Raw genomic sequence first — 105,735 nt, 5'->3', positions numbered from 1 at the left:
CAGCAGGCTCCTTGGATCTGTGTACAGGGGTGAAAATAAGGGGATTGGAAAAAGCCATGAGTAGAAGAAAGCATAATCGTTTTGATCCAACACGGAGGCAGGGGTTATAGGAGGATGAATGGCCAGTTACGACCAAGCACCCAGCCTGCAGAACCAGCAGTCCCAGCCAAGGGTGGCCAAGGGCCACACTGACCTAATCCAAGATGGCGCCGGAGGGTACCAGAAGCGCGGCGGAGGAGGGGCTCTCCCTGACCCAAGATGGCGGTGCGACTGAGGAGAGCCGAGGGGCGGGAGTGCCAGGAGCGTCTCTGCCCTTACCCAAGATGGCAGCCCCGTGGGCGCTGTCCCGGCTCCGCCCCGCGCTGGGCCCCGCCCCCCTCATCCCTCCCTCCGCCCCCTCGCCCTGTCGAGTCGGGTCCGAGGTGCTCGCGCAGAGAGAGCAGGCTGCGGGCACTTGACATGGCGGCAGCGGCGGCAACTGCAGCGACGAAAGGGAATGGAGCCGGCGGTGGCCGGGTCGGGGCGGGCGAAGCCGCCGGCACGCGGAAGAAGAAGGGCCCGGGGCCTCTGGCCACGGCGTACCTGGTCATCTACAATGTGGTGATGACCGCGGGGTGAGGCTGGGGCTCGTGGAGGCGGAGAGGCAGCCTGGCTGGGGGGGAGCTCTGCGGCCGGCGGCCCGCGCGCGCAGTGCAGCCGATGGGCCGGTGCCTGGGACCCGCACTTGGGCGCGGAGGGCGGCGGGGCATCGCGTCGGCCCCGCTCCCTGCCCGCGAGCTTCCGCCTGCGTGGGGGGCGCCGAATTCCCGGGCGCGGGAGACGCGGGCTCCGAGGGGACGCTCGGAGGGCTGCCCGGGCGCCGGCTCCGGAGGGCCTCTCGGGGACCAGCGGGCCGGCCACAGGTGCGGGTCTGGGGGCGGTGGGCCGGCCATCCCGCGGCGCGGAGGACAGCCCACCGTCCAGTCACGCACGGTGAGCAGTTCCAGCCCCGGGGAGTGGAGGGAGCCGCGGCGGCAGTGACCATTCATTTCGGCGGCTCTTTTCAAAATGCAGGCTGGGCTTTAATCTGAAAGGTAGTGGGAAAGCGTTCAAAGTTTTTGGCCAACGACGTGAGCTTTAGATGTATGCTTTAGGGGAGTTTAGACTTTTTAGACTGGATTGGGGTTGGACTGGGGAAGAAGCTGGGGAGTGGAAGGCAGAGTTACTGAGGAAGGGGAGAAGAGACCCCCTGTGTTGCCTTCTTTTAGGTCCATCTTTTAACAGGTTTTTAATTCGAGTTCTGGCATTAGCCGTGTGACTTTGAATGAATTGCCATCATTCTCTAGGCCTTCGATTTTTTTTTCCTCTAAAAATCCTCAAGAACGAAAGAGTTGGGTTAGGTGATCTTAAGGGTTCCTTCAGCCCTGCAGTTCTTTGATCCTATGGTTTTGGTTGGGAGGATTACAGGATCAGGCCATTTGTTACAAATTTTTAAATTATACATTTGTAAAAAACAAAATCCTTAAAACTTTACTTTGAAAAATTTCAAGTTTACAGAATAGTTTACGGAACTGTATAGTGAATATTCGACCTAAATTTATTTTTAGAATTGGGTAATACATGAGCAGAATTCAGAATTCAAAATATACACAGAGGCATACAATGAAAATCTTCCTTGTCTTTCCTTTCCACTCAGACCCCTTTCCTGGAGGCATCTAATTGTGTGTGTCTCATATGCTGATACCAGCACATGCTAATATATATTTAAACAAATATTAATATATATTTACAGTTAAGTACTTTGCTTTCTTGATGAAAAGATATTTCCTGGGAGGATCATAGGCTTCTGCTAGTATTAAAAATGGTAGGTGTGGAGAGATCAGAACTTGTCAAAAGAACATTTTTCTCTTGATTCACAGGTCAGTGAAGAACTAATTACTTTCACATAAGTGGTCACATGGGTTGATTTTTAAAAGAACATTCAGGAATCTGTTGTGTATGTGTGTGTAAGTAAAATTCTTGTCCTAGCAAGGGCATTCATAGATAAGAGCATTGCCCTGGAGAAGAATTTTAAGGTACGTTTGAGGAGGTAAAAAAGGATTCTTTATTCCTGGGTGATGGAACATAAGAGAATGAGGTAGAAGAATAGAGTAGTGTCTTAAGTAAGGAAAAGAAATTGAGATTGTGAGGGTAAAGTAAGGCTCTAATATAATACTAATAAATTAGAGCAGTAATTATTATTGCCCGACTGGGCCAGTTAAACTGTTAAGGAATGTATTTCTTTCATAAACTCCTAATTGATATTCCTGAATAATAGTGTGTGGAAATAGCATAGACCACATACCCCATGACCTAGTTAAATTTGTACATTTGGGTTCAATTTAGGTACATGCCTTCCAGAAGACAATCCTTAATAATAAAGATCACTTGTTTCATTATAAAACTTAAAAAATTACAAGGTCTGACATCTGTTTTGGGGGAGCGGTACTGGGGATGAATTCCAGGGCACTCAGCCATTGAGCCATATCCCCCTTTCTTTTTTTGTATTTTATTTAAAGACAGGGTCTCACTGAGTTGCTTAGCACCTTGTTTTGCTGAAGCTGGCTTTGAAATCATGATCCTCCTGCCTCAGTCTCCCAAGCCGCTGGGATTACAGGCGTGCGTGCACCGCAGTGCCAGGCTCTAACATTTATTTTTGAGAAGGAGAGTGGATCAAAAATGTAGTATTTCTTGTATTATGCCTGAGCATTCCCATTTTGCATTTTTTAAATCAATAAGCCTATAGTTAGTTTTGAGTTGGTTTTGGGAAATTTAGCTAAAGTACTTTATTTTAAAGAAACACCTTTTTATTCTTATTTCATTTGCAGTTTTTAAAATGATAAGCTTTAAGGTATGGGAATGTTCCAGTAAGAAACTTGTAAAAATAATATAAACCATCTTCTCTCCATCCTGTTATTCTTTAACTCTGTGGACTTCTTGAACTGGTTGTTTTCTTCTTGTGTTAGGCTTTCTGGAACCTACTTCATTTATTTATTTATTTATTTATTAACTTATTTCCTTCATTTTAGTCTTATTCTCAACAGACAAGTTTGTCAAAAATTCAAGCTCCAGATGGGTGAGGTGGTACTGTGTTTTTGCAGGCATTCGTGGTGGGATGTTATTGGTGTGTAGCACTTCTGTGCATTACAACTTGTCATTTGAAAACTGTATTTAAACTGTGTTTGTCACCTTTCTATATCTATAACAATCCCTGAGATAATCAGCTTATAAAGATAAAAGGTTTATTTTGGTTCAGTTTTGGAGGTTCCAACCCACGATCATTTTGTCTTATTGCTTTGGGCCTGTGGTGAGGCAGCATATCATGGTGGGAGTGCCTAATGGAGCAAAATTGCTCTCCTCATGGCCAGGGAGCCAGAGAGTCCTAAAAAGGCCATAATCCCATGGGACACACACCTAAATCCTCCCTCTAGGTCCCACCTCTTAAAGGTTTCACCACCTCCCAGTAGTGCAGTCCTAGGATCAAACTTTTAACACAGGGGGTTTGGGGGACACTTAAGATCCAAACCACAACATTTGTAAGTCCAGGATCACTGGTTCTTTTCTTTAAAAGCAAGTTCTGTTATTGCCATGTTTTTCTATTTTCTTAAATCCTACTTACCCCACCCCATTACTTTTTTCTTTTAATAGGTGGTTGGTTATAGCAGTTGGTTTGGTCAGAGCATACCTGGCTAAGGGGAGCTACCATAGCCTTTATTATTCAATTGAAAAGCCTTTGAAATTCTTCCAAACTGGAGCCTTATTGGAGGTAGGTTTGAGATTTGTTGTTATTGATTTTGATTGTTATAAAGTGGAAAACATAGTATTAAATTATATTAAAGTAGTTATAGCTCAGATTTGGTTTAAGTTTTGTCTCATAGCATAATGATACTTGACTGTCTTTTTGATGCTTTAGATAAGGTAAAATCCCATTTAATTAGTGTTACTTGGCATATATTTTATATTTAATTTCTATTACATTTATTTATTATATCTGAATTTTTTTAAAATTCTAGAATATCTTAGGGAAATATTAGGAAATTCAGATACTTTCAGGAGCCATATGATGAAGAATAGAGTGTTAGGAGTGAGAGATATGAGAGAGAATAGGGCCTAGCTCAGGGCATCCAAATTTAAAAACTAGATAAATAAATTTTTTTAAACAAAATTTTATTGATTTCCTAGTATAAAGGGCAATATAAATGTTGGCAAACTCAGGCTTTTGGGGCTGTATAATGGAAATAGTGAAGTTACATACTCTATCTTTGTCTTCTTTCCTGTACATATAGATCAGAATTTTTTACTATATATTTTTAGTTGTCAGTGGACCTTTATTTTATTTATTTACATGCAGTGCTGAGTGAGAATCGAACCCAGTGTCTCACACATGCTAGGCAAGTGTTTTACCACCAGACACAACCCTAGCCCTATAAGTCAGAATTTCTGAGTTACCCATGACAAAAACCCAGTTCAAACTATTCTAAATAAAAAAGGAATGTACTGATTTCTGTAACTGATAAAGATATAGGGTTAACTTAAGAGATAAAAGGCCAGCTCAACACTGAGAATCAAAGATTTGGTGTTGCCAGACCCTCTTTTTCTGCGTTTCTCTCTTTCTCTGTGAATGCTGGTCTCAGGTTCTACTTCAGAAAGCTTCTCCACATGGTGGGAAGCACAGAGGAAGTTCATTTTTCAAAGCATCTGTGTCGCACACAGTTCTGGAGAAAGATTCTGGGTTGGCCTTACTTTTACATACTGAAACTCTTGCCAGTGATGTGTGATACTTGATTAGTCAGACTTAGGACACATACCCAGCCTTCTGGCCAAGGGACTATAGATTTTGTTAATGGAAAAGGGGGTTTAGGGACATCTTTGGGTACACAAAATCAATAACTGCCATAGTTCATTGTGGTGAAAAACCTTTTGATTGTAGGGAAGATCCAGTACTCAATTTTATTAACCTTAGCCTCCAGGGCAAGCCCGTCATGACATTTATATCTCAGTGGCAGTTTTTGGAATCTGAATCATGAAAAGATACTTAAGAAAAAAATCATTTACTTCCATGAAATCAGATGTGATTCAAAAGCACTTTCACCCTCAGTTTCAAAAGCTGAAAACTGTAGTTTTTGGGTTTTTTTCTCCTAGATAGCAGAGGGGTTTCAGGACTCCTCATACTTACACATTTCAGGTGGGTGGGATGAGGAAGTGAGTTTCCAGCAGGGGATCCTAAGTACCTTTACTCTAACTATGCTGGTTTTACCAACTTTCTCTGTGAATTTGGGCAGCTCTTTTATTTCTTATCCATCTTTCATATTTGGAAAAGAATTAGGTTAAAAAAGATTTCTAAACAGTTTTCTGCCCTAACAGTTTTATTTATTTGTTTGCAGTATTGGTGGTTGAACCCAGGAGTGCTACATCCCCAATACTTTTTATTTTTATTTTGAGACAGGGTCTCACCAAATTTCGATCCTCTGCTGCAGCCTCCTGAGCTGCTGGATTAATTACAGTTGTGCTTCCACCACACTCAGCTCCCCTAGCAGTTTGAATCTAAGGAAACTAGCAATCCTAATGTGAGCCATTTTTTTTTAAACTTACAGGCTTGAAATTTTTTTAAAAAAAGAGATAATAATAAATATAGAGGATTTTGCCTGAGAGCTTTGGCCAACAAAGTTCCCTCAAGCTTCAGAGAAGGAAATTTGAGGTCAAGATCTTTAGAAACTGCACCAGCACTGATATTAGGGGGTTATATCCAACTGGACTGCTTTAATAATTTGAAGGGGATTCTGTCTCTTTAAGACTTTGTAATATTAGAAATATAATTTTAAAGATTTAAGTATGTTTTAGTAAAGGAAGGGACATTAAACAGTGTGATAGAAAGTCCACTTGGGAACCAAATCTTAGACTTTGAAGGATTAGTGTGTTCATCCTTATTGAATTTTTAATAGTGGTTTAAGACAATATTTTGGATTTTGGGTTTTATATCTATTATCCCCACTAAGAACCAGTTTAGTGACAAATTCTGGATTTGATTTTGGGAAAAAAACTGTACATTAGGAAGTAAAGACTACCAGGACTGTGCAGGGAATTACCACTGTACTGTTGAGTAATGGCATAACCCTCAGACAGGGCCGTAGAGCAGGCTTGTTAAGATGACTTCCTGTATAGTCAGTTAAGGAGAGTTTTGTCACCTCTCGGACCTGCATTATATAATTATTAGTTGTGTGCAATGTTGGTTAATTACAAATTATTCTTAGGGGAATTATTAGTGGTTTATAATAAATCACGTTTATAGGAGGAGAAGGTAAATCCAGGAAGTTCAGCTATTCATTTATATCTGAATGCTGGATGTTATTTTAGTATGATCTATGGGAATGGGCTTTAAAAGGGAAAGAATAATTATTTGTACTCAAAAAACTTCAGATTTTCTTAGGAAAATATAGCATTTTGGTTTTAAAAGACTTATAACTCTAAGCAATTGCAAATGAGCATGCCGTAATATAATATAAAAAGAAACTTACTTGCCAGTTGTGGTGGCATATGCCTTTAATCCCAGTGGCTCAGGAGGCTGAGGCAGGAAGATCTTGAGTTCAAAGCCAGCCTCAGCAAAAGCAAGGTGCTAAGCAACTCAAGTGAGACCCTGACTGTAAATAAAATACAAAATAGGGCTGTGGATGTGGCTCAGTGGCTGAGTGCCCCTGAGTTCAGACCCCAGTACCTGCCTCCCAAAAAAGAAGCTTGTTTGCTTTCTGAGGAAATTAAATGATTTTTTGCATAATGGATGCAAAGATAGGTTGAATTGGTGATACAGCGATATAGATTTTCAATAAAATGGACACAGATTTAATTGTTTTCTACATACTTATCCAAGAATGTCTTGAGTATTTTTTTTATAATAGTTTTCCAAATTATTCTGTGGGTAGTAACTTAAGTATGTTTGGATAATAAGTGGTGTGGAGGTTGAGCCCTTGTTAAAAGGGAGCTTAATCTTTTCTGTGGATAATGACATTAGGACTATTGGATGACAATAAGGTGACAGAAACCTCAACTAATTTAAACAGCAAAAGGGATTTACTATTAGTGCATAGGGTATCCCATAGAATCTAAAGGCAGGGATACAGCCAGGGCTTAGGAAGGACCTGGAATTGGGGACTGGATCACCATAGGGAACCCAGTCATTCTTACTCTATCTTTTTTCTCTACTGTTCTCTCTTTCTGTTCTGTTATTTTCCTGAAGACTAGTTTTCTCAGTGTCTTAGTCTACATGACAGATAATACAGCCAGATCTCCTGAGAATGTATCTCCTTCAATCAGGGGGGCAGCTAGTTGAAAACAGAATCTTACTTCCATTCTTCCAATTTTATATTCCCTTTAAGGAGCTAATTGGTCCAGCTTAAGTCAGGTGTATATTCCTGGGCCAGTCACCTATAAACAGGAGCAAGGTCACTATAACAATACAGAAGGGTTGGAGGGAAGGGGCAGTTTTTAGAAAAAGAATGGTAGGTAGAAAATCCAAGAAGTATTTACCACAGTACTCACAAGATGCACAAAACAATGAAGATTATAATGATACATTTTTTGTTTGTTTGTTTTTGAGATAGGGTCTCACTATGTTGCCCAGTCTGGCCTGGAATTCAAGTGACCCTGCTACCTCAGCCTCCCAAATAGTTAGGATTATGGACATGTGCTACCACACCCAGCTATGATATAATTTATAAGTTAACTTCAATAAAAATGTTGATAATCAGTATTGTGGGCCAAGAGATAAATGTGTGAATAATGTGTTGTCTTTATTTGGATCTTGAGTAATCCTGAGGAGTACATCACTTAGGCGGCAAAAGTACATTTTAAAATGCCATTCCTAGATAAACAAAATGTAATGTATGCATACCATAAAAACAGAGTTAATTACTGATACATGTTATACCTGGATAAACCTCTTTTTGTCCATCTTTTTTTGGGGGGGCGTGTACCAGGGATTGAACTTAGGGGCACTCAACCACAGAGCCACATCCCTAGCCCAATTTTGTATTTAATTAGACAGGGTCTCACTGAGTTGCTTAGCGCCTCACCATTGCTGAGGTTGGCTATCTATGTATCTATCTATACATACACACACACACACACACACACACATACATATTTTTTTTTATTTGTAGTTGGACACAATACCTTTATTTCACTTATTTATTTTTTTATGTGGTACTGAGGATCGAACCCAGGGCCTTGCACATTCCAGGCCAGCGCTCTACTGCTAAGTCACAACCCCAGCCCCTGAAGCTGGCTTTGAACTACCAATCATCTTGTTTCAGGCTTCTGAGCTTCTCAGATTACAGATGTGTGCCACTGGGTCCAGCTGTCCATCATTTTTTATTGGTGCATTACAACATAATGGAGTGGGATTCATTGTTACATATTTGTACATGTACATGATATAATTTGGTCATTATCATTCCCCAGTATTTCCCCTTTCCCTTCCCCTCCTCCCTCCCCCTGGTTCCTTTCCTCTACTTTATTTTTCTCCCTTGAATTTTTATGATAGCTGAAACTTAAGAACATGGCTATGTAGAAGAAGGCAGATGCACAAAAAAGCCCCTAACTATATGATTCCATTTATATGAAATATCCAGAATAGACAACTCCATAGAGACAGAAAGTAGATAGTGATTGCCAGGGGTTATGGGGAGGAAAGAGTGGGGAGTGACTACTAATGGGCACACATGGAATTTCTTTTTAAGGTGATGAAAATGTTCTTGGAATAAATAGAGGTGATGGCCACATAACCTTGTGAACATACTAAAACCCATTAAATTGTACACTTTAAAAGGGTGAATTTTGTAGTATATAAATTATATCTCAGTTTTTTTTAAAAAATGATATTTATCCAAGTGGGCATGGTGATGCACACCTGTAGTCCCAGTGACCCAGGAGGCTGAGGATTGCAAGTTTGGGGCCAGCCTGGGAAATTTAGCAAGACCCTGTTTCAAAATAAAAAATAAAAATGTCTGGCAATATAGCTCAGTGGTAGCACTCCTCTGGGTTCAATCCCCAGTACTGCCAAAATAAATAAAACAAATGGTATTCATCCATAATGAGCTATGAATAAGTTTGGGGTTTTTTTACCTCTTTTTTTTGGATCCATGTTAATGATTGATAAGATAGACTATCTTTCTAGATTTGCTGAGTAGAGATTAAAAATTAGTAGGTTGATGCCACATTATGGCAGTTTAAATGATTTTTGAGTAAATTTTCATTTCTCAATGTCTTTGGTTAGCATAAGACTGTAATTATAGCAAAGACACTTTCAAACACTCATGATTGGCTATGCCTATGTGGTTAACAGTGAGGATTCATATGGGTTAAGGTTGTACTTCAAGGATTTTACCTGTTGAGACTGATATAGGCCACTTTAACCTGTGAGCATCATTTACTACCTTTATCCTTCTGGGAATGTGTAAAGGACCACTGGAACTCCCTTTCCTTTTCATTCCCTTCCAGATTCTTCTATTTCCTTATATACAAAAAAGAAAAAAACACCCCAGTCTAATTTCTGGTCTTTTCCTAGTGCTTATCTGAACTGGCTCTGGAGGGTAATGAGGGAGAATCAGCATTTGTCAGGTCTTCAAGCTGCACTACCGCTTCTCAGCCCCATCCTGCTGCATTCTGGTCAGTCTTCGTGCTTTATAGCCCATTCTTTTCAAATCCTTAGTGAAATAGGAAATTGATTCTAGATATTTCTCTAAAATGGAACAAAATCTTAAGTACTTGAAGTGTCCTTAAGAAGAAAAGGTCTCCCATCTATCTCTCAGAGTTTTTCTGTCTCTGTGGTTCAAACTCTGGATGGTTTTTTTTCCCCCATGGAGCTATTAGGTAATTAGGTTCTGAGGTGTTAAAATATGGTACGGTGCTTCAAGCACATCACAAGTCAAGTTTGCTTCTGTGAAATGGTCTGGGGACATGACTGTCTCTAATATTTTTCTTCCTTGTAGAAACATGCTGATGTCCTTCTTACAGTTACATATTAAGAAGGAACTTCTGGGGCTGGGTTGTGGCTCAGGGGTAGAGCGCTCACCTAGCACGCATGATCCTCAGCACCACATAAAAATAAAATAAAGGTATTGTGTCTGCCTATAACTAAAAAATAAATATTAAAAAGAAGGAACTTCTGAAACATAAGCTACAGGCACTTGTTAAATTACCTTTATTCTGAAGATTCCTTTTGAGAAAATAGATCTCTGAAAAGCTAGCAAAGCAAATCATAGTGGAGATATCTGACACAAACTAGGTCAATAGATCCCAGAAAAATCAGCTTCAAAACTAAAGTAAGCCTGAGTGTGGTGGCACACACCTATAATCCTAATGATCAGGAAGCTGAGGCAGGAGGATTGCAAGTTTGAGGCTGGCCTTAGCAGTGTATCGAGACCCTAGCAGCTTAGTGAGACCCTTTCTCAAAAGAAAAAAGGAAAAGGGCTTGGGGTGTAGCTTGGTGGTAGAGTACCCCTGGGTTCAATTCCTGATATCACAAACAAAACAGTGTTAGAAGGCTGGGGATATAGCTCAAAGTAACTTCAGTTCCCAGTACTGCTGGGGTGGGGGAGTGAGAACCGGAGGGGAAAAATAAACTTGGGTGTAATTAATAAGTGTCACAACATTAGAAGGGAAGAGGGAGCCTGTAGGAAACAGGAGCCCACCCACACAAGCTTCATTGCTTGACAACTCAAGCAAATAGAAGCAAATTGATATGGTGTTCAAAGAGGTGAGAGAGAGCTAATGACTGTAGAAAAGTGTGTGCTGAAATTTTTTTAAAAAAAGAAGAACTAAAAATATCACTGGCTGCAGGAAAGAGGTCACAGTGCACAGAAATAGGTAAACCTAAAGATTCAGGAAAGGCAGGGGTTCCCTGTCATAGATAGTCTCAGATAAAGTAGATTAGAGCAGAAGCCATTGGGAAATTTTCTGAATTCACTATCTGAAATATAAAAAGAACACTACAAAATTTGGGGTGCCAGGCATAACTGAGATGCTACATATTGGTGGACTAAGTAATGAGTGCATGAATATCAGAACAAGAAGAAAATGAAGCATATGAAAAAGAAGTGAAACTCAAGAAATAATAATGCAGTAGAACCAGCGTGTCTTCAGAACAGCTTGAGTGTTCAAGCTTTCAAAAAGTAAAGATACCAGAAGTAGGAATGGTTAGAATGAATAACTTATAAATTATAATTAGGGAGAAAGATCATAGAAAACTTTTTTGAACTAAAAGGCCATCTCAGTGTGCCATTGAGAGTATATAGAGGAGTTCCTCCTACAGAGGAGCTCTTTGTAAAAAATTCTTTCCCTTTCTGGGCACCTATTAGTGAAGTTCTCAAAACAAAAATAACAGTGTCCAAGCTGGGTGTGGTGGCATGTACCTGTAATCCCAGCTGAGGCAGGAGAATGACAGGTTGGAGGTTAGCCTTGACAATTTAGCAAGATCCTGACTCAAAATTAAAAGGAGGTCTGGGAATGTAGCTCAGTGGTAGGGGGTCTCTGGGTTCAATCCCTATAACCATTTAAAAAAAAAATTCTAGGAGAAAAGAGAAGATTTAGAAATGTAATCATAAAAGCCACTTGGAACCTTAGACTTAGATCTTCTTAGAAGGAGAAAAAAAAAAATCCTTGTGGAGTTAGGAGAAAGCCTTAGGTTCCTGGATAACCATGCAGTTTCCTAAAAATGGAGATGTTGCAAACACCTACAAAAGTAATGGAACCCTTCAGAACTTTAACAGAGTGTATTTCACTATGATATAAAAAGGTAAATTAAGTCATAAGACTAGCATCGTTTAATGGAGCTTCCTATAATGGTAGTGTTCCAAATCTGTGCCAATACAGTACCCATAGTCACATGTGGTTATTGAGCCTTTGAAATATAAAATAAAATAAATTTTATTTTCTTTTAGATTTAAATAGACTCATATGGCTAGTGGCTAATGCAATGGACAATATAGTTTTAGACTATAATAAAGGTTTCATGGTATCCATATGGAATTTCATTAGGTAATGTCAGATTTTGTCAGGATAGAAGGAAGTGGGAAGGAGGGTAAGCCACAGAAGACAAACATAATTGCAATTTTTATATTGCTCCATAATTTTTAAACTTCTTAATTTGTAAGTAAAAAAATAATGAAAATAATTAAAATATGTACATTTTTTTTCAGATTAGGAAAATCAGTAGGAAAAAATTGAAGGTATTGGTAAAAAGTATGAAACATCGAACAGTTTCTAGTACCTCCTTCTACGGAAGAATATATTTAAAATATGGTATCATATATTTAAAATAAAATATTAAAATAATAAAATATTACAGATAATAAAATGGAAAACAAGGTTATAAATAAAGAAAACAAGATTAAAATGGTTTTTTAAAAAGGATAGCTCATCTTTTGATTTAACAAGTAGTGTTTCATATCTGCTATATAATACTATTAAAAAGAGAATTGCAAGAGTAGTAGCATAAACCTATAGGATGATACAGTAGAGCACAAATTCATTGTTTCTAATATACTTTATCAAAATAAAGTGTATTGGTGGTGACTGGTTTAAAACAAAATTTAATAATCTGTTGCTTATAAGAGACTAGACTGGCTTAAATATATGGAGAGACAATTCAGCCTGTCATGACCAACATCAAGAAAAGCAGGACTGCCCAGTCCCAGCATAAGATAAAGCTGATTTTAGAGAAAACCAGAGAAACTCTCAAGTTCTGTTTGTCAGGTAGCAGGAAGATGGGGAGACTCATGTTGGTAGAATCAACTGAGAAGTAAATGATTATCTGAACAGAGAAACAAAATATGTAGAAAAACTGGCAGAAATGCTGTAAAAGCAATAAAAGAATTGTACTTAAGAGATGTCACACTATATATAAAAAACACTGGTAGCAAGAAATTTGGGTACTGAGGCTTGGTTTACCATTGTTCATCCTTGTGACCTTGGTCTTAACCTCTCTGGACCTCAGTTTATTATGTGTAGTGAACACACTGGATTAAACTGAATTATGTTTTTTCCCAGTCTTAAATTCTGTGACATTTCAACATTTCACTATTAGAATGAGAAAATTAAGCCAATAATGGATTTGTAAATTATGACTATAGCTAGAAAGGTGAAATTAAATAACAAAATATCAATACTGAGAAAGATTTCACCTATTACTTCCTTTAAAAAGAAATGAAAGATGAAGGATTTTGAAAATATATTTGGAATCTCTCAGGGAGCTCAATAAATAGTTTTTTCTTGTTTATGTCCTGAACACTGAAAAACAACTCAAGGGAGATGCAAAAGGATCCTAAAAATCACTTTTATTAGTGTTGAAGTCTAAGCTGGAGGACATGCTTTAAGTGTGAGCCAAATGGGCTTGCTAACTGAAATCCAGAAGACCCACCACCCATTTCATCCAAGGCAGCAGCCAGGGTAGCACCCTGAGAACTTGTGGTTCCTTAGGGAGTTTGTGGGGTGGAGCTGAATTTGTTCTTCCTCATTTGTTCTTCTCTAATTTACCACTGAGATGAGTCATCATTCCTTTCCCAAGGTAAAGAAGCTAAAGGATGGAGAGAGAGACCAATAATATTTGGTAGAAATCCCTCCTCATAGACACCAGAAGAGAGGGGAAAGGTATTTCCTGGTAACAAGAAGTATCATATATTCAATGTAGGAAAAACCCAGATAAATATAGGAGAAGAAAATGCATATAGGTTAAGAGCTCACTGACTAAACAACCACTGTTAACATTTTGCTATCTCTCCCTCAAGACTACATGTTACATAGGTAAGTTTTAAGCAAAAATGGAATCAGATATTCATATAGTACAATAATTTCCAAAATGAATTCAATATTGGTAATCATAACTCACATTAGTTATTACCCCTGTATGGTAAAAATGAATGTTGTTGATACGTCTTGTGGAGTTGCCTAGCTCAGTGTTTTTTGTCCTCTCTGGAAATTCTCCGGTGTTCGAGGATAGACCTGTAGCACCTACATGTCTGCTCCCTGACTCTGCCTTTCAGGCCCCAGCTGGCTGATCCATGGGTGCATACAGACCCAAACTGGGCTAGTCGGATGTTTTCCTTCCAGAAATTTTGATTTTTGTTTTTTGGGGTTTTTTTTGTTTTTTTTTTTTTTGATACCAGGGATTGAACCCAGGGCCACTTACCACTGAACCACATCCCCAAACCTTTTTTTTAAATTCTCATTTGTTATATATGACAGCAGAATGCAATTCAATTCATATCACACATATAGAACACATTTTTTCATGTCTCTGATTGTTTACAAAGTAGAGTCACACCATTTGTGTCTTCATACATGTCTTAGGGTAATGATGTTCACCTCATTCCACCATCTTTCTTACCCCAATGCTCCTCCCTTCCCTTCCCTTTGCTCTATCTAAAGTTTATCTATTCCTCCCATGCTCCTCATCCTCATTATATATCAGCATCCTTTTATCAGAGAAAACATTTGACATTTGGTTTTTGGGATTGGCTAACTTCTCTTAGCATTATATTCTCCAACTCCATCCATTTACCTGCAAATGCTATGATTTTATTCTTTTAATGCTGAGTAATATTCCTTTGTGTATATATACCACATTTTCTTTATCTCTTCATCTACTGAAGGGCATCTAGGTTGGTTCCACAATTTAGCTATTGTGAATTGTGCTGCTGTAAACATTGATGTGGCTGCATCCCTGTAGTATGCTATTTTTAAGTCCTTTGGGTATAAACTGAGAAGTGAGATAGCTTCCTCAGCCTTTTATTTTGTATTTTTTTTAATTTAAATTTTTTTGTTGTTGTAGTTGGACATAATTCCTTTATTTTATTTTTTTAAAAATATTTATTTTTTAGTTTTAGGTGGACACAATATCTTTATTTTTTATTTTTATGTGGTGCTGAGGATCGAACCCAGGCCCTTGCACATGCTAGGCAAGCGCTCTACCACTGAGCCACAACTCCAGCCCCCTCAGCCATTTTTTTTTTGTTTGTTTGTTTTTTTTTTTTTTAGAGACAGGGTCTCACTGAGTTACTTAGGGCCTCTCTAAGTTGCTGAGGCTGGCTTTGAACTTGAGATCCTCTTGCCTCAGCCTCTCGAGCTGCTGGGATTACAGGTGTGAGCCATTGCATCCTGCTAAAACTTGTTTTTCATAAAAACATTCTGATAGTTTTTGTTTTTAAAAGAAGACAGATTATCTAAAATTACCTAAAAAAGAGATGCTTTATGGTAGAGGATCGATAATTCATAATCTTGTGCTCAGCTAAATTACAGTACTCTGTTCCAGACCTTCCAGGTCACTCTGTTTAAAGTCAAACTAAGAATTCTGATTTTTTTTAATATTTATTTTTTAGCTATATTTATTTTATATTTACTTGGTGCTGGGATCGAACCCAATGCATCACGCATGCTAGGTGAATGCTCCACCTCTGAGCCACATCCCCAGCCCAAGCCTTCTGATTTTGACACCAGAATAAAGTTTTGTTAGATAAGGTTCTCCGGAATCTGTGTCATTCCATTATTATAAAGACTGTGAAGCTATTATAAATATATGAATTGACATTTGGGCTTATTATTATTATTATTGTTGTTTGTGTCAGAGATTGAGTCCAGGGTGCTTAACCACTGAGCCACATCCCCAGCTCTTATTATTTTTTATTTTGAGACGGGGTCTTGCCAAGTTGCTTAGAATCTCACCAAGTTGTTGAGGCTGGCTTTGAACTTACAATCCTTCTGTTGCCTCCTGAGCTGTTGGAATTACAGGCATGCATCACCACACCTGGCTGAATTTTGAATTGAGAGACAAATGGAGAATCACTGTAGCCCATCACATTTAAATCCATGAACTACATTTGAGGTCTTCAAAGCTTCTTGGGCTACTATTCCTCTTGAGACTTGCCAAACTTTTGGGGGGGGTGGGTCAGGAGGGGGGTGGCTTTGTTATTAGTGTTCACCTTAGATTAAAAATAAAATTCAGCAAAGTACAGATGGACATGCCTATAATCCCAGCTACTGAGGAGGCTAAAGCAAGAGGATCACAAGTTTGAGGTCAGCCTTGGTAAGTTAGTGAAACCAGGTTACAAAATAGCTCAGTGACAGAGCAGTTGCATAGTTGCAATCCCCAGGGCCACAACATGGAGGGAGGGAGGAAAGAGGAAAGGAGAGTCATTGATAACTTATGAAAATAATTTTAGTTCAAATCTTAGAAATTTTTTTCAAAAAATATATTTCCAAATAAAAAGAGCAGTGCCTTGGAGTGCATTTTGGAAAGTTGTGAGGGTACTTTGGTTACCACAGTGACTGGGGATTGTACTGGCTGAATATTCTACAATGTATAAAGTAGCCCAACTCAATTAATGTTTGTTCTGCAGCCCCTCCTTACCTTCTGTGCATCTCCCCAGGCTAGCACCTCAACAAATACATAATTTTGTAGTACATATAGATATTGAAAAATCTTCGTGAGATATTAAACGAAAGCTTATGAAGTTAGAGGAAGATCATAGTCTTAGTTTCTCATTGCTATATAATAAAACCCCACACACTTAGCAGGTTAAACAACACTCATATTAACATGCAGTTCTTTAAGTCAGAAACTGGGTTCAGCGAGTTCTTTGCTCAGGATTTCACAAAACTGAAATCAAGGAAGGAGTCTGCCAGGCCAGCTGGTTTCTTATATGGAGTGTCCAGAGAAAGAATCTGCTTGTAGGCTCATTCAGGTTGTTGGCAGAATCCATTTCCTTTTAGTCAAAGGTCTGAAGCCTGCATTTCCATGCTGGCTGTTTGCTGGAGGTCACTCCCTGCTCCTAGGAGCTGCTCTCCAGTCCTTGTACAAAGCCCCTTCCATCCCCAAAGCCAGTGATGGTGTATTGAATCTTGCTTGTTCTTTGACAATATTTGATTTCATTTTCTACCACCAGCCAGAGAAAACTGATTTTAAAGGGCTTGCCTGGTTGGGTCAGGTCCACCCACATAATCTCCGTACCTTAAAATCAGTGGGCTTGAGACTCTTAATTACATTTGCAAAATCCCTACACTGTAGTGCCTAGATTGGTGTTAAGCAAGGAACAATAATTTTGTGGGATCATTTTTAGAACTCTGTCTATTGCCATTGTTGATATGAAGAGAAAAGCTTAAGTGAGATAAAGATATTGTCTCAAAATAATTTATTCAATCTGCACATTCTGTTCTGAAAGTATTATACTATTTCTAACTTGCATATTTAGTTGAAAAAGATTTCATGTGATTTAGTATTAAATCAAAAGCTATGAGTCTGTTTGAAAATTTATAATATGAGATTTGAGATTTCTGTTCAGACTTCACTTATTAAATTAGTGGAGATACTTGTAATGCAGAGATCTCATTGGTTTTCTTTAATATAGACTAATAATATTACATATTATTGCCTCTGTTTGTGATAAGAAGTCATGGTTGTGAAAAAAAAATTTTATTTGGGGTTAGTTGTAGTTTTTCATTTTATCCTAGAAGTAGCCCCTGTCAGTTTTGCACTGCTTTGCTGCCTCTTGCATCATGTTTTTTTTTTTTTTTAATATTTATTTTTTAGACACAATACCTTTATTTATTTATTTTTTTATGTGGTGCTGAGGATCGAACCCAGGACCTTGCACATGCTAAGCGGGCACTCTACCGCTGAGCCACAACCCCAGCCCCCGCATCATGGGTTTTCTTTTCTTCTAATCCATCTTCTATTCCTTCCTTCTTTGCACCATTTAGAGAATAAAGTGTCCAAGGTCTTTTTATAGACTAGATATTGGTTGGATATCTCAACAGGATTTCTTTTTTTTTTTTTTCTTAAAGAGAGAGAGAGAGAATTTCAATATTTATTTCTCAGTTTTTGGTGGACACAACATCTTTGTATGTGGTGCTAAGGATCGAACCCCGGCCGTACGCATGCCAGGCGAGCGCGCTACCACTTGAGCCACATCCCCAGCCCTCAACAGGATTTCTTAACAGGACAGATTTTCTGTGACACTTTCTTTGTATCCCACCCCATGACATAACCCAGGAGATTATTTTAATACCACACTTTATAAGTTAAGATTGAACAAGGGATGTAGTTCAGTGTAGAGCACTTCCCTAACAGTGTGAGATCCTAGGTTCAATCCCAGCCCTGCAATAAATACATACAAACATAAATACATAAATCATAGCTCATTTGAGATAATGTACTTCTTCAGTTCTCTACTTTAGTGCATTTCCATTATTACTTAATACTATTTTTTTTCCTACTGCTAGTCTGTATGTCTGCTCTTCTATTTTCATGTACTTGTCCAAAGTTGTTTCCAATAATTTTATTTTTAAATCCAAACTTATTTATAATAAGTTGGTTATGTACTCTGCCTGCTTAATTATGTCTTTATATCCCCAAACATTTATATATTAAAATACGTATTTAAAAAATTAAATTACTTTCTTTTTGTTTCTTTTTGTCAGGATGTTTTTTAAAAAATCTTTTTGTGTAGGTAGGTTATCATCTATGAATTTCACTTCAGGTTGATAAAGAAGGCATTATTTATAAGATACTGTGATTAAAAGAGGGAGATTCATTGTGATAGGGCTAAGACCTACTGTTCTATCATGCAAAGAAAACATGATAGCCATCAGTCCTTTCCTACAGAATGGAATAGGCACTGTCTTCTTGTCTTGAAGGATGCTCTTCATTTAAGTCTTCATCCCTTATTTTAATCTAGGTTATCATTTACTTTCCTCAACTTTGCAGTAGGAGGTTCAGCTTGTTTTGTTAATATTTACGCATTTGAGGTTCTTAGCAGTGTCTTCTTTTGAAAAAAAAATTATATGATTTGCAACATGATGATCCTTCTATTGTCCATTACCAAGAAATTTTTGCAGCTTGATTTTTCGGCGGGGGGATGAGTACTGGGGTTTGAAGTCAGGGGCACTCAATCACTGAGCCACATCCCTAGCCCTAATTTGTATTTTATGTAGAGGTAGGGTTCTCACTGAGTTGCTTAGTGCCTCACTGTTGCTGAGGCTGGCTTTGAACCTGAGATCCTTCTGCCTTGGCCTCCCAAGCTGCTGGAATAGCAGGCGGGTGGTGCCACAGTGCCTGGCACAGCTTGATTTTTTTTTTTTTAACCCAAGCTCTCTCCACCCCACCAAAAAACAAAACAAAACCTTAGTGAAATTATAGTTTATGAGCACAGAGTCTCATCAGGCATGCTTTAGATTAGAATGTTGTCAGATTCTACCCTCTATATGTCACATAACTAGTGTACAATGAAATAATATTATAGAAAAGGCTGTAGAGTAGGGGGGAAAAAAAACCTAGGTTTTTAATCTTGGCCGTCATCTACTGCCTTGAACAGGTTATTCGGCTTTTCTGAGCCTGGTTTTCTCATCTGCAAGTAGAGATAGCTATCCTGCCTATCTTCCAGGGTTATTGTTAGGATCAAACAGTTCAGTGACTGCTAGAGAAATTCTATCAAAATTCTAAAAGGTACAACAATTACTGTTAGGTCTTATCATCTATAAATTTTGTAGTTATTAAATCAATCTTGTAGATGGCTTCAGATTACTTAATTTTTTTTTTTTAAAACCACTGTCACCAGTGCTGAAACAATACTAAATAAAGGATGAGTTGAAAGGGAATTTAGAAGAAACTGCTTGGCCGTTGCCATTGAGATAAGAGTGTAGGCAGCAATCTCACTCAAGGCACTGGTAGTAAAAACAGGGCAGACAGGCTCCAGGTGGATCAGCAGGGCTTGGAAACCAGTTGGGCTTGTGGGTGAGGGGAAGGTGAACCCAAAAGACTGGGAGGCAGGTGATCACAAGGTATAGCAGAAATTTAGGAAGAAAAAGATGTGCTTTTCATTGAGTCTGGTCAGGTTTGAGCTGCTATTGGTGATGTCCAAGGCAGTTTGGAATATGGACTTGGAGCTCGAAGGCCCAAGGCTAAGTTGGACCAGGAAACACCTCTGCAGTGAGATAATTGAATGAGGCAGGAAGGGGACTGAGGATGGAGCTTTATAGAATAAATGTGTCTGCACTGAAGGGCCTGAGAGGCAAGAGGAACCCACAAAGGCCCTTCATACTGTGTGTTCCACAGTCTGAGACGGTTCTGTTCGGCAGAGTATGGAACATGGGAGAAGGTTTGCTGTAATTGCTGTTGTAAATTTATGTATTAGAAAAGGTCCTTGACATCTGATGAACTATGGAGGGAAGATGAAATCTTTCTTAGGATGTTATCTCCCAAAGATAAACAAAGTAAAAGTGAATAACCAAAAAAACGGAGTAAGAATTTACATTTTGTTAAATAGTCTATAGTAAAGTTTAACAATGAAATATTTGTTTTTCAATATTTCAATATTTTTCAATATTTTTCAGTATTGCTGGAAGGCATGTCTCTTACTGAAAGAACAGTTTATATGAAATAGAACTATAGTATTAATTTTTTTTTTTTTTACTAATTCTCTTTTTCCTCCTTTTTCCCCCCTCTAGATTTTACATTGTGCTATAGGTAAGTAAGGAAATTTTCCCCTACTATATACAGTCATTTGTGTCTTTTTAAAAAGTGATAGATGATTCTTTTTGAATATTTGATTCTTATTGAATACTGCAAAAAGGAAATAATTTAATCATGATATATAAAATTGCTCAACTTAGAATGGCTTCTGCTTTCTAAAATCATAAGTATTATTTGAACGTTATCACTGAACACTCTTGATCTTTCTGTCAATCTAAAAGAGTTGTCTTCCATTTTCTTGGTATAAGGGTAATGGAGAAGCACTTGCATGTTTATAAAAATGTGGCTTGGGTCCTGATGCTGGGCTGTGTTGAAAAGCCCTCTGCAATCACTTAATGACACATTTTCTCCTTATTCTTAAAATGGGAGTGCTGCACATAATTGCCTCCTTCCCAAATGAATATCATATATATATAAGAGTATAAGGGGTTTGCAGAACAAACCAAAGGGGTTTCTGCTAAAAGCAAATCCAGTATGTTTTCCTTTTTCTTTTTGTTGGGAGGGGAGAATTGTCACATTTTGCCCTTGAACTGGTAGCATAACTTCTAGTGTATGGTAGCTAGACCTGTCTAATTAAAAATCAATTTGGGGGTGCTGGGGTTGTGACTCAGCGATAGAGTACTCGCCTCGCACATGCGAGACCTTGGGTTTGATCCTCAGCACTACATACAAAAATAAACAAGTGAAATAAAGGTGTTGTGTTCAACTACAACTTAAAAATATAAATATTTTTAAAAAAATCAGTTTGGGGAAGTTAACAGATCACACAGAGCAAGCCCTTGGTAGTTGCCATCCATTCCAGGTTGTCTGTCAGAGGAGGGTTTGAAAGTTGATACTCATTTGCAAATTCCAAAAGTCTGAAAACTTGAGAACTACAGATTTAAACTGTTATGGCCCTGACCAGTTGAACTCACAACTGAAGTGGGCTTCTACTATATTCAGGGCATTGGGCTTGGCACTCAGTATTCAGAGGTGAGGAGACTCATAGTTGAGAAAGACATGCAGTTGGAGACAGCAGGCTGTACACTGTGGGTGTGGCAGAGGTCTCTGTGATACCTGGCCCCAGGATTATTAGGATATCACCATTATAAAGAGTTGCACTTCTGCTCTTTCCCACTTACCCAGGGTCTGTGCCTGGAGTTCAGGGACACCTTGAAGGATATGGAGAATTTTTGTATGCATGTGTCTGTCTATTTGGGGCTGGGGGAGATTTTATAGCTTTTGTTAGAGTCTCAGAAGAGTTTATGGTCCCCCAAATGTTAAGAAATAGTGCTTTATAACCCTTGAAGAATAGATTTTGAAAGGCATTTGGGGCTCATCTGTCACATGTTCTGTTTTTCCAAAAGTTAAGTGACCTGCCTAGGTTCCACAGCTAGTAAGTTGTATCCTGTTGGAGCCAAGTTTGTCTCCAAAGCCTGCCTGGATGATTTTATTTTATGGCACATGGGTTTTAGCTTGTGTATAGTCTTACATATGTTTCTTTTTTAGTCCTTTATCTGCAATTTTTAGATGAGAAATTGTACCCCTTCTTAAGTATTAAATAAATTTTAAGCATAAGCTAGCGGATTGGGAGATATATTTGGCCAAAGAGAGTTCTGGAACCACTTCAGGCCGCCTCCACATGACTGAACCCTGTACTCCATGCTCCCCAACTCTCTTAACCTTCAGCTGCTTCTGTACAAAGCTCCTTGTCACATATTTTCTGAGTATTTTAGCCTTTATGAACTGCCATAACAAAGTACAGACAAACCCCCATTTATAATGGTTCAATTTATATATATTTATTACATATACCATATATATATTTCACTATTTTGATGGTGCAAAAGTGAAATGAGTTTGGTAGAAACTCTATTTTGAATTTTGATCTTTTCCCAGGGCTAGTGATATGTAGTACAATAGTCATGCCATGCTAGGCAGTGATAGTGAGCCACAGTTCCCAGTCAGCTGTGCAACCCCAAGGAAACAACCTATACTCTGCAGTGCACTGTGTTGCTAAGCTATGATGTGCAGTGGGTTAGGTGTATTAAATGTATTTTTAATTTCTGATATTTTCATCTTATGTTTGGTTCATTGGGCCATAACCCCATCATAAGCTGAGGAGCACTTTTCTATAAATAAGGTGACTTATAAGCAATATTTATTTTTCACAGTTCTGGAGAATTCCAAGATCAAGGCACTGGCAAATATAATGTCTGGCAAGGGTCTGTTCCTCATAGATTGTACGTTTTTGTGTTCCTCTCATGGTGCAAGAGGCAAATTGGCTCTTGCCAGTTTGTTGACAGTTTTGCCTCCCCCATCAGACTGTAAGCTGCTGGAGGCCAATTCTGTACAATTTATCCATGCATCCTCAGGGACCCATGTGGCATCTGACTTGTGGGAGATAGTTGCGGAACCCTTATCCTTTTCTCAAAGATTTTGTTTGTCAGTGGGTCTCATCTTTCCCCTTTGCCATCTGTCTTTTCCTTCTCAGTGCACAGATTGCTCACATTGCTCCATCTTAAATGTTTAACCTGGCCTTTGAACCAACATCTTGCTCTTCCTACTACTGATTCGTCTCTGTCCCTTTTACCAGATTTATGGTACTCTTTCTGCTTTCTTACTGCCATTTATACCTTACCCCCGTGGTTGAGAATTTATCCCTCTGGTCTGATGAATATTACTCTCTGGCTTAAAATCAGCAACAGTTTCTGCCAAATTCCAAGGGCACATTTGGAACTTGCTGGACTTCTCAGCTACACTGAGCCCCATTAAAGATTCCCCTTCATGAGTTCCTGCTCCTTTAGCTTCCTTAGCACCAAGCCCTGCTGGTTGTTCTCATCCTCTGTGATTCTGTCTTCCTTGGGTGCCTCTCTTTCTCACCTTGCCCCTTGGTCATGAGTGTTTCCTGAGTTCTTTTCTGGCTCATTGCTCTTCTGAGTGAGCACACCTGCTGCGGGTGATCTCTTCCCTGTTCTCACTCCCAACCACACTGTCCCCTGTCCCCAAACTCAACCCTTGATCTCCTGAATACCCACTACTATGTGCACACAGGCACCTCCTTCTCAGCATGACCCAGACTCCCTAACTTGCTCTGCTACCTGTCTTCTCTTTGTCAGGGGCACCACCAGCTATAGCCACAGCCATTCAGTCACCTGTGTAAACCTGGAGCTCACCATGGTGCACCCACACACCTACATTAGCTGTTTTCAGTTCTATTCCATTAATATTTTTCTGATTGTCTTGGGTTTTCCTCCTTACTCAATACTTCAGTATATCTCGTCCAGACTCTCATATGGGTCTTCCTGAACTTCTAGGCTTATATATTGATTATGAGCCACCATTGTTGAGTGTTTACTGTGTCCCAGTGCCTTACATTTATCATTTACTTCCCATTTAATGGTTTGCAAGGCCAAGGTTTCATTATCTCTGTTCTCACCATAAATAGGTGAAGTCATGCATATATTAGTAAGCTTGATTTAGCCATTCTACAGTATATACATATTTTAAAATGTATACTGTTGGGATGCAAGGATGGTTCAATATACGGAAATCAATAAATGTTATTCACCACATCAATAGACTTAAAGATAAGAACCATATGATCATCTCGATAGATGCAGAGAAAGCATTCGACAAAGTACAGCATCCCTTTATGTTCAAAACATTAGAAAAACTAGGGATAACAGGAACTTACCTTGACATTGTAAAAGCTATCTATGCTAAGCCTCAGGCTAGCATCATTCTGAATGGACAAAAGTTAAAGGCATTCCCTCTAAAATCTGGAACAAGACAGGGATGCCCTCTATCACCACTTCTGTTCAATATAGTTCTCGAAATACTGGCCAGAGCAATTAGACAGACGAAAGAAATTAAAGGCATAAAAATAGGAAAAGAAGAACTTAAATTATCACTATTTGCAGATGACATGATTCTATACTTAGAAAACCCAAAAGGGTCTACAAAGAAACTACTAGAACTAATAAATGAATTCAGCAAAGTGGCAGGATATAAAATCAACACGCATAAATCAAAGGCATTTCTGTATATCAGCGACAAAACTTCTGAAACGGAAATGAGGAAAAACACTCCATTCACAATATCCTCCAAAAAAATAAAATACTTGGGAATCAACCTAACAAAAGAGGTGAAAGATTTATACAATGAAAACTACAGAACCCTAAAGAGAGAAGTAGAAGAAGATCTTAGAAGATGGAAAAATATACCCTGTTCATGGATAGGCAGAACTAACATTATCAAAATGGCCATATTACCAAAAGTTCTCTATAGGTTTAATGCAATGCCAATCAAAATCCCAACGGCATTTCTTGTAGAAATAGATAAAGCAATCCTGAAGTTCATATGGAAAAATAAAAGACCCAGAATAGCAAAAGCAATTCTAAGCAGGAAGTTTGAATCAGGCGGTATAGCGATACCAGATTTCAAACTATATTACAGAGCAATAGTGACAAAAACAGCATGGTACTGGTACCAAAACAGGCGGGTGGACCAATGGTATAGAATAGAGGACACAGAGACTAATCCACAAAGTTACAACTATCTTATATTTGATAAAGGGGCTAAAAGCATGCAATGGAGGAAGGATAGCATATTCAACAAATGGTGTTGGGAAAACTGGAAATCCATATGCAACAAAATGAAACTGAATCCCTTTCTCTCGCCATGCACAAAAGTTAACTCAAAATGGATCAAGGAGCTTGATATCAAATCAGAGACTCTGCGTCTGATAGAAGAAAAAGTTGGCTCCGATCTACATATTGTGGGGTCAGGCTCCAAATTCCTTAATAGGACACCCATAGCACAAGAGTTAACAACAAGAATCAACAAATGGGACTTACTTAAACTGAAAAGTTTTTTCTCAGCAAGAGAAACAATAAGAGAGGTAAATAGGGAGCCTACATCCTGGGAACAAATTTTTACTCCTCACACTTCAGATAGAGCCCTAATATCCAGAGTATACAAAGAACTCAAAAAATTAGACAATAAGATAACAAATAACCCAATCAACAAATGGGCCAAGGACCTGAACAGACACTTCTCAGAGGAGGATATACAATCAATCAACAAGTACATGAAAAAATGCTCACCATCTCTAGCAGTCAGAGAAATGCAAATCAAAACCACCCTAAGATACCATCTCACTCCAGTAAGATTGGCAGCCACTATGAAGTCAAACAACAACAAGTGCTGGCAAGGATGTGGAGAAAAGGGTACTCTTGTACATTGCTGGTGGGACTGCAAATTGGTGCGGCCAATTTGGAAAGCAGTTTGGAGATTCCTGGGAAAGCTGGGAATGGAACCACCATTTGACCCTGCTATTGCCCTTCTGGGTCTATTCCCTGAAGACCTTAAAAGAGCATGCTACAGGGATGCTGCCACATCGATGTTCATAGCAGCACAATTCACAATAGCTAGACTGTGGAACCAACCCAGATGCCCTTCAATAGATGAATGGATAAAAAAAATGTGGCATCTATACACAATGGAGTGCTATGCAGCAATAAAAAATGACAAAATCATAGAATTTGCAGGGAAATGGATGGCACTAGAACAGATTATGCTTAGTGAAGCTAGTCAATCCCTAAAAAACAAATACCAAATGTCTTCTTTGATATAATGAGAGCAACTATGAACAGAGAGGGAGGAAGAGCAGGAAGAAAAGATTAACATTAAACAGAGACATGAGATGGGAGGGAAAGGGAGAGAAAAGGGAAATTGTATGGAAATGAAGGGAGACCCTCATTGCTATACAAAATTACATATAAGAGGTTGAGAGGGGAATGGGAAAATAAACAAGGAGATAAATGAATTACAGTAGATGGGGTAGAGAGAGAAGATGGGAGGGGAGGGGAGGGGGGATAGTAGGGGATAGGAAAGGTAGCAGAATACAACAATTACTAATTGGGCATTATGTAAAATTGTGGATGTGTAACCGACGTGATTCTGCAATCTGCATTTGGGGTAAAATTGGGAGTTCATAACCCACTTCAATCTAATGTATGAAATATGATATGTCAAGAGCTTTGTAATGTTGTGAACAACCAATAAAAATTAAAAAAAATGTATACTGTAGATGTGTATTTATTAATTCATCAATTAAAAAATAAGGGAAAAGAAAAACTTCACAGACCAATAAGCCCTACAGCCAAGAGTTAAATTTATTGCCTTGTGGCTCCAAGTTCTTGTTTCACACCATCCTATAGACTTTAGTCAAAGGATAGTTCTGAACACACCACACCCCTGCTTCAAACCCTTCACTTATGCTTCTAGTAGGAGCTTGTTGAGCACTGGATAATGATCTTAACCAAGTTCTTGTAGATCTCTAAAACTTGTTCTAGAATGTTTTCAGTCCCTTAAAAGAATGAATGATAATAATAATAAATAGATTGTTTCCAACATTAGCCTAGAGGCAGAGCTTCTTTTTTTTTTAACTCATAAGTTTATTTTTATAATGATAGTTTATTTTCCTGTGGTTCTAAGTTTGTACTACAACAACATAGTCTTTTAGAAACTTATTTAGAATCTTGAAATGTTTTTGTTTGCATCTAAAGTAATGTAAAGAATAGATCTCAGTTGGACTTGGTATGTTAGTCAACTTTCTGTGGCTGTGACAGTATATCTGAGATAAGTCATTTCATAAGAAAGAAAGGTTTATTTTGATGCATAGCTTCAGAGGTTTTGGACCATTGTCACTTGGCCCTGTTGCTTTGGGCCTGTGACAGCATACTCCATTGTGGGTAGTAAGTGGTAAGAGCTCTGTTCACCATTTATGGCAGCCAGGAAGAGAAAAGAGGCCAGCAGGCATCCAAAAATCCCTTCCAAGGTCACGTGCCACGTGACCCAAATTCCTTCTAGGCCCCTAGGAGCTCTTTGTCCTTCTAAATGAGTCCCTGGCCACAATTTTTCAGAGTAGATTGTTTGTTCTGCATTCATAATGCAGGAACAGGGTTTTTAAAATGCAGGGGTTGCAGCCCTCAACTTAAGATTTGTAGTGCTTCATGTTTACTCAGAATTTTTTCTTTACAAAATGAGAATTAAAAACAAACAAACAAAAAAACCCAGAAGCACCCGAACCCACCCTATGATATGTTTTTTACAAGTCTGCAAACAGTAGCTACGGTTTCTTTATGCAGTGATATTTGTATTGAAAGAGTTACTCTTTTTTCTCTGTCTCCAAGATGAGATATGGGGTGGTTCCTAGATAATTGCCTAGAATTCATCTCTGTCCCCTCTTGGTTGAAAGTGGAAGTCACAGGAGAGACACTGGAAATGAAATTACCCTTGGTAAGGCATGACATCATGGTATTTGGGGGAACCTTCATGTTGGAAGTTACCTTGTCAATGTACATAACTTTGGAAGTTTTCTTTTGATTGATAATTGTGGAGCAACTATTTGAATAGGAGCTGTCATAGTCCAGAGGGTTGTGTGCTGAAAGTTGAGTGTTAGCACTTTGATTTTATTGACAGAGATAAGAGAACTTTTACCTAGATACCTTGGATTTGTGGTTTCAAATATTTGCTGTACATGCCAGATCGTGCTTCTCAAACTGATAGCACCTTTTATTAAAAATTTTAAGTGAATTTCAAAAAATTCTCAAGTGCCTTAATATTAGTTGTAGGATATTGCTCCAAGCTGATTTTATTTGGTAATCAACAGGGTCAGGGAGGAACTAGAGCTAATGCCACAGAGACCCCATCTGCTGTGGCTGAAGAGATCTCTCCCCTCCCAAGTTGGAGCAAACTGGAGCTAACTAAATCTTTATACCTAGGGTACTACTGGGTATAAACCAAAACTGCTTTCTCTGTTTTCTTTTTGTAATACTAGGGATTGAACCCCAGGGGTGCTATACCACTGAGCTATACTCCCATCCTTTTTTTTTTTTTTAATCTTTATTTATTTTGATGTGGTGCTGAGGATTGAATACGGTGCCTCACACATGCAAGACTAGTGCTCTACCTTTGAGCTGCAGCCCCATCCCTCACACCCCCACCCCCAACCCCAGCCAGCAACCCTTTTTTAAAAATTTTCTTTTGTGATAGAATCTGCTGGCCTCAAACTTGGGATCATCCTTCCTCAGCCTCCCAAGTAGCTAGAATTATAGACTCAAAACTGCTCTCTTGGGGCTGGGGATGTGGCTCAAGCGGTAGCGCGCTCGCCTAGCATGCGTGCGGCCCGGTTTTGATCCTCAGCAGCACCACATACCAACAAAGATGTTGTGTCTGCCAAGAACTAAGAAAATAAATAAATAAATAAATGTTAAAATTCTCTCTCTCTGTCCCCCTCTCTCTCTCTCACTCTCTCTTTAAAAAAAAAAAAAAAAAAAAAAACCTGCTCTCTTTGGTTCTACTTAGCTTAATTGACATTTTAAAAATGAATTTTACTAAATAGTAAGGAAGAAGAACAAAAACCATCTAAAATACAACAGAATAAACATTGCTGTTTTCCCGGAGAACAAGTTGCTGATCCTGAGGCCTGACTCCCTCTTAGTTACTGGGTGCTGGCATGGCCTTCATGTTCCTTGCTGCTTCTCTTTAAGCCTTATTCTTGGCAGGACACCTCCCCACCCACCCTTTCCCAAGCCCATTTCCATCCTTCTCACAAATGTGAGTAAGAACATTTCTTACTCAGATTCAAACATTCTTTCTGCCTGGAGGTGTGTTTAGTGGTGGTGATAGCAGGGGAAGGGGAGGTAATGGGCACAGCACAGCCTTGCCCAGCAGGAGAGCCTCTTCCCTTGCATCGAGGCTTCTAAAGCTCAGTCTTGGAGAGTTGCCTGGGTACAGTGGAAGTAGGAGGCCTAGGAGGTTGCCAAAGCCAATCTTCCCCTCTTTTGCAATTCTGCCTTTGCCATTATTCAAGCACATAGTTTTCCAGTATCCTGACCCCAAAACTATACTGACAGGACCAGGCACAGTTGCATCTGTAATTCCAGCTCCTAGGGAGGATGAGGCAGGAGGTTCTCAGGTTCACGGTCAGCCTGGGCAAATGAGCATAACCCTGTCTCAAAAACAAAAAACCATACTGACCATATTCAAATCTTAATTTTTCATAACTCATTTAAACCCTTCAAACCTGCCTGACGTAGCCTGCATCTGCCTTGTCTCTCATGGTGTTGCCTTCTGATCCATTTTTTACCCAAACAGGAAGAGAGGAGAGAGGAAAGATAGTGTTGGCACCAGCATCTTCTGCTCCTGATACACAAAGCTTCATCCTCTGTTCTCTGAATAAACCACTTTTTCACACCTCTGTAATTTTGTACATACAGTTTCCTCTGCTGGGAACGCCCAGCCCTGCTGGTTGTTCTGTGCTCTGTGTGAATGTACTGAGATGCTGGGAAGGCAGAGAGAGGTAGAGCATGCTCATTAGACTCCAGAGCACCTGCACAGGGAGAGTGGAAGCTTACCTGGGGCTTGTAGACACTGCCTGGCACTTAGCAAGCCCTCAGTAAGTAGTACTCAAGTCCTGGGGCATGAAGGGAGCCCAGGGAATTTCCTCCTTACTGTCCTCATAGGAATAATCAGGGGTTTAGTGTCAATGGAAGCATGTTTTTAAGATATTTAAAATTTCATCTTTATAAGATAATTAGTGTGCTATCCACCAGAGACCAAGCTTAGGCAAACGTATTGGAAGCATTCCTAGTTGTGTTACAAGTCAGGCAATTTCCCTCTGGGTCTAGTCTTCATATCTGAAAAATAGGGTGTTAGACTAGATACTTGATCTCTAACATTCCTTATGGCTGGATGGTATGAAATTCTTTGAAACAGTAACTATGTCACTTTGGAGACCACTGATCTGAGTGGTGATGGGAAAGGCCAGAATGTTAGATGTTTGAGGGGATCTGTGTGAGTGTTAGGGAGTGCCAGTACAGTCACTTTATTGTCATTTTCCTCCCTTCATAAATTTTGAAAGTCTTACCAGAAAGCAGAATTTTAATATAAGAAACACTAATTTTCTGTAATGTTCATTTGCCTTAGTTGTCACTAGATGGCACTCTTGTATTAGGAAGATTATTTTTCTCTTGGAAGTCACAGGACTTCTGGGGGCCTTCTGATAAAAACAGATATAACAAACCAATGGCAGGAATCAAGGAATGATCAACTTAGCTAGAGAACAGAAAAAAATGGGTATTTTTCTAACACTGTCCTTTGGTCATTAATATTTGAAGTATTAAAAATCTGGATCTTTCCATATTGCCCTGAAGGAGATTATATTTCCTAATTATAAGATATAACATTATTAAAATTTAAAAGAGCTGTTTGCTTCATGAAAAGAATGTTGTGTTTCAGAAATTCTCTGCTGAGATGGTTTCTACTTTTATTCTTAGCTTCAAAAGCCAGGTTAGTCTAACAAAATTAGAAACACCGTCTAGAGACCGAGATGACTAAATTCTGTTAAATCACACAGTGAAAGTGTAAATCGTCTTCTAGCCAAAGGATGGTCTGACTCATGATTCTGTGGCAGGAGTTGAATGGCTAAATAATATATTAATAAAGAGACCAAGTAGCATCTGTTATTTTAATTTTTATTTCTCTAGTGATGAGTGGTGTGGTGTATATTTTCATACTTTTATTTATTTTTTAATATGGAGACAAGGTCTTGCTGTATTGCCTAGGCTGGCTTCTAACTCCTAGGTTCAAGTGATCTACCTGCTTTAACCTCCGCAGTGCTGTGATTACAATCATATGCCTTCCATTTTTTAATTGTGGTGTTTTCGTATTGAAATTTAAGAATTGTTTCCATATTTTAGCTACAAATCCTTCCAGATATGTGCTTAGCAAATATTTTCTCCCAGTCTATGGCTTGTCTTCATTTTCTTAATAGTGTCTTTTACAAGTTTTTAATTTTAATAAAGTATTTCATAACCATTTTTAGCTTTCATGAGTCATGGTTTTGGTGTTGTATCTAAAAACATGTTGCCAAACCCAAGGTCACATAGATTTTTCTCCTGTGTTTTCAACTGGAGGTTTCATAGTTTTCCATTTTACAGATAGGTCTGTGGAGTCAATTTTTGTGAACAGGTCTGTGTCTGGGTTCATTTCTTTTCATATGGACATCTGTTGTTCCAGTTTCATTTCTTTGGAAAAGAATATTCTTTCTCCATTGAATTGCCTTTTGTTCTTTTTTCAGAGGACCGTTGGCTATGGATCTGTTTCTGGGCCATCGAAGATCAAAAGTGAATGATCAGTTGTGTGAATTTATATCTGAGTTCTCTGTATGTCTATTAATTTTGATAATACCAGAAGATTGCCTTGATTATAAGTCTCGAAATGTGGCAGTATATAGTCCTCTATCTTTTTTTTTTTTTAATTTTTTTTCTCGGTATTGTACGAGTCCTTTGCCTTTTGTTAAACTTTAAAATCAGTTTGTCAACATCTACAAAATAGCTTCCTGATGCTTTGTTTGGAATTGTGTTGAATCTATAGATCAAGTTGGGAAGAATTGATTTCTTAAAAATAGTGAGCCTTATAATCCAAGTGCATGGAATAGCTCTTCATTTATTTAGACCTTTTAAAGTTTCTTTTATCATTGTTTTTCTGTTTCCTACATACAAATCCCATACCTGTTTGTTGGATTTATACCTCAGAATTTTTATTCGGTATTATAATAAATGGTATTGCTTTTTACTTTCAAAATTCAGTCACTTATTGCTCACATATAGAAAGCAATAGACTTTAAAAAAATTTTTTTTAGTTGTTTATTTTATTTATTTATATGTAGTGCTGAGAATCAAACCCAGTGCCCCACACATGCCAGGCAAGTGCGCTACTGCTGAGCCACAGCCCCAGCCTGAAAAACAATAGACTTTTTATATCCTGAGGCCTTCTATACTTGCTTATATTTCCAGGATTTTTTGTGTAGGGCCTTTGGGATTTGGCATACAGACAATTGTGTCATCTTTGAACAAAGACAGCTTTCTTTCTTTCTTTGCTATCTGTATGCCTTTTATTTCTTTTTCTTGTCTTATTGCACTAGCTACAACTTCCAGTGTGACATTATTCATTATGTTTTTACTCATGATGATTAAACTATTCTTAGGTCAGTTTTTCTCCTACCCAATTTTGAAGGCATGTACATTTCCTACTTTACTTTTACTATCAAGATATAAAATTCAATATATATATATCTCCTTAAAAAAAAAAGAATGCCTCTAACCTTAATTATTTTTTGTCCATTTGTCCTGCCTTGCATTAAGAGTGACGATGTTTAAAATCCCTTATTATTAATGTTTCTAATTAGTCTAGCATCTTCTGTAGCATTTCCTTTAAAAAGAATGTCCCTACCTTTACTTATTTTTTGTCTATTTGTCCTGGCTTGCACTGAGAGTGTCAATGTAAAAATCCCTAATTATTAATGTTTCTAATTATTCTAGCATCTTCTGTAGCATTTCCTTTGCAAAAATGGTTACTATGTTATTTTGTGCATAGGTGTTTTTATTGATTTGTAAACTGGCTTTGTGGTGAAAAAAGGTTATCTTTGACAGGTTTAATGCTTTTTGTCTTGATTCTACTTTGTCAGATATTAGGATCATGATTGTTTCCATTTGCCTGATACACCTTTGTACATCTTTTACTTGTCTTCCTTTTGAGTCATTTCTGTATTAAGGTAGAGGTGAACCTTATTTTGTGAGCCAATTTGAAAATTATTGTTTTAATAAGTGAGTTATGTCCATATGTAGTTATTGATGTGACAAATGTTTGTCTTACTCTGCCATGCTTGTGTTATATTTTCCACTTATACTGCTATATTTGCTGTTTACCTACCTGATGTATTTTCTTATTTATTCAGATATTTAGAAAATTTTCTTTTTGATTGTCATATTGGTTACCATTATATTTATACCCTTTTTAATACCCTAGACCTCTCTTTTCTTATTTAATATTTTACTATCTAGCTGTCAATTTTTAAAGCAATCTTCTGATACCCATCTATACCCTATACAACAGTGAACTTATCTTAAGTCCACACTTTAATAAAGTCCACGCTGTATTCAGTGTTCATGTCAGGGTTTGCCCTAGTTTACTATCACCTTTTAGTTGGATGAAACTCATCATCTCGTAGTGTTAGGAACTGTAAAAGCATCAGAGATTTCATCCTATTTACAAGGTAGTTAAGTTAGTTTGTTACTATCTCATGGATTCTGGCAGAAGACATGAGACTCTTGGGTCAGAGACAAAGGATTTTATTATTCATGACAAAAGCAGTAGGTGGAGTTCCCTCTTCATTTGCATTAGTTTTTCATATCCCACACATTTGGTGGAGATGACATAGATGGGTCCATATGAATGTCTGTACATGCAGTGTTTTGTTTTATAGAAGACAAATGCAGAACTTGGAGAATCTACTGCTTTTATAGTAAGTGAAAGTTCTTTGCTCAAGGGAAGAAGCTACCTTATCCTTCAAGATTATTTCCTTAAAACAACCCTAGAAAATGACCTGGGCAGAGAGCTGTCAGGTCTTTGGCATACCTTGGCATACCTGACAGGAATATTCAGGAATGCTCAGGACTCATAGCAGATTGCCCCTCCCAAAAAGATCCCAAGAAGGACTTATAAGCATAGCTTGTAGACGTAGTATTCTCTGAGTTCATACTTACTTAAGACTTTTTCTGTAGCCTTGATATTTGAAGGACCAATTTGCTAGCTAGAAAATTCTTGGTTCATACTTTCTTCCCTTGAATTTCTTGAAAATGCTGCACCATTATTGCCTTACTTTTATGTTTCTCTTAGGAAGTCTGATTATCTTGTGCCAATCTAATTATCTTGTGCTTTTGAGATATTTGGACTTTTTACCTGAAAACCATGATAATTTTTATGTGTGTATATGCATGAATACATACATTAGGTCTAATAGTTTTAGTGGGCTATGCCTCCAAATTGACAAGACAGTTTTCCCAGACATTCGGTAGGGAAGTGCTTTTGGATTATAGTTTTACATTTTAGTTCTTTTCATTATTCTGGCTTTTTTCTTTTTGAGGGACTATAAATATACCTATAGTGGCTTGTTTTTTCCCTGTCTTCTCTTTCAACTCCTTTCTTTCAGATCCCTTTTACTTCTTTATTTGTCCCTTTTCATTTTCTTGTTTATTTTGCTCCCATTCTTCAGTGTTCTTCATTAAATTTTCATTTGAATCTGTTCTTTGGGCACCTTGAAATTTAGACTATATTTCAGATATAGTTTTGTCTTTTTCTTACATTTCCTTTTTTATTTCACTTCTGCCTGATTTTTGTCCATTTCCAGTCTCAGTGCTTAGACTTCAGGATGTTGAGAGCCACAGCCGAAGGGGCCCCAGCAAACTTCCAGCTGCCAGCACCAGCTGCCAGCTGATGATTGGCTTACAGTGGCCCCAGCTGAAGGGGCCCCAGCAAACTTCCTGCTGCCAGCTGATGATTGGCTCACAGCGGCCCCAGCAAACTTCTAGCTGCCCCTGATTGGCTCCTGTGTGGTGATGCTCATTGGGTTGTTTCCCTGCCCTTTCAGACCAGGAGCTGCTCATTGGGGGACTTTTTTGGCTCCGCCCACACAACCCAGCCAATGGGCCTCAAGAGCAGGAGGAGTGGGGGAGGTGGAGAGGCTTGTGGGAGGCCGGTGGTGGCAGTTGGGCTCTGAGGGTTTTCCTGAAGAGCTCTACTGTGTGTGTGTGTGTGTGTGTTTTTTCTAAAAATAAAGTTCGTTTCTTTTGACAAGTGGCTCCTGAATTGTGCCCAGCCTATTTAAGGATATTTAATTCCATTTGAATTATTGTGCTTATTTTCTTTGTGGTTGTTTTTTAGAAGGCATTTTTATTAGCTGAAACGTTTTGGTCCCTTTTTTTCTGTTTTCTTCTGATAATAGTTTTGTATGATTATAAATGTTTTCATCTATATATTTTGTGGACAGAGTTGGAAGTTTGAATTTATTTACTTGCAAACTAGTTTGAAAACATTCTCACTTGTAAATGTGCTGGAGAGTGGTCCCTATGGATAGGTTTTTGTTTGAAGAGGTCAGTAAAGGAGATTTAAGTCCCTTTTAACTCCTCTTTATCTCATTCCTCTGTTACCATTCAGTCACTAGAGGGCACCCCTTCCTTCTTTTTTACCCTTTTCTTCTCTAGTAGCAAGTTTGTTTTTTCCAGATTGCTGCCCCAGGTCCTGCAGATTGAGTCTCTTCCTTGTACTTGGTGCACTGGCTGAAAGGGTGCAGTTTCAGTGTTTTTGTACTTAAGTGTAGACTGTCAACATCAGGGATGACTTAAGCCAAATATAGGCCTGTTGCTCTGCTCTTCTCTCTTCTGTGCTGTTTTTCCAAATTCTCTTTGCACAAAATTCTGCAGTGGGTCCTTAAGAGATAGCTGTGCTAGAATTTTGGTGTTTTTTTTTTTTTTAACTTGATTAAAGCTCATAGTAGTGTCTTAATTGTGCTAAGGGTATGTGTTTTGTGAGAGGTTTTTTGTTTTTTTTTGGTTTTTTTTCCCTCTGGTGGGGTTTGTTACTAGGGATTGAACTCAGGGGACTCAACCACTGAGCCACATCTCCAATCCTATTTTTTTTTAATTTTTATTAGTTATTGATGGACCTTTATTCATTTATTTGTTTATATGTGGTGCTGAGAATTGAACCCAGTGCCTCACACATGCTAAGCATGCATGCTACCACTGAGCCACAACCGCAGCCCCCCAATCCTATTTTTTATATTCTATTTAGAGACAGGGTCTCACTGAGTTGCTTAGTGTCTTGTTTTTGCTGAGGCTGGCTTTGAACTTTCGATCTTCCTGCCTCAGTCTCCCGAGCTGCTGGGATTATAGGTGTGCGTCAGCATGCCTGGCTTGTGTGGGTTTTATTTGTTATTGTTGATCTCTTAGATTTTTAGAAGATTTATAGTATTCAGTTGTTTAGCTATATTAGGATTTTTTTTTTTTTCTCCAACATGTGTTGTATCTGTTGACTATATATAAGTAGGGTTTTGTTTTCTTTTGTGGCACTGGAGATCAAACCCAGGGCCTTGCACAATGTAGGTGGTTTTAAATTGTGTAGGTTATAATTATACCTGTAGTTATAGCTTTGTACATTTGCTATTAGTTCTTTGGGTAAATTCCTAGAAATAGGTCAAAGATCATTTCATTTAAAAAAATTTTTAGTTGTAGTTGGACACAATACCTTTATTTTATTTATGTTTTTTAATGTGGTGCTGAGGATTGAACCTAGGGCCTTGCACATGCTAGGCAAGCACTCTATCGCTGAGCCACAACCCCAGCCCCTGGTAATCTCATTTTGAGACTTATTTGTACCAACCTCCCAGTTGCCATCCAGAAAACTCAAAAAAGTATTTATTGAGTTTGTGTTGGTGGTAGGCGCTGCATGACAAAGATTGAGGATACAAAACTCAACCATGCTTGGGTGTGCTCTGGAGCCTAGGAGAAGCAGAGAAATAATGGGCAAGCGTTATGCCCAGGTTAACTTTAAAGAGGTTCAGTAGAGGGGCACACAAAAGAGGCCACAGTGTTTTCTGGATCACTTTTCCATTGTGAACAGACTCTCCTCTGTCTTTATAAAATACTCCCTCAACTTTCTTACCTTAATGGAAACATAACTCTCCTTGAGGACAGCACTTTCCTTGCTGCCCCTCAAGGTGAAGCCATTTGCTTTTCCACCCCCCATTCTCTGTTCCAGCTTGTCCTGTGTCTTAGGCCATCTGCACCTTTGCTGAGATTCTTTTCCTCGGGTCTCTCACATATTGATATTTCCTGGCTTTTGTCCTTAACCTAATTTTTCTTTCTCATACAATCTCCCTGTGTAATCTCACCATTTCTTCTGGGGTTCAGTGGCTTCCACATATTTACTTCTGGGCCACACCCTCCTCCTGAGTTTCTGTCCTAGCTGCCCATCTGGACATCTCTTCTTGGTACTCTGTAGACAACTCACACTCCACATGTACAGAACCTCCCTCATCATTTTACCCTAGACCTTTCCTCTATTCTTGAGACCTATTAGTGGCAATACCAGTTTAGTGGCATTACCTGGTTCCCAATCAGAAAGTCCTGGTGGTCAGCCTTTGTTTTTATTTTTTACCATTTGCCCTCTGCTGCTCTCTTTGCCTCTTTTCTTTTAGAGAATATTATTTTTCTGCCTCTCCATGCTTATTATTTATTTATTTATTTTAAAAATCTTCTTGGTCCTATCCTAAAAATCTCTCTACCCCTTTCTTTTTTGCTTTGTTTTTTCTTCCTCTGTATTTTTTCTGCCTCTTCATTTTTGCACATTATCTCCATTTCTCCTTTTCTACTTGCTTCCCCAGCTAGCCCCTTTGCATTGCCTGGTCTGACTATATCCTGTCCTCACTTCTCAGGCACTAGTCTGGTAATGTCCCTGCTCTTCCTTTAGACAGCTTGAGTTTAGATGGGACAACTTGAGGCTGTCCATTTCTGAAGCCTACGGCAGGGGAGGATGCATGGGTAGGCAAAGTATCAAATACTTCTAGATTAGAAACCAAAGCACTGTTTTCTCCACTTTCCTTCTATACCACTAGATAGGCCAGTATTTGTCTTCTGAGCACACATGGGTAGTCAGACGATAGCTCTGTTGTGCCTTGAAGACCACACTTACAACTTTGGGGCAGAAAACACCCCTGGACAGCCTCCAACCTGATAAAAGATATCTGAATGATTAAGAACTAAACCTTTAAAGGAACGTCAGTCAGTGAACAGCAGCTAATCTTGGTGTTTTGATGGTGGCTCTTCTTCACAGCCTTCTTGAGACTTGGTTCATCTTTAGCTTTTATCACAGTTGTAGTCTTGAGAAGCATGACTAATAATTTCAGGAGGCAGTTGAGTTGAATAAAGTGTTTTGAATTCCTAAATTGTTCTGTTAATGACAGCTGCTCAGAAAGGAATCAAGGGTCTATAAATAATGGCAGATTAGCACCTTGAATAGACTGTTGGGAATCAAATAGACAGCTTGTTCTTATAGATTTTTGGAAGTAGAATATATTGCTCCTTTATTGATTTAGAAGAAAAAGGAAGAAAAGAAAGGGTATGTGACAATTTAAATCTGGAATAATCTTTCAACTTTTATATAGTCTGTTTATTATTTGGTGCCCTTTCAGGGCCCTTACCCAAGGTCATAAGCATGTACTCTACTGCCAAGCTAAACTCCCAAACCCTGTTTTTGAAAAGAAAGTAGGGTAGAATTTCAGAAATTAATTAGTTTAATTCATTATGCTTGTGAAGGGATATAAAGGATATGTTGTTCTACCCTCTATAGTGATCAGACTGGTTATTGCTTCCACAGAATGAAAGATACACAAAATCACTAATTATACAATTGGTAGCTTACCAAAATATGGTTTGGTATCGGAAATATGATTCTGATGAAAGGTTCTGTAGTAAATTCTGTGTTGTTGTTGTTGTTGTAGTTTTCTGTTGATACATTAAAACTAATCCCAAAATTGAGTCACTTAGAACAATACTGTGTTCCTGTGTGTGCTGTTTGTCAGGACTTCAGGGGCAGCTTAGTTGGATAGTTATGGCTCAGTCTCCCGCACAATTGTAAAATATTGTCCCCAGTTGCAGTCATCTGAAGATTGGACTGAAACTGGAGGGTGCCTGGTGACAGGTCTTGCTTTCTCACTAGGGTCTTCCATACAGGGCTGCTGGGATGTCCTCCATTACATGGCAGCTGGCTTCCCCCAGAGTGAGTGCAAGGGGAAGGAAGCCACAGTACCTTTTATAACCTAGTTTTTAAAGTCATACCATTGTTTCTCCTTTTTCTTTGTTAGAAGCAAGTTCCCAAGTGTACACCACACTCAAGGGGAGGAATAATAACAAAGAATTTGTTTAATGGCACTGCAACCTTGGTTGTCTGGTTGTTTCTTTCCTGGGGTTGAAGGTATTATAGCTTAGTAGTTAAGAATTTGGGCTCTGAAGCCAGGCTTCTGGGTTTGATTCTGGTTCTACCACTGACTCACTGTGATTCAGTAAGTACAAGGTCTTTACTTTCTTTTATGTACAATGAGGAAAATAACAGCATCTACCTCACTGGACTGTGTGACAAGCAACTTAGTTAATATGGATGTAACAGCAGGCCTGATGCATGGAATTGTGATTTGGATATGAGCTCTCTCCCAAAAGCTCCTGTATTAATTCAGGATGTGAAATAATTGAATTGCAGAAGTTGTGGCCTAATCATTCTATCCTAGTTTGAGTGACTAGGTGTTAACTAGGCAGGTAGGCATGGCTGGAGGAGGTGGGTCACTTGTGCCGTGCCCTGGAAGTTTTCATCTTCCCTGCGGCCCCTTTCTCCTTCCTCTGTCTCTCTGCTTCTTGATCCTGCCATCTGTGGACTGAGACATTAAACTCTGAATGCCAAATGAACTTTTTTTCCCTCTAAGTTGTTCTTGTGGGATATTTTGGTCACAATGATACAAAAGCTGACTAAAACACATAGAATGCCCTGACTAAATATTAGCTTTTATTGTAGTTTGAGCAACAGTATCACCTAATTTTCCCCCTTTATCTAATGCTAAAAGTAACCTAAAGTAATGCTAATATAGTATTTCTAATACCTATTTCTGGTTATCTTGAAATTCCTTTAGGGATAATACATGGATATGTGGTAAGAGCCAAATGAGTGAATGACTCTCAGTGCAGATTCCACCCCCACCTCCCCGATAGTGGGATAGCAAGTAAAGGCTTACAGCTTCAGGTTGGCACACTTTAAGCAAAGTGCCTCCCTTTCCCCTCTGAAGCTGACCTGGAAAGGGCCTGCTACTACACTGTACAGAAAATGAATCTGGGACCTGTGATCTGTGTTCAGTCTTCTAAAGGTTCATTGACATATTCAGTCCATGGATGTTTATGAAATGTCTTTGAGGTTCAAAGCAAAGGGATTCTCTACAGTACTTTACTTGCTACGAAGACTCAAGTGAAATACATACTCCCTATCTCTCTGGAGGTTATCTTTTTTCTTTACATTTTCCATCTTGGATCTGTGGCTGATTTACCTGGATGGTTAGAGTATAGTGCTTGTGGGTTGAAATTTTTTTTTTCTTAAAATAATCTGTGTTAGGGGAGTAATTGCAGTTTTAAAGAAAAATGATCTATTAAAGGGAAACCAACTATTTACAGTAAATACTTTGACTGAATGCTGAATTTATATCTGGTATTAAACCTGATAGATCTTGGACCTGGTATTAAGTTTGTCACATTCTTGAACTCCAGAATGATGCTCATGAATACCACATGTCAAATTATAAAAAGAAGCAGATTTTTAAAAATTTTGGACATAAAATAGTATTTTTTTTCAGATATGAACTTTGTTTTTAAACATGATTCAGAAAATTATTCACCAGAAAAAATATTATACCAAATTTCACCATCATATTTCTTAAGGATAATAGTTTCCATGGCTGGAAAGTATCATTGAAATGAAATAGCTCTGAAAATGTTACCTAGTCCTGCACTCTGATATGCTTAGTTTGACCTGTTAAGTCCAGCCAAATTTCCTTAAGATTTTGGGTTCCTTTTCTCAATAATAAAAGAATGAGGAGGATTGCATTGTTATACAGCTCAGAACTCTGACTACAATGGCTTTAAACAAATGAGGATTTATTTTTCCCAGATTACAAGAAATTTGTCTTCCTGAGCTACCATCCTTAGTGTCTGACTTCTATCTTTATGCTTGTGGTCCCACAGCTATAAGACGTGATAAGTTATATGGTGCTCACACTCCAGGCAGAAAGTGGCTACACAGTTGAAACTTTCTGGAAACTCCATTTATTTCTCTTTGGTCAGAACTATACCACATGGCTTCCTTGAGCTGCTGGGGATTCCAAGGTAGCTAGCATTTTTATCAGGGAGTACTTATTTGCCACCCCAGATAAGATCAGTGTTTTGTGAGTGAGGAAGGGAGGGCGATAGCACAGTGGGTAAGCAAGCAACTAGAATTGTCTGCTGCAGTTTTGGATGGTTGCTAAAGCCTTGAATCAGAGGAGCAATCCACAACTCCTTCCACCTGGCAGGAGAATAGAGTGATATTTTAATACTTGGTGTAAATAATTAATTTGCTTTATATTTTTAATGGGAGTTAGGAAGTGAAAACAGATTGGTTCATCCATAGGTAATATACATAGTCATAAATCTCAGCAGTGACCTTGTCTATGATCTTGTTTTCCTCCTAACATAATTTGCTGTAGTATAATGGGTACTTGGATAAATCTTCCAAAAGTTGTTTTCAGTTTAGATTACTGCTTATATATGGTTTTTGTTTTTTGTGTTTTTGGTTGTTTGGTTTTTTTGTTTGTTTGTTTTACTAAAATGATTATATATCAGTTGTTTGTAAAAACAGTTACACATTGTTTTGATGGAAATTGTTCCCATTGGGATTTTTAACAATTTGTAATATGGTAGCCATTAAATCAAGTTTGGGTTTGTTGTTGTTGTTGTTTGTTTTTAATAAAAAGGTTTTATTCCTAATATAAAAGTAGCACATACACATTGTAAAAAAAAAAATCAGCTAATTCTAAAGACATAAAGAGCAAGGTAAAAATCACCTTTGATCCCATTATCCAGAAATAATTATTGTATCATCTTTATATATATAATTATTTGTATTTTAGAATAATTTTTAAGGAAACATTTATAAACATAGTTCAATGTGAATATATTATACGAGCTATAACTTAACATAAAAATTTGGAAAATTTTGGCTAAATAACTTCATTGCAATGTTTAAAAAATAAAAACAAACCAGATACAGTGGCACACACCTGTAATCCTAGCTATTCAAGAGGCTGAAGTAGGAGAATCACAAATTTGAGACCAGCCTGGACAACTTTGAGGCAGGAGGATCACAAAATTGAGGATAGCCTGGACAACACTGTCTCAAAATTAAAGTTAAATTTTTTTTTTTTTGAAGATTTGGCAAGTAGCTCAGTGATAAAAGCACCTCTGAGTTTAATCCCCAGAACTGACACCCAAAGTAAACAAGTTGATATTTGATTTTCATTATTAATAGCTGAAAAATTTTAAAGTAGCATTCCTAAAATAGTTTGGCATTAATTTTTTCTTACTGGTTTTGTCTTGTAACAAGAAATATAAACTTCTGCTCTGGACCTAGGATTTCCTTTTTCCTTCCTGAGGCCATTTATTTACTTTTGGAGGAATCACAAATGAAATATTATCTGAATAATAGCAGATGATTGATGGGAAAATGCATTTTTTTGCAGTGACCATTTAAAGTTCTGTGTGGGTTGGGTCTTTTTGTACCTGAACACTCATTTGCCTATCGTTTTCAAGCTGCAGATATATTCCACCTCTCCAGTTAAAATTAGCCAAGGAATTGTTAGGTTCAGGTTATAATTGCTCTTTCTCTTCCCTTCACTTTCCGAGCCTCTGCAGTACTTTGACAAGCTTCACTCCTCCTGCAAGCAGTGTTTTCAGTGTGTGTCTTTTATGTGCTGTCGACAGGCTCTTTCCATGTTCTGCTGGCCTCCTACTCAGGGAACGCCACCACTGCCACCACCCCCATATCAGTTTAGGGAAGCAGAAGTAGAGCGGACTAAGTCATTTGTACTTTCACATCTACTGTATGCACAGCCCTCAGGAGACCCTTTCTTTGCTCCTTCTGTGATCTCTTGCCTATAGAGTCAAGTTACTCCCAGATGGTTCTTGGTGCCTTGATTGTGGGCTCCAGGTTCATGTAGCCAGGGTTTCCTGCCATTCCTGGTGTGGATAACTAGGAGAGCACAAATTCTGTGTTTTCCATTGAAATTATTTATTGGACACATTAACAGTATTTATTGGGCAAATAGCATTATAAATGTAACAATGGAATTTATTTTAATATAAAGAGAAAATTTTGACCTAAATTCTGTCATTTTAGTCAACAATTTATCTGGTTTCCTTCCAGAGCTGGTCCACATGCATTACATTGTCTGCATTAGTATAATGACAGTGGCTATCATTTGCATTCTTAGGGATTTTTCTTTAACACAATCATTTTTCCATTTTGTTACATAATCTTTATAGTGATACTAAAGTGAGTTGTTTTTTCAGTAGTTAATTCGTGTACATGGTACAAAATTGAAAAGATACAAGGCGTGTACAGTGAAAAGTGAGTCTTTCTCTTTGACCCAGTCTGTTGGTGCTGATCCCCTTTCCCTTGTTTCTGTGACATAACACTATTTATTTATTTTTTTAATATTTATTTTTTAGTTGTAGTTGAACGCAATACCTTTATTTTTATTTATTTTTATGTGGTACTGCGGATCGAACCCAGGGTCTCAAAAGTGCTAGGCGAGTGCTCTACCGCTGTGCCACAACCCCAGCCCTAACACTATTTATTTTTAAACTTTGATTCTTTCTTTTGATTTATCAGTTTTTAGAGTAATGTGTTCATTTCCCAGAATCCTTTAAAGACAAGTGAAAGTTTGTGAGTTATTTTTTTCCATGTCAAGTGTGTTTTTTAATTCCTTAAAAAGTTCAAATTTTAGTTTTAAATCAGGGAGCAATACTTCTCATCAGCCGTGACATCTCTCAACATGTCAGATTCATTTTAGCAGCAAATGCTTCATCAAATCTAAAAGAAGAAAACAATTTCATTTTTTTGGGGGGGGGATTTGGTTCTGAGAACAAATTAATATTAGTCTATAATTTTTTTAAAAAATGAGGACTAGTGTGTTGTGTTACCTTATACACCCCTCTTCTCCTACACAAGCAGGAATGTAATTTTCCTAACCCAGGAAGGCCCTGATACACAACACACACACATATACACACACACAGGTCTTGATACACTAAACACATACACTCCCCTTAAACAGAAAAAAACCAGAGCATTTCAAAGTGACAATGAAAATTTTGGGGTTTTAAGTTTATTATCAGCTCATGGATTTTAATGAATTTAATGTGATTTGGTCCATTGTCACTATTCTTTTTTTTTTTTTTTTTAACAATTCTAAGCAGACCTAAAAATTTGGAACATTTCAAATTTGTGTCATCCTTGTGCAAGGATCCTACTAAGCTTTTCGGTATCATTCCAGTTTTAGTATGTTGCTGCCAAAGTGAGCACTATACCTATTCTTTTTATTTATTTATTTATTTTTTTAAACGAGAGAGAGAGGATTTTTTTTAATATTTATTTTTTAGCTTTTGGTGGACACAACATCTTTATTTTATTTTTATGTGGTGCTGAGGATCAAACCCAGCGCCCCGTGCATGCCAGGTGAGCATGTTACCGCTTGAGCCACATCCCCAGCCCTATACCTATTCTTTTTGATGTTCAATTGATTTATCTTTGGCCAGTAGGAGAGAGTGTGTGTGTGTGTGTGTGTGTGTGTGTGTGTGTGTGTGTGTGTTTCTTTCCTTCCTTCCTTCCTTTCAGTACTGGGGATTGAATCCACGAATGCCCTATATCCAGCCCTTTTCTATTTTGAGACAGGGTCTTCCTAAGTTGCCCAACCTGGTCTTGAACTTGTGATCCTCTTGCCTCAGCCTTGAAAATAGCTGAGAGTACATGTGTCCACTATTGTGCCAGTTGGGAACATCTTCATATTGTTTTGCAAGTCCCTTTGAAAAGGACCCAGTTATCTTTTTTTTTTTTAAAGACTTTAATCTTTATTTTATTTATTTGTTATTTTGTTTTTATGTGGTGCTGAGGCTCAGATCTAGTGCCTCACCTGTGCTAGGCTAGCAATCTACCACTGAGCTACAACCCTAGCACCCCAATTATCTTTAATAATTTTTCTGCTTTCTGGTATGACAAGATGTTTCAGAATCTTTCTGTATTCATGATGCTTCTAAATTACTACAAAATGTCTCATTGAATTAGATGTGTCATCATGTTATCTTAGTATAGAACTTTTAGGTTATTGTCATTTTCTAAATATTATAAATAATTTTTAGCCAATATTTCTATTGATCTATATACTTTTTAGTCTTTGTTTTGTGCCTTTAGTGTCTCTGTTGATAGATACATTTTTTTATTCTTTGGTTTACACCTTTAACGTACATGTTCATGTATAATTACTAATTCAAAGCATATGAATATTCTTTTAACTCTTAAAAATATTGCCAGATTGAATTGCCAAAGGATTGTGCCCATTTGCAAAATATAAATATGGTGGTTCAACATAATATCAACATTTGGGGTGTTATGATTCTTTTGAATATTCATTAACTTAATCATATAAAATTACAGATATTGCTTTTTTGCTGATTATTAAATTGAATATGTTTGTTTATTAATTATATCCACTTCTATGTTAATTGTGCCCTTTGCTTATTTGCCTATTAGGGTTTTGTTTTTTAACCTTTTGACTATTTATTCCAAAAAAATTTTTTAAATTTAGTTTTCTTACTCTGCTTGTGCCTTCAGCACTTTGACAGTGATTTTTCTATTCTTAAGGAAAGCATGCTTGATCCTGTCACACGCATGGAACCACCATAGACTCTGCTGACATGATTTTTACAATTTAGACAGCCTCATAAGAACTTCAGTTCTCACAGCATGAACCCCTTGAAATCAGCCTGGGTACACGCCACATGCAGATTTTGGTTCTTCCCCTACCTTCTTGGTATAAAAGTAAATACTCCATTACCAAGGGTTCAGGACAGCCTAGTTTTGTTAGAAGCTGTGTAGTAGGAAAGCCTTCAAGGGTATAGGAAATGCTGGATTATTCTGAGTGCCTCCAGACACCATCCCTGGAAGAGCAAGGGTCTTGATTTTTTAAAAGATAAAAATAGTGGTAGTCTTTCCCTGTATTAAACATTAACCTGTTGTCATATTAGTTGTAAACATTTTACATTGCAAACATTTCATATTACAATCATTTCAGACATTGATTACAAGTATTTTAATTCTGTTCTAACCATATAAAGACTAAGACCAATAATTACCCTTCTTAGAGAATGATCACCAAATGTTAAACATTAATATTGATTTGTTGTGCTCAGCTTCCTATGTAATGTTAGCAAGTCACTGTACTTTCTCCACATCTCATGTCTACCAGGTATTGCACCTGAACTTTTAGGTGCTTTCCAGCTCTTAACAACCAAGACTTTTTTAGCACTGCATAATCCTTGCAGTTTCTTGCTCTTTAAGTAGAAGAACTTTCCCAGAGATGCATTGTTTGACAAGTGTCTGATGAAGTTAAGCTTCATTTTCTTCAGGCTTCTTTCCTATCCACATGATTTGGTAGAACTCTGAAGAAAGAACATTGCCAATGCAAGGGTGTTCTTGGTTTGCTTAAATGAAATCCTGTGATTGTTGGTTTCTTCAGCCAAAAGGGTATAACTCTAATCTCTCAACCATTGGATCTTGTGTCATTTCAAGTAAGTGACCATTGGGCTAGATTCAGGCTTTTGAGAAAGCTTTTTTTTTTTTTTTTTGAAAGAATTTTCAGAAGTGTATTGAAATAAAATTTAATAAAAGACAGCCTAATAATTTTTTTTTAATCTGATGTCCAGGGTACTTAGGATTTTTAGTGTATATTAGCAAAAAGTAACTATATAGTAGCTTTCTTCTTTCTGCCCATCTACAAACTGGGAGTTGAACACAGAGGTATTTTATCCCTGAGCTACATCCCTCCCTAATTCTTTTTTTCTCTCTCTTCCTCTCTTTCTTTCTTTCGATCGTTCGTTCGTTCGTTCTCGTTGTTGTTGTTGTTGAGATAGGGCCTTGCTAACTCACTGAGACTGGCTTTGAACTTGTGATCCTCCTGCCTAAGCCTCCCAAGTGACTGGGTTTACAGTCATGCATCACCACACCTGGCTTAATTTTTTTCTTTTTAAAGACAAGAACAGTGTGGTCTTGCTGTTGAAATATATGTGAACCTATTTCAAGGCTATAATTAACAGTCTGGTCTAAAATACCTGGTGTTCTGTACACAATAAAATAATCAGATGGGAATTTGCTATTGGAATGCTAACTATAATACAGAGATTTGAATAAGTTGCCTGACTTATAATTGACTCACTATGCCCTCTTACAGAATGGCATGTGGTATTTTCATCTTTTTCAAAATGTGATACCCTTTTATGCTATCTTCAGAAAGGTTGGGGATATGTGTCATATGTTTGATGTCTGTATTTTGCTTTCAGTCAGACTTTTCAAGTGGAGACCCCCCAGTAAACGAGCATGTAAAAAACCTCTGACTGTTTGATGCAGTCCTCAAAAAGCCTGTTCCCTTCAGAGGCTTCTGAGCTCCTTCTTGAAACCAGCTTATTAGAGATTTTTTTTTTTTTTTTTTTAATGTGAGAACCTAAGTTAAATGGAAGCATAAGCTGCTAGTGGCAGAAGCTTTGACAGCTGACGGTAAAGAACATTGGTGAACTAGAATCTAGCATGGTAGTCAAAGCCATTTAATACATGAGAACATGGGTTAAAAAAAAAAAAAAGCCAAGTACCTCCCCAAATAGGTGCACAGAACTTCTCTGTGTTCATTTAAGTACTTCTTTCATGGTGTTAATCTATTTTTCCTTATTTTCCCTAAGCCCAACTTCCTTCCTTGTATTATTATGTATTGTAATGTTTTCCCAGCATTTCTTCCCCCAAGTTTCCCTAATATCAGTGAGGAATCTAGTTCCACCCCAGACATTTTGAGAGTAAAAGCAAAATAGCCTGCCAAAACCAGATACCTTTGAAGTCTCTTTTTTGTATTTTAATATAAAAATTGATCTCCCCCTAAAAATTCAGGGAAAGTCAGTATTCCAGGATGCTCTGTGTGTAGCCTGTGATGGTGTCTTGAAAGTAGAATTGCATATGTAACGGTAAAATTCCCATGAAAAATGCCTTAAATTGCTCTTACATCACAGTGCAACTTAGTATCATCTCTTGATAAGTCCAGTGCAGCTGCTTTTTCCTGCAAGGGTGGAAGTTTGAGTTCTTCCTTCTTTTGAATGCCATATGAAATAGTTGGCTCACAGTTTGGGCCTCTGTTACGTGGAACATTTTCTTTGAACAGTAGAATCACAGTTAATGTGCTGAGAGGCCAGGACCTGAGACCACTGTGCACTCTGCACACATTCACTTCATGAAGAGCTGTCCACACTAAATTTTGTTTCCTTTTTTCTTGGTGAGTTTGAATAAGTTGACTGCTAGTCGGATGACATTGGGCTGGACCCTGCTACACATCTTTAGGGCATGCATGCCCCACTTTGAAAAGTACCTCTGTACTGTTTAAGAGACTGTTTTGTCACCCCAAGGGAAAAGATTTAATTCTAATTGCACGTTTATTACGATTGGTGACATATGAAGTATCACTGTACTTGCTTTCTTGGGTTTCTCCCTTTATATTCATTTCATTTTTGTAAAAATGAAGCATGAATGCACTTAGTAACACTATTCTTTTAGCACAAAGAAAATGCAGTGCCCTTTTACAGTTGAGTTCATGTTTTAGAAATGCCAGCCTCAAACAAATCCATAGAGCTTATCATATAAATACCATAATTTAGCCGTTGACTTCAGTCTAAGACAAATTTCTTTTGTCAGAGCTTGATAACATAAGTGTGGTTATGTGAAATATATTGAAAATTGTTTTCCGGGGGCGTTTAGGTGCTGCAGCCTCAAGAAGCATGGTCAGTTTTCAGTGTTCTGGGGGAAAAGAACAGAGAACTGCCCTCTGTGTGTTCTCTGAAGAAGCCTGCTGTCGTCAAGTGCTAGTGGTGTCAGTCTGCTCTGCCTCCTGCCTGACACTCCCACCCTTTCTTCACTTGGGCCAGGAACATTTTCTGTTTCCCTGAGATTACGTTGTATGCTAAGAGAAAGTATTTAAGAAAATTTCTCTGTTAAGATTGGAATTGGTTCAAATTCAGAATTGTGGTTTTGTTAGTGGTAAAGATTTGATTTCTTGCAAAGCATAATGATTTTTTAGTTGTGAAATTTTAATTCATATTCTTTTTTATATAAGGAGTTCATGTGATTTGGAAAAGTACAAGAAGTAAAAACCATTTTAAGGCTGAGGGTGTAGTTCAGTAGCAGAGCATTTGCGTAGTGTGCAGGAGGCCCTGGGTGTGATCCCCGCACAAGAAAAAAATTCTAAATTCTACCAGTAGATCAAATCTTTATTAATTTTACATAGACATCATTCCAGAGAACATTTTTTGCATACGTATTAGCATAAGGAAGAAAAAGAAGATGGATGGAAGAATCAAGATGGAAAGCTTATATTATGAAGAAAAAAACATGATACTTTTCATGAAAAACATTGAGTTTATCAAAATACAGCTTTTTGTACCATAAGAAATATTATTTACAATAAGATTCCTCTAAGAAAAAGATCATAAAAATTTAAAATTTAAATTAGAGTTAGCTGTTTTTTGGTTTTATGCAATATCTGTAATTGTATTCTAGATATTTAAGCAATGCCTCTTAATTCTATTAAAGAAATTAGTATTGTCACACTTTCTTCTTCTACCTTCCCTGACTCTAATTTTTATATTATGTGATGAATTTACTATTGTGGTTCATAAGTATTTAAATTATTTTTTGTGACCAGAATGGATTCAGCCTACTGTGGTCAGCCTACTGTGGGCCCTTTACCATAACTAACTAACTAACTTTTTTTCCCTCCCTCCCTCCCTCCCTCCCTCCCTCCCTCCCTCCCTCCCTCCCTCTCTCTCTCTCTCTCTCTCTCTCTCTCTCTCTCTCTCTCTCTTTCTTTCTTTCTTCTGTAAATGGACACAATATCTTTTTATGTATTTATTTTTGTGTGGTGCTGAGGATTGAACCCAGTGCCTCACACGTGTGTAGGAAGCACTCTACCACTGAGCTACAGCCCCAGTCCACCATGACTTCTTAATTCCTGAGTTTTTTATTTTGATTTATCTTATTTGAATGAATTTCTGACAGTATGTGTTTCTCAAGAAAGTCATATCAGTGTTGTGTGCCAAATTTTTTTATATTGAGTGATGTCTTACCTTTTGCCTTGTTACACAAGAGTGACATTTTAGGTGGGTAAGATGCTCTTGAACATGTTTTCTTTCCCTCAGACCTTTGTAGAATCACTTCTTTATCTTCTGACATTAGATGTTGCTCTGGAGAAGTCTGAAGCCGGGTGATTTTCTTACCACTTTGTAGATATTTTTTTGGTTGTTGTTGTTATTGTTTAGTCATTTAGGCATTTCTCTTTCAGTCATTCATGATCAATTGATGTTAGTTCTTTTGTTTCAAGGAAATTTCTTGGATCATTCCCTTGAATACTTCTTTCTGTTCCATTTATCAGAAGAACTTCAGGAGACACACACACACACACACATTCACACACACAGTTGGTACTGGGAATGGAACCCAGGGCCTCATGCATGCTAGACATTTTTCCACTATTGAGCTACATTCCCAGTCTTTTTTAAATTTTCGTTGCCCAGACTAATCCCAAATTTGTGAACTTCCTGTCTCAGCCTGGAATTACCAATGTGTGCCACCACATATAGCTTTAGGATATGTTTTAAAGGAAGAAAAGTAGATATAGAACAATGTGTATAAAGTGCTGCTGTTAAGTTAAAAATTAGAAAAAAGAATGTGTTTAAATACATCTATTACATTCACTTACATATTATGAAATGATAGACAAAGAATTAATAATTGGTTTCTTTTCTTTGCATTTTTTAATACTTTTTGAATTTTAAATAATGGAGATGAGTTATGTATTTAAAAAACCTGTGGCTGACTGGGTTTGTGGCTCATTGGTAGAGCACTTGCCTAGCATGTGTGAGGCACTAGGTTCAATTCTTAGCACCATATATAAACAAATAAAATAAAAGGTCTATCACTAAAAAATAAAAATAAATAAAAGTAAAAAAACACATGGGCTCTTCTGTCTGTCCTGAGATTTGTTTAATTGCTGTGTCCTAGAATTCCTGTATCCATTCTCCAACTCGGTATGGGGCCCAGAGGCTTGGCATTGATGAGCTAGCGCCCAGGCGATCACGTCCCTGAGTTTGTCATTGCTTTCAGGCTCTGTTTCTATTACACTCCAGGCAGAAACTTATGTTTCTCTCCAGATCTAGGCCCATTAACAAATATTGTCAGGATTTTATTGATTCATTAGTATCACTTTTTGGAGGAAGGTTTGTTGTACCTTGTGGGAGGAATTGGGCTATAATCAGTCCTCTTTTTCTTGGCTAGCATTTTTTAAAATATATGGCATGGCATTAAGTTGTACCCATTCCTTTTTGGTTGCTGCCAATGATGTTGCTCTTTAATGTTATTATTTTTGATTTTGTATATTGGTGTTTGTTAGGGAGATTCTATGATCTGGTTTCATTTATTAACATTTACTTAATTCTTTAATTTCTGGAACTGACTTTGAGTCTCTTGCATTGCTTTGGTCTGGTCTTATTACCCATGTATTCCGTAATGTTTGGCTCCTCCCGTGACTGTGGCCTCCTGCTCCACCTGAACACTGACCTGCTGTGTTCTCAGGCTTACCTTGTCTTTCCAATGTTTAACTTTCAACCTTGTCTTTGTCATATATGGCCAGTCTCCCAACCTCTCAAACCCAGTCCACCTGAGGGAGGGCTGGGAAGGGAAGATTTCCAGGACTGCTCAGCTTTGTAGTACTTGGTGGTTTGGGGAGTCCTCGGAGCACTCTGATTCTGGGAAAGGCAGATTCCCTTTATACAAGCTTTTACTACACACACGCACAGCTGTTTCTTCATCTGCTTCACAAGTTCATTGCCCTTTCAACATAAATTCCCATGATTATTTCTCAAGTTACACCCTTGCCTTGCCAAAGATTTGCCCTGCTCACAGAGTTCTCTTTCTGAAACCAAGATGTGATTATGCCATTTTCTTATTTACAAATATTTAGTATCCTCACATTGCCTTTAAGAAAAACTCCTAAAGATAAGAGTTACTGAAGTACCTAGGTTACAGCCTGAGAATGTGAGCCCACACAGGGCTTTGTCTTATTCACCATTCACCATTGTATCCCAGCTTGGTGGACAACACTTGGCACAGAATGGGTACTCCAAAAACATTTGTCAAATAAGATAATAAATAATAGGTGCCTCACAATCTTATTTGAGTGAATTTGACCTAATGAGTGCTTTCTGATAAGATTGCAGAATCTCTCTTTGTCATCTGAAAACACTGATTTAAGTAATCACCAACAAAAAATCTGCAGTTTGAATTTTAACATGCTGGGCCATTATGTTTAAATGAGACATAATGGTATATAAATGCAAATACAGTGGATTGACTGAAAGAGAAAAGAAAGAGGACCTGGCCTGCCTTATCTATCTATAGTCCACATTCCTCAAGGATTTGTGTAACATGCGCACAGAATACAATAATGTAGTGTGCAAAACCTTTGGCTCACAATTTTGTGGCTACAAAGTTGAAAAGGATAACTGAGTTATATAATTGTTATCATTGGTAAGGGGCAAACATTTCATAACATTAAGCTCCAAAACAAATTTCCCACCTGGGGCTTTATGAAAGGGGCAAGTGGCAGGGTGGACGTATTTTATACCATTCCTCTAGCAAATAAGATAGTATATTTTTTAACATTTTCTCTCAAAATCCACCTGATAGTAACAGAAAGCCCAACTCCTGGCTGCCAATTCTATTCTGAGCTAAGATAATAGGGTTCATCTATGTGTCCTCCTACTGTTTGTCCAGCTTGAAGACAATGATGGACTTAGATCTTCCAGCCTTCCAGGGGTCTTCCTTATAGAAAGGCCCTTTCTTTCCAAGCAGGTGGCACATGCCTGTAATCCCAGCAGCTTGGGAGGCTGAGGCAAAAGGATTGCAAGTTCCAACTCCGTGAGACCCTGTCTCTAAATAAAATACAAAAAATAGAGCTGGGGATGTTGCTCAGGGTTCAAGTGCTCCTGAGTTCAATCCCTGGTACCAAAAAAAAAAAAAGAAAGAAAGAAAAGCCCCTCCTCCTTGCTGGCCTTTTGACTGACTGGTTCAGTAAAGCAGTCATTTTGAGAGTGTGCTGTCAGACAAGGGCCTAAACTGTTTGCTGGGTGATAGGTGAGGTGGATGCATCTTCCAGAGAAACTAAGTGAGAGTTGATATGAACCACATCATTTGGGGGATTCAAGTTCCCTAGTTAGGGACTGCAAGCCCAAGACATCTCAGCCACTGCATCAAACCAACAAGTGTTCGTCAGCTTTTTAATCGTTAATTAATCTCTAAATTTACTGCCAAGGGTGTACATTCTTGTATATTGCTAGTGGGAGTATAAATTCCTAACAAACATTCTGGAAAGCAATTTGGTGATGTTTTTCAAGAGCCTTAAAGACATTCATACCATTTGACCTAGTACTTCTACTTCTGGGAAACTGTCCCAAAGAAATAATTCTTATTTTTTAAAAAAAGAATTCTAAAAATTCTTTAAAAATTCTGTTACTTGTACTATTTCATTCCTTCACTTATAATATGAAGAAATTGCAGGCAATTTAAATGTCCCACAAAAGGAGAATATATAAATAAGTATATATTCACTCAAAGGAATATCATGACTCACATTAAAGTAATTTGAAAAACAGAAAATTCTTAAAGCATTGAATGAGAATAGCAAAAAAGCATAAATAATAGTTGACCTGTGCTTTAAAATATGATTAAAGAAAAGAGTGGTGGGGACCATACCAAAATAGTAAATCATTGTTTTTTGGATACTAAAACTTGAATTTTTTAAATTTTTTGGTATCAGGAATTGAACCCAGGAATGCTTAACCACTGAAACACAATCCCCAGCCCTCTTTTTATTTTTTTTTGAGACAGGGTCTTGCTAAGTTTCTTAGGGCCATGCTAAGTTGCTGAGGCTGGCTTTGAACTTGGAATCCTCCTGCCTCAGTCTCCTGAGCACTGGGATTACGGTGTAAGCCATTGTGCCCAACTAAAACTTATTTTTAATAAGAACATTCTGATAATTTTTGTTTAGCATTTTTAAGAAAATTATCTATAAAAGAGATGCTTTGCGATAGAGGAGAGATAATTAATAATCTGTGCTCACCTAAATTGCAGTACTCTGTTCCAGACCTTCCAGGTCACCCTGTTTAAAGTCAAACTAAGCATTCTGATTTTGACACCAGAAAAACCCATTGTTGTTCAGTTATTAGAAAAACTGTGCAGCTATTATAAATAAATGAATTGACATTTGGGCTTATTACCTAGTCTCCTGTGGTTTTGATTAGTATGAGTCAGTCTCCCAGAGCCTGGTTCTTGCTGGTGAGTAGGATAAAATCAGGTTTTCAAACTTGTAAATCTGAAGTCCAGCTCCTGGACTGCTCAATCCTCACCACAACACAGCAGCAACCCTTGGAGCACCACTGCAAATAGCAACAGTCCAGCCTGTGGCTTTAGTGGCAAAAGAAGAAAGAACAAAAATGAAACGAAAAATCAGCTGGTTTTGAGTTTTTTTAAAAAAAAGGCAAAGCAGCAGTGGCAGCTAGAAATGGTGGTCTTTCCATAGAGTAAATGCTTAGTAATTCATATAAACAACTTTTAATTCTTAGTCCTGTTTTCTTTTTTTTTTAACTTTTTCTTATTTGAAGTATGATCTGGCTAAGTATATTCACTAAATGTTTGACTCGCTAATTAGCTTCTTTAGCTGTATTACATAATTACATAACGAGGCATTGTACTTCACTCATACACTTATTTTTTTTTAATAACAGCTTTATTTAGATATAATTCACCCATTTAGAGTGTATAATTAGTTGTGCAACCATTACCACAATCAATTGTAGAACATTTTCATTACCCCCAAAAGAAATCCATTTGCAGTTGCTTCCCATTTGCCTCCATACTTCCCAGCTCGGGGTAACTATTAATCTTTCAATCACTATAGATTTACCTATTCTGGATATATAAATTAAATCATATAAATTAAATCACAAAATAGGTACTGGCTTATATCACTGGCATATATCATTGGCTTCTTATTACTCAGCATAATGTCTTCAAGGTTCATTAATATTGTGGCATGAATCAGCACTTCATTTCTTTTTACTTATTCATTACTTTTTATTTATTTAATTCTAATCTTTCTTTTTATGGATGTGCCACATTTTATCCATTCATTATTTATTCATTTTTTAATTCTACTTTGAGGCTAATATGAATACCACTATGAACATGCATGTACAAGTTTTTATGAAAAAATATATTTTTTCATTTATACACATACCTTGAAGTAGAGTATGATGAGTCTATCAATAGCTTTTTTTGAGTGGCCATACCGTTTTACAATGCTACCAGCCAAGTATGAGGGTTCCACTTTTCCACATCATTGCCAACACTTGTTGTTGTCTTTTTTATTATAACCATCCTATTATGTGTAAATATCTCATTTTGATTTGGATTTGGATCTCCCTGATAACTAATGATGTTCAAACATGTTTTCATGGGTTTATTGTTCATTTTTATGTCTTCTATGGAGAAATGCCCTTTCAAATTATTTGCCCATTTTTCAATTGGGTTATTTACTTGTCTTTTTATTGTTGAATTATAAGACTTCTTTATATATCTTAATATAATTCCCTTATTACATATGATTGCAAATATTTTCTCCTCTCTATAGGTTGTCTCCACTTTACTGATGGTATTCTTTTAAGCATAAAAGTTACTTTTTATGAAGTCCAATTTATTTATTTTTCCTTGTGTTTTTGGTGTCATATCTAATAAAAGCTATTTTATTCAAAGCTATAAGATTTACACCTATGCTTTCTACTAAGATTTTTATAGTTTTAGCTGTTACATTCAGTTCTTTGATCCATTTTGAGTTAGTGTAAATACATGCTGGGGAAGTGGTTCAGTCCCCCCACTCTTTTTCTTTTTACATGTGGCTATTTGTTCCAACATCATTTGTTGAAAAGACAGTAATTTTTCTATTGAATTGTTTTGGCATCCTTACTGAAAATCAAGTGCCGGGCATGGTAGCACACATCGATAATCCCAGCTACTGAAGAGGCTGAGAAAAGAGGATTGCAAGTTCAAGGCTGGCCTGGGCAATTTAGTGAGATACTGTCTCAAAAAAAAAAAAAAAAAAAAGGCTAGGGATGGTAAAGCACCCCTGGGTTCAATCCCCACTCTAAGTCAACTGACCATAATGCATGGGTTTATTTCTGGAGTCTCAGTTCTATGCCTTTTATCTATATATCACTGCATTTAAACTTTTTTATTCTTTTTATTCTACAAAGATATATTGGGCACCCCTGTATACCAGGCATTGAGCTTGACATATTCATGTTGTTTGCTTTTGGAAAACAAACTATTCCTCTTCAAAGCCCAAGTTTTCTTTAATAAATTCATTTTAGAGTTAATGAGAGATAAAATTATTTGTGCCAACCCATAGAGGCATTTATAGATCTGATTTATACCTGGTCTCTGGGCAAGTTGTAGTTTGTCTAACTATAAAAGTGTTCAGAAGTCTGAGTGCATAGAGAGGCTTGGAAGAATGAAAATTGGTCTAGAATAGTTCAGTGACTGAGGAAGATGAAGTTAGTCTTAAAGTGGAAGGAGGACCTGCAGCCAGGCTGAGGGCTCCAACAGGTGTGGAGTTGCCCGTATGCAACTTGAAAGGTTCAGGAAGTTGGTAAGCATAGCTGTGGTGGTAGTGAGTCCAGAAACAGAAGGGCTGATGGATTGAAAAACCTGTAACTCTACTAACTCCTTATCAGTGTAAAGTTATAAGGAGAAAAGAATGTTTAGAGAAAAAATGACTTGTTGCTGGGTTTAAGATAAATGAAGGGAGGCAAAAATTCTATATAATGATGGTAGTTCGTCTTTATTTAATAGGGATTATGGTTGTAGCAATTGAAGGGATAGGCCAAGCCAAAGAAATGTAAGCTTAGCAGAATTTGGTGATTATCTGAAATAAAGATGTTCCAGTGCTATAAATTGAGGACATTGGGAGAATAATTGTATCCATTCTTGTAATGGACAAGGTAAGAAGAAACAGTTTTAAAGATAAAGATCTGTAGCCAGTTCATGGGTACACAAAGCTAGGGAGGCTGCGAAGCTAGGGAGGCTGAGGCAGGAGGATCACAAGTTCAAAGCTAGCCTTAGCAATGGTGAGGTGCTAAGCAACTCAGTGAGACCCTGTCTCTAAATAAAATACAAAATAGGGCTGGGGATGTGGCTCAGTAGTTGAGTGCCTCTGAGTTCAATCCCAGGCACCAAAAAAAAAAAAAAAAAAAAAAAAAAAAAGATAATGATCTCTGATTTTGCTATGCTGATTGGCAAAACATACAAGTAGATAAAAGGTACTCAACCATTAAAGAGTGTATCATAGCTAATATCCAGGAGCTTTCAACATTTATTAGACACAGAATTGATTTCCTACCCACTATTTATTTGTTTTGAAACCCATATTATAAAATGAACCTTCATTGCTCTATTTTAAAGGTTGAGTAGTAGTTTTGTTGTAGTTGATAAATGTAAAAAATATAGTACTTGGTAATTGGTTTTGAAAGACTTAAGAAAAGTAGCCAGATTCTGTGGGTACCATGCATATTATTATTGTTTTGAGGGAGGAAAAAGTTGAATACTTACTACGTTAAATTTAGTGTGTATAGCAATACAGATAAATTTTATTTGCTCAAGACGGTTTTGGTGATAAAAACATTTAAATTTTAATGTATTACATGATGAAACTTATTCATCCGTCTTAAAATTTCTTTCAGGAATTGTTCCATCTTCCGTTGTCCTGACTTCTTTCCAGGTGATGTCAAGAGTTTTTCTAATATGGGCAGTGACACATAGTGTCAAAGAGGTAAGTAAAGTAAAATAATACTACTAAGTTGGCTTTTCTTCTGGACATGTTGGTTATGGTTAAAGACAAGACTCCAGCTCATGCCAAAATAGCAGAGATTAAAATGTATGCATGCCCTGTAGGAATTGGGTCCAAAGTGGAAAACATACCCCAAATCTTGTAGCGTTGCTGATTAAATGGCAAAATCCTGCGATCTGATTCCTGTGGAGGTTCCGTGTGGTCTGCAACTCAGTTACATTTTTCTAAGAGCTTGTTTCTATCTCAACATAGTAAACTCTGGGCATTTGCACCTTTATAGTAGGAATGGAGACACTGGTTTCCTCTTGGAGCAGTTCCATCTTCATGGGACCAGGATGAACAAACTTGTTCCTACCCAGCCCTCTGGGGCTTGTAGAATTGCCAGATGTGCTAGGTCTGGCAGTTCTGAGTGCCTAGGTGGTGGTAGATACAAAGCAGGCCCAGGGACAGTCTGCAAGAATTGAGAGGCAAAAGCACTCATCCCATGGGTGTAAATCTATTCTAAGGTATTTCTTGCTAATGTGACCTTGAGGTAGAGTACCTCTAGATTACAAGGAGAATTCATTTTTCAGTTTTTGAGTCCTAATAGCCTATCACCAGCATCACTAGATTCTTTGGAACTCATGAAATTGCTTATCTGTCAGCATCTGGTATGTTCTTTGTCCTTTATTCTTCTGAAATCCCTGTCAAAACATTTTTTTTTTCAAGATGTATTTTGACAATTTCATTTATCTTTCAACTAACGAGATTTTTTAAAATGTTTTTATTGCTCTATGATATACATAAGAAAAAAATGCACATAGCTAGTAAGTTCTTAGCCAAAGTTTAATCAACTTTAATTAAAAGGTATTATTTTTGTTATATTCACATGGAATTTGCAGATCCACAGGCTTTCTTTTTTAAGATCTTGTCTCCTTCCTTGAAGATGTCTAAACTATCCTGTGGAGGAAGAAAATAAAACAATTGCTTACATTCTTTAGTCATTGCATTTCTTTATATAAAAAAAAGTTAAAAGAGAGGGAAATAAACTCTCATACAGCAAGCATGTTGCCCTTTGTTCTCTTATTTATGAAGTTAAGAAAATTGCATTACTTGTAATTGCACATCATCTCTTCATTGACTATGAATCCTTTCTATAAGTCATTTTTAACCTATATTTTTTTCTCCCATACTTTTGTATATATACTGCTTCTTTTTTGTTTTAACCAACCAAAATAATTTTATTTTCCTAAAGTAAAATAATTTTATTTTCCTAAAGTAAATTTCTCAAGTAAATTAAAATTTCTTCTCAGTATTGACTCTTTATGTCCCCTCTCCCCTCCACACCATGCTGGGGAACAAACCCAGAGCCTCATGCATACTAGGTAGGTGCACTACCACTGAGCTACCCTCAGCCCTCATTGACATTCTTAGACAGGTAATATGTGCTTTCATTAATTAAGTGTATGAAGGTACGTGAAGCCAAAGTATTGTCCACTAGGAGTGTTCATTCACTTTGCCAAAAGATAGTCACACATGAATTATCCAGGTGCCAGTGCTTTAGCTGCTTCAGTGACCATTCCTCTGTATATTAGTGTGTCCACCAAAGGAGCTGAGCAGGTACTTCAAAAATACTTAAAATTCAAATCAAGTAGTTCTCTTAGTCAAATTGTTGTTAATAACATTTGTCAGCATTTCCTGGGTACATCATTAAAACTGGTTGGCTTAAAAAGCTATTAAATGTATCTGCAGATTACAGGTACATGAACCTGACCATTGTCCTCCCTGCCTGCCAGATGCATAGACTTGACATTTAACAGATGGTTTCAAATATATCACATTTGAGCTTTGCAGTATATATTCATTACATTTGCATATTCAGAATTTTTCTTTGCAACCAAAGTGACCCAATTTCTGCTACCATTAGCATATCATTTTTTGAAGAGCATCCTTTCTGTCTTTCTGTCACCTCCAGTCCCTTGTTTTTACATATATCCTATTGATTAGTTGACTTAATCTTTTCTCATGGAAATAGAAATCAGTGTTTCTGCTGATCCAGGATCTCTGTTCTTTTCTGTGAACAGAACCCCTCATTGATTGTTTTGTTTATAGCAGTAGATTCCCTTCTGGATCTCCCCAAGGTTCTGACAGCTGTGTTGAAAGTCTGTTGTTTTGACTCTTCAGAGGCCAAGCTGCTTGCTATCTTTCACCTGTTCCTCAGCCCCTTCTCTTGGCCAAATGGTATTTTTCTTGCTCTGGGGTTTCATGGTAACTGTAATTCAGTTTGTTCTGTACAGCATTACACAAGACTTCATTCTTCTGTTTCCTGAAGCATCTTATTAACACCTCTATTTTCCTTCCATCCAGCTCTGCTTACTTTAGTGGCGGGAACCATATAACCAAAGCAGACAGAAATTGACCTCAGAAATTACTGCTTAATAAAATATATCTCATTTTCTCATAGTAATGTTTAGTGTTTTTTCTTGGTACTATACAGTTTCTTTTTCATAGTCCCTCTAAAGGATACAGGTGGAATTCTTTGTTTTCATCATATTCTGTATGGATTTGACTTGTTCCACCCTTGGTGGCCTGATCATGTTCCTCATGCTCATTCCCCTTGTTTTTCTGTAATTATACATGCTGAGCTAAGGTACAGCTTTTAAGTCAAGACTCGACTAGTTTCACATTTGAGTATGTTTCCTTTCAAGAGGCCCCTGTAGGACATACACCCTCACTTGTCATTTTCATTCTTTATCCCATGGAATGCTAGTCACGTAAATGTCATCGTGAACACTGTGGAAACTAAAGGTGATCAGATAGTTTTCTTTTGACATATAAAGTTTCATCCATCATCTAGTGTGACACCTGAGTCAGCAGGATGTTAAAGAAAAAATTGTGATCTCTATACTCAAAAGGTTTTTCTTGACTTAACTCAGCAAATAACCTTCCTACCTTTTTCCTCTCAAAGACCCTGATCTATGAACAAAGAAAAGCTCTGACTAAACAACCATCTGGAGAGGAGAGATGGGGGTGGGGAACACAGGAGTGATCTAGCAGATGTCCATTTCCAGGGTTTCCCAGCTGTCTTATACCTGAACTGGCTCCTTCCCCATCCTTTAGCCAGGCTGACCACTGCTGTGGCCACCTGGCATTTGCTCCCTCACCTTTGTTTGGGTCTGCCTTTGTCTTTTCATTGAACTGAGACAGGATTGGCATTTTAAAAAATGAACTCCAATAGGAAATGCCGCCTTCTCTACCTTACCATGACTCCCCTTTAGAAAAAAAATAAGGGCACATATTCTTCATTGTCCAAAGAAAATTAAGCTTAGCCCCAGATTCCTGACAAAGATAGCTCACTGTTCTATTCTTTTCCTGACTAAGCACTCTTTGGAAAGCCACCTCAAGTCCTCTCCTGAGTCCTTATAGTGAGATCATATAGTAAGATCCTTATAGTATGTTCCTGGAGCAGAAGTGCCATGAGGAATAGTTGAAGAAGAAGCTGCTGGGCTGTCACTGTGGCTTTATCCCAAGGGCAGTGAAAAACCTCTATACTTCACTAGGGGTAATCTGCATAAATACTGAGTCTTCTCTCCTTTCCTCATCATTTTTCACCATTAGATAAAGGGACGTTTTTTTTCCACATTCTTCTGGAATGTTCTGTGAATTCTGATTTCTCCAGGTGGCTTCTTCCCACTTCTATGTAGCATGCTGCTGAGCTTTGTGAGACTTAATGTACAATTCTAGCCATTTGGCCAGATGCTTCCGAAAATTTATAATCAGTGTTGACTAGGCTCAGTGGCATACAGCTGCAATTCCAGCTATTTGGGAGATTGAGGCAGGAAGATCACAAGTTCAAGATTAGCCTACGCAACCTAGCAAGATCCTTTTTCAACATAAAAAATAGAAAGAGTTGGGGTTGTAATTTAGTGGCAAAGAACCCCTAGGTTCAATCCCTATTACTGTGGAAAAAAAAAATCTTGTAATCAGTGTTTAAGAAAGTTAGTAACCTCTAGTTCCTTATAACTATACTGGTTGTTGTTTGATGTATTCTGTATAGACAGCTGTATCATTTATTCTTGACCACCATCCCTAGAGGTAGGTCATAGCCCTCCTTTTAGAGTTTAGAAGCTGGAAATGCTAAGTGACTGTAACACCCAGCAAAGGGCAGAGTTAGAGTTAGACTTCTGAATCCCATGTCTTCCTGCTACATCAGAGTTGCCTTCTTCTGGCTCTTTGAAAATGTGATGTAAACACATCCTTAGGTTCCTTGTGCTGACTTTCCTAGCTACCCTGTGGAATGGAAATCCCTAAGATCCAGGAGTGAACCGCCTCTTAAACAGTTCTATCCTGTTGAAGGATTCTACTGTTAAATCAGTGTGCATCAGTTATCAGCCTTCTCTTGGTGCATATCTGTAATACTTTGATTTTCCCTCTTCCTCCCCAACTCCCTCTATCTCTCTTTCTCTATTTCCCTCTCTCCCTCCCCTTGTTTTGTTTTCATTTTTATTGCTCAAGTTTTTCTGGGACAAATCCCTCCAATTAATTGACCCTCTTCCTCAGACATTCCAAGATAGTTTTTCAAATGGATTTATTCACTATTTGGACCAGAATTACCCAGAAGGTTTTATTAAAAATACATATTCCAGGACTGGGGTTGTGGCTCAGTGGCAGAGCGCTTGCTTAGCATGTGTAAGGCACTGGGTTCAATTCTCAGAACCACATATAAATAAATTAAATAAAGGTCCATTGACAACTAAAAATATTTTTAAAAATGCACATTTCAGGTCTTACTCTACACTTAACATTGAATTCTGAGAGTGGGGCCAGGAAATCCACATTTTTCAGGTAATTACGTGAATTCTGAGTTTTGAAAAATGCCCTTAGATACCTGTGTGTTGTGCTGTAATTTTTATTTAATTTTTCTCTTCTTATTTTTACTTCATTTATATTTAGTTTACTTGAAATTTAACCAGATCTCAGCATCTCTTTCCCAAATCCAAGAGCCATTGTTTTAAAATTAAAGTCTTAATCTGGGCCAGGGGCACATACCTGTTATCCCATTCTCCTGAGGCAGGAGGTTCACAAGTTCCAGGCTAGCCTAGGAAACTTAACAATACCCTGTATCAAAATTTTGAAAAGGGGATGGGGATGTAGAGCACCTCTGGGTTCAATCCAGGTACTACAAAAAAAAAAAAAAAGAATTAGAGGGTTTTTTTGTTTGTTTTGTTTTTGTTTTTAAAATAAAAATTAGCGTTCCAAGGTAGGCAGTGGCACATGCCTGTAATCTCAGTGGCTTGGGAGGCAGAGACAGGAGGATTGTGAGTTCAAAGCCAGCCTCAGCAGTTTATCAAGGCACTAAGCAACTCAGTGAGACCCTGTCTCTGAATAAAATACAAAATAGGGCTGGGAACGTGGCTCAGTGGTCAAGTGTTCCTGAGTTCAATCCCTAGTACCCTCCCTCAAAAAAAAAAAAAAAAAAAAAAGAAAAAGAAAAAAAAAAAGTTCTCTTAAAACTATTTGGTACAGTTCCAATGGAGTTTCTGGTGCCTACTCCAAAATCTAGTGTCTTTGCTAATGAGCAGGCTTGAAGAGCCCACCTTTAAGGCATAGGGAGATCTGAAACTATCACATCAAAGAAGCAAGACTAATCCTTGTTTAAGAAAGAGACATAAGGAATCCAACTGCTTTGCCCTGGAGAGGAACTGCTGGGAAGGACTCACTAAAGGGCCTATGTTTCATGCTGCCCTGCCACCTACGGCAATCCAGAGATATTCAGCAGGGCATTTCCACCTGAAGCAGTGCTGTGCCAACATCTGTCCTCCTGGGACTTTTCCAAAAATGTCATCCACCCGAGACAATTTTATTATCCTCTAGGTAGTCAGAACTCGGTATTCTAGAGCATGGAGGCTTGGCATCCATGACGTACAGGAGGAGTTGGTGAGATCTGGCTTTGCCACTTATCTTGAAACTTATGACAAAGCACTTCAACTTTCTGAGGATTGTTCTTATCTTTAAAATGGTGATGCTAATATCTGACCTGTCTTACATCATAGTTTTTGTGAAGATAAGAATATATGCAAACAAGGTAGCAGTATTTAGAAACCAAGATCTCAAGCTTACAATATTTTGCTAAGCAGCTTCTGAAATCCCTTAAAAAGGGGTTGGTGTTGGAAGAAGTACCACTTCCTTATAGATGGAACACAATTTTCTTTTTTTTCCTTTCTTCCTCTTCTTTTTCATTCATATGGAAACCAAAACACTAGATAAACCAATACCCTAATTTCCCCATTCCTGTTCTTATGTTGGCTATCTCATGGGTTTTCTACTCGGCTGGGTCCCTCAGATGGGATTGCAGTGAGCTTGTGTTCTTTCCCAACTTCTGAGATTGCTCCTCTTATTAGCCTCTTTCCTGTGACTGCCCCATGTTCCTCATCCCTAGTGACCAGTTGTGGTTTTCCCAGGACGCGCCACCCATGAATGGGGCACAGTGAGGCAGAAAGGGCAGCCACTTCTCCCTGTTGTTCAGTGGGGAGCTGAGAAGCTGTATCTGGAAGCACATCATTGCCTCCCCAGGTACTGGGCCTGGACCAGAAGCTGTCTTCTAATTCCTGTGCCCTTTCCACAGTGACATTACATCATAGTTAGGAAAAGGCTATTGAGATATACTCAGTATCCTTTGTTCCCCTTGGAAGATGGATGTCTAAAATTCTCCATCCTATTCCATCTGTTTCCTTACTTTCTATTTTAAATATTTCTGTAGGTGGATTTATATCACCTTCACTTTTAAAATTAGCACCACTCTAAAGGTAAAAAAAAAAAAACTTTATTATTTTATTGTTAATCAAATACTGTCAAACTTCAGGCATCTCTTAGGCAGATGTGGTAGCATTTCCACATCTGTTAATTTGGGGCACTTAAAGATTGTATTATGGGCTGGGGTTGTGGCTCAGTGGTAGAATGCTTGCCTACCATGTGTGAGGCACTGGGTTTGATTCTCAGCACTGTACATAAATAAATGAATAAAGGTCCATCAACAACTAAGAAAAAAAAAAAAAAAGATTGTGTTACTTACCTCATTGCCAGTTGGTTCCTTTTGCCATTACCTGTAGTTGGTCTGGGTGATTTGGGCAAAATCAGAATGTTTGTTTTTCTCTCAGTGTCTTTCTCCTTGTCAATTTCCAACATTTTCTTGTACTGTGTATAAAGATTGTATTTCAAAAATATTGGAAAATATTTAGGTAGATCCCTTAGGTTCACTGCTGCCATTCCATGTGATACCTTTCTCCCAATGTCTTAGATCCTTTTTAACCCTTGGAGAACTTCACTGGAACTCATTTGTTGATCAAACTATGACTAAGGCTCGGCATGGGGGTACACGCCTGTAATTCCAGCTACTTAGCAGGAGACTGAGGCAGGAGGCTCACAGGTTCAAAGCCAGTCTCAGCAACTTAGTGAGGCTCTAAGCAACTTAATGAGACCCTGTCTCAAAATAAAAAATAAAAAGAGCTGGGGATGTGCTTCAGTAGTAAAACACCCCTGACTTCAACCCCTAGGTCGTTAGCGTCCCCCTCACCCCACTCCCACGACATTTGGAGCTTCTGGGGACATTTTCTTTTTCTCTCCATCCCCAAGGGCTAAAATTTGACCTATGCCATTCCCAGTTGTCGATTGAAAAGGGCCAGTTACAGCAGACAGTCCCTGAAAGGCCACAGTTGTCTTCATGTTGCGAGAACTCACTCAGGAGGAAGGGCCAGAGCCCACCTGCCTCAGCCCACCCCATTCCAGAGTGGCCTACTAGTTACCTAGTCCCTTCAGGACAAAGGTTGATCAGCTCCTTCCTTTTCCTCTACTCCAGGACTTTCAGGTTTGAGGTTTTTTGATGCATTTTACATTTTAATTAGTCTTTTTTTTTTAAGCATTATAGAAGCCCCCTCTCATTTAATTTGTGTTCTGGATGCATCAGTGCAGTCTCCTATATTACTCCTATTTTTCTGACAAAGAAACTTGTTAGAACACATCCTTTTAGGCATAAGACATGTCCATGCTATTGATCAGTATCTTAATATATGTATTGTCCTATTTGCCAATAACAGGCAGCTTGTTTGTAGCCAAATCTGGTTATTGGCCATCCTGCAATTAACATACATGCCTGACTTTTGACATTAGGGAACTGTCATGGAAAGGGAACTAGAGTGAAAGAAGAAAACAATTGTACTTGGGCTTAATAGTTTCTAAATTGCAAGTGAGATTTATAGACTGGGACCTGAGTTGGTTTAGTTATTTGAATTCAGGAATAACACAGAAACAAAGCTCAGTGTCATGGAACTATGCCCACTAGTCTTATCATCAGTGGAGAGTCATCAGTCACTGAATCCCAGTGTTCATATCAGCTCTCATCCATGGTTTCAAAGTGAAATGGATTAAGATGCTTATTTAAATTGTTTATTTCAAGCCCCTAAAAGGAACTTTTTGGTGCTGTATAGTAATGGAAAGATGTTGGTACAACATTTTTCTTCTTTCTTTTTTGAGTTTTTTCTATCCCAGCACTGTCCAGTAGGACTCTGTGATGATGGAAATATTCTATTTGCCTTGTGCAGTACAGTATCTGCTAGCCTCTGCAAATGCTTTGAGTGCTTCAATTGCAGTTAGGATAACTGGGGGACTGAATTTTAATTTAATTTTAAATAGCCACATGTGACTCTAAGTTACCATACTGCACAGCACAACTCTAGCTATTTGATGTGATGTTATTTATTTCCCATCCTTTTTATTTCAATTAGGTTTTCATTTTTCCCCCTCATTCATGTATGTGAATGATGATATGATTTAAAAAAAAAAAAAAGGAGCAGCAGCAGTCTTGGGCTGGGGTGTAGCTCAGTGGTAAAGTGCTTACCTAGTATATGTGGGGCCCTATGTTCAATCCCCAGCACCACCACCAAAAAAAAAAAAAAGAAGGCAATGGTCAGAGAAAATATGTAATGTATCTTTGATATGCTGTGTTCTTTGAATCAAGGTTTTTGTTTTTGTTTTTAATTATTGTGTACAAATCCCAAAAGTAGCTGTGGGAAGTAGCATTGATGGTATGCTCCTCATCTGGTAGAAAGGTAGCAGATTGCTCACCTAATGGCAAGCCAGGATGCTATGCTGGCCTCCTCTTTTGGAGTCCTGCAGCCTGGCCTCTGCCGTGATTCACCATAGCAGAACATCCCAAGTTCACCCTGTGGAGAACCATGTCACATGCTTGTTCTCTCTGTTTTGAGTTAAATGGTGCCATAGAAGTACAGTCAGTGTTATTATCTTGTTGAGTTTGAAGAGTGTTGTTTCCCACTGTAAAAGTGAGATGATTGGCATGCATCGTGAGCATTGCTAAAATATGTCAGCAAAGCCAAGAAAAGTTAAAAGTTATTACCTATAAACTGCTTTTAAACACGTGTGCTCCACAGTACAATGAGTGGCATTTTTAAAGCATTGATTAATATTCATTTGAAAACTTTTAATATGTGCGAGGAGGAACTCTTATTACTTACTTCTTTACCAAAGTGGTCCTTTGTGTACCATAGCTTTTTAAAAATGACTTTATTTTAAAGCATGAGAATGAATATCAGATAGTTAATTAAAAATTACATAAACTTGACATGAATACCTGTACTTTCCCTGTTCCTATGAAATATATATAAAGTGTGTTTCCATTTCTTCAGGGGAGAAGGTTCATTAATCATTTTTTACTTATCTGTATCAAAAAGTCCTGTATTCCAGAGTTCTCACTATAAGCTGTGATGCATCACCAAAAAGATATAATAAAGCCTGTCACTAAGTTGTCTGCATTTTCCAGAGAAAGGACCCTTTTCAAGTCTGGAGTAAAACCCTGGTGCACTTCTGGAATTTGTAAGGCGTGACTTGGTACACTTATGGGTGTGTGGGTGTATGTGTGTGTGTGTGTGTGCATGCTGGTGGCACGCTTTGCCTTTTAGGAGGGGAGAAAAACTAATTTTTAGGCTTGATACATGACAGAGTTTTAGCTTTTGTTTTCTTCAGATTGCTGCCATAAATGTTTGTTTTTAACAGGACAAACGTAGGCCTTTTCTCCCTTTTACCTTCTTTTGCTCTAACTTATTACCAGAATAACCTGAAACTTGAAACTTGTGCATCTCTTTTGCCTTCTGCATTGGTCCTGTTTTATTAGGTCAGGTTTAAGGTATCTTCTCTTGAGGTCATGTTTCAAAGAACAATATATTCAGAGCACCAAGTGTAGAAAGTAATCCAATTTTAAGTAGCACTTATAGGTATAAAACTTCAGAATTTTTCAGGATGTTGCATTACATTTGTATAGTTGCACTTTACCGCCTGTGGCAGAGGTTATCAACTGGTAACAGTTCTACAAGGGGTTTTCGAAGAAAGACAAGGGAACCGGTGTGGGGTGGGGTGTACAAGCCACCTCACAAGAGCAGCAGCATGGGCCTTAAGTAGTGATTGCCCCCTAGATCCAGGGTTAGTGCAGATTTTTAAAGAAAAGCCTGGAAATCAAGATATTTTAAATTTAAAATCTCCCAACTAACAGCTAGTGTTAGTGCAGATTTGTTTAAAGAAAAAGGCAGAAAAAATAATTTTCCAATTTTTAAAAACTGGTTCAAATATTTTTAAAGTACTATACAAATCCAAATAGAACATCCAGGGACCAGGACCATTGGTTACCATTTTGATATTTCTGCTCCAGGAGATGGTATTTATAGCCTTTATTTTTATTTCCTATCTTGAAATTTTTGCAGTTATTACATTGTCATAGAACATAAAAGAACCATGACATTTCTGAGCATATATTGCCAATTTTATTTTCTTTTGACATTTCACTTACAATGATAAATCCTGTCCCCTCTGGAATACAGTTGTGATTCTGTATTTGGAGGTTTGGGGGTGGGCTATGGGATAAGTATGCTTCAGCTCTTCCCTTGTGTCACAGTAACCTCTTTTTGGGAACATTGTTCCCTGGGCTATTGATGCTGTAATTAAAGAAATATTACTTATAGGATATTTAGATTGGCTTAGAGACATATATGGTCAAGTTATGATATGATATGATATGATCCCATTTTTATGCAGTCCCTGTGCTTGAGTTGAGCCGAAGGTGATAGTTGCATGAAAACTTTTCAGTTAATAATATGCTCTTTGGAGGTGAGAGACTCAAAACAGGACTTAAAAAGACTATTGGGAAGGGCCCAGCAGCTGTGCAGTTCCTTAGACTTCTCATAACTGGTAGATGTATATTAACCTTTTCACAGAAAGAGAGAGAGAGAGATGACATCTCTTAACCAAAAACAAACAAAAAAAAACAATAGCACAAAACTTTTTTCTTGGTAATTAAGCCTAAGAGGTAGCCACTAGTTTGCATTGAGTCCCAGAGTGACTAGCATAGATAGAGGAGAACTTAATATGTGTGAATTGCATTTCCTTTTGTGGAATAATAATGGTATCTTCAATTTATTAAATGGCAAGCACTTTGCTAAGTACTTACTGTTTTTCTAATCTACAACAACTATGCAAAGCCAAGTATCTCAGGTTTAAATATGAGGAAGCCAGTGATGAAAGAGGACAGGTCACTTGCCCCAGGCCATGCAGTTAGGAAGTTTAAAGGACTGTTTGATTCTACAGTAGCCCTTGGTGGGAAAAGGGACCAGATATAGTGATTAGCTAGTTACTGGAGGTACATATCACCCTTCCTTCTTGTTTTTCCAGAAAATGAGCTGAACACATAGTAAGCATTTAGAGTTAGACTAATGGGAACGTTTCTGCATTCAGATCTGCATGCCTGGCTTTGTCGTAAATGCAGAACCAATCATGCATTGCTTGTTGGCTGCATGCTTACATTTTTCTTATTGCATGTTCAGAAACTTTGATTTCATGACCAAGAATTGTTTGGGGAGTCCAAAGCCATCATCTACATCAAAAAATAGGGGCGGGGGATGTGGCTCAAGAGGTAGCGCGCTCGCCTGGCATGCGTGCGGCCCGGGTTCGATCCTCAGCACCACATACAAAACAAAGATGTTGTGCCTGCCGAAAACTAAAAAATAAATATTAAAAAAATTATCTCTCACTCTCTCTCTTTCACTCTCTCTTTAAAAAAAAAAAAAAAAATAGTCCTTCATGGGGCTGAGGTTGTGGCCAGCAATAGAGCGCTCACCTAGCACGTGCGAGTCGCTGGGTTCAATCCTCAGCACCGCGTAAAAATAAATAAATAAAATAAAGGTATTGTGCCCAACTACAACTAAAAAAATCTTTAAAAAAAGAAATAGTCCTTCAATTATGTTGTAGTGATAAGATTTTTTAACCAGTTTTCTTTGTCACTGAAGGTTTTAAAAAAAAAATCTATACAGATAGTTGCACATTTTTTCCTTTAAAGAGGATGACTATTCATATTTTCCTTATTTAACCCACATTTTCCATAAAAAAAGGCTTAGTATTTTCTGGTTTGTTCACCATGTACCCTGTTGTGGATTTAATAATAAAACCATGAAGGGTATTTTATAGGTTAAATTGTCATGTAAAAAAACTAAAACTAATCCAGACATTTTTACAAAACCACCATGTCAATATTTATTACATTTCAATATCTTTTTTTCCAAGGATAAAATTCCTTTAAATAGTTAACTAAATTGGTTACCTTTTTTTATCAAGCTGGGTACAGTGACACACACCTGTAATCCCAGCAGCTCAGGAGGTTGAGGCAGGAGGATCCAGAGTTCAAAGCCAGCCTCAGCAAAAGTGAGGCATTAAACAACTGAGTGAGACCCTGTCTCTAAATAAAATACAAAATGGGGATAGGTATGTGGCTCAGTGGTTGAGTACCCCTGAGTTCAATCCCCAGTACTCAAAAAAAAAAAAAAAAAAAAAAAAACGATCTTATCAAGTTAGAGAATAGATCAAGATTGTCCTTAGAATCACTGTGTTTTCTTTCCCAGTCTTCAGCTGATGTCACCAACCCAGTACCAACTCTGGGGCCCTGTGCTTTGCTGGAGAGCTGGTCTCTCTATCCAAGGCTGTTCTGACCATGTCAGAGAATAGGCAGGCTCAGACAGCATATGGGGTGCCATCTGTTCCTTCTTCATTCAGCAAATACTGAGTGTCTTCTGTGCCAAGCATAGGATACATGAGAAAGGAACAGCCTGACTGCTGCCCTCACAGGGCTTCCAGCCTCATACCAACCAAGCAAAATCAGGCTGACAGCAAATACGAGTGGGTTAACTGAGAAGGCATTGGAGGGGGCCAGGGCACAGTGCTGTGACCCCTATAGTCCCCAGTTAAGGGACTGTACCAGCCTGCTCCAGTTCCTTTGGAGCTCTGCCAGTCTCTTAGCTCCAACTGCCATCCTTTATGGAGTGGTCTAGAAGTTTCTGTGAATTAACACATGTAAAACACTTAGAACAGTGCCTGGCACATAATAAGTGATCGATAACTGTTTCCTATGTGTTGGCTATAATGTAACTTAATCTTTAAAAAAAAAAATTAGTGACAAATTTCCATACAACTGTTTTTGAAGTCTTTTTTTTTTGTCCTGAGGTTTATAACAGATATAATTGACATTTCACATAGAAATGAATATGTTCTTTATGCTTATTAAAATAGTTTCACAATAACTGATGAAAATTTACACATAGTTACTTTTATTCTACTTAAGGAATAATTAGCCCTGCTAATGGGAGCTATCATTATCTTAATCATCATTATTATCCTAATCTAAAGCATTTATTAAGAATTTGATTTTGTGTTTTAGTTAAGCTAGCCCTTCTTCAAAGCAAGTTTGTGAGCCAGCCCTTGACATATTTATGGCCTAAGACAATAGTAATGCTGATACAAATTGAGAGTCAGCTCTAAATCCCAGTCCTTCTTTCTTCCCTTACCCTCTGTTAGTGTGTCCTTATTGATATTTTTGGTTGTAAATGTTCTTAAAATTACATAAGTATCTCTTCCAGCACACTCTGAAACAATATGTGTAGCAACCAGATAAGTTTTTGTTTGTTGTCTTTTGCTTCTAATATTGTCCCGAGTGGTGCTTTAAATTTTAGGTGATTTTTAAAAGATTGTTTATTTGGAAATAACTTCAAACTTCCAGAAAAGTTGCCAGGATAATATAAAAACCTCCTATATTCCCTTCACTCAGATTCTCCAGCTATTAGCATTTTTTGGTGTCTGTTTCGTTGCCTACTCTCTCTTTTTTTTTTTTATAATATTTATTTTTTTTAGTTCTCGGCGGACACAACATCTTTGTATGTGGTGCTGAGGATCAAACCCGGGCCGCACGCATGCCAGGCGAGCACAGTACCGCTTGAGCCACATCCCCAGCCCCTCGTTGCCTACTCTCTATGTTGTCTTTTTGTGACCCTGGAGAGCTGCTGTATTGGTTTTCTATTCCCTAAATACACAAGGTTGGGTTTCAGGCACTCATCATCCACATGTAGTCCTCCAAATCTGAAAGTCAACCTTGGCCCAACACTACCACTCAGCCTGCGAGGCCCATTCACATTTCATTTACTTTCCAAACAATGTCTTTTTTCCTTTTTGGAATGACAGATATTCTGATCTTTTGTGCTGCAGTAATTACAAGGACCCACAGGAGAAGGAAACATGCGGCACTGTGGTATCCCTGCCACGTGTTTACATTTCCTTGTCAGGCCTCTGGCATTTCAGTCTGGAAGAGGTTCTCCTTCATGTTCTTGACAGTTTTAAAGAATACATTTTTTTTAATAGTTAAAAAATAATAGTTAAAATATCTTTATTTTATTTTTATGTGGTGCTGAGGATCAAACCTGTGCCTCACTCATGGTAGGCGAGCGCTCCACCTCTGAGCCACAACCCCAGCCCCTGAAGAATACATTTTGTAGGGTTACCTGCAACTAGACACATCCAGTGTTTCCTCATAACCAGTTCCAATTATATATTCTCGGCAGAAAGACCACAGAGAGGCACCATGCTCTTCTCAGGAGGTAGCATGACTTCCCATCCAACCCTTCATCATGATGACCTTAGTCACCTGCTTCTGGGGAGTGTCTGCCAGTTTTCTCCACCTTCAATTCACCATTTCTTTTTATTGATTAGTATTTTGTGAGAATAGCTCCTGTCTGTATCAACCACTTCTATGATGGTTACCAAATGGTGATCATCTATTAATTGACATTCTACTCTAAGGAATAACTTGCTCTTTCTCTCATTTGTTTGTTTTATCTTTATCAATTTAGACTAATGAATTCCTATAGGCTTCATTAGTCCAAATTGATGTAAATGTCAAAATTATCTGTGATTTGGCCAGTGAGAGCTGTTTCTCTGTGTTCTTTCAATTTGCCTCCCTCATTCACTGAGTATTTCCTTACTTCCTGCAACAAAAAGATCTCCAGACTTGGGCTGGGGATGTGGCTCAAGCGGTACCGTGCTCGCCTGGCATGCGTGCGGCCCAGGTTCGATCCTCAGCACCACATACAAACAAAGATGTTGTGTCTGCCAATAACTAAAAAATAAATATTAAAAAAAAAATCTCCAGACTTATTTTGTACTTTTCCCACCCTGGCCCTGGCACTTTATCAAGGAGCGCTGGTTCCTTTTAGTGTAAGATCTGAGTAGTTGAGGTGCTCATTGGTACTAAGATGTCATTGTGTCTAGACCCTTTCAGCAGAGGAAGCTAGGGCATACTTCTGTATATGTATGTATATGTATATACATGTGTACTCACACAATATACATATACATCTGAAAGTATATAGCTATATTACAGTCATACATAAATTATGAGTTCATATTGATCCCTCCAATTATAGTCTAATACCTCAATGTTCTGTCTAGCAGTCTGTCTTCCATGTTTGTAAATAGTTTCTTCAGTATTAAGAAGCTCATTTTCCTTAATATATTGATTTACTTGTTTATTTGGTTTAATTTATTCCCTGTACCTGATTTTCAAACCAAATGAGCCATCTCTTCCACCCGTCACCTCTGTGTCTTTTGCTTACCACCCCCATCCTCAACTGCCAGACTCTGGTTCATACCTGTGTGAGACCCTTATCACCTCAAGTTTTCAGCTGCCATACTGACTCCTCCACATGGAAAGGGGGAGAGGAGGAATCTTAGGTGAATCTAAATACCTACCCAGAGGCACGGCTGAGGTCATGGGGATGATCTCCTCTCTGGAAAGTCAGAAGTTCCCTAATAAGGCATTCCTTTGTGTTTATGAGTTTGTTTCTATTTTGAATTGAAACTATATTTTGTATTTTAGCTACTACATAACAGAGATAGAAAAGAGAAACTTATGAGATAGATTTTGATAAGTCTTGACAATAAATTAAATGCAGGAAGTAAAACAGGGCTAAAACAAACAAAAGAAGATTATTAGCAAAGCAAGGTTCAGGGAAAAAGATTCACACTCACTTTAGGGAATTCATTAGGGTTTATTTCTTATGTTGAATTCTTGGATTCTACCTTGGGTCATTTAATTCATAAGAAGTCATCTCACAGACAAACAGAGATCTCTGGATACCAGGGACCTATAGTTTTCATACTTTCCTCAGTCCTCCACATTAAGCTTCTTGTGCCCAGTTGCCATAGTATCTAGATTTCATCCTGTGTTCCCCTTTAGAGGGGCCTATGTTATTGGAGAACCAGTGCTTTTCATGACAATAGATGACCATCACATTTCAATATTTGTTCTCCAGGCTCCTCTTATTGGGTTTTGTCCAAATATTCCCAATTTCTAAAGAGTTTTTCTTCCTCTTCAACAGGTATTATGAGGGGTGTGTGTGTGTGTGTGTGTGTGTGGCCTGAAACTATTGTCAAAACTATTCAAAGTTTAAGGGCATAGACCTGGGTTCCAATTCTGTAAGCCTCACTCTCCTCACCTGTCAAATGGGAATTCATGTGGTAATATGTGTTTAAAAAAAAAAAAGTGCCTACCTGTATGTAGTAAGAGCTCAGTAACTATTGGGCATAATTTTTATTGTTGTTTTCTCCGTAATTGTTAAAAAGAGCAAAGATGGTTTGTAAGTGGGTAAAGAACTTGAATAGAAGCTTTTTTCTTCAAAGAAGATATAGCAAATGGCCAATAAATACATGAGAAGATGCTCAAGTGTCACTAGTCATTAGGAAGATATAAATCAAAACCAAAATGAGGTACCACTTTACACTCATTAAGATGGTTATTATGTAAACAAAACAAAAGAAAGCAAATAACCAGTGGAGAAATTGGAACTCTTGTATATTCTTGGTAGAAATGTAAAATGGTATCGCCATTATAGAAAGCAGTTTGGCAGTTCCTCAAAATGCTATAAACATAGAATTTCCATATAATCTAGCAATTCCACTCCTAAATATATAATCAGAAGAATCGAAAGCAGCCACTGTGTGTACCTATACACCAGTATTCATAGCAGCATTGTTCATAATAGCCATATTATGATTTGGATATGAGGTGTCCCCTGAAAGCTCCCCTTAATGCAGGAATATTTAGAGGTAAAATGATTGGATTATGAAAGCTATAACCTAACCCATCTATCCTGGTTTGACTGGACTAATGGGGTGGTAACTATAGCCAAATAAGGCCTGACTTGAGGAGGCAGGTCACTTGGGGCATGCCCTGAAAGAATTCATCTTCCCTGTGGCCCTTTCCCCTCTCCTCTCTCTGCTTCCCCATACCCATGTCCTGAGCAGCTTCCCTCCACCACGCCCTCCCACCACAATGTTCTGCCTCACCTTGGGTCCAGAGCTTTGGACTCAGCCGACCATGGACTAAACCTCTGAAAATGTGAGTCAAAATAAACTTTTCCTCCTCTAAGTTCTTGTCAGGTATTTTGGTCACAGCAACAAAAGGCTGACTAACACAAGCCAAAAAGGTGGAAACAACCCAGATGTTCATCAGTAGATGAATTGATAAACAAAATGGGGTTTGTACGCAATGAAATATTCAGTCTAAAAAGGAAATAAATTATGTTGCATGCTACTACATGGATGAACCTTGAAAACATCGCCAGATGAAATAAGCCTGGCAGAAGGATGGTTCTGGATGGTTCCACTAATATAAGGTACCTAGAATAAACACATTCTTAGAGAAAGTAAAATACTGGTCTGAGTTAGGCAAACGCAAGGGGAGCTGTTGTTTAATGGGTGCAGAATTCCTGTATGAGATGATAAAATGGTTCTAGAAATAAATAGTGGTGATAGTTGCACAGTATGGTGAATATACTTAATACCAATGAATCATACGCTTAAAGATAATGAAATTTATGCTGTCTGTATTGTGTGTGCAATTTGTAACTTGCACACACAAATAAATTACTGAGATTTTTAAGATGTAACATGAAAAAATTGCTTGTACATATTCTTACAAAGTCCTTCATTTTTCCAAAGTATCCATTGGCTATAAATAGTCATGTGCCACATAACATTTCAGTCAACAATGGATCCTATGTCAGTCAGTCCCATAAGATTATAATGGAACTGAAAAGCTACTATTGCAGTAACCCATTGTCACATCATAGCAGATGTGGCTCACATGTTTGTGGAGATGCTGGTATAAACAGATCCATGCTGCCAGTCTTAGGAAAGTATCACATACAGTCATGTATACTGGTTGTATAGTAGGCTACATCACTTGGGTTTGTGTGAATATACTCTGATGTTATCATCATGATAAAATCACAAAATGACCAAATTCTAAAAAAAAAAAAAAAAAAAATGTATCCAAAGTCAGGAGTTGAGTTACTGGGACTGGGGAGGTAGCTCAGTGTCAGAGTGCTTGCCTGGCTTACATAAGGCTCTGGGTTCAGTCCCTCGTACCATAAAAAGAAAGAGAGATACAGCACATTACTGCATATTGACTCCCCCTCTAATACACACACACACACACACACACACACACACACAGTCTGTCAAAGGAAGGCTAAAGAAGGACATTTGTATGGTAAAGAGGTCACAGGAAGAGGAGAGTTGGGAGGTTGTGAAACTTAGAATGGTTCACCTATGAGGCCAAATTAAGCCTGCAATTTGTAATAATTTTTACATTTCTAAAGATTGTAAAAAACAACAAAGATAAATAAGTGATAAAGTCTGCATGTAGTACACAACCCAAATTATTTATCATCTAGTGCCCCTTTACAAGAAAAGTTTGCAAACACCTGGTCTGGAATGTTGCTGTGGACTGAACAGTGCCTCCCCAGCCCTGCCCCTCACTCACATAGCAAATGCATAAAGCCCTGACTCCCCAGGGGTTGGCATTTGGAAATGGGGCCTTTGGGAGATAGTTCCCTTTAGTGAGGTCATGAGGGATCAGTGCCCTTACAGGGATGCCAGAACTCACAACCCCACCCCTCATGTGAGGGCACATCGGGAAGGCAGCTGTCTGTAAGCCAGGAAGAGAGTCTTCACCAGAAACCAACCAAGCTGCCACCCCAGTCCAGGTTCCAGCCTCCAGAAAATATGAGAGAATAGATTTCTGTTGTTTTAAGCCACTATGTCTAGGGAATTTGGTTATAGCACAGACTAAGACAGACCTACTCTACATAATTTTTCCAAGAACAGACTCTAGTCCCACTGTCTCAGTTTTACCCCAGTTTCATTTCTCTCTTCTCCTTCCTCCTTTGCTCTCTCCTCTCTTCCCAATGAGAGGATTATTAAGATGTGGAAAGAGAATGCTTACCATAAGAGTTGGTCAGGGAGAGCTCTTGGAAATAACCAGAATGGTAAGCAGCAGGTTCCAATGTGCTAAGAAGAATAGGGTTTTTACAATAGTAGTTTTCTTATGTACACCATCTGTTTTTCTTTGAATGTAACAAAAGTGACAGCTTTTCATGTACTGATACTCCCAGTGCCTTTTAAAGTCAAACATATGATGCTATTTGTGTATAAAGGTTTTTCTCCTGTGCCCATTTGTTTCTCCAGCTTGAATTTCTGTGTAAACTCCCTTGGCTAAATCACACAAGCCGCCTACACCTTGCCTCCTCCTTCCTTGCTTTGGAGCAGGGGGTGGGAACCTGCATCTGTGGCATGGAGTATCCAGTGCTCCATGTGCCGCATCAGGCAGCACTGACCCTGTGGCAAGAGCTGCCCCCCCCTCCCAGTTTGTGCTGATCATTGTGGATATGCAGCTCCAAAACACGGACTTAAGACTTTTTTGATAACCTGTCCTAAACTGCTGTCCAGTAATCTGCCTCTTGTCCTTTGCCTTGATAATTCCCCATTACCTCCCTTCTCCTTTGCCCTAAGTGCCCCTTTTCCCCTTAAAAGGCAATATTATGTATTTAAAGCAAACCTCTTATTCTTTTTTTAAACACTTTTATGGAGCTATAATTTTTAAGTTCATCCATTTCAAGTGTACAATTCATTGCTTTTTTAGTAAATGTATCAAGTTGTGCAACCACCACCACAATCTAACTTGATCCTTTGTGCCCTTTTATAGTTAATTCCCAGTCCCAGCCCCTGGCAATCACTCTTCTACTTTCTGTCTCCAAATTTGCCTTTTCTGGATTTTGACATTTCATATAAATGAAATTGTATAATATGGGGTCATTTGCATTTGACCTCTTACTCAGCATGTTTTTTGAGGTTTATCTGTATTGTGGCATGTATCAGATTACCTATCCTTTTACCAATTTGATAGATATTTGAGTTGTTTTTCCTTTTCAGCTATTATAAGTGATAATACTACTATAACATTTGCATGCAAATCTTTATTCAAACATATTAAACCAGTTATTCTTGATAATTAATAAAATTATATGTTTCTAGTTCTTGATTCAAAAAAAGTAGCTGAGTTGAACTTTGCCTCTGAAAAAAACCTTCTTCCTAAGCTAAACTAGCTTTTAAAAGTTTCTGTGAGGTTATCAGTTGATTGTTTTTCACAGTCACCGACCTTTAAGAAATAAGAGGTTCCTATTTGTTAAAATATTCTCAATTCACCAGCACAGTGGTGCACGCCCATAATCCCAGTGGCTCAGGAGGCTGAAGCAGGAGGATTGCGAGTTCAGAGCCAGCCTCAGCAACAAGTAAGGCCCTAAGCAACTCATCGAGACACTGTCTCTAATAAAATGCAAATTGGAGGCCTGGCTCAGTGATTAAGTGCCCCTGGGTTCAATCCTGGTACCAATAAATAAATAAATAAATTATTATTATTATTTTTTTTTCTCATTCTCAGCTCTGGCTTTCGTAGAGAAAAACACAAGTTATCATCCAAATTAAGGGTCGTTAATTCTGCACATCCCTGTGTTGGAACTGAGGAAACCAAATGATGAGACATGGACCCTTAAAGTCCTTACCATCAAGAGAAAAATAAATAGCCAGGGAAATATTCCCATCCTATGCGCTCAGCAGTCAGTAGATCTTTTCAGTTATTCTCTCCTCTCCTGTTTGTTGAGATGGGGTCTTGTTGTATTGCCCAGGCCAGTGTTGTAGACCAAATGATCCTCTTGCCTCAGCATCTTGAGTAGCTGGTACTGCAGGTATATATCATAATATCTGGCCCCTGCCTTCTTTGATAAAGGCAACTTTATCTTTTGTTTTCCACAGTATGGATATTGAACCCAGGACACTCTACCATTGAGTTACATCCCCAGTCCTTTTTATTTTTTATTTTGAGATAGGGTCTTGCTCAGTTGCCCAGGCTGGAACTTGCAATTTTCCTGTAAAGGCAAATTATTTTTAAGAAGTACTAATAAAGTCTCTACTCGTTTTTTACCCTCCTCAACTAAAGAAATTTCAGCTGTATCAAGGAAGTTAGTATCAGCAGAATTCTGTGCCTTTTCCATGTAGAGGTTTTATATATTCTCTTTTCCAAGGAAGCCCTTATCATCTCCATCCAGCTCTGCCTTTCATACTCTGTAGGACTCTCCTGGGCAATCTCAATTTGCATAAATGTCCAGGGCCCAGGAACACAGCTTCTTGAAGTGGCCTGTGTTATTAGTCAGCTGGTTTGTTTTATAGGTTTTCATTTTGATCCAAGCAAATCAGTCCCCTGTTGATTTTATCCATTAGTCTCAGGTCTACGTGCCTCTTACGTATGGTATTCTTTTACATATTATAAAGTACACCTTTTTCCTTTTCAAAGATAAGCTCTGCTAGTTGAAGGGGTTATACAACAGACTGACCCCGAGGTGGGGTCTGATCTATTTAGAATGTGGTTGGGAGGAAACTACAGTGTCACGGGGGCTGAACACTGCTTGTTTGCTGGCTGGTTTGTTTGCAGCTCCTTCATACCTTGTTGGCTCCTATCAAGCTCAAGAAAATCTCTTGGTTTCATAAGCCAAGGTCTTCTCCATTCTACTTGGAGTCATTTCGTTGTTTTGAAATGTATTTAAAGCAAATCTCTTATTCTTTTTTTAAACACTTTTATGTATATAACTTTACATTTAGTCCCGTTAAATTGTAATTTCCTATTCTTTAATTTTATTTTTTTATCATGGGAGAATATACACAATAAAAAATTCTCCATTTTAACCACTTCCAGGTGTGTGGTTCAGGTGTGTCGGGTGCATTCCCATTGTTGTAAACCATCACCACCATCCATCTCCAAAACTTTCTTCATCTCTCAAACTGGAACTTCATACCAATTAAACCATAATTTCCTGTTTCCCCTACCCTAGCTCCTGGCAGCCTTCTGTCTCTACTTTCTGTCTCCAAATTCGACTACTCTAGGTACTACATGTGAGTGGAATCATACAGTGTTTGTCCTTTTGTGAATGGCATATTTCACTGAGCATAATCTTCAAGGTTTGTCTATGTTGTAGCATGTATACAAATTTGCTTTATAAGGCTGAATAATATTCCACTGTGTATAAATATTTTAGCGGGGTACGGTGGTATACATCTGTAATCCCAGCTGCTCAGGAGACAGTCAGGAGGATCTCAAGTTCAAAACCAGCCTCAGCAAAAGGGAGGTGCTAAGCAACTCAGTGAGACCCTGTCTCTAAATAAAATTCAAAATAGCTCTGGGGATGTGGCTCACTGAGTGCCCCTGAGTTCAATCCCGAAACTCCACCCCCCCCCCAAAACAAAACAAAGCTCCCTTTGTCTATTCTTTCATCCATCAAGGGCTACTTGGGTTGCTTCCAGTTTTTGACCTTTGTGAACAATGTCGCTGTGAACCTGAGTGTACACATATTAGTTTGAGTTTCACTGTTTTCAACTTATTTTTCACATTTTGCTTCTGTTTTGTGTTATTGGATAATTATCTTTCTGCAAATCAGATATAATTAATCTCTGACTTTGTCCAAATCCCTTCATGATAACAGTGATGGATTTCTTATTGATCTGAAGTTATCATTGCACAAAATGGCCATTCTCCCCATCCCCAGCCTTTTTAAAAGACTTGGAACCTGGTCTTCACAGCTGTGCTCTGAGAGCAGACTCAGGTGATATAAAAAGTATTCCGTGTCCAGCAGTGAAGATCATGTCCTAAGCTCTAGGCTGGGTCAAAATGAGAGGAGTGGAGGGCTTAATGTGTTTATTACCTGTCTACTTTAAGGTCACTAAGACTACACAGAAACTATTATCAGGCACCAAAAATAAGGGAACTGAGCCTTATAGTAATCTGATTTTTGTTCCTCTGCTCCACAAATATTTATTGACCTCCTACTTGTGAAAAGCATAAAGTGCTTTTGGAAAATAAAAGATAGATAAAACACACTCCATGTTTTCAAGGTGGCTTATAATAAAAACTCCTGATGAAATTTCTTGTTTCATCGCAGAATCCTTTAGGCAGGGCTTTGGCCATTTCTATAAAAATATCACCTTCAGATGAGGAGGACTAAAAAATACACACACAATGCCTTGTGCTCCAAATGTCTATGTTAATATAGACAGATTTTGAGCAAGGGTTTGTGGACAGAATAAAAAATCTCGACATGAACGCTTTAAAGATGGTTTAGTTTTTGCTTGACTTTGGCTAATAAAAAATCACCAGGAAAACAAAAAGTACTCTTGCTCTTGACAGTATAAAATTCTTATTATTTTTAGAGAATAGTAACTGTGCATTTATGAAATTCTTTGTCAGAGCAATTTAGTTAATAGCTATGTAAATGACTACTTATTTCATTGTGTAGGTGGATCGCTCCATGTACACTTTCTGAGAAAGAATATAAGTGCTAAAAATCATTAACCCTGCAGATGGAAAGAAGCAAAAGTTAAGGCTGGACTGCCATGCAGTTCAGGGTGAAGGAGAGAAAATCCATCTTGGGAGATTTGTTCAGTTTATCATGTCGGGTTTTTTTATTCTGATCCAGTATATGAACTACTTAGGATGCATGGGAACCAAAGTGAATTGCAGTGTAAGATTGTTTCTTACTATTGATTTTCAAACAAACGTCCATTATAAGCCTAGCTGGGATGGGGCAAAGGGGTACTGGAAGTTATTGCCACAACCATAAATTCTCATGCAAAAGAACGTCTCCTGTGAAACACCTAAGATGTATTTTTTTTAAGTTATTGTTTTTTCAGCATAAAAACAAATTCAGAGGAGTCTGGTAGTGGCAAAGTTCTGGCTCTAGATGCCTCCTGTGATCATGGAAGCCTCTGTAATTATGGGGGAGTTAAGCCAGCCCTTGTCTCAGGAAGAAGCCCTCAGTGGACCAGTGTCTGCAGCTCTTCCTCCTCCAAATTCATTTTACCCAGTGAATGAGCCTCATCTTCAGCTCAGCTCTAATTATTACATTCTCCCTCTTTGGAATGTCCTTGGATTCCCAGTTGTCACACAAATCACATTGATGTGATGATCCCAAGCTGTTCACCAGTTTGCCTCTGACTTCCCTACCTAACTACTTCTGGGTCCCACCAGCATCAGATCATTTGTCTGCCACGGCTCATCCCTTCCTTCCCTGCAGCTCTCGCTTGTTGATGAACTGAGTCCCTTATCAGCGCATGTGTGCCTTCACTTGGCGAGCCCTTTCTGTGCTGGCTACGGCCACTGAAGGCAGAGACCACTGACTGTCGCCTGGCACCAGCCCTGCACTTGGTGAATGCTTCGACCCTAACACTTGTGTTCATTTTCACTTGTTTCCTTTTCCTTCAGGTTCAGAGTGAAGACAGCGTCCTCCTGTTTGTTATTGCCTGGACAATCACGGAAATTATCCGTTACTCCTTTTATACATTCAGTCTATTAAACCATCTGCCTTACCTCATCAAATGGGCCAGGTAAAAAAAAGTACATGCAGAGAAGACAACCTTTGAAATTATCCATCACCACATTTGCCCTTTATTGTGTAAATATTGCCTCTGAGTTTCTAAAAATAAAATTGTATGAGACAGAGGTCGGGAATAAATCTAGGCTGTGGATTTCATCAGGATAAGGGTCATAGAAGCACTATCCCGAAGTCTTTACATTTGACCGTAAGTCATCTTTATTGGGATCAATTCTTTTCAGTTGAATTGCTCAGTGGAGAGTTGGTGTAACAGCCTTTTTTTCAGGGTGGGAGGGGGGAAGGTCATTGTTGTTCCATCAAATCATCAAATTTTATTGTTTGTTGATGAACTTCTGCCATTATTAAGTTCTTGGGCCATGTCCAATTAATTCTGCCAGTCTCAATTTTGCCAAGAAACTAGGACTCTTAAATTAATTTTCAGTTAATAGCAAACATTACATGGTAGTATTAGCTTATCAGTTTTATTTTGCTTCAATTTTTTTACCAGTTAATATTCATTATGATGTGGGCAAAAGGCTGATAGTTCATCTGTTTATCTTAACAAATCCACGAGACAGTTGTAAGCAGTTTTCTGAGTTAGAAAAAGACTGGGGGCTAGGGGGTATCACAAAGCTGAAGGATCCAAATTGTACTTGGAACCAAAATGCTTCTTTTCACAGAAGAAAAACAGTGGATGCCAGACAATATATGAGTTCAGTTATTAAATTAGAGGCATAATCCAGTTCTTTCCAACATGTCAAGTATGAGAAATCCTTTATTTGTATTATCTTTTGCAATAAACATTTTTATTAGGAAAGAGGAAGAATGGGAAACACAGCAGCTACTAACCAGCCTACACAGCCATTGGGAAAGCTGGCTACTGGGCTGCAGGAGAAGTTGTAGTCCAAGCCCTGTTGTTATTACTGAGAAAAAATTCTCTTCTTTCTTTTTTGTACCAGGGATTGAACCCAGGGGTATTTGATCACTGAGCTACATCCCCAGCCCATTTTATAATTTATTTTGAGACAGGGTCTCGCTAAGTTGCTTAGGACCTCTGAGTTGCTCAAGCTGGCTTTGAACTCACTATCCTCCTGTCTCAGCCTCCTGAGCCCCTGGGGATGGACCACCTGGGGAAAGATTCTCTTGCCCTTTTTTTGGAGGGGTGGGGGGGGTAATCGGGTATTCAACTCAGGGGCATTCAACCATTGAGCCACATCCCCAGCTCTATTTTGTATTTTATTTAGAGACAGGGTCTCACTGAGTGCTTAGTGCCTCACTTTTGCTGAGGCTGGCTTTGAACTTGCTATCCTCCTGCCTCAGCCTCCCAAGCTGCTGGTCTTTCCCATTTTTCTCCACAACCTATGGAATATTCTTCTTTTTTCTATATCCTCCTTAAAGAGCTAAGTTTTCAGTGGGGAATGTCTTCCCTTCATCTTCATAGATTTTTCAGCACAGTTCCTACACCTGGAAGTTTGGAATCTATTGTTCATTATGAGCCACAAACAACTCAAGGTGTTTTAAAGTCATATCTGTTGATTCCTTCAGCAGTCCTTATATCTCAGAATGGTTTCCAGGTTCATTCCAAGGAGTAGCAACTGCTTTCTGAATTCTTTTGAAACATAGAGAACTTTTCTTTTTGGTGCTCAGGATTGAATCCAGAGGCACTTTACCAATGAGCTACACCCTCAGCCCTTTTGATTTTTTATTTTGAGACAGATTCTTACTAAGTCACCCAGGCTGGCCTCGAACTTGCAGTTCTCCTACCCCAGCCCCTTGAGTAGCTGGAATTACAGGGTGTGCTACTGCATGACCTTTCTTGGGGGTATGTTTTAACTGAAAAACTGCTTAATGACCAGAAGCTGTTATTAATTTTTAAAGGATAAAATTAACATACACTTCATTTTCCACAATAGAATGTACAGGCATTTGGAAGGCAGTAAACATGTTGATGTGCTATCTCTTCAGTCCACAGACCAGACTTGGCATATGTTCCAGGAACTCCTAGACAGCAGCACCTTCCTCTCAACTCCTCTCAATCACCCAACTCCACACCTCAGCCCCCAGGGCAGAACCCTTCACTATAAAGCATGACTTAGTTCCCCAGCTTTACCAGCATCTGTCATCACCTTAGTTGTTTTGAAACGTTATTTATTAGTTAGGTTGACTGGGCACATTCATTTTTTTTTTTAAACATTCAGAAACATATATCTACTGTTGACCCTTTTCAAAAACTGGCTTGTAAAACCTGAATTTAGACAGTAGCTAAACAGGAAATATAGAAACAATAGCTTTCTAAAAGACCAGTTCTGATTGGAGGGGTGGGGAGCACTCTTTTAGTAAAGCTGGCTTCTGACCTCATACAGATATTTTGTTTTGTTTTAGGTACACACTTTTCATCGTGCTGTACCCCATGGGAGTGTCGGGAGAACTGCTCACCATCTATGCAGCTCTGCCCTTTGTCAGGCAGGCTGGCCTGTACTCCATCAGTTTACCCAACAAATACAACTTCTCCTTTGACTACCATGCCTTCCTGATTCTGGTCATGATCTCCTACATTCCAAGTAAGTTAAAAGTTATGCATATACTTATTTATATTTTAAAATTTGGCTCTACAGTAACTAGAGTTCAATGTCTTTGATTGTCTTTGCAGCATAGCCAAGTAAATGTAAATCTAATTTATTGGGAACACTTTCGTTTTTATTGAATACTAACTGTCAAAGGTAATTTTCTCTATTAGTAATTGAATAAAGATGAACCCTTCTCAATACAGCTGCCAAAATGCAGCCCTTCTCAGTGTGTGGGTTTGAAACACTGAATACCAGGATAGATTAACTCTGTACTGGGGGTGGGGGGGGGTACTGAGTAGAAAACAAAAAAGCCATTAAAGGCCTTACCTTGATTTTTATTTTCTTGCCTCTTGAGAACTGCTTATTATGGTATTCGAAAAACATTGTGAAAAGATTTTTGCATTATTTACCATATCAAAGTAAGCAGTCTTGCTTCATTTTAAGGTAGTTAACTAGAAACAAATAGCAAAATAAAAACGTTTCTTTTCTACATTTCTCATTTTCTTGTTGAGCATGCAAACCTTCTGAATAGGACACAGTGTTCCTTCAGGATGGTTTCCAGTTATTTTAATAGTATTGCTGAAGGTTTAAATATATGGAGTATCAAATATGCCTGTGAACATAGTGGCAGAGAGGAAAAGCTGTGCTTGAGGCTCTGAGGACAGTTCCAGTGGCTCAAGGTTCTGATATCCAGTCGTAAATTCTTCAATTGACTCCTGCACACCAAGGATATCTAATGCTAATATTTCTTCTCACTTGGCTTTTACTGCAGCTCTTGCAACTCTGAATTTTATCTTAGTCTATAGAAGATACTGTAGTCTCCCCTGCGCCCCAGGTTAAACTCAGACAGGGATGGATTTTTCTTCAGCCCACAGCATTATCTGGACAAGTCATCCTAACAGTCACAGGCAACATGTTTGTGTCCATCTGTGGAAAATTGCATTTCATGCATTGTGAGAAAAAAACCTACATCCAGATCTCATGTGAATGTTTATCTTGGAGAAATTCTTGGACGCAATCCTGCTTCATGATTCATTTTCCAGTCTTTATTCATTATCACGTCCTCCTCTGTAGTGCTAGAACTGTGCACCTAAAGACCCTCTCTCTCCATATGTAAAAGGTAGTTGATTTTCACTCAAAAAGCAAACATGGAAGGGTCTAAAAAAGAAACAGAAACAAACATTGTTTTTCACCTTTCTCTCTTTGTTCCCTCAGAGTTTCCTTTTCCTGTCTCTAGAGCAGCAGTGCCCAACTGCAGTGTTAGCACACTCAGAGGAGCACTTCCACTCCCGTGGGCACCCCAGGGTTTATTTCAGTTCGTCATGGCTTTTGAATGAATAGAGATATGTACCAGGTTGGATAACTGGGAAAGGGAAGGGAGGGTCTTGTGGACTCAGTCCCATAACAACATGCTTCCACACTGACGGAAATCCAGGGGTGTCAACCTCAGATTGCCTGAAAGATGTCCAGTTATTCTAAGGAGGCCTTCATGCCAGAAACAGCTCCCCAGACCTGCCTAAATCTGTCTGCACCTGCTAGTCTTTTTTATTCCCTGGTGACCAACCTCTGCCAAGCCTTTTCCTCCTCCTGTTGCCCCCCCCCTTTTTAAATAATGTTATTGTATTTTTTTATATCTTTATTTTTATTTATTTATTTATTTATCTATCTATCTATCTATCTATCTATCTATCTATTTTTAAGTAGTGCTGAGAATCAACCCAGTACATCACACATGCTAGGCAAGTGCTGTATCACTGAGCTACAACCACAGTCCCCTCGCTGCCCTCTTGATGTAGTGACAAGGCTGGTCAGGCACGGACAGCCCTCCATGATGCTACGATTCCTGAAGGACAACATAGCTAGTTCTGAAGAATTTTTCTTCTTGATCTTGAGAGATAGAGAAGAAAGAGAGCACAGACCTGAGGGCTACCTGTCTTTTAAAGACAAGGGCAGGACTGTCCTCCAGTAGCACTCTGCGACCTCAGCCCCTTGCTCTTTCCAGTCTCAGCCTCCTTTTGGTAAGAGAACTTGGCGAGGTTAAAATCTAATGTAACTTTTTAAAAGGCAGCTTAATTCTTATAGAGCAGAAAAAAAGGGATGGATTTCAAATTCAGATTTAAAGATTCCCTCCAAATCCCTCACTCCCCACCCAGGGGCAAGATGGCAGCCCAAATGTCTCTTGTGCAGCAGATCCCTGCTCCTGTCTGCTGGCACTCACTGTTTTCAGTAGTTCAGGTTGTTAGTACTGAGACCAGTTTGTACAGTCCATCCCCACCAACTACACATTTCTAACTTTCCAATGCTTTTTATCTCTAAGAAGAAAGTACAGAATTGGGTGAGCTTCCTATTGACATGCAATCTACTTTAGCAAATTTGGTTTTCTTTCTACAGTTTATGGTTCTTTAATCTTTTCTGATTAGAAGTAGATGGTGTACATGTATTATATAAATAACACTTTTCCTTCATGGCCCTGATTCATTGTTGCACATGTACCTCAAATTATGGCTTAGGAGCCTGGGCCCCAGGGGTGTTCTTGCACTAGTGTTCCCTTGAGTCCCTGGCAAGGTGCTTCTCCCCTACTGTGCTTCAGTTGTAGTATGTGCAGTGACAATACAATAGAGTAAGTGCCACACTCAGCAGATGTCTAAGTCCTGTTTACATTTTGCCCTCACATTGGCAAAAATTGGTTACGGAAATGGGGACAAAATGGTTGAGAAACACTAAGCAAAGTGGAGACACCAAGAAGCTGGCACTCTGCAGGCTGCCAGTGACCACGAGCACACCTTGCCCACAGCACACACAGACAGGCATACATGTACCCAGCAGCTCTCCCCTTCTGTGTCTCACAAATTGGGAGAGCAAAAGGTCGATATTCTCAGTAGCTTGTTGCTGGGTAGAGATCTCCAGTGGTCCTCAGCATAGTCAAGTGTAGTTAAAAGTAGTGACTGTATGTCTGGAGTTGTTTCCAGACAATACTGTGGAGGTGGTCAAAGCCCTGTCCACTCAAGAAATCACCATTGGAGGGGTAGAGACAGCCCAAGCACCCCAGCCCCCTAGCCTGTTACACACACTCCTTTCCCCTCGGGCCCTGAGAAACCTCTGGGACTTGCAAAAGGAAGAAGGAGCCACAGCTGCCCGCTTTCTGCCATCTGACCCTATGGACAGCCATTGCCCTTACCGTGGGAATGAAGGTGTTTTATCTTCTTACTGTAAGTGCCACCAGGGGCTTTTGAATCACTATCCTCCCCCAGCACTGCAGCCAGCCACTGTGGGGTGGTGTAATCACAAACACAAGCAGGGAAAGATTCCTCAGCATGCCCAGCTCACAGCGATTTCCTCTCTTAAAGTAAATCTAGAAATGTAACTGGACCCACATTTTTAAATGATTACAATTAGCATACTTTATGGTTTAATTATATCTTTACTTGCAGTTTTTAGATTATAGAGCTTGTCAAGTTTTCTTGCTTTTGTACCAAAATAGGCCTCGCACTATTAAATTATGTTCAAATCCTGTGTCTTTTCTTAAATACTTCCTGCCTGGGGATAGGGAGTGGAGTGGATGGCAGCGCTGCCCAACACCCTGACTCCCCTGCAGCTGATCAGCCCTGACACACCCCCTGACGTCTTGGAGGACTTTGGGAGGATCATTTGAAATTTGGCCAATTTGGAATCCACTTAAGAAGGAAGAAACTATCCAGGGAGAGTTAGCAGTAGTAGAAATTGCCTCCCCCCAAAAATACAGTAAACTGTCTAAAAACCAGATACTGAAACCGCTGGGAAGGGGAAGGAATGAGAAGCACCAAAGCCATCTCAGCTGGAGTTGCTCACACAGTTATTGAACCCCAGTTTATAGTTACTGAAAAGGCCAGGTTGCTCCAACCGGCATTTCTCACCAGGGACACTAGACCTTTGGGGTGGGCAGTTCTTAGTTGGGGACTGTTATCTGTTGCATCCGTGACCTACACGCTAAATGCCAGCAACACCCCCACCATTTCCACATGGTCCCTAGGAACGCAGCACCAGTCTGTTCATTTGAGAACAAGTACTTTTTTTCATGTTATTCTATGAGATGACCAAGAACAGAAGGTCCAGTAACTAAGATCCTGACTTCTCCCCCACACACACTCTTCACCCAGTACTGGGGATTGAACCCAGGAATGCTCTACCACTGAGCTACATCCCCAGCCCCTCTTTAAAATTTCTAATTGTGAGACAAGGCCTTGAATTGTGATCTTCCTGCTTCAGCCTCCTCAGAAACTAGGGTTACAGGCGTGTGCCACTGTGCCCAGCTCCGGCTTCCTTTTGATAAGGGCTTTTTCTACATTCAAACTTGGCTTACTTGTGTTCAAATCAAATGTTGTAGCTTCCTTCTCCTCCTCAGTCTTTGCACTGAAAGAATAACCTTTTTCAGGAAGTGCTTCTGGGAGATCCCTTTCTCCAACCCCTGAGACGAACTGGGATAGGCTAAGGGTCAGGAGGCTAGAACCTGGTCCTGACCCTGTTAATGAATTGCTGTGAGACCTTGGGCAATTTGCTTACCTTCTCTGTTGCTTGGATTCTTCCTCTTTGAAATAGGAATAACTCAATCAGTAGTATTTTTCACCTAGCTGTTGTAAAATTAATCAGAATAAATGTGAAGAGAATAGAAAAGATTGTAAAGAATGTTATTTGGCAAGCCTGGTGGTGATGTAGCTCAGTGGCAGAGCACTTGCCTAGCAAGCTGGAAGCCCTCAGTTCCAGCCCCAGCAACACAATTTAAAAAAAAAAAAAAAGTTACTTGGCAGCTCTGTGGCATCTTAGTTGGTAATATAGCAACTATAGTGTCTGTCATTCTTCTCTGTCCCATTCTTCTTAGCTAAAGCAGGAGAAGATAATTCAGTTTTTCTCCCCTTCCACAAGTCTGTGCACCTGAAGTAGGGCATGCAGTTTTAAATGATCTCCTTAACCAGTTCTTTTTTTCTTTCAGTTTTTCCCCAGTTATACTTCCACATGATACACCAGAGAAGAAAGATCCTTTCTCATACTGAAGAACACAAGAAATTTGAATAGATCCGGCTTTCTGCACCCCCCCCCCAACCAAACTTTTCAATGATCAAAAAATGCTGCAGACTTTTTGAGTTCCCAGTACGTTTCATAGAATATAAGTAAGAACTATTTTTAAAATACTAAAACAAAACAAAAACCAAAATCCAGTGTCACATGGGCCTGGGATTTTATAAAAAGATAAAGAAAAGAAAAAAAAAGGCTGTTACATACAATGTCCTGGCCGGTCCATTTCCGCATGCTTTTCCAACCAGAAGATCCCAATATTCATGATGGCGCTAGAAAGGGATTTGGCATTATATCTCCTATGTCCTTCCTGTATCTGGTAAATAAAGGTCTGTAACACTAACTACTTGAGAGTTACAGTCTGAGCATTGAAGTTGCACCAGCTGACTGCCCAGCTGGCAGCGGAGTTGAGCTGCAGCCTGCAGTGCGTTCGCATTCCCTTCTCAAAGTGCTTGACTGCATGCTGGAAAACTATTTGTATTTTTGAAGCGGCAAACTTTGTTCTCTGGAATGCTCTGAAGTTATGGCTGGGACCTAGCTCCTCATATCTAGTGAATGAATCCTAAAACGTATATGCCTGTGAAGCTTTGGGGTAGTGCCCTTAAACAGAAAACCACTAGAGCCTTTCTGTTTGTTTTCAGTTGAGTCATTACTGCCTGCCACTAAGAAATGTGCTTGAATTTAATAAGTATGTGTATATTGTAAAGAACCTAACTTACCTGGAGCTCGGCCTCAATCTTATTTTAATAAATGACAGTTCTCTGAGAGGTAAAACTCAATAGCTAGTAAGTGACAAGTACCTTGCCCAGTACTGTTTGCAGAGCACCTCTGAGTAATGTATCTGCCAATAGCTATTCTCATTTATGGACTCGAAACCCATCTGTCACATAGGAGCAGGGAGTCTATTATTAAAAGCATATAGAAGGTGTTGCTTTGGAAATATGGTTTGGGAAAGCATTCAGGAATGGCTTTATATACTGTTATTTAATGTTTAATTCACTCTTCTGTCTAGATAATTTGCCTAACTATGGTCCTGTGTTAATTCCCACCAACTTGTCGATTCAGAGGCAGCTTATGTTCTGAATGGGCAGTCTTGAGCTAAAAGCAGATCATCTCTGCATGTTGGAGCAGCCACAGAATAGTTTGGTCCTGTGGACAGTGCTATGTCTTCATGCTATTTAATTGTTCAATTGTGCATTAAAACCCAAGAAAGGGTTGGATGAAAATGTAAACCCAAGATGAGATTGATAACACAGCTTAGATTATAAACATAGTATCTTTATGGAGCTTTTTTCCTTCTTCATTATTTTTTCTTCTTTTAGTTGTTGATCTTTAAAAGTCTAGCTTAGATGAGTAAATGTCACTTAAAATATAATTGATAATATCAGAAAAATGTTAATTTAAAACGAAATTTTTAAATCCTTATTTTTTTGCCATAAAAGCTTGAAGAGCTCATGCAGGCAGGTGTGTACTAAATTATTTTTTAATCAAACATTAAGATTCTACTTGGCCAAGTCAACTCTTGAGTTAGATCTATTCTTGTACATGTGGGAAATTTGTTTTTATGCTTTTTTTCTCTTCATACTTTTCCAAAATGTATTTCTACTGTAAAATAGCGTCAGCTTGGGTATCATATCAGCCTCATAACTGGATTTGGTTAAGATTTTTTCCGTTGTTTTGGGGGTTGTTGCAGAAGGTGGGGTGGAAAGGGCAGGTTTTCCAGCATTGCAGGACGGGGAGTTTCATTCAAGTCTATTATCATTTGTCACATTTATGGAAAATATTGTACTGCCTACAGTGGGATTACATCAGATTGAACTTTGGCAATGAGGACATAGCAAACAACTCCCTTTTCCAAAAGGGTCTCAACCCCCCACGTGCGTTTTGTACATCAGTGTTTCAAATACTTATGGCAGATAAGTAAGGCATGTCACTGTGTCCTTCCGTAACCTCTCTCAGTCACTTTCTTTTTCTCCCTAACACAAGTTAATTTTTCCTTTGAAGTGGTGGTGTTCTTTTATAAATTTGAGCACATCCAACCCCACCAGATGTCACATCTTCTTATGAAGTGTGAACAAGGAAGGTGATGTTCAGTGGGTATTTTGTCAGACTTAGAAGTTTAATTTCAGTGCATCGTCAAAGACAGATTGCTGTTGCAGACCCCCGCTGGGGCCCCTTTGAGGTGTGCTTTGAGGTTTATGCAGCTTCACAGACACAAGGTGCTGATCTGCATCTTGCTGCATCCTGCTTGCTGGGGTTGGGATCTCATCACACTGTCCTCCCACATGGGGAAGTGCCTCTAAAGCAGGCTTTGGGTGGGAAGGAAGGTGTGGAGCCCAGGAGGCATGTGGGGAATCAGGCCCTCCTGACCCTGTTGTATTGGTTATGTGGTTCTAATAAAAGGCTGGTGTCAATGTGGTCCAACCTGAGCATTGTTTTCAGTTCTGAATTTCAGATCAACCATTCTAAAACATCAAATTCAATATACAGTGCTCCTTTGAAATTTGGGTAAAAAATTATACAACCAGATATATAATCATTTTTGTATTTTTTCTATGTTGTGAAAACCAAAATTGTAATTTTATAAGTCTTTGATTCACTAAAATTATATAATTTAAATGTATTTTTTGTATATTTAGAAATAAGGAGTTCAAAGACTATGCTTAAACTTTCTATGCATGCATTTGAAAGCTGTTTTTACCTGAAAATGTTAATGTAGTAATAAGTTGTATTCATAAAATACTGATCTGTGTTGCATTTCAAAATAAATTGGTGTGTGCTCTGCCTGGATTTGCTGAATGCAGTGTTTCAAGAATGTGGAAGTTTTAGTTCAGTTATAGACATCAGCTCTTTCTTTGACAATTTGAAAATCTTTTTTTGTTGTTGTTGGTACTGGGACTTGAACTCAGGGGCATTCTCAACCACTGAGCCACATCCCCACCCCTATTTTGTATTTTATTTAGAGACAGGGTCTCACTGAGTTGCTAAGCACATCACCATTTTTGAGGCTGGCTTTGAACTCACAATCCTCCTTGGGAGTCTGAGGCCTCCCAAGCCGCTGGGATTACAGGCATATATTTCTGCTGTTCTTAATGGTTCTGAGCTTACAGGAAAAATAGACATAAGACATCTCCAGAAAGTCATCCTTCCCTGCCAGTCTGCAAGCTTGCTCCAGAGGGATAAAGTATTCCTCCTGTAAGCAACTAGGGATGCTAGGAAACTAATCAGCAAAAGATTGAGAGCCCTTGTCTTAGAATGAGGTTTTTTGTTTTGTTTGTTTTGGGTTTTTTTAGTTTTTGTTTTGTTTTGTTGCTGTTATTGTTCATACCAGGAATTGAACCTAGGGATGCTTAATGACTGAGCCACATCCCCAGTAGTTTTTTGTTTTGTTTTGTTTTGTTTTGTTTTGTTTTGTTTTGAGACAAGCTCTTGCAAAGTTACTTAGGGTCTTGCAAAAGTTGCTGAGGCTGACTTTGAATTGTAGTCTTCCTGCCTCAGACTCTCTGGCCACTGGGATTACTACAAGTGTGCAACATCATGCCTGGCTGGGGTTTTTGTTTGTTTGTTTGTTTGTTTGGGGGGTTTTTTAGCATAAATTTTTTAATGTAAGTTGAGTGGTAAGATACTGTTGTCTGGTAGTGTTCATCATATACGAAAACTAGATGTGGTCAAGAGCATCCTCAAAATGCCTTCAAATCCAGAATGTTCCTAGGAGCTAATTGACTGCCAAGTGCACAGAAGTGATGGAAAGGACCTGGTAAGGTATTCACAGCTAGGTCACTTCTGACCCTCCAGTTCTAGAGCTCTTTTCTTCCCCTCACAATGTTCCCATGTGGTAGGCAGGTGACCCCCTTTACAGCAGCACTAGGCTCCCACCTACATCTTCCCAGGCTTTCTCAGAGTTAACTGTCACCATTGCCCAAGAGTGTGGGAGCAATGGTGCCATCCTCCATGCTGTCTGCTCACAGCCTGGACCTTCCCAGCACAGCAGTCAGGTAGCCCTCTCCCTGGGTGGAGTCAGTTCACTTTCACAGGTAGGTTTCTCATATATGAGAAGAAATAGGATTATTGCAACTGAAACTGAGTAACAACAGATGGTCACGTTCAGAATCGAGGCTACCCAACAAATACAACCTTTACAATCTTGTGGTAATGAGAAACCAGGGCTTTTGGATTTGTCATTGTCCTATTTTGTGGCAATTATGTGTACTATGTTAACATAAGCCTTAGCCTGGAGGAACTACCATTGGTATAATTAAGAGACCCACTGTTACACACAGCATTCCAAAAATACCACTGTGTTGTTCTGTTCCTCTTAACAAGAATGAAAACTAGTTTTGCAATTCCTCATATTATTATTTTTTAAATCCCAGCCTCACAAATAAGCTGGCTCATTGTCATACAGTTTAGTGGTGAAGAAACTGTTCTAAGCAACTATTACCAAAAATAGCCATACCTATTAACATTTCCCTATCTGCACTGAGAACCAAAGTCAGAAGAGAGAACTATGTAGTTTTTTGAGCAACACTTTCTCTTAAACATGTGAGGGACTCTTTAATCTTTTTTTTCTTTCTTTCATTTTGAGAGGTAGCCTTAGTGTATGGGAGCAAGTCTTGTCACCAAAAATAATCTCTTTTCCTGCCAGGTGCTAATCCTTGTGACTCAGGAGGCTGAGGCAGGAAGATCATAAATTCCAGATCAGCCTCAGCAACTTGAAATAAGAAACAGGGCTCGCTCGGTGGGTTCAGAAAGCACCCCTGAATTCAATCACCAGTACCAAAAAAGAAAAAAACATTTCCCAGAAAAAGCAATTACCCTAAATGTCTCTCATTTGATGAGCAAAAATAAAAATGTGAGAGGCCGTTTTTTCTTTAATATATTTTTCTTTTAGTTGTAGATGGACATAATACCTTTTGTTTTATTTGTTTATTTTTATGTGGTGCCAAGGATCAAACCCAGTGCCTCACACATGCTAGGCAAGCGCTCTACCACTGAGCCACAACCCTGGCCCCAAGGCTGTTGTATTTAACCACCCAGAGCCTATTTCACAAGTCATCTTATGCTTTTTGTACATTTGTATGTCATATTTGTATCCCCTAACTCCAGAGTATGCACTTACTCCCAAGACATTGTTTTCGCATCCATCTTTGGCCTTGGGTGGATGCAATCCACATGCTTTTCCAGCTCTGCCAGGAACGCCATTTCCGCCTCTGCGTTGTTGTAGCCAAGCCTTCCCACTAGGGGGCAGCACCTCCCAAGGGATCTGGGCTCTGAGAGCTGAAGGAGTTTGGAAAACAGCAACAGCCTAAGGACGCAGAGGGGCAGAAAGGCACACTAATGATAATTAGTCAGGAAACTTCATTGTCCATATAAAGCAAAGGTAGGTTTTAAAGCACATTCTGGAGGAGAACAGGAAATAGCACTTTTCTAAAGCAAAGCAGCTTCTGTGCATGCTTTAGGCCAGTTTTCTGGTCACAGCACCCTCCACTGCAGACCCTACAGCCTATTAGGTTTTGAAAAGCTGAGAGTTTTTGGAGCAGGCTCACAAAGCAGGTGTTAGTTCTCTTCTTTAGTGGAGAGCTGGCTTGTTTAAAATGTCCAGGGAGGTCAGTTCCCACTCTTATTCTGTCTCTGGATATTTTTGGAGGGCCGCCTTGGGCCATGAGAAAATGTCAGGCCACCTTATAAGGCGGTGTCTGGCCCCGAGAATGCCTGTCTGCAGTGTGTTCAGGACACTCTGGACTTGAGTTAACTTGACTCTTGGACTGTAGGTTTTCTCACAGATTTAAATGCTTCTCTCCATGCCATGGATTATTCTCTTTAACAGACGGAAAGTCTTCATCTAGAGATAGCTGTTTAAATGACAGCAGTGTTGAACCTACCACATATATAACCAAGGGGCTGTGGAAACAGATAATGTCCATCAACCACAGCTTGCCCTGAGTGATGATGGGCATATGGGCATGTTAGGGAGAGGGGTCTGTGATTTAAGCACTAAAACAAAGTTCTTCTGCTAATATCTTGAATATCTAAGAGGGGGTGCTGTGCAGTATTTTCCAAACCTATTTTTCAATTTTATCCTTGAAACATCTTCAGGGCTAAGGCTCCCTGAACACACCTTGAAAAATACTCATCTATCGCCAGCAGCTTTCCCCATCAGGGAATATTGACTGTCCAAGGGGAAAATTAAGAGATGCAGGCCCTGCCTGGGATCCAGGAAGATTACCCCTTGTTTCTAAGGGTTTGTTGTGTATATACCACCGTCATCAAAAAGTAAATGAATTACTAGGTTAAGAACCTAGGTGTCAGCCAAATGTGATGGCTGCATCTGCAATCCCAGCCACTTGGCAGAAGGATCACAAGTTTGAGGCCAGTCTAGGCAACTTAGCAAGACCCAGTGTCAGAATAAAATAAAAAAGTCTGACAAATAGTTAGAACAATTGAGAGGAAAAAATACAAAGGTCTGACAGTATAGCCCAGTGGTGGAGTTGGGTTCAGTCCCCAGCCCAACAAAACAAGCAAAATAGGTGTCAACATCCCTTGGAGGGAGTCTGCCATTTGCTGCTTTCCAATGAATGTGAACAGTGACACCAGTGAATGTGAACTTGTCCATCTGAGCAAACCAGCCTGGGACCAGCAGCCCCCATGGTGCCATTAGAATCAAACCAGGATCTGTCCCCTGCGCCTTATCCTTGGGGCTGCCTGCACACTGTCCATGATGCCCTTTAAACTCCATCCTCCTTAGGTCTGACTTAGTCTCAGCCCAGGATACTGTTGCCTGTTTCACAGAAAGTAGCCATCCCCTTCAGTGTTTTGGTACCAAATCTATCAATTTGCCCATCCTGGACTCGACCTTTGCCTCCTGTTAGAATGGAAAAGGTGATCCTTTATCCAAGGCTAATCGCTGTGCTCTAGATGTTTCTATCCACCCCCTTCTCAGGAGCTCTCTCTGTCACTACCGCTCTTCGTCTGTGCTTCCTCTTCGCCAGCTCTTCTCATCTTGGCCTTGACCCCTTGTCCTCCACCACTCCCACCTCTCTCCTGTTGACTGGAAGGGTTGGCTACAAGGACTTCTATCACCTGCCACTCTCTTCCTCTCACTCCAACCTTCTGACATGACTGTGTTCCAGGTCACTAGTGGTCTCCTTGTTATGGAATCTAATGTATACTTTTTAGTCCTTGTCTTATGGTTGAAAAGGGGGGCAGTCCTGCTGGATATAGAAGTAGTGGTGTGGTTTTAGAGTGGACTGGGGTGGGGGCAATACACAGTCCTGGCCTAGGATTCTCATTTATCCTCTGCATCCCCAGTGAAGGCACACAAAGAATCAGTGGAAAGCAAGCAAAAACTGTTACGGTTGACTGTGGCTTGAGCCCCAGGGTAGAGTTCTGGTTGACTGAGAATAAACTCAGAACCAACTCTTTCATGAGCCAGTGAGGGGTAGTGGCTGAAGGAGGCTCTGAGTCCTGCTCAACTCACCCCACCCAGCACTCAGGTCTTAACTAACCCTGGGACGAAGAGAAGGGCTGATCCAACACGCCCCCAGCTCAGGGAAGGAGACATACAGATGGAGTGTCTATGCCACCGTGCTTGGCACAAAGCTGGCCTTGGCTAGCAGAGGCCTGCGCTAGGAGGGACAGGAGAGCATCCAGGGACAAGGAGAGCAGCCCCGCTCCACTTAGGACTGGAAGACGGAGAGAGACACACCCTGGATACGACCTCTTAATGCCATCAGCTCCTCTCACTCCCACTAGCAAATGGAGCTCCATCAGAATCTGACTCTGAACATTAAGATGAGCATTCCTCCTCCTGGGGGAGGAGCAAAGAGGCTGGGGAAGAGTGAGGAGGACTTTGGATTCTTTCCCAGGGAGCCAGCAGTCCTCCCCAACAGCAGCTTTACATGTTCATTCACATCTTTCTTTAAATGTTCTTTTTCTTGCATGCCCGCTCTTCTGGTTTTCTCCTTCCTCCCAGGCCAACTTTTCTCAGTCTCTTCTGCTACCACTAAGAAAATTCAGAAGGCACTGGATTAAGTGCTAGGGAAAAGATGGCTCTCAGACTCAGGGCCACCTGCTCGGACTGGTTCACCTGTGGCTTCACGCTCCATCTCCACGCCCAGACCTGTGCCTTGGCATGCGTCTGCTTCAGAGCTCTCCAGCCATCAGCACCTGAGCTCAGTCCATCCACGATGAAGCTCACCCTCCCCCAGCCACCAATCCTCCTTTTCCTCCTCTTCCTCTTCTGCCTTCCCCTTCTGAATGCTCCTCTTCCACAAACCACTCAAGGCAAGAGCCCAAGAGCTACCTTTCCTTTCCTGTGCCTCTCTGCACTTAGTCAGTTGCTAAGTCCTGCTGATCCTGTCTCCTGAGCACAGACTGAGTCAACCTGCTTTCTCCACGGCCTCCCCTCCTGTCCAAGCCACTGTCTCTGGACAGCAGAGGCCTCCTAACCTGCCCCTCAGCTGCCACTCTTCCCCATCCATCCTCCACAAAAAAATCAGAACAACTTTTTTTTTTTTTTTTGCCATGCTGGGAATTAAACCCAGGGCCTCAAGCGTACTAGGCAAGCTCTGCCACTGAGCTACACCCCCAGCCCTTTTCATTTATTTTTTTAAATTTTTGAGATAGGGGGGTCTTGATAAATTGCCCAGGCTGGTCTTCAACTAAGGATCCTCCTGCCTCAGCCTCCCAAGTAGCTGGAATTACGGGTGTGCATCGCTGTCTCTGGCATTGAGATTCAGGGGTACACATGCCTGGAAAAGTCCTCCCTCGGGGTGCTCACCATCTTGACAGGTAAACAGGTAAGAAGAGATGGCAATGAGGACTCTGATAGAGAAAGGTGGCGAGGTCACAGTGATTTGGCAAATTATTAAACTGCAAGGACATACTAAAGCATTTTTCCATTGTTTATCTGAAATTCAAATTGAACTGGTCTCCTGTTTTATTTATTTTATTTTCTGTGCAACCCTGGCACTGTGGAGACACCCAGGAAGGGTGCCAGAGCCAGGCTTGGCTCTTGAGCAGACATTTCGTGGAGGCCACCGCCACAGCAGAAGGAAGGATGAGAAGGAGTCAGCCGGGTGGGGAGGCTGGCAGAGGGACTGTGGGGAGGGAACGAACCTCTTCGAGGCAGAGGGACTGTGCTGGCCAAGGCCAGGAGGAAGAGCCAAGCCCCTGAGTACCTGCTAGCCTTTCAGAGGAGGGGCAGCAGAGGGGCTGGGGACATAATCAGGCACAGGTCAGAGAAGGTCTTTGGATCATGGGTCATGTTCTGGAGTCTGGGCTTCACCCCAAAAGCAACAGATTCTGAAGGCGTGTACATGGGAACAACCCCAGATTTGCATGTTTAAAAGGCTGTTCTGGCCAGAGGTGGTGGCACACACCTGTAAGCCCCACTACTTGAGAGGCTGAGGCAGGAGGATTGCAAGTTCGAGGCCAGCATGGGTAGCATAGCAAGAGACCTTGTCTCAAATATAAATAATATATAAATATGTCTCCTGGAAGCTGGCTCCTGAGAGATTTGTAGTCCTCTGTGAGCCCTTGGGGTACCCTTAAATTGAGTTCCCCCAGCAGCACAGTCGTGCTGAGGGAGGACAAGGTCCTGGGGGCCTCCACCTCCTGGATCCTAGGTTACAGCCTCTGCCTCTGGTCTGAGCATGAAGCAGGTGGGCTGAGCTTAAAGCTTTCTCCAGACCCAGCTTTTTCCTCAGGCAAAGCTGCAGACAGCTGGGCCTTTGCTTCCAAGGTTCTTGAAGGCCTGTAGCTTGCTTATCTGCAGCAGCCCAGGAGCAGAGCCCCTGCCCAGGGCTGGGCTGGGCAGGAGGCCCGGCCAGGGTTGCCGAGGTGTGTGCCGCATGCCAAGGGTATCTCAGAGCACAGCTGAAGCCCATGTTTCTTTGGGTCATCTCTGCCTCTTCTCCCTAGCACTTGGGCAGCTGATCAGGCCCCAGCTGTCCCTGACAGCTCTCCCGAGCCTTGCAGCAGGCCCTGAGCACTGCAGCCAGCAGCTCCTGCTCTACCTCCCAGCAAAAGAGAGGACAAGCGGCTCCTCCAGTTCAGTGGAAGGCTGTCCCTGCCACTAAGTCCCAAGCCCCTATCCAACCTCATGCACAAGGGAAACAACATATCTGAGCCAGAAGGGGCCTCAGGCAGCATCATCACCTCCAGGCTCCATCAGAGTCAAAAACTGGTGCTAAGAAAGGAGAGGGCCACGGTTGGCCAGTGGCAGAATGGAACCACTCCTCATGCCCCTGTCCTACAGCCTGTGGGACAGCATGCAGGGCACTCTGGGGGTTCCAAGTAGGAAATTTTCTGCTTCTCCAGGGATCTGAGCTTCATTCAGGGAAGGCAGAGCCACAGCTGTGCATTTTCATGGTGATATGGAATTGGAGACCCATCCAGGCCCTGAGGAGGAGGATGTAGACACTGCCTATACCTGGGAGCTTGGAGAATACAAGGGGTCTCTGAACCAGGCAGCCCTGGGGTGGGGGTACTGATGCAGCAGGAAGGGCATGTCCTCCATAGGACTCCAGCAGGACCTGAGCTTGTGCAGCTTAGCCTGGACCTGTGAGGGTTTCCCTGGGTTCCTGCAAGTATTTACCCAGGAGTGGAGTAAGGCCAAGCTCCCTGCGCCAGCCCCCATCCCAATCAGGGACATGTAGCATGGGACACAGCCCACAAGTATGGAATCCAGGGGCTTGCCCAGCCTCCTATCATAAATCTCAATTCTGAGCTAGGCCGCTGTTTGGCTTGGCTGATATATTTAGAAAAGTCAGGCTCTGGTGGCTCCTTGCTCCCTTAGAAAGTGTGAACTGCACCCATCACACGGAAATGTGATTCACTTCCCAGCAGCTAGATTGAGCCGTCCCCCTGCCCCCAGGCATCCTGTCCCCCCTGCCTCACTGGCCACTCTGTCCCTCTCCTCATATCCTGCTTTACATCCCTCTGTGGGGAGCTGAGGACCCTGGCCCTGGAGAGAGCAAAGAGCTGAAAGAGGGCATCTCTAAGGCCAAGAGCAAAATGTCCCTTTTGCATTTTGGGTGGCAATGATTTGACCCTAGCCTCTTCCCTTCCTCTCTGAAAATCTGGATGTTTTCGTCCTCACAATCCTCCATTCTTACCCCACCCCAAAACACACACACACACACACACCACACACACACACCCCTCCTCCCAGTCTACACAAGTCCTGCACCGACCCATGATCTAGTGGTGAGAACCGCACATGAACAAGAGCCATAAAGCAGAGGGTGCGGCTAGGTAACTTGGTTTGCTTTATTTTCCTGCTTCTCTTGAAAAAAAGATGAAGAGCTGGCAACCCTAGCCCCATTCCTTCCTACTTTAACCCAGACACAGGGACTGGTGGAGCTTCCCGCTTTGACAGGAGGGTATCCCAGACCACCCCACCAGGACTGTGTGCTCATTTGTGTGGCCCTGGGAGCGTCTAGATTGACAGCCACACACGTCTAGGGTCTTCTATTGCAGCAGGCATCATACCCAGGGGCAGAAGAACATGAAGAAAGGCCTGATTTCTTCATTTCCTCCCTTAATTTCTCATTCTCTGTGTTCCTCTAGCACCCCTCTCTAGTGCCCTATATTATTGCTCGTGCGGTTCTATTTTTTGCCCGGCACCAACCTCCCCAACCCCTGCCTGGTTCCTTGGAGGCAGAGCATCACAACACTTTGGAGTCAGTCCTGAGTTTGATTCTTTCTCCACTTTCTACCTTCACCAGTTTCTTGAGCCTCTTTTACATATAAAATAGGGACAAAATACTACCCTGTCTGCAGGGTCACTGTGAGGGTCAGAGGGTCTCGCCTGGCTCTTGAAGGGTCGAAGGCACTTGCACTTGCTTCAGGAAAGATCAGAGCAGAGGCCTCTCATCCAGGCCTTAGAGGACTCTACCCTTCCCCGACTCCAGGTCCTAGGAACTAGTACATGTGCACAGGTCACTCCCAGAAGAGCCAGAGTATCTCCAACCCTTGAAGGCAAAAATTTCCTTGAGTAACAAGTTTGACAGTGGTCAGGCCCAGGTGTGGCCAATAGCCAGGACCTCAGGCCATGCTTCCTCCTCCTTCCAATTCCCAAAGCCAGGTGCCTGCCCCAGCCCAGGGACCTGGGCACACATGCCCCTGATCACCAGCAGGGGAGCCCTGGTTGGTCTGCACGCAGGACCAGTAGTGAGGGCAATTTCCTCTCCTCCCACTGGGGTAGCAAGAGTGGGCACGGAGACACAGAGTCTCCTGTGTCCCCTCATCTCACCCTGCCACTCACTGGATCCCCATTTCCTCCTCTGAGCAATGATGGGAACCTCTCAGGCAAGCCCTGCCCCTAACACCCTGTGACAGAGAGGAGAGGAGAGGAGAGGTGGAGTGGTATTTTGAGAGGTGTGAGCACAGCTTTGAGCATGCTCAGGGGCTCTCAAGCCCACAGGAGCAGGAGTAAAAGCCAACGGTCTGGAATAAAAGGCATGAATCCAGAAAGGATGAACTAGGGCTTTAGGGTAAGAGAAAAAGCGATTTGGTCCATGCTTAGCCACCCCTCACCTCCCCATGTCCTCACACCTCAGCAACATGACTCAGGGTGGGCTTTTCATGCTTTACGATAATGACAATGTTGCCAGAGGACCTAGGAATATGGGAATCTCCCTAGGCCAAAGGCACCGCTGGGGGAGGGGGTGGGGGAGTGGTGGGAAGGGGGTGGGGTGGGGTCGAGGAGTCACAGCCCACGTGGCCCAGGCTCTTGGGAGACATAGGGCCAGGTCACCATCAGGGCTCTGTAAACTGGGCTGGACTTAGGCAAGGCTCCCTGTCCAAGGACTTCTGCTCACCTTCAACCATTATGTCTATATGTGAATCTGACAGCTGACATAGAAAAGCCTAAAGCAAGCCGGGCACAGTGGTGCACACCTGGAATCCCAGCAGCTCCAGACGGAGGCTGAAGCAGGAGGATCGTGAGTTCAAAGCCAGCCTCGGCAACTTAGCAAAGCCCTAAGCAACTTGACGAGACCCTGCCTCTAAATAAAAAATAAAAGGGCTGGGGATGTGGCTCACTGGCTGAGAGCCCCCTGGGTTCAATCTCAGGTACAAAAAAAAAAAAAAAAAGAAGGCCTAAAGCTAAAGGACTAGATGCCTGGGAGGATCCTGGCAGAACTAAAGAAAAAAGGAGTCCAAGGAGGACAGGTTGGCCTGTCCCTCCCCAGGACCCCTGATCAGCTGATCAAGTTTGCTTCGTGGACTGGAAGAAGAGAGCCTCTCCCATGGGCCTCTGCTCCAAAGGCAGAGTGACTGCCCCATTGACAGGCGTCAGCTGAAAGAGGAGCCCAGGAGGCTGCTTGAGCACCTACTGCATCAAGCCCTGTTCATGTTCTTCACGGATATTAACTAATGTAATTCTCCAAAGTCAACACCATTAGATTCCCACTTTACAAATGAGGAAAATGAAGCACAGAAAGATTAAATAATTGGCCCATGATCAACCAGCAGGTGAGTGGCAGAGCCAGTGGGCTTCCAGAACCTTCACCCCTTGTGACTATACTAACTATACTGCCTTTACTTCAGCTCCAGGGCCACCTGTGCCCTGAGGTGAACACTCAGCCCCTTGTCACCATTCTGAATCACTTTCAGCTGCAGTAGCCCAGCCTGGCTCCTGAGCAGGTCACCCACGGGCATCACGGATGGCACAGCCCAAACCACACAGGCCACAGGCCAGCACCTCTTCTGAACATCATGAAGCAGCCTGTTCTTTAAGTCCACCTCTACCGCACGCCCAGAAAGCAGGGGCTCCACAATGAGATCCTCTTGCCTTTGTGCCTCAGAGAAACAGAGAGCCGTCCATTCAGGTGCCCACAGAACCACAAAGCCCTACAGCTCTTGTCCCTGTTTTTGTCATTCTGCACAGTCCTAGACAATAAATAGCATGTCCCTCGAGGGCTGGATGCAGTTCCTTCTGCTGCTGCAGGCTGGGTCCCCTTCCCTTAGGGCTTCTTTAGATCCCACCAGGGGTTATTGAAACAAAAAACACATTCTCAGAACCCAACACAATGCAGCCACTTTGCTTTCTTGCTTAGGCCCTGGAAGAGATTAGTAGTTACCCTGGGAGGGGAAGGCATGTCAGGCAGGGGCCAGTAGGTGGAGAATAGGAGTCCAGGCTCCTCAGCCCTGCAGAGCCTGGGGTGGGCAGTCACATTCCCGTGGGAGTCATTTCTGCTGAGCAGCTGGTGGTGCCTGCTCCCTGTGGCCCCCGTGAGCTCTGAGCCTGGCTCCTCAGGGGCCCAGGGAACACTGACCTGTTTTCGTTTTCACAAGCCTCCACCATACCTTGGCCCCCTCCTCTTTGGGTTCCACAGGCCTTACTTAGTTGCTGCTCTCGTTGGCAGGGGTGACACCAAGTTCTTTCCCTGCTGCGGGAAGACCTGACCTCCCTAGAGAAGCCAGGGCCCTCAGCCCTCCCTGAGGATCAGGATAAAGGGGCCAAATTCCCAACATGGTAGACGCACAGAATTGTGCCCGTTATCCAAATACCCTTACACCCCAGGAAACTCTGCCTGCCACACCAGAAGCCCTGTCCATCTGAATGGTCCAGTGACACTGGAAGTCTGGACACGTCTGCCCAGCTTGCTGCTGCTGGGGAAAGCACTGAGACCCCTAGTTATGGTTTGGGTGCATCCCCCAGAGTTTCATGTGTTGAAAATGTAGTTCCCTCATGGGTAATTTGGGATGAGTAGACCCTGGGGACAAGCTCTTGGTCTTCCCAGCCTCCAG

General features: G+C 39.8%; 1 protein-coding gene and 1 pseudogene across 1 annotated transcript; one reads left to right on the top strand and one right to left on the bottom strand.

The window, feature by feature from the left end:
* The first annotated feature begins 431 nt into the window (after positions 1–431).
* Hacd2 (3-hydroxyacyl-CoA dehydratase 2) lies at positions 432–93,615 on the top strand. The gene is made up of 7 exons (XM_026394393.2): positions 432–614; positions 3,667–3,784; positions 20,509–20,527; positions 58,144–58,232; positions 83,254–83,375; positions 85,745–85,923; positions 90,896–93,615. The coding sequence occupies exons 1-7, from the start codon at positions 460–462 to the stop codon at positions 90,976–90,978; spliced, it is 765 nt and encodes a 254-aa protein (XP_026250178.1). The 5' UTR covers positions 432–459; the 3' UTR covers positions 90,979–93,615.
* On the bottom strand, positions 44,474–44,574 carry LOC113188283 (U6 spliceosomal RNA; annotated as a pseudogene).
* Positions 93,616–105,735: the final 12,120 nt, after the last annotated feature.

Source organism: Urocitellus parryii, chromosome 2 (genome assembly GCF_045843805.1).
Source record: "Urocitellus parryii isolate mUroPar1 chromosome 2, mUroPar1.hap1, whole genome shotgun sequence".
In the NCBI taxonomy this organism is placed as follows: domain Eukaryota; kingdom Metazoa; phylum Chordata; class Mammalia; order Rodentia; family Sciuridae; genus Urocitellus; species Urocitellus parryii.
This window is presented reverse-complemented; position numbering and strand designations above follow the sequence as displayed.

What these genes read in the sequence shown, in the direction of transcription:
- Hacd2 (XM_026394393.2), top strand. Translation starts at nt 460, where the DNA reads ATGGCGGCAGCGGCGGCAACTGCAGCGACGAAAGGGAATGGAGCCGGC. An exon ending in TACCTCATCAAATGGGCCAG is followed by an intron (nt 83,376 to 85,744) that starts GTAAAAAAAAGT and finishes GTTTTGTTTTAG; the next exon opens with GTACACACTTTTCATCGTGC. An exon ending in CATGATCTCCTACATTCCAA is followed by an intron (nt 85,924 to 90,895) that starts GTAAGTTAAAAG and finishes TTTTTCTTTCAG; the next exon opens with TTTTTCCCCAGTTATACTTC.